The following is a 133268-nucleotide window of genomic DNA, read 5'->3' on the forward strand; positions in this document are numbered from 1 at the left end:
TGAAAGAAATCATCTTATTAAATACTTTTTTCTTTACATAGTTGAATGTGCTGACAACAAAATCACACAAAAATAATCAATGGAAATCCAATTTATCAACCCATGGAGGTCTGGATTTGGAGTCACACTCAAAATTAAAGTGGAAAACCACACTACAGGCTGATTGAACTTTGATGTAATGTCCTTAAAACAAGTCAAAATGAGGCTCAGTAGTGTGTGTGGCCTCCACGTGCCTGTATGACCTCCCTACAACGCCTGGGCATGCTCCTGATGAGGTGGCGGATGGTCTCCTGAGGGATCTCCTCCCAGACCTGGACTAAAGCATCCGCCAACTCCTGGACAGTCTGTGGTGCAACGTGGCGTTGGTGGATGGAGCGAGACATGATGTCCCAGATGTGTTCAATTGGATTCAGGTCTGGGGAACGGGCGGGCCAGTCCATAGCATCAATGCCTTCCTCTTGCAGGAACTGCTGACACATTCCAGCCACATGAGGTCTAGCATTGTCTCGCATTAGGAGGAACCCAGGGCCAACCGCACCAGCATATGGTCTCACAAGGGGTCTAAGGATCACATCTCGGTACTTAATGGCAGTCAGGCTACCTCTGGCGAGCACATGGAGGGCTGTGCGGCCCCCCAAAGAAATGCCACCCCACACCATTTATTTTTATTTATTTTATTTCACCTTTATTTAACCAGGTAGGCAAGTTGAGAACAAGTTCTCATTTACAATTGCGACCTGGCCAAGATAAAGCAAAGCAGTTCGACAACATACAAAAACACAGAGTTACACATGGAGTAAAACAACGTACAATCAATGATGCAGTAGAAAAAAATAAGACTATATACAATGTGAGCAAATTATGTGAGATAAGGGAGGTAAAGGCAAAAAAGGCCATGGTGGCAAAGTAAATAAACTATAGCAAGTAAAACACTGGAGTGGTAGATTTGTAGTTTGAAGAAAGTTCAAAGTTAAAATATAAATAATATGGTGCAAAGGAGCAAAATAAATAAAATAAATAAATACAGTAGGGGAAGAGGTAGTAGTTTGGGCTAAATTATAGATGGGCTATGTACAGGTGCAGTGATATGTGAGCTGCTCTGACAGCTGGTGCTTAAAGCTAGTGAGGGAGATAAGTGTTTCCAGTTTCAGAGATTTTTGTAGTTCGTTCCAGTCATTGGCAGCAGAGAACTGGAAGGAGAGACGACCAAAGGAGGAGTTGGCTTTAGGGGTGACCAGAGAGATATACCTGCTGGAGCGCGTGCTACAGGTGGGTGCTGCTATGGTGACCAGTGAGCGGAGATAAGGGGGGACTTTACCTAGCAGGGTCTTGTAGATGACCTGGAGCCAATGTGTTTGGCGACGATTATGAAGCGAAGGCCAGCCAACGAGAGCGTACAGGTCGCAGTGGTGGGTAGTATATGGGGCTTTGGTGACAAAACGGATGGCACTGTGATAGACTGCATCCAGCTTGTTGAGTAGGGTATTGGAAGCTATTTTGTAAATGACATCGCCGAAGTCGAGGATTGGTAGGATGGTCAGTTTTACGAGGGTATGTTTGGCAGCATGAGTGAAGGATGCTTTGTTGCGAAATAGGAAGCCAATTCGAGATTTCACTTTGGATTGGAGATGATTGATGTGAGTCTGGAAGGAGAGTTTACATTCTAACCAGACACCTAGGTATTTGTAGTTGTCCACAAATTCTAAGTTAGAACCGTCCAGAGAAGTGATGCTGGACAGGCGGGCAGGTGCAGGCAGCGATCGGTTGAAGAGCATGCATTTAGTTTTACTTGTGTTTAGGAGCAGTTGGAGACCACGGAAGGAGAGTTGAATGGCATTGAAGCTCGTCTGGAGGGTTGTTAACACAGTGTCCAAAGAAGGGCCAGAAGTGTACAGAATGGTGTCGTCTGTGTAGAGGTGGATCAGAGATTCACCAGCAGCAAGAGCGACATCATTTATGTATACAGAGAAAAGATTTGGCCCAAGAATTGAACCCTGTGGTACCCCCATAGAGACTGCCAGAGGTCCAGACAGTAGGCCCTCCGATTTGACACACTGAACTCTGTCAGAGAAGTAGTTGGTGAACCAGGCGACACAATCGTTTGAGAAACCAAGGCTACTGAATCTGCCGATGAGGATGTGGTGATTAACAGAGTCAAAAGCTTTGGCCAGGTCAATGAATACGGCAGCACAGTATTGTTTCTTATCGATGGCGGTTACGATGTCGTTTAGGACCTTGAGCGTGGCTGAGGTGCACCCATGACCAGCTCTGAAACCAGATTGCATAGCGGAGAGGGTGCGGTGGGATTCGAAATGGTCGGTAATCTGTTTGTTGACTTGGCTTTCGAAGACCTTAGAAAGGCAGGGTAGGATGGATATAGGTCTGTAGCAATTTGGGTCAAGAGTGTCACCTCCTTTGAAGAGGGGGATGACAGCAGCTGCTTTCCAATCTATGGGAATCTCAGACGACACGAAAGAGAGGTTGAACAGGCTAGTAATAGGGGTTGCAATAATTTCGGCAGATAATTTTAGAAAGAAAGGGTCCAGATTGTCAAGCCCAGCTGATTTGTAGGGGTCCAGATTTTGCAGCTCTTTCAGAACATCAGCTGAATGGATTTGGGAGAAGGAGAAATGGGGGAGGCTTGGGCGAGTAGCTGTGGGGGGTGCAGTGCTGTTGAATGCAGTAGGGGTAGTTAGGTGGAAAGCATGGCCAGCCGTAGAAAAATGCTTATTGAAATTCTCAATTATAGTGGGCTTATCGGTGGTGACAGAGTTTCCTATCCTCAGTGCAGTGGGCAGTTGGGAGGAGGTGTTCTTATTCTCCATGGACTTTACAATGTCCCAGAACTTTTTAGAGTTGGAGTTGCACGAAGCGAATTTCTGTTTGAAAAAGCTAGCCTTGGCGTTTCTAACTGCCTGTGTGTATTGGTTTCTAACTTCCCTAAAAAGTTGCATATCGCGGGGGCAGTTCGATGCTAATGCAGAACGCCACAGGATATTTTTGTGTTGGTTAAGGGCAGTCAGGTCTGGGGAGAACCAAGGGCTATATCTGTTCCTGGTTCTACATTTCTTGAAAGGGGCATGCTTATTTAAGATGGAGAGGAAGGCATTTAAAAAAAATAACCAGGCATCCTCTACTGACGGGATGAGGTCAATATCCTTCCAGGATACCAGGGCCAGGTCGAATAGAAAGGCTTGCTCGTTGAAATGTTTCAGGGAGCGTTTGACAGTGATGAGTGGAGGTCGTTTGACCGCTGACCCATTACGGGTGCAGGCAATGAGGCAGTGATCGCTGAGATCTTGGTTGAAAACAGCAGAGGTGTATTTAGAGGGCACGTTGGTTAGGATGATATCTATGAGGGTGCCAGTGTTTGCGGCTTTGGGGTTGTACCTGGTGGGTTCATTAATAATTTGTGTGAGATTGAGGGCATCAAGCTTGGATTGTAGGATGGCTGGGGTGTTAAGCATGTCCCAGTTTAGGTCACCTAGTAGCACGAGCTCTGAAGATAGATGGGGGGCAATCAGTTCACATATGGTGTCCAGAGCACAACTAGGGGCTGAGGGGGGTCTATAGCAGGCGGCAACGGTGAGAGACTTGTTTTTGGAGAGGTGGATTTTTAAAAGTAGAAGTTCAAATTGTTTGGGTACAGACCTGGATAGCAGGACAGAACTCTGCAGGCTATCTCTGCAGTAGATTGCAACACCGCCCCCTTTGGTCGTTCTATCTTGTCTGAAAACGTTGTAGTTAGGGATGAAGATTTCAGAGTTTTTGGTGGACTTCCTAAGCCAAGATTCAGACACAGCTAGGACATCCGGGTTGGCAGAGTGTGCTAAAGCAGTGAATAAAACAAACTTAGGGAGGAGGCTTCTAATGTTAACATGCATGAAACCAAGGTTATTACGGTTACAGAAGTCATCAAAAGAGAGCGCCTGGGGAGTAGGAGTGGAGCCAGGCACTGCAGGGCCTGGATTCACCTCTACATCCCCAGAGGAGCAGAGAAGAATAAGTATGAGGGTACGGCTAAAAGCTATAAGAATTGGTCGTCTGTGACGTCCAGAATAGAGAGAAAAAGGAGCAGGTTTCTGGGGGCGATAAAATAGCTTCAAGGTATAATGTATGATTATGAGAGAGATATTGTCTCTAGAAACATCATTGAAACCAGAAGATGTCATAGCATGTGTGGGTGGAGGAACTGAGAGGTTGGATAAGGTATAATGAGCAGGGCTAGAGGCTCTACAGTGAAATAAGCCAATAAACACTAACCAGAACAGCAATGGAGAAGGCATATTGACATTAAGGAGAGGCATGCTTAGCCGAGTGATCAAAGGGTCCAGTGAGATTCAGACAGCTAGCCGGGCCATAGGTAGCAAGCTGGTGGAAGATGGGAGGGAGGTCTGTTTTTAGCCACCTCGTGCGTTTCCGTCTGTGGGTTAGTGGGGTTCCGTGTGGAAGGGGGGACCAGTCCAAGTTGGCAAAATAGTTAGTTATAGTGGCCCAAGAAAAGTGTCCGATAGACCTATTCAGATCGCAGCCGAAAAGACAGCTAACGATTAGCAGGCCGCAGATGGGCGATCAGGTTACGTCGCGACGGAGGGGCCAGTTGGATAACTCCCTCGGGCAGATAACGTCGGTGGTCCAGTCGTGAAGACCCGATGGGGCTCCGCATCGGCAGTAAAACGGGTCAGGATAGGTGAGTTGTAGCCCAGGAGACACTTCAGCTGGCTAGCTCAGGAATAGCCCAGGAGTGGCTGACGGAACTCTTCAGCTGGCTAGCTGGCTAGCTCCGTAATAATGTGTGTTAATTCCGTGACCGACGTTGCCAATAGTCACTCAGGTAGCAGCTAGTTAGCTGCAAGATCCAGGTGTAAATGTCCAGAGCCTGCGGTAGAAATCGGGGAAAGGAGAGAGAATAGGTCCGGTATGCTCTGGTCTGAGTCGCGCTGTACAAAAACTGCCGATAGCTTTTCGAGCTAATGGATAGCTGAGGACAGCTAACCGTGGCTAGCTGAACTTCAACGTTAGCCAGTGAAAATGGCTAAACACTTGCTAGCTTCTGTTGTGGAATTCAGATGAGGTAAATAATACTTTCTTTTTTAAATTGGTGAGGCGGGTTGCAGGAGAGTGCTTTGAGGTTGAGTTTTTAGAATTAAAAAATATATATATAAAAAGATAAGTGAAGAAAAAAAAATATATATGTAAATATATAAATACACGGGACACGACAAGAGGAGGGTAGAGGACGTCTGAACTGCTACGCCATCTTGGAAAAAAATAAATAAAAAGTGGACAGTTTGATTTCACAGAAGTGTGATTGACTTGGAGTTACATTGTGTTGTTTAAGTGTTCCCTTTATTTTTTTGAGCAGTGTATTAAAAGCATTTAATGAGAACTAAAGAATGTGCAACATGAAAATATTGTACTATTTACATTGTAATTTGACAGCCCCAGAGATAGGCTATAGGGGCGGCAGGTAGCCTAGTGGTTATAGCGTTGGACTAGTAACCGAAAGTTTGCAAGTTCGAATCCCCGAGCTGACAAGGGAAATTAAAATAAAACATCTATTCTGCCCCTGAACAACCCACTGTTCCTAGGCTGTCATTGAAAATAAGAATTTGTTCTTAACTGACTTGCCTAGTTAAATAAAGGTTAAAAAAATCCAGCGTCAAACCAACACCAGGCTAATGATGCTAGCCTGGGTGACTTGAAGACACAGATCTGGTTAGACTGTTTCAAGTTATCTAGAAGGGTGAGTGTCTGTGTACTGTTTTGGCAGAGAATCCTTACCAATTTTTTTTATCAAAATCAAATTTTATTGGTCACATACAGATGTTATTGCGAGTGTAGCGAAATGTTTGTGCTTTTAGTTATGACTGCAGCAATATCTAACATGTCATCTAACAATTCCATAACAACTACCTAATACACACAAATCTAAGTAAATTAATGCTTCTGGCAAACAGTTGTGGAAAACCTTTGGCCAATTTGTTGCAAATTTGCGTCACACTCAAATTTCCACATGCAAATGAGTTGTGGAAAACTGTTGATGTAAAATTTGCGGCAAGCTCATGTTCACATGCAAATGAGTTTTTAGCAAAACTTGCAGTACATTTGCGGCAACTTGTGAACTTCTAGCAAACTATTCTGGGAAACTTGTGGCGAACATTCTGTTTGCTGACAATTTGCAGCAAACTCAGTATGAATATGTAAATTAGATCAGCTTTTTACCTACTGTGTGTTAATAACATTGAAATGTTGCATCACATAAACCAAATATAAAATTTAAATGAACTTACTTCTCAGAGTAAAGACTAAACATACTAAATGTAGTAAATATATTAAACGTATTCAATGTTTTAGATAAAATTAAATGTAATACAACGTGAAATCAACAGCATGGTAATGAAGGAAAGAGAAAATTATGGATATTTCCCAAATAAATTGCTAATTTAATATTTTTATGTAGCTACACAATTTACATGAGAGAAATGTGAATACTATGGGGCTATTGACCTTAGGATGTTTAGATGTGCCAAATGATAACTGAGCAATATATTTCTACCAATCAAAGTTTAAAAGATTAACAAAATTGTAATAATTTAAACAAAAACTAAATCAAACCCAGTTCAGAATTATAGCCTTTTTGAATGAACTTTGGAGATGGCAGCCCTGTGGAAGTTCTTCGTCCAAAGGTGGTTAAATGCATGCACTGAAACGGTACGAAAAACAAAACAAAAACAGGATACTGAAAACATTTTATTTTGGTATCTTAAAAAGGTAGAAATTGAGTTATGCCTAATATGGCAATTCATATTATTTTTCCAAAATGAATTTGTTACGCTGGGTCAATATTGGTCAAACACCATGCCCATTGGGTTAAGCGCTTGACCCAGCTGCTGGTAAATTAGTCTATATTGCTGGGTTAAAACAACCCAGCACACTGGGTTGAGGGATTGATCAGGCAGCTGAGTAATTTAAGTAATCCTTAGGTTACTTTCAGTGTAATCCTAATTTCAATTGTGCTTATACAGTGCCTTCGGAAAGTATTCAGACCCCTTCACTTTTTCAACATTGTTAGGTTACAGCCTTATTCTAAAATTGATAAAATTTAATCTACACACAATACCCCTTAATGACAAAGCAAACAGATTTGTAGAAATGATTGCAAATGTATTAATAATAAAACAACAACTGAAATATCACATCTACGTAAGTATTCAGACCCTTTACTCAGTAGTTTGTTGAAGCACCTTTGGCAGAGATTACAGCCTCGAGTCTTCTTGGGTATGACACTACACGCTTGGCACACCTGTATTTGGGGAGTTTTTCCCATTCTTCTCTGCAGATCCTCTCAAGCTCTGTCAGGTTGGATGGGGAGTGTTGCTGCTCAGCTATTTACACGTCTCTCCAGAGATATTAGATTGGGTTCAAGTCTTGGCTCTGGCTGGGCCACTCAAGGACATTCAGACTTGTCCCGAAGCCACTCCTGCGTTGCCTTGGCTGTGTGCTTAGTGTCGTTGTTCTGTTGGAAGGTGAACCTTCGCCCCAGTCTAAGGTCTTGAGCGCTCTGGATTAGGTTTTCATTAAGGATCTCTCTGTACTTTGCTCCGTTAATCTTTGCCTCGATCCTGACTAGTCTCCCAGTCCCTGCCATTAAAAAACCTCCCCACAGCATGATGCTGCCACCACCATGTTTCACCATAGGGATGGTGCCAGGTTTCCTCCAGACGTGACACTTGGCATTCAGGCCAAATAGTTCAATCTTAGTTTCATCAGACCAGAGAATCTTGTTTCTCATGGTCTGAGAATCCTTTAGGTGCCTTTTGCCAAACTCCAAGTGGGCTGTCATGTGCCTTTTACTGAAGAGTGTCTTCCATCTGGCCACTCTGCCATAAAGGCCTGATTGGTTGAGTCCTGCAGAGATGGTTGTCCTTCTGGAAGGTTCTCCAATCTCCACAGAGGAACTCTTGAGCTCTGTCAGATTGACCATAGAGTTCTTGGTCACCTCCCTGACCAAGGCCCTTCTCTCACGATTGCTCAGTTTGGCCGGATGGCCAGCTCTAGGAAAAGTCTTGGTGGTTCCAAACTCCTTCCATATAAGAATGATGGAGGCCACTGATTTCTTGGGGTCCTTCAAAACGGCAAAAAATGTTGGTACCCTTCCCCAGATCTGTGCCTCGACACAATCTTGTCTCTGAGTTCTACAGACAATTACTTCGACCTCACGGCTTGGGTTTTGTTCTGACATGCACTGTCAACTGTGGGACCTTATATAGACAGGTGTGTGACTTTCCAAATCATGTTCAATCAATTGAATTTACCACAGGTGGACTCAAAATCAAGTTGTAGAAACATCAAGGATGATCAATGGAAACAGGATGCACATCAAACCAAATCAAACTTTATTTGTCACATGCGCTGAATACAACAAGTGTAGACTTTACTGTGAAATGCTTACTTACTAGCCCTTAACCAACAGTGCAGCTCAAGAAGAGTTAAGAAAACATTTACCAAGGAGACTATAATAAAAAGTAATAATATAAAGTAACACAATAACAATAACGAGGCTATGTACAGGGGGCATGTAGGTGGGGGTGAAGTGACTATGCATAGATAATAAACAGCGAGTAGCAGCAGTGTACAAAAAGGGGGGGGGGGGGGGGGGGGGCAGCAATGTAAATTGTCCAGTGGAAATTTTATTCATTGTTCAGCAGTCTTATGGCTTGGGGGTAGAAGCTGTTGAGGAGCCTTTTGGTCCTAGACTTGGTGCTCCGGTACCGCTTGCCGTGCGGTAGAAGAGAGAAAAGTCTATAACTTGGGTGACTGGAGTCTCTGACAATTTTATGGTCTTTCCTCTGACACTGCTGATTGTATAGGTCCTGGATGTCAGGAAGCTTGGCCCCAGTGATGTACAGTCGTGGCCAAAAGTTTTGAGAATGACACAAATATGAATTTTCACAAAGTTTGCTGCTTCAGTGTCTTTAGATATTTTTGTCAGATGTTACTATGGAATACTGAAGTATAAATCACAAGCATTTCATAAGTGTCAAAGGCTTTTATTGACAATTACATGAAGTTGACGCAAAGAATCAATATTTGCAGTGTTGACCCTTCTTTTTCAAGACCTCTGCAATTCGCCCCAGCATGCTGTAAAATAACTTCTGGGCCACATCCTGACTGATGGCAGCCCATTCATGCATAATCAATGCTTGGAGTTTGTCAGAATTTGTGGGTTTCTGTTTGTCCACCCGCCTTTTGAGGATTGACCACAAGGTCTCAATGGGATTAAGGTCTGGGCAGTTTCCTGGCCATAGACCCAAAATATCTATGTTTTGCTCCCCGAGGCACTTAGTTATCACTTTTGCCTTATGGCAAGGTGCTCCATCATGCTGGAAAAGGCATTGTTCATCACCAAACTGTTCCTGGATGGTTGGGAGAAATTGCTCTCGGAGGATGTGTTGGTACCATTCTTTATTCATGGCTGTGTTCTTTGTCAAAATTGTGAGTGAGCCCACTCCCTTGGCTGAGAAGCAACCCCACACATGAATGGTCTCAGGATGCTTTACTGTTGGCATGACACAGGACTAATGGTAGCGCGCACCTTGTCTTCTCCGGACAAGCTTTTTTCCGGACGCCCCACAACAATCGGAAAGGGGATTCATCAGAGAAAATGACTTTACCCCAGTCCTCAGCAGTCCAATACCTGTACCTTTTGCAGAATATCAGTCTGTCCCTGATGTTTTTCCTGGAGAGAAGTGGTTTCTTTGCTGCCCTTCTTGACACCAGGCCATCCTCCAAAAGTCTTTGCCTCACTGTGTGTGCAGATGCACTCACAGCTGCCTGCTGCCATTCCTGAGCAAGCTCTGTACTGGTGGTGCCCCGATCCCGCAGCTGAATCAACTTTAGGAGATGGTCCTGGTTCTCGCTGGACTTTCTTGGGCGCCCTGAAGCCTTCTTCACAACAATTAAACCGCTCTCCTTGAAGTTCTTGATGATCCGATAAATGGTTGATTTAGATGCAATCTTACTGGCAGCAATATCCTTGCCTGTGAAGCCCTTTTTGTGAAACACAATGATGACGGCACGTGTTTCCTTGCAGGTAACCATGATTGACAGAGGAAAAACAATGATTCCAAGCACCACCCTCCTTTTGAAGCTTCCAGTCTGTTATTTGAACTCAATCAGCATGACAGAGTGATCTCCAGCCTTGTCCTCATCAACACTCACACCTGTGTTAACGAGGGAGTCACTGACATGTCAGCTGGTCCTTTTGTGGCAGGGCTGAAATGCAGTGGAAATGTTTTTTTTTTGGGGGGGGGGGGGATTCAGTTCATTTGCATTGCAAAGAGGGACTTTGCAATTGATTGCAATTCATCTGATCACTCTTCATAACATTCTGGAGTGTATGCAAATTGCCATCATACAAACTGAGCCAGCAGACTTTGTGAAAATTAATATTTGTGTCATTCAAAACTTTTGGCCATGACTGTACTGGGCCATACACAGTACCCTAAGTAGCGCCTTACGGTCAGATGCCGAGCAGTTGCTATACCAGGCAGTGATGCAACCGGTCAGGATGCTCTCAATGGTGCAACTGTAGAATTATTTGAGGATCTGGGGACCCATGCCAAATCTTTTCAGTTTCCTGAGGGGGAAAAGGTTTTGTTGTGCCCTCTTCACGACTGTCTTGGTATGTTTGGACCATGATAGTTTGTTGGTGATGTTGACACCAAGGAACTTGAAACTCTCGACCCGCTCCACTACAGCCCCGTCGATGTTAATGGGGGCCTGTTCGGCCCGCCTTTTCCTGTAGTCCACAATCATCTCCTTTGTCTTGCTCACGTTGAGGGAGAAGTTGTTGTCCTGGCACCACACTGCCAGTTCTCTGACCTCCTCCCTATAAGCCGTCTCATCATTGTCGGTGATCAGGCCTACCACTGTTGTGTCGTCAGCAAACTTAATGATGGTGTTGGAGTCGTGTTTGGCCACGCAGTCATCGGTGAACAGAGAATACAGTAGGGGACTAAGTACACACCCCTGAGGGGCCCCAGTGTTAAGGATCAGCTTGGCAGATGTGTTGTTGCCTACTCTTACCACCTGGGGATGGCCCGTCAGGAAGTCCAGGATCCATTTGCAGAGGGAGTTGTTTATTCCCAGAGTCCTTAGCTTAGTGATGAGCTTTCAGGGCACTATGGTGTTGAACGCTGAGCTGTAGTCAATGAACAGCATTCTCACATAGGTGTTCTTTTGTCCAGGTGAGAAAGGGCAGTGTGGCTTGCGATTGAGATTGTGTCATTAGTGGATCTGTTGGGGCGGTATGAGAATTGGAGTGGGTCTAGGGTGTCCGGGAGGATGCTGTTGATGTGAGCCATGACCAGCCTTTCAAAGCCCTTCATGGCTACCAACGTGAGTGCCATGGTGTGGTAATCATTTAGGCAGGTTACCTTCGCTTCCTTGGGCACAGGGACTATGGTGGTCTGCTTGAAACATGTAGGTATTACAGACTCGGTCAGGGAGAGGTTGAAAATGTCAGTGAAGACACTTGACAGTTTGTCCGCGCATGCTTTGAGTACACTTCCTGATGATCCGTCTGGCCCTGCAGCTTTGTGAATGTTGACCTGTTTAAAGGTTTTGTTTACATCGGCTACCGAGAGCACTATCACACAGTCATCCAGAACAGCTGGTGCTCTCGTACATCTGGTAGGCTTGCGTCACTGGGCAGCTCACATCTGGGTTTCCCTTTGTAATCCGTAATAGTGTTCAGGCCCTGCCACATCCAATGAGCATCAGAGCCGGTGTAGTAGGATTCAATCTTAATCCTGTATTGACGCTTTGCTTGTTTGATGGTTCATCTGAGGGCATGGGGGGATTTCTTATAAGCGTCCGGATTAGTCTCCTGCTCCTTGAAAGCGGCAGCTCTAGCCTTTAGCTTGATGTGGCTGTTGCCTGTAATCCATGGCTTCTGGTTGGGATATGTACGTACAGACACTGGGGATGACGTCGTCGATGCACTTATTGATGAAGCCGATGACTGAGGTGGTGTACTCCTCAATGCCATTGGATGAATCCCGGAACATATTCCAGTCTGTGCTAGCAAAACAGTCCTGTAGTGTAGCATCCGCGTCATCTGCGTTACTGGTACTTCTTGCTTTTAGTTTTAGCTTGTAAGCAGGAATCAGGAGGATATAATTATGGTCAGATTTGCTAAATGGAGGGCGGAGGAGAGATTTGTATGCATCTCTGTGTGTGGAGTAAAGGTGGTCTAGGATATTTTATATGTGACATGCTGGTAAAAATTTGGTAAAACTGATTTAAGTTTGTCTGCATTAAAATCCCCAGCCACTAGGAGCAGCTTCTGGGTGAGCATTTTCTTCTTTGCTTATGGCCTTATAGAGTTGGTTGAGAGCGGTCTTAGTGCCAGCTTCGTTCTGTGGTGGTAAATAGACAGCTACGAATAATATAGATGAGAACTCTTGGTAGATAGTAGAGGTCGACCGATTATGATTTTTTTCAACGCCGATACCGATACCAATTATTGGAGGACCAAAAAAGCCGATGCCGATTAATCGGCCGATTTGTTTTATTTATAATAATGACAATTACAACAATAGTGAATGAACACTTATTTTAACTTAATATAATACATCAATAAAATCAATTTAGCCTCAAATAAATAATGAAACATGTTCAATTTGATTTAAATAATGCAAAAACAAAGTTTTGGAGAAGAAAGTAAAAGTGGAATATGTGCCATGTAAAAAAGCTAACGTTTAAGTTTCTTGCTCAGAAAATGAGAACATATGAAAGCTGATGGTTCCTTTTAACATGAGTCTTCAATATTCCCAGGTAAGATGTTTTAGGTTGTAGTTATTATAGGAATTATAGGACTATTTCTCTCTATACGATTTGTATTTCATATACCTTTGACTATTGGATGTTCATATAGACACTTTAGTATTGCCAGTGTAACAGTATAGCTTCCGTCCCTCTCCTCGCTCCTACCTGGGCTCGAACCAGGAACACATCGACAACAGCCACCCTCGAAGCAGCGTTGCCCATGTAGAGGAAGGGAAAAAACTACTCCAAGTCTCAGAGCGAGTGACGTTTGAAACGCTATTAGCGCGCACCCGGCTAACTAGCTAGCCATTTCACATGGGTTACACCAGCCTAATCTTGAGAGTTGATAGGCTTGAAGTCATAAACAGCGCAATGCATTGCGAAGGGCTGCTGGCAAAACGCACGAAAGTGCTATTTTGAATGAATGCTTACAAGCCTGCTGCTGCCTACCATCGCTCAGTCAGAGTGCTCTATCAAATCATAGACTTAATTATAACATAATAACACACAGAAACACGAGCCTTTAGGTCATTAATATGGTCGAATCCGGAAACTATCATCTCGAAAACAAATAGTTATTCCTGTTACATTGCACAACCTTCAGTGTTATGTCAAAATTACGTAAAATTCTGACAAATTACCCAAAGTTTTGCATATACCCTGACTGCGTGCAATGAACGCAAAATGACACAATTTCACCCGGTTAGTATTGCCTGCTAACCTGGATTTCATTTAGCTAAATATGCAGGTTTAAAAATATATACTTGATTGATTTTAAGAAAGGCATTGATGTTTATACTTAGGTACAGTCGTGCAACGATTGTGCTTTTTTCGCAAATGCGCTTTTGTTAAATCATCCCCGTTTGGCGAAGTCGGCTGTGTTTGTTAGGAAGAAATAGTATTCACACAGTTCGCAACGAGCCAGGCGGCCCAAACTGCTGCATATACCCTGACTCTGTTTGCAAGAGAAGTGACACATTTTCCCTAGTTAAAATAAATTCATCTTAGCAGGTAATATTAACTAAATATGCAGGTTTAAAAATTACACTGCTCAAAAAAATAAAGGGAACACTTAAACAACACAATGTAACTCCAAGTCAATCACACTTCTGTGAAATCAAACTGTCCACTTAGGAAGCAACACTGATTGACAATAAATTTAACATGCTGTTGTGCAAATGGAATAGACAACAGGTGGTAATTATAGGCAATTAGCAAGACACCCCCAATAAAAGGAGTGGTTCTGCAGGTGGGGACCACAGACCACTTCTCAGTTCCTATGCTTCCTGGCTGATGTTTTGGTCACTTTTGAATGCTGGCGGAGCTTTCACTATAGTGGTAGCATGAGACGGAGTCTACAACCCACACAAGTGGCTCAGGTAGTGCAGCTCATCCAGGATGGCACATCAATGCGAGCTGTGGCAAGAAGGTTTGCTGTGTCTGTCAGCGTAGTGTCCAGAGCATGGAGGCGCTACCAGGAGACAGGCCAGTACATCAGGAAACGTGGAGGAGGCCGTAGGAGGGCAACAACCCAGCAGCAGGACCGCTACCTCCGCCTTTGTGCAAGGAGGAGCAGGTGCACTGCCAGAGCCCTGCAAAATGACCTCCAGCAGGCCACAAATGTGCATGTGTCTGCTCAAACGGTCAGAAACAGACTCCATGAGGGTGGTATGAGGGCCCGACGTCCACAGGTGGGGGTTGTGCTTACAGCCCAACACCGTGCAGGACGTTTGGCATTTGCCAGAGAACACCAAGATTGGCAAATTCGCCACTGGCGCCCTGTGCTCTTCACAGATGAAAGCAGGTTCACACTGAGCACATGTGACAGACGTGACAGAGTCTGGAGATGCCGTGGAGAACGTTCTGCTGCCTGCAACATCCTCCAGCATGACCGGTTTGGCGGTGGGTCAGTCATGGTGTGGGGTGGCATTTCTTTGGGGGGCCGCACAGCCCTCCATGTGCTCACCAGAGGTAGCCTGACTGCCATTAGGTACCGAGATGAGATCCTCAGACCCCTTGTAAGACCATATATATGCTGGTGCGGTTGGCCCTGGGTTCCTCCTAATGCAAGACAATGCTAGACCTCATGTGGCTGGAGTGTGTCAGCAGTTCCTGCAAGAGGAAGGCATTGATGCTATGGACTGACCCGCCCGTTCCCCAGACCTGAATCCAATTGAGCACATCTGGGACATCATGTCTCGCTCCATCCACCAACGGCACGTTGCACCACAGACTGTCCAGGAGTTGGCGGATGCTTTAGTCCAGGTCTGGGAGGAGATCCCTCAGGAGACCATCCGCCACCTCATCAGGAGCATGCCCAGGCATTGTAGGGAGGTCATACAGGCACGTGGAGGCCACACACACTACTGAGCCTCATTTTGACTTGTTTTAAGGACATTACATCAAAGTTGTATCAGCCTGTAGTGTGGTTTTCCACTTTAATTTTGAGTGTAACTCCAAATCCAGACCTCCATGGGTTGATAAATTGGATTTCCATTGATTATTTTTGTGGGATTTTGTTGTCAGCACATTCAACTATGTAAAGAAAAAAGTATTTAATAACATTATTTCTTTCATTCAGATCTAGGATGTGTTGTTTAAGTGTTCCCTTTATTTTTTTGAGCAGTATATATACTTGTGTATTGATTTTTAGAAAGGCATTGATGTTTATGGTTGGAGCAACGTGTACCTAAGCGATTATATGCAACGCAGGACAGGCTAGATAAACTAGTAATATCATCAACCATGTGTAGTTAACTAGTGGTTATGATTGATTGATTGTATTTTATAAGATAAGTTTAATGCTAGCTAGCAACTTACCTTAGCTTCTTACTGCATTCGAGTAACCTCGTGGAGTGCAATGTAAAGCAGGTGGTTAGAGCGTTGGACTAGTTAACCGTAACGTTGCAAGATTGAATCCCTGAGCTGACAAGGTACAAATCTGTCTTTCTGCCCCTGAACAAGGCAGTTAACCCACCGTTCCTAGGCCGTCATTGAAAATGAGAATGTGTTCTTAACTGACTTGCCTAGTTAAATAAAGGTAAAAAAAAATGTTTAAAAATTAAATTAAATAAAATTAATAAAAAAATACAATCGGCCAAATCGGCGTCCAAAAATACCGATTTCCGATTGTTATGAAAACTTGAAATCGGCCCTAATTAATCGGCCATTCCGATTAATCGGTCGACCTCTAGTAGATAGTGTGGTCTACAGCTTATCATAAGGTACTCTACCTAAGGCAAGCAATACCTCAATACTTTAATATTAGACATTGCACACAAGCGGTTATTGACAAATAGACACACACCCCCACCCCTCGTCTTACCAGAGGTAGCGTCTCTGTTCTGCCAGTTCGTGGAAAATCTCGCTAGCTCTATATTGTCCGTATCGTCGTTCAGCCACGTCTCGGTGAAACATAAGATGTTACAGTTTTTGATGTCCCGTTGGTAGGATAATCTTAATCGTAGGTCATCAATTTTATTTTCCAATGATTGCACGTTAGCAAGAAGAACGAATGGTAATGGGAGTTTACTCGCTTGCCTACGGATTTTCAGAAGGCTGCCCGATCTTTGGCCCCTTTTCCTGCTTCTTTTCTTCACGCAAAAATATGTGGATCTGGGCCTGTTCCAGTGAAAGCAGGATATTCTTCTCGTTGGGACTCGTTAACCTGATGTGGATAGGGGGCAGTATTTTCACGGCCGGATGAAAAAAATGTACCCGATTTAAACTGGTTACTACTCTTGCCCAGAAACAAGAATATGCACATTATTAGTAGATTTGGATAGAAAACACTGAAGTTTCTAAAACTGTTTGAATGGTGTCTGTGAGTATAACAGAACTCATATGGCAGGCAAAAACATGAGAAAAATTAAACCAGGAAGTGTAGGATCTGAGAAATGTATTTCTTTCTAGAACCTTTCGAAACTACAGTATCTGTGCTGTCACGTTGCACTTTCTAAGGCTTCCATTGGCTGTCTAAAGCCTTCAAAAAGTGTTTTGAGCATTCCTCTGTCACTGGGCAGAGTATAGTAGCTCAGTTTCTGAGTGGTCTGCCTGGGGACAAAGAGATTGGATATGCGCGTTCACGCGAGCACTCTGTTTTTTGTTTTCCTCCTTGAATGACTACACTATTGTCCGGTTGGAATATTATCGCAATTTTACGTTAAAAATAGATTTTATACAGCGTTTGACATGCTTCTAAGTACGGTAATGGAACATTTTGACTTTTTGTGTCTCGCGCGTTACCCTTTGGATAGTTACATGAACAAAACGGCGGTATTTGGACATAACTATGGATTATTTCGAACAAAAACAACATTTCTTGTGGAAGTAGCAGTCCTGGGAGTGCATTCTTACGAAGATCAGCAAAGGTAATACAATATTTCTAATACTAATTCTGAGTTTAGTTTGCCCCAAACTTGGCGGGTCTCTGAATAGCTCGCCGTGATGGTGAGCTATGTACTCAGAATATTGAAAAATGTGCTTTCGCCGAAAAGCTATTTTAAAATCTGACACAGCGATTGCATAAAGGAGTTCTGTAATAATTGTTATACATTTTGTCAACGTTTATGATGAGTATTTTTGTAAATGCACAGGAAGTTTTTGGTGGGAATACATTTGCTGAACATCACGCGCCAATGTAAAAAGCTGTTTTTGGATATAAATATGAACTTGATTGAACAAAACATACATGTATTGTATAACATAATGTCCTAGGAGTGTCATCTGATGAAGATCAAAGGTTAGTGCTTCATTTAGCTGTGTTTTGGGTTTTATTGACATACATGCTTGCTTGGAAAATGGCTGTGTGATTATTTTTGTCTATGTACTCATAATCTAATGTTTTGTATTTGCTGTAAAACCTTTTTGAAATCGGACAACGTGGTTGGATTCAGGAGAGGTTTATCTTTCAAATGGTGTAAAATAGTCGTATGTTTGAAAAATTGAAATTATTGGATTTGAGGTTTGCTAGGGGTTCCGCTGGCGGAATGGGGTTCCGCTAGCGGAACGCCTAGATGTAAGGAAAACGTTTCTTCCAGTAATCACTGTTCTCATGTCCAGAAGTTATTTTCAGGTTATAAGAGACGGTAGCAGCAACATTATGTACACAATAACTTTAAAAAATGCAAAAAAACTAACAAAATAGCACAATTGAACTCAACCTGAGCTCAATTTCAAGTCTCATAGCAGGGTCTGAATACTTATGTAAATAAGGTATTTCAGTTTTTATTTCTACATACCTGTTCTCAGTTTCTCATTGTGTGGTATTGTGTGTAGATTGCTGAAGATTTTGTTTTAGAATACCCCTGTAAAGTAACAAAATTTCGAAAAAGTCAATGGGTCTGAATACTTTCCAAAGGCACTGTATATTTGTGCCTTCTCTACCATCCCACCCCCTCCTTTTCTGACACAGTCAAGATACAATGTTGAATGTCAAATAATTTGTATTTCAGAACAAACATCACATCCAATGTAGAAGAATATACTTTTTAAAATAGCAAATTGAAACAAAGCCCTATTGTCTAAATATGTGTTATTTCATAAAATACGATTTCATAAGATAGGACTATGTTAAAATTGAATTAAATTTCATAAACCAAACAGTTCAATCAGACTAAAGCCTCAGCTGAACTTGATGTGCACACAGATTGCAATCTGAGAAAAACAAAGCATGCGTGTGTGACACAGTCTGTTTTAAGTAGTATTAACACCGATCTGTCTATCAGACAGTGCCACAGCTAATCAGTAGATTAGCACATTCACTGACACACTTCAGCTATTTTAGGCTATTTTAGGTGACAGCACAAACACACACGCGAGCTGTGTTCGAATACCCATACTAAATACTACACACTTAATGAGTATATACTACACTATTAGTTCATTTTAGTATAGCGTAAACCAACTGTATCCTTTCAGTTGAGCGTACTAGCGCTTCACCTGTCTACCAGAAGTTGATGCTCTTGCTAGCATGACAAATGACTAGCTAGACATTTTGCGATTTGGGGTGTGTTCGTAAATTCAATCTGGAGTGCCAGTGTGCACTCTGGGCGTTTGTAAATCCAGAGCGTTGTCAGATTGTCCGTTTGTAAATTCAGAGCGTTTCGTGTCCGGAGCGTTCAGAGTAGGGTGTTGATCCGAGGGTTCTGAGCTCAGAACGGCAGTTAAGCGCCCAAGCTAACTGGCGAACGTTGGCTAGCTTGCCAGCTACTCCCAGACACAAATGAGAGAACACTTTTTTATTTCACCTTTACCAGGTAGGCCAGTTGAGAACAAGTTCTAATTTACAACTGCGACCTGGCCAAGATAAAGCAAAGCAGTGCGACACAAACACAGAGTTACCCAAGGAATTAACAAACGAACAGTCAACACAATAGAAAATGATATATACAATATGTGTGCAAATGAGGTAAGATTAGGGAGGTAAGGCAATAAATAGGCCGTAGTGGCGAAGTAATTACAATTTAGCAATTAAACACTGGACTGATGTGCACACGCCACTGACCATTTTACTCGCCCTTCCAGAGCTGGTTAGGCTGTTTTCATGTTATCCAGAAAATTGGTGACTAACTGTGCTGCTGGCAACCATTTAATTACGTTTTTTTGGCTGACGTTTACTGACACCGGCCATATTCAACGGGTGTTGAGCATTTGTACATTTATCTGTTACTCTGCGCTCTGCCACACTCAGACAAGAGTGCTCTGAAATCAGAGTAGACAGAATTAACAATGTCCATTGAGAACGCATCGCGACTATACTAAGCTAAGAATGAAGTGAATAATCAAGTCAATAAATGTTAGGTTGTTATATAGTTATACTGCCTGGCAAGTTCGATGTATTAGTAGTAAACTAACGTTATGTAGCTAATGTTAGCTAACATATCGGTACATACTGCTGTAATGATATGCTATGCGTTTCATAAGGATAGCGTAGCTAATCAATTGTCACCCAACATAACGTGTAACGTAACTTATTTGAAAAGTCATTACATTGCTCAATTTTCTTAACATTTGTCATAACTATTAAAGCAATGAATTTGTATCCACTCTCGTTGGACTTCGGCTGCTTATTTTCTGCCATTTTCTTCAAATCTGAAAACCACGCCCATTTTCTGAAGAACTGTATTATGGGCCCTAAAAGCACCTGCTTGTATACTTCGTATTTTGGCAAATTTAATACGACATCCGGGAACATTTGGCATACTAACTATATGTATACTATGACCTATAAGCAGACTACATACTCAAATTACTTTACAAATAGTACGGTTGGTGTGGTTAGTATAAGTATTAGAACACAGATAAGCTGTTTTGCCATACAATAATGGTCTACATTTGAGTCGAGTCAAAACACTGTTACAAGTGTAAAATATTACGTTTGAAGGTCACTACTAAGGACATGGACTAATGACTCATTACTTAATAGTATTTCATTCATAAAGCACTTTTCATAATAATCAAAATGTAACATTTGTATTTTAAATACATTGTTGTGATAGAATGAAAGTACCAGAATGCACTTCAGCCCAGCTTGAACAAAAAAAAGTCATTATATATTAGTCATACAAATATATGAAGATTTGTGCAACAGTAGTTGAACTAAAGGCAAACAAGCATATACCGTACAGTAGGGAAAATGCATTAAAACAAACAAAAAGTCAATTTAACAGAGCTATAAATAATGCTCTTAAGAGCATATTAGCATTGGAATATGAAGGGGAAAGGGCATACCTAGTTAGTTGCACAACTGAATGCGTTCAACTGAAATGTGTCTTCTGCATTTAACCCAAACCCTCTGAATCAGAAAGACACTCATGGCTCATATTGCCAATTGCCAGGTCGCAATTGTAAATGAGAACTTGTTCTCAACTTGCCTACCTGGTTAAATAAAGGTGAAATAAAAAAATAAATAAAAATATATACATTAATCTATTAATTCACAAGAACACAAACACATGTGCTTTCTCCTGTCACTTCTCACACTATATACAAGAGTAGATACTTATCCACTATTGTTCAGTGGAAAAAAGACATGCTCGCAACAGTCTTACTGAGGGGGATTCTGTTCCTGGCAGCTGATACACTGTGGTCTGTAGGAATTACCATGCTGGGGCACACAGTCTGGGAAAGTTGATATCAAACACATAATAGGATTTGAAGCACACATCCAGTGCCCCAAACAATGTACCTTGCTCCAATGCCTGTCCACTAACGACTAAACACCTGTGAGCCAATACAAATGGGTAGGGTCTGGTCACCTCCGACTAGCACATGTGCTCAACCATGTTAGTCTCAACCTGATAGATAGAAATCATTACATTTTAGAATATGAGGACTTGTGCAAAGGATGGAGGCCATCACACACAATTTATTTTTTATACTATATAGCCATTTACACATCAATAAAAATAATTGTTTGATGCCTACATCTTCCATTCATTTGGGGCTGATAGATTCATTTACACAACAATGTCTTGGAGAGTGCAGTTATGCATAACAGATTTTGGAACGCTGTTCCTTTCATTCAAGATTTACAAATGCTATCATCTACTCAATCTCCCTATGCCTATCCACTATTTAAACTTACAGGCTGCAAGTCAATTAAGGACTTTTTGGTCTCTTCAAAGCTGGGTCGGAACGTCTTCCTGCCAATCTTGTAGACTGGTGTTGGGAGGACCACTGGCAGAAGTCTTAAAACAATGTCACCTTGTGTATCTGGAGAGAAGAATGTTTTGTGAATAACTTGATTGTTTCAGGCTAAAAATGTGTGAGCATCTGAAGCACCACCAGCACGGCCATTTCAAACTATACCTGCACTTCGAAGAGAAGATCTTGGGGCTGCTTCTCTCGGCTGGCGAAGCAAAGGTTTTTTTGTCCTTGAAGACCACGATCCAGTTTTCAGAGTATCTCCGAGCAGTCCGGGTTTAAAACGGTCCTGAGCAATCTGTAGTAAAGCAGACAATTCATTTTCCATTGCAGTTAATCATTAGTGTGGCTGACCTCAGTCTGGAATGTCTCTGATGTTTTTGGCACAATGCGTCGATAATAGGGCTGCCCCTGGCCCCCCCCCCAAAATCTTGGTCGACCGAGAGTCATCTGTTCTTTCGACCAATCGATTGGTAGAAATGTTTAAACGTATATTTTTCCATATATTTTAATAAAATCAAGTATATGTAGGCTACTGAGCTTGTCTGATGCTTTAAGCACTGCGATGACTAAAGAGGGAGTCAGAAATCAATATAGCCTAACCAGAATTTAAAAAATGAAAACTAAGATTGAACTCTTTGGCCTGAATGCCAAGCGTCACGTCTGGATGAAACCTGGCACCATCCCTATGGGGAAACAGTGGTGGCAGCATCATGCTGTGGGAATGTTTTTCAATGGCAGGGACTGGGAGACTAGTCAGGATCGAGGAAAAGATGAACGGAGCAAAGTACAGAGAGATCCTTGTTGAAAACCTGCTCCAGAGTGCTCACGACCTCCAACAGGACAACGACCCTAAGCACACAGCCAACACAACGCAGTGGTGGCTTCAGGACAAGTCTTTGAATGTCCTTGAGTAGCCCAGCCAGAGCCCGGACTTGAACCCAATCAAACATCTCTGGAGAGACCAGCAAATAGCTGTGCAACGACCCTCCCCATCCAACTTGACAGAGCTTGAGAGGATCCCCAGAGAAAAATGGGAGAAACTCCTCAAATACAGGTGTGCCAAGCTTGTCAAATTATACACAAGACGACTCGAGGCTGTAATTGCTGCCAAAAGGTGCTTCAACAAAGTACTGAGAAAAGGGTCTGAATACTTATGTAAATATGATATTTCCGTTTTTTATTTTTAATACATTTGCAAAAATTCTAAAAACTTGTTTTTGCGTTGTCATTATGGGGTACTGTGTGTAGATTGATGAGGAATAAAAACTATTTAATCAATTTTAAAATAAGTCTTCAATGTAACAAAATGTGGATAAAGTCAAGGAGTCTGAATACTTTCCAAATGCACTGTATGCTGCCTTTATTTATCCTACAGTTCTGACTTGGTGTACAGGGAAAATACTGTAAGAACGGCCCATGTTCTGAATTCTGTCGCTGTACATTTCAAAAGTGCTGAACAAATATTATATTGACTACGTCCGTCCTAGCTCACTCATTAATGTCTTTATCGAAATTACGGATTGCCTCTTATCCGCTCATCGTTCCCTCATGCCATAATTTGTACATCTCAATTGTCAGTATTAACCACATTTGTTTAAGCAAGTCAGCCACATCAGCTATGTTATTTTTTTAACAAGCAGGTATTTGTGTGGTAATAACCAGCCTTTTTTCAACAGATATTGTTGACAAATGTATTCCAGTAAGTTGTGACAAGGAATTGATACAAATTCCCTTTGAAATAAAGCACATAGAGATCTGTTGTTCTGATGGAGCAAGGAGAAAGATATTTTTCCTATTAGAGAGTCAACTGGATTAAGCGAAGGTATCATGAAGGTGAGGTATGGTTACACCTCTAAACAACATGAGAGTTCCAGATGGAATAGCATCAAAGACTATGGCGAACTCTCTGTAGGGTTAATGTAACGATATTTTCAAAAAATCCTCATAATTGAGTAACAATCCTTCTGCATTAAAAAGTTGACTCACTGGCAGGATATTTTTATTAAACCAGTTTAAAAAAAAGAAAGACTTTCTATACAAAATGTCCTTATTGTTCCAAATGAAATACCTATGCGTAGAAAAATTATGTTTATATATTAATGACCATGCTAAGAATACTTGTCTATGAAAAGCATTTTGTAGGAATCTTATCAATGTTATAGTTACAGATTTCATAATATGATGTTTACGATTTTTCCAAATTAAGTTGAAAAGCATCTGGTCAACCGCTTTACCTATTGTTTTGTGAAGATGTAGGGACTGGGCCGTGTAAGTAAGTCTGGAGATACCTTCAGCTTTAGAAAACAATACTCAACCTTTCAAGGATAAATCCCCCTGCATCCAACAGTTCAACTTCTTTTTGTTTTTTTTCTTCAATAATAGGTATGAAATTAAATGAAATGTTACTTTTTCCTTGACTGGAATATTGCAGATAGAAAGTAGCACCCAATCTTAAACAGCAATCCATTCACACTTATTATGGTTTAGGCAAAGACCAGATGCTTTGAAAAAATATTTAACACATCGACTGCTCTAGGAATCTGATCAGCATCTTTCAAAAAGAAGGTGGTGTCATTTGCAAGCTGACTTATGATAATATCTCTGTCAGCAATAGAGATCACTTTTATATCGCTGGATTTAACAAAACTTGTAAGAAGTTAGGTTGCAAGCTGGAAGAGATAAGGCGAAATTGGGCAACCTTGCCTAACTCCTCTTTTCAAATCAAATCTAGGAGAAGTGCCATGCTTTAATTTAATGGAACTGGTCCCATTCATATGAAGAGTTTTTATAGTACTACAAAATAATTCCCCAAAACCAAATTTCTCAAGGGAGAGAAATAGAAACTGTGTCGACGGCTTTATAGAAGTCAAAGAAGACAATAAAACTATATTTGAAGATTAGGTCAGAATAGTCAATAATGTCTAACACCAGTCGAATATGATTAGATATACAGTACCAGTCAAAAGTTTGGACATACCTACTCATTCCAGGGTTTTTCTTTATTTGTACTATTTTCTACATTGTAGAATAATAGCGAAGACATCAAAACTATGAAATAACACATATGGAATCATGTAGTAACCAAACCAGTGTTTGTGTTGTGACAAGTTAGGGGTGGTATACAGAAGATTGCTCTATTTGGTAAAAGACCAAGTCCATATTATGGCAAGAACAGCTCAAATAAGCAAAGAAAAATGACAGTCATCCTTACTTTAAGACAGAAGTTTCAGTCAAATAGGACAACTTCAAGAACTGTGCAGTCGCAAAAACCATCAAGCGTTATGATGACACTGGCTCTCACGAGGATCGCCACAAGAAAGGAAGACCCAGAGTTACCTCTGCTGCAGAGGATAAGTTCATTAGAGTTACCAGCCTCAGAAATTGCAGCCCAAATAAATGCTTCACAGTTTAGGTAACAAACACATCTCAACATCAACTGTTCAGAGGAGACTGGGTGAATCAGGCCTTCATGGTCGAATTGCTGCAAAGAAACCACTGCTAAAGAACACCAATAAGAAGAAAAGACTTGCTTGGGCTAGGAAACACGAGCAATGGACTTTAGACTGGTAGAAATCTGTCCTTTGGTCTGATGAGCCCGAATTTGAGATTTCTGGTTCCAACCGTCGTGTCTTTTGTGAGACGCAGAGTAGTTGAACGGATGATCTCTGCATGTGTGGTTCCCACCGTAAGTATGGAGGAGGAGTTGTGATGGTGTAGGTGTGCTCTGTTGGTGTCACGGTCTGTGATTTATTTAGAATTCAAGGCACACTTAACTAGCATGGCTACCACAGCATTCTGCAGCGATACACCATCCCATCAGGTTTGCGCTTAGTGGGACTATCATTTGTTTTTCAACAGGACAATGACCAAACACACCTCCAGGCTGTATAAGGGCTATTTGACCAAGAAGGAGAGTGTGTGATGGAGTGCTGCATCAGATGACCTGGCCTCCACAATCACCCAACCTCAGCCCAATTAAGATGGTTTGGGATGAGTTGGACCGCAGGGTGAAGGAAAAACAGCCAACAAGTGCTCAGCATATGTGGGAACTCCTTCAAGACAGCTGGAAAAGCATTCAAGGTGAAGCTGGTTGAGAGAATGCCAAGAGTGTGCAAAGCTGTCATCAAGGCAAAGGGTGGCTGCTTTGAAGAATCTCAAATATAAAATATATTTTGATTAACACTTTTTTGGTTACTACATAATTCCATATGTGTTGTTTCATAGTTTTGATATCTTCACTATTATTTTACAAAATTAAGAAAAACACTTGAATGAGTAGGTGTGTCCAAACTTTTGACTACCGTTGACTACCGTTGAAAAGTTTGGGGTCACTTAGAAATGTCCTTGTTTTTGAAAGAAAATCACATTTTTTATCCATTAAAATAACATGAAATTGATCAGAAATACAATGTAGACATTGTTAATGTTGTAAATAACTATTGTATCTGATTTTTTTTATGGAATATCAACGTAGGCGTACAGAGGCCCATTATCAGCAACCATCACTCCTGTGTTCCAATGGCACGTTGTGTTAGCTAATCCAAGTTTATCATTTTTAAAGGCTAGGTAATTAGAAAACCCTTTTGAAATTATGTTAGCACAGCTGAAAACTGTTGTTCTGATTAAAGAAGCAATAAAACTGGCCTTCTTTAGACTAGTTGTGTCACGTCCTGGCCAGTATAAGGGTTAATTGTCATTTTAGTTTGGTCAGGACGTGGCAGAGGGTATTTGTTTTATATGGTTCAGGGTGGAGTGTTAGTTAGGAGGGCGTTTGATTTATTATTCCGGGGTTTTTGGGCACTGTTCCTTGTTTACGTATTTCTATGTTGATCTAGTTAGTTGTATGTCTATGTTTGGTTAATTGGGGTGGACTTCCAATTGAAGGCAGCTGTGTGGTGTTGCCTTTGATTGGAAGTCCTATATTAGTTGGGTGTGTTTGTCTGTTTAATTGTGGGAGATTGTTCCGTGTATAGCATCAAGCCTTACAGGACTGGTTATTGTCGGTGTGTTTCTTGTTTTGCTGAGTGTGCCTTTCAAGACTGTTTCGGTGTTCGTACGTTCGTTTTCGTTTTGTTGTTTTTGGTGTTCACTTAGTTGGTAAATAAATACTCAAGATGAGCGTCAACATTCCTGCTGCGTTTTGGTCCTCCTTAACCGACGACAAGTTGAGTATCTGGAGCATCAGCATTTGTGGGTTCGATTACAGGCTCAAAATGGCCAGAAACAAAGACCTTTCTTCTGAAACTCGTCAGTCTATTCTTGTTCTGAGAAATGAAGGCTATTCCATGTGAGAAATTGCCAAGAAACTGAAGATCTCGTATAACGCTGTGTACTACTCCCTTCACAGAACAGCACAAACTGTCTCTAACCAGAATAGAAAGAGGAGTGGGAGGCCCCGGTGCACAACAGAGCAAGAGGACAAGTACAGTAGAGTGTCTAGTTTGAGAAACAGACACCTCACAAGTCCTCAACTGGCAGCTTCATTAAATAGTACCCGCAAAACACCAGTCTCAACGTCAACAGTGAAGAGGCAACTATGGGATGCTGGCCTTCTAGGCAGAGTTGCAAAGAAAAAGCCATATCTCAGACTGGCCAATAAAAAAAAATATTAAGATGGGCAAAAGAACACAGACACTGGACATCTTTCAAAAACAAGGACATTTCTAAGTGACCCCAAACTTCTGAACAGTAGTGTATACATCATTGATTCTTGAAGAATATAACTTTGAAATGCCTCATGAGCTTAGTTCAACTGTCACACTCCATGAGAATCCAAAATATAAGCTTGTTTTTCTACAATGTTTGTAAACATTGTAAATGGTAACAAACACTGTATAGCCTCATAACATGGTTAAAACAATAATTTTGATATCATGGATGGTCAGTCCTTGCATCCGTAGCTCTGTCTATTAATCTGTGAGGGGTTACATTTATCCAGGCCCATCCCTCAGCTTTTTACCAAAACAGAGGCGTGGTGTCCATTTTGTTATTGTTTCATCTGTGGATTTGCCCTTCAAACAGCTGCATATATCAAAGTGTAACCAACAGAAATGTTAACAATAGGCCTATAGCAAATGCAGCATATGACATTAATTTTTCACATGTAAATAACACTATTAGCATTTATTTTTCAACTCAAATCAATGAGCCCAATCAGTCCTCCATGACAACAAAATTATAAACAACAGAGTAGGGCTGGCTAATAAGTCCTTAGTTTTGGGGTTATGCTCATGTAAAACAATTTGGCTAATCTATACTTCCATATTTCTAAGTCCTATTCTTGAAGATCATCTATTAGAAAGGCTGGAATTCTGATAGGCTTTGATTTTTAATGTAAATATATAATTTAATCACATTATTATTATATGTAGTAGAAAGCGATGGGTTAGAAGAAGCCTACATAACCAACCCGTGAAGTAAAATGTAACATCCATGTATGGCCAGCTATGTAAACTTTAACATTGATTTGTCCTGGCAATAGATGTCATTCAATTGGTAACATAGATGTTTGTCTTCTTCTAATGCCTCTTAAGAGAAAGTAATCTAAAAGTAACGGAATGTAATCAGATTACTTTACTGAGTTTGGGTAATCCAAAAGTTACGTTACTGATTACAATTTTGTTCAGGTAACTAGTAACTGTAAAGTATTACACTTAGAAAGTAAGCTACCTAACCCTTTGCTACTGGCTATGGTCATGCTAGCTAGTAAGTTAGTCCCTCATGCTAGATAGTAGTAGCTAGCTAGTGGAAGTAAATTAACGTTCCCTTAACCTGCTACAAGATCAAGCGGCCAGGCCAAAGGTAGCTGCTAGAAAGTTGAGATTTCTACAGAACTTTATGTAGCTAACTTAGCTAGCTGGTGCTTATTGGCTTAGTAGGCTAAAAATGAACTGCAGTTGCTGTAAATGGTTACCTATCTGGCTCTTTGCCTCACTATTTCTTACACATTCAATACAACAATATCCAGTTAAGCTACTGTCAATGCTGATATTGTGTGCGTGTAGTTGTGTGTGTTCAGAATGTGCCTGCAGGAGAAGGACACAGCATGGCATCTGAGCAGATAAATGTGAACATCATCCAGTTTCATCAGCCAATACATTAAGTTAAAATCAACTTTTTTATTGGTCATGGGTATAATTCACGAACCTCCTTTCCTGCTTACCGAAAGGCAGCTGTGGAAAAGGTATAATGGAGAAGATGATACATGAATTGCTACAACAAAACTTTTCTGAATGTATACCTATCACCTTTCAGGGAGGCTGATGATCAATGATACAGAGATAGTCTGATATTAGTCCCACATTCTCTCTCTCTCTCGCTCTCTCGCATTCACAGGACCATTTACACAGTACAGGTACTCAGCCCTATCCAGAAGCTCTCAAGGTCCTACACTACTTCCTCCTACAACACCCTGATGAGAAGCAAAAAGCCTGGCCCCATGATTGTAAGATTGCATATCTCTCTAACTCTGTTGTACCATACAGTGCTGACACAATCTGACTCTAGAACAGTATTACACCATTTTTAAATGGAATGTTCAACAGTGATTATTGATCTCTCTCTCTCTCTCTTTGCCATCCTCACAGTTCATTCACTCAGATAATACTGTATGTAGGCTGGTTGATGGCACCTACAGGCCTGTTTGAGGGACAACTGGCCAGAACATATCAGAATGCTTGGACCTCAGCTGAGACCCTCCTCTCCTTCCCCATCTTCCAAGGAAAGCCCCCTCTTTACACTTCCTGTTTGGCATCAAATGAAATTTTATTGGTCGCATACAAAAAAAATGCTTGTGCTTCTGGTTCCAACAGTGCAGTAATATCTGACAAGAAATCTAACAATTCCACAACAACTACCTAATACACACGAATCTAAAGGGATGGAATAAGAATATGTACATATAAATATATGGATGAGCAATGGCCGAGCGGCATAGGCAAGGTGCAATAGATGGTATAAGGTACAGTATATACATATGAGATGAGTAATGTAAGATAAGTTAACATTAAAGTGGCATTGTTTGTCAGGGTTATGGGTTATGGGTGACAAGCAAAATTTCTTCAGCCTCCTGAGGTTGCAGAGGCGCTGCTGTGCCTTCTTCACCACACTGTCTGTGTGGGTGGACCATTTCAGTTTGTCTGTGATGTGAACGCAGAGGAACTTAAAACCTTCTACATTCTTCACTGCTGTCCCTTCGATGTGGATAGGGGGTGCTCCCTCTGCTGTTTCCTGAAGTCCATCTCCTTTGTTTTGTTGACGTTGAGTGAGAGGTTGTTTTCCTGACACCACACTCTGAGTGCCCTCACCTCCTCCCTGTAGGCTGTCTCGTCGTTGTTGGTGATCAAGCCCACTACTGTTGTGACATCTGCAAACTTGATGATTGAGTTGGAGGCATGCATGGCCACTCAGTCGTAGGTGAACAGGGAGTACAGGAGAGGGCTGGGCACGCACCCTTGTGGGGCCCCAGTGTTGAGGGTCAGCAAAGTGGAGATTGTTGTTTCCTACCTTCACCACCTGGGGGCAGCTCATCAGAAAGTCCAGGACCCAATTGCACAGGGCGGGGTTGAGACCCAGGGCCTCCAGCTTGATGATGAGCTTGGAGGGTACTATGGTGTTGAATGCTGAGCTGTAGTCAATGAACAGCATTCTTTTTCATAGGCATTCTTTTTGTCCAGATGGGATAGGGCAGTGTGCAGTGTGATGGCGATTGCTTCATCTGTGGACCTGTTGGGGCGGTACGCAAACTGAAGTGGAACTCGGGTGGCCGGTAAGGTGGAGGTGATATGATCCTTGACTAGCCTCTTAAAGCACTTCATGGTGACGAAGTGAGTGCTACGGGGCGGAAGTCATTTAGTTCAGTTATCGTTGCCTTTTTGGGTACATGAACAATGGAAACCATCTTGAAGCATGTGGGGACAACAGACTGGGATAGGGAGCGATTGAATATGTCCGTAAACACACCAGCCAGCTGGTCTAGGCATGCTCTGAGGACACAGCTAGGGTGCCGTCTGGGCCAGCAGCCTTGCGAGGGTTAAACAGCTTGGAAAATTCCCGAAAATGATGTCATGGCTTTAGAAGCTTCTGATAGGCTAATTGACATCATTTGAGTCAATTGGAGCTGTACCTGTGGATGTATTTCAAGGCCTACCTTCAAACTCAGTGCCTCTTTGCTTGACATCATGGGTAAATAAAAAAAAAATCAGCCAAGACCTCAGAAATAAATTGTAGAATCCACAAGTCTGATTCATCCTTGGGAGCAATTTCCAAACGCCTGAAGGTACCACGTTCATCTGTACAAACAATAGTATGCAAGTATAAACACCATGAGGCCATGCAGCCATCATACCGCTCAGGAAGGAAACGCGTTCTGTCTCCTAGAGATGAACGTACTTTGGTGCGAAAAGTGCAAATCAGTCCCAGAACAACAGCAAAGGACCATGTGAAGATGCTGGAGGAAACGGATACACAGATATCTATATCCACAGTAAAAGGAGTCCTATATCGATATAACCTGAAAGGCAGCTCAGCAAGGAAGAAGACACTGGTCCAAAACCACAATTAAAAAAGCTAGAATACGGTTTGCAACTGCACATGGGGACAAAGATCGTACATTTTGGAGAAATGTCCTCTGGTCTGATGAAACAAAAATAGAACTGTTTGGCCATAATGCCATCATTATGTTCGGAGGAAAAAGGGGGAGGCTTGCAAGCCGAAGAACACCATCCCAACCATGAAGCACGGGGGTGGCAGCATCATGTTTTGGGGATACTTTGCTGCAGGAGGGACTGGTGGGGAAGGACAATTATGTGGATATATTGAAGCAACATCTCAAGACATCAGTCAGGAAGTTCACTTCTCTAGGGTAGGGGGCAGTATTTCGACATCCGGATGAAAGGTGTGCCCAAATTAAACTGCCTGCTACTCAGGCTCAGAAGGTAGGATATGCATATTATTAATATTGGATAGGAAAGACTCTGAAGTTTCTAAAACTGTTTGAATGATGTCTGTGAGTATAACAGAACCCATATGGCAGGCAAAAACCTGAGAAAAATCCAACCAGGAAGTGTGGAAATCTGAGGTTTGTAGTTTTTCAAGTGATTCCCTATCCAGTATACAGTGACTTAGGGTTCATTTTGCACTTCCTAAGGCTCCCACTAGATGTCAACCGTCTTTAGAACGTTGTTTCATGCTTCTGCTGTGAATATGGAGCGAACAAGAGGGCCTGGAAGTTAATGAGTTAGAAAATGACATGAACTCAGAGGCGTGTGCTCACGTGAGAGTTTGCTGTGTCCTTTTCTTTTCTGAAGACATTGGAATTGTCCGGTTGGAATATTATTGGAGATTTATGTTAAAAACGTCCTAAAGATTGATGCTATACATCGTTTGACATATTTCTACGAACGTAAATAGAACTCTTTTTAACTTTTCATCGTGACATTTGCGCACGCTTCCTGCATTTGGAGTAGTGGACTGAACGCGAGAACAACAAGGAGGTATTTGGACATAAATGATGGACTTCATCGAACAAAACAAACATTTATTGTGGACCTGGGATTCCTGGGAGTGCATTCTGATGAAGATCATCAAAGGTAAGTGAATATTTATAATATTATTTCTAGTTTTGTTGACTCCACAAAATGGCGGGTTTGGTTTCGTGTCTGAACGCTGTACTCAGATTATTACAAAATTTGCTTTCGCCGTAAAGCTTTTTTGAAATCTGACACAGCGGTTGCAATAAGGAGAAGTGTATCTATAATTCTTTAAATAATTGTTGAATACTTTATCAACGTTTATGATGAGTATTTTTATAAATTGATGTGCTCATTCACCGGAAGTTTTGGGAGGCAAAACATTTCTGAACATTACACGCCAATGTAAAATGGGGTTTTTGGATATAAATATGAACTTTATCAAGCAAAACATACATGTATTGTGTAACATGAAGTCCTATGAGTGCCATCTGATGAAGCTCATCAAAGGTTAGTGATTAATTTTAGCTGTATTTCTGTTTTTTATGACGCCTCTCCTTGCTTGGAAAATAGCTGTGGTTTTTCTTGTTTAGGTGCTGTCCTAACATAATCTAATGTTATGCTTTCGCCGTAAGGCCTTTTTGAAATCGGACAATGTGGTTGGATTAACAAGAAGTGTATCTTTAAAATGGGATATAATAGTTGTATGTTTGAGAAATTTGAATTATGAGATTTTTGTTGTTTTGAATTTTCCGCCCTGCTATTTCACTGGCTGTTGAATAGTGTGTTCCACATACCCCAGAGAGGTTAAAGCTTGGTTGCAAATGGGTCTTCCAAATGGACAATGACCCCAGGCATACTTCCAAAGTTGTGGCAAAATGGCTTAAGGACAACAAAGTCAATGTATTGGAGTGGCCATCACAAAGCCCTGACCTCAATCCTATTGAAAATGTGTGTGCAGAACTGAAAAAGAGTGTGCGAGCAAGGAGGCCTATAAACCTGACTCAGTTACACCAGCACTGTCAGAGGAATGGGCCAAAATTCACCCAACTTATTGTGGGAAGCTTGTGGAAGGCTACCTGAAACGTATGACCCAAGTTAAACAGTTTAAAGACAATGCTACCAAATACACTCAATTAATATGTAAACTTCAGACCTACAGGGAATGTGATGAAAGAAATAAAAACTGAAATAAATCATTCTCTCTACTATTATTCTGTCATTTCACATTCTTAAAATAAAGTGGTGATCCCAACTGACCTAAAACAGGGAATTCTATACTAGGATTAAATGTCAGGAATTGTGAAAAACTGAGTTTAAATGTATTTGGCTAAGGTGTATGTAAACGTCTGACTTCAACTGTATACTGAGATCGTGTGACAGATCATATGACACTTAGATTGCACATAGGTGGACTTTATTTAACTAATTATGTGACTTCTGAAGGTAATTGGTTGCACCAGATCTTATTTAGGGGCTTCATAGCAAAGATGGTGAATACATATGCACGCACCACTTTTCCAGTTTTTATCTTCTAAATTTCACTTCACCAATTTGGACCTTTTTGTGTATGTCCATTATATGAAATCCAAATAAAAATCAATTTAAATTACAGGTTGTAATGCAACAAAATAGGAAAAACGCCAAGGGGGTGAATACTTTTGCAAGGCACTGTATGTGGCAGGGTCCAGGAAATCACGGACTACAAAAATAAAAGCAGTTATGTCACAGACACCGACGTCACGCTTCCAGACAAACTAAACACCTTATTTGCCCGTTTTGAGCATAATATAGTGCCATGGTCGTGGCTCGCTAACAAGGACTGTGCCCCCCCCTCCCCTCCTTCTCCGTGGCCGACATGAGTAAAACATTTAAACGTGTTAAAGGCACAGTCAACTTAGTGTATGTCAACTTCTGACCCACTGGAATTGTGATATAGGGAATTATAAGTGAAATAATTTGTCTGTAAACAATTGTTGGAAAAATGACTTGTGTCATGCACAAAGTAGATGTCCTAACCGACTTGCCAAAACTATACTTTGTTAACAAGGAATTTGTGGAGTGGTTGAAAAACGAGTTTTAATGACTCCAACCTAAGTGTATGTAAACTTCCGACTTCAACTGTATATACACCTGTTTTGAAAGGCTCCAGAGTCTGCAACACCACTAAACAAGGGGCACCACCAAGCAAGCGGCACTATGAAGACCAAGGAGCTCTCCAAACAGGTCAGGGACAAAGTTGTGGAGAAGTACAGATCAGGGTTGGGTTATAAAAAAACATCTGAAACTTTCAACATCCCACGGAGCACCATTAAATCCATTATTAAAAAATGGAAAGAATATGGCACCACAACAAACCTGCCAAGAGAGGGCCGTCCAACAAAACTCACGAACCTGGCAAGGAGGGCATTAATCAGAGAGGCAACAAAGAGACCAAAGATAACACTGAAGGAGCTGCAAAGCTCCACAGCAGAGATGGGAGTATCTGTCCATAGGACCACTTTAAACCGTACACTCCACAGAGCTGGCCTTTATGGAAGAGTGGCCAGAAAATAGCCATTGCTTAAAGAAAAAAATAAGCAAACATGTTTGGTGTTCGCCAAAAGGCATGTGGGAGACTCCCCAAACATATGGAAGAAGGTACTCTGGTCAGATGAGACTAAAATTGAGCTTTTTGGCCATCAAGGAAAATGCTATGTCTGGTGTAAACCCAACACCTCTCATCACCCCGAGAACACCATCCCCACAGTGAAGCATGGTGATGGCAGCATCATGGTGTGGGGATGTTTTTCAACGGCAGGGACTGGGAAACTGGTCAGAATTAAAGGAATGATGGATGGCGCTAAATACAGGGGAAATTCTTGAGGGAAACCTGTTTCAGTCTTTCAGAGATTTGAGACTGGGATGGAGGTTCACCATCCAGCAGGACAATGACCCTAAGCATACTGCTAAAGCAACACTCGAGTGGTTTAAGGGGAAACATTTAAAAGTCTTGGAATGGCCTAGTCAAAGCCCAGACCTCAATCCAATTGAGAATCTTTTTTTTATCACCTTTATTTAATCAGGTAGGCCAGTTGAGAACAAGTTCTAATTTACAACTGCGACCTGTCCAAAATAAAGCAAAGCAGTGCGACAAAAAACAACACAGTTACACAAAGGATAAACAAAAGTACAATCAATAACACAATAGAAAAATCTATATACAGTGTGTGCAAATGGAGTAAGGAGGTAAGGCAATAAATAGGCCATAGTAGCGAAGTAATTACAATTTATAAAATTAACACTGAAGAGATAGATGTGCAGATGATGATGTGCAAGTAGAAATACTGGAGCAAAAAAGTAAATAAAAACAATATGGGGATGAGGTAGTAGTTGGGTGGGCTATTTGCAGATGGGCTATGTACAGCTGCAGCTATTGGTAAGTTGCTCAGATAGCTGATGCTTAAAGTTAGTTAGGGAGATATAAGTCTTCAACTTCAGCTATTTTTGCAATTAGTTTCAGTCATTGGCAGCAGAGAACTGGAAGGAAAGGCCGCCAAAGTGGGTGTTAGCTTTGGGGATGACCAGTGAAATATACCTGCTGGAGCCCGAGCTACAGGTGGGTGTTGTTTTGGTGACCAGGGAGCTGAGATAAGGCGGAGCTTTACCCAGAAAACACTTATAGATGACCTGGAGCCAGTGGGTCTGGCGACGAATATGTAGCGAGGGCCAGCCGACGAGAGCATACAGGTCGCAGTGGTGGGTGGTATATGGGGCTTTGGTTACAAAACGGATGGCACTGTGATAGACTGCATCCAGTTTAGTGAGTAGAGTGTTGGAGGCTATTTTGTAAATGACATCGCCGAAGTTAAGGATCGGTAGGATAATCAGTTTAACGAGGGTATCTTTGTCAGCATGTGTGAAGGAGGCTTTGTTGCGAAATAGGAAGCCGATTCTAGATTTCATTTTGGACTGGAGATGCTTAATGTGAGTCTGGAAGGAGAGTTTGCAGTCTAGCCAGACACCTAGGTATTTGTAGTTGTCCACATATTCTAAGTCAGAACCGTCCAGAGTAGTGATGCTAGTCGGGCGGGCGGGTGCGGGCAGCGATCGGTTGAAGAGCATGCATTTAATTTTACTATGGTTTAAGAGCAGTTGGAGTCCACGGAAGGAGTGTTGTATGGCATTGACGCTCTTGTATACAGAATGGTGTCGTCTGCGTAGAGGTGGATCAAGGAATCACCCGCAGCAAGAGCGACATCATTGATATATACAGAGAAAAGAGTTGGCCCGAGAATTGAACCCTGTGTTACCCCCATAGAGACTGCCAGAGTTCCGGACAACAGGCCCACCGATTTGACACACTGAACTCTATCTGAGAAGTAGTTGGTGAACCAGGCGAGGCAGTCATTTGAGAAACCAAGGCTGTTGAGTCTGCCGATAAGAATACGGTGATTGACAGAGTCGAAAGCCTTGACCAGGTCGATGAAGACGGCTGCACAGTATTGTCTTTTATCGATGGCGGTTATGATATTGTGTAGGACCTTGAGCATGGCTGAGGTGCACCCGTGATCAGCTCAGAAACCGGATTGCACAGCGGAGAAGGTATGGTGGGATTCGAAATGGTCAGTGATCTGTTTGTTAACTTGGCTTTCGAAGACTTTAGAAAGGCAGGGCAGGATGGATATAGGTCTGTAACAGTTTGGGTCTAGCGTGTCTCCGCCTTTGAAGAGGGGGATGACCGCAGCAGCTTTCCAATCTTTAGGAATCTCGGACGATACGAAAGAGAGGTTGAACATACTAGTAATAGGGGTTGCAACAATGGCGGCGGATAATTTTAGAAAGAGAGGGTCCAGATTATCTAGCCCAGCTGATTTGTATTGGTCCAGGTTTTGCAGCTCTTTCAGAACATCTGCTATCTGGATTTGGGTGAAGGAGAAGCTGGGGAGGCTTGGGCAAGTAGCTGTGGGGGGTGTGGAGCTGTTGGTCGGGGTTGGGGTAGCCAGGAGGAAAGCATGGCCAGCCGTAGAGAAATGCTTATTGAAATTCTTGATTATCGTGGATTTATCGGTGGTGACAGGTGTTTACTAGCCTCAGTGCAGTGGGCAGCTGGGAGGAGGTGCTCTTATTCTCGATGGACTTTATAGTGTGTGGAGGTATGACTTAAAGATTGCTGTACACCAGCGGAACCCATCCAACTTGAAGGAGCTGGAGCAGTTTTGCCTTGAAGAATGGGCAAAAATCCCAGTGTTTAGATGTGCCAAATTTATAGGCATACCCCAAAAAACGATGGCTCCACAAAGTATTGACTTTTTTTTTTGGGGGGGGGGGGGGTGAATAGTTATGCACGCTCAAGTTTTCAGTTTTTTTGTCTTATTTCTTGTTTGTTTCACCAAAAAATATATTTTACATCTTCAAAGTGGTAGGCATGTTGTGTAAATCAAATGATACAACTCCCCCCCAAATCAATTTTAATTACAGGTTGTAAGGCAACAAAATAGTAAAAATGCCAAAGGGGGTGAATACTTTACATCTCGTGTCTGAGCAGTTGAATTGCAACTCCACCTTGTCCCTGTACCGGCATTTCCCTTTGTTGATTGCCTTGCGGAGGGAATAACTGCACTGTTTATATTCAGCCATATTTCCAGACCTCTTTCCATGGTTAAATGCGGTGGATCGTGCTTTCAGTTTTGCGCGAATGCCGCCATCCATCCACGGTTTCTGGTTAGGGTAGGCTTTAATAGTCACAATGGGTACAACATCCCCAATTCACTTCTTTATAAACTCACTCACCGAGTCAGCATATAGGTTGATGTTGTTCTCTGAGGCTGACCGGAACATATTCCAGTCCGTGTGATCAAAATAATAGTGAAGCGTTGCTTCTGATTGGTCATACCAGCTTTGAATGGTTCTCGTCACTGGTACATCCTGTTTAAGTTTCTGCCTATAAGACGGTACAATCAAGATAGCGTCGTGGTCAGATTTGCCGAAGGGAGGTCGAGGGAGGGCTTTGTATGCATCACGGAAGTTAGAGTAGCTATGGTCAAGAGTATTACCCTTGCGCTTCGTGCAATCAATATGCTGATAGAATTTAGGCAGCCTTTTTCTCAATTTTACTTTGTTAAAATCCCCAGCTACAATAAATACAGCCTCCTGATATATAGTTTCCAGTTTACATAGAGTCCAGTGAAGTTCCTTGACGGCCGGTCTTGGTGTCTGCTTGAGGGGGAATGTACACAGCTGTGTCTATAACTAACATTCAATGAGCTTTCCATTTTCATTGTTTTTTTTGTTGCCTAAAAACCTTCAGGCCTACCAGAACTGCATTTCTGCCCAGCCAGGAAAGAGTGGCCAAAAGGGTGTTTAGCATCACCAGTGTCTCTGCAATTGTGGAGAGTGTATTCTCCGCTGCTGGCCTGCTCTTTATACACCATCGCACAAGCCTGAAGTCACAGACTGGTCAAACTCGTGTTTCTAAAAATGAATTCCAAGTAATTTTTCATATAATTTGTATTTAATTCTAAGTAACACACAGCCTATATGCACAATTTATAGACTATAATGATTTAATACAATGAAATGTTTTTTAAATGCTGAGCTCTTTATGTTCCTACCAGCCTATTGTGTCACACTCACAAATGTTTCACAATGTATTTCTTTGTAGGCTATAGTCTTGAAATAATTGAAATAATATAGCTTAAATAATATATTTTTGTTCCTTCTTAGGCTCCCTGTCTAGCTCCTGACCTATTTAGAGTGTTTATATGCTGTTTAATATGACATGTAGCCTATTTGAAATTATGTGCGCTTCTTACATTCACCTTTCATGTTCATAGTCAATACTTTTCATTCAAATCCATATGGTTTGGTTTCAATACTTCCAAAACAAATGGTGTGTCCAGAAAGTCACACAAATCAATGGTTGTTGGTTAAATTGTGATTTTAATGAATGGAGCGAATTTGGAGCGGCCGTTTTTTTCCTGTGAGCGTGGACCTGTTTTTAGCTGACGGCCCATGTACACCAGCACAAGATGCTGCTTCCCATTCATTTCAATGGAAGGAGAGTGGTGAGAAGCGGAGAGGGCGGGAGACCTTTGGGTGGTGCGAAGATGGCGTGGGAGGCGGTGAAAAATATGAACTTTTCCCAACTTTATGCAAATCACCAGCAGCGACCGCTGGGCGATGACCAATCATATCGAGAGATTCCCATGACGAATTTGACACTATGCGACCCAAGGCTGGAGACTTTCTTTAGCAAAGATGGCTGACAAAAATACTAGGATTGAAGCAAATGTAAGTCATTATAATGTCATAACGAATCATGCAAAAAATTGTACAGTTGACAGGAATAGCTAACGTAGAGACAAACAATTATGCATATTTTTTTGTCATAAAGTTAATTTACGAAAATCGCGATTTAATAAGCTAGCTGACTAGCTAAAATTAGCCAGCTAGCTGGCTAGCTTTACGGGTGTTGTGACATGAGTATGACATTGTAATTCTGATTGTTTAATGTTTTAGGGGCTCCTGAAACAACCAGCAAACCAGGCTGTTGTCTTGTGAAACAGTGGATGTAAAGAATATAGCTAGCTAAAGCATTTACTGCAAATTGAATGTACAATTGTGTAAGCTTGCCTTGCTGATATTTGCCATGTGATGCAGATGAAATAACTTAGCTAGCTAACTAACTATTTTCTTGCTTACTGTGTGTAACCGATGTGAAATGGCTAGTTAGTTAGCGGTGGTGCGCGCTAATAGCGGTTCAATCGGTGACGTCACTCGCTCTGAGACTTGAAGTAGGGTTGCCCCTTGCGTTGCAAGGGCCGTGGCTCTTGTGGCGCGATGGGTAACGATGCTTCGGTGGGTGTCAGTTGTTGATGCGTGCAAGGGTCCCTGGTTCGAGCCCAGGTTGGGGCGAAGAGAGGGACGGAACCTACACTGTTACATGTGCAGTGGAGGATAAAAATACCTGTTTTCCAAAATACCGTTTGGAAAACATATTAGTTCAGAACCTAGCTATGAACCTCAGCAATCATAGCCAGTTGTATCAACTTCAAAACAGTCTGAATGACATTAATGATCGCTCAACTACCCTCACATGCTCTGCACTGACCAAAGCACCCACTGATGGGACCCACTGATCCTTATTGTCTTTGTATTGTATTGTTGTTGTTTTAATGATAATACAAATAAAAATAATAACATTACATAGTTAATCCAGAGATTATTACCTTTGCCTCGATTCAGCAGTCTCGTCCAGATTATCATGGCCCTGGTGAGTGATGTGAAGCTTGAGAGGCATTTGTAGTTTTGTATGATAGAAAGCTAGTATGAGGGTTTGCGTTCAGGCTAGGATGAAAGGCGGCAGGTGCTTGGGAGAGAAAAGAATATCTGAAGAATTCAAAAAGTACTCACTCTAAACCATGAAAAGGGTTAGCCCAAGGAGGCCGAGATGCAAAAATAATATAAAGTATAAAAAATAAAAAAGGAACGGAGCATATGTTTTGGCCTTATGCCTTCATCAGTGCTGTCATGAGGTGAAACATATGCTCTGTTCCTTTTTTATTTTTTCTATAGCATCTTTCACTTTTTTGTATTATTTAGAGCATGGATTAAATTAATTATATAATTTTTGTACCTCAGCCACCTTGGGTTATTCCTTTTCATGGTTTTGAGTGCGAGTACTTTTGAACTCTGTAGTTCTGTATGATAGCCACATTAGCAGCTAATGAGCGTTTAATTTGGGGGGGGGGGGGGGGTAATTACAGGCGATTATATATTGATCAAAGTTACCTTGACCGAGAAAGATTTACACAGTTATCAAAACGTCACGCGGTAAGCCTATACAAAACACAGCCCTTATTTTAAGGGTTTCTACACTGAACAAAAATATAAATGCAACATGAAACAATTTCAAAGACTTTACTGAGTTACAATAAGAAACTCAGTCTATTGAAAAAATATATTAGGCCCTAATGTATGGATTTCACATGACTAGGCAAGGGCGCAGTCCTGGGTGGGCCTGGGAAGGCATAGGCCCACCTACTTGGGAGCCAGGCCCAGCCAATCAGAATGAGTTTTCCCCCACAAAAGGGCTTTATTACAGACAGAAATACTCAGTTTCATCAGCTGTCCGGGTGTCTGGATTCAGACGATCCCGCAGGTGAAGAAGCCGGATGTGGAGATCCTGGGCTTGGGTGGTTATACGTGGTCTGCCTTTGTGAGGCTGGTTGGACGTACTGCCAAATTATCTAAAACGACGTTGGAGGTGGCTTATGATAGAGAAATTTAAATTAAACAGCTCTGGTGGACATTCTTGCAGTTAGTATGTCAAGTGTACGCTCCCTCAAAACTTGAGACATCTGTGGCATTGTGTTGTGTGACAAAACTGTACATTTTAGAGTGGCCTTTTATTCTCCCCAGCAGAAGGTGCACCTGTGTAATGATCATGCTGTTTAATCAGCTTCATGATATGCCACATCTGTCAGATGGATGGATTATCTTGGCAAAGGAGAAATGCTCACTAACAGGGATGCAAACAAATTTATGCAAAACATTTGAGAGAAATATGCTTTTTGTGCATATGGAACATTTCTGGGATTTTTTTTATTTCAGCTCATGAAACATGGCAACAACACTATTCGTGTTGCATTTATATTTCTGTTTAGTATAAAATCCCCTATGGGAAAACATTTCAACCATTTTCCTGTTTGACCGCTACATTTTATGGGTCTTATGACTCATACTGTGGTACTCTATTGAGTCTTCACATAGGAATGATTGGTGTCACGTGACCGATGGCTTTGTCCATTCATAGATACAGTCATTGGTCTGGTGTGTGTAGAAGGATGTGAGTGCTTGTGAAGAATTTATATTGCCGGATTGGGTGTGAAGCTAGCTAGCTGTGAGTTCTTTGGTTTTGTTTTTGTAACTAGCTAACGTTTATGGTGAGAACTGAGAAGCTATCTACAACAGCAGATTGTTACGTTCCCCAGTTTCTGTGTTGTGGTTTGTATATTTTCATGTAGGTATTTCAGGAAATGGCTTCCTGAAGTTCTCCAAGCAGCTGATTGGTCAGCCCCATTGCTGATTGGAGAGCTGACCCCGCCCCCTCGTCAGGACGCAGCTGTCTCCAATTACCAACCCCACCTTAAGCTATATAAGCCAGTGTTTTGTTGCTCAGAGAGAGAGATGATTGCTGAGAGAGGAGGCTAATGGCTTAGGGTTATAGCATGTTGGCTGTTACTAAGAATTTTGCTATGTACTGTGTTCGTTGTTGCTGAGGGAGCTGATTGGTTGTCTGTGTCAATAGGATGCAGTGTTTTGATTATTGAACATTTGTGATATTCTGTTTCATTTGTTCCCAGGGGGGAGGGGAAGGCACCTAGGGAGTGCTTAGGCAAGAGGCCTGCGGGCATACATAACCCGTAGTAGTTTATTGTCTATGCACACTAGGAAAGACCTGGGCGGACCATCCCCTGTATTTTGGTTAGTGCACCGGGTGGTGTTAGTTAAGTAGTGGGTAGGTAGGTAAGAGAGGGGGCTTTAATATTTACTTTCTTTGCTTTGGTTCCGTGCAGCCCCTTTTCCCCCAAACTTACCGTGCGAAGGAATAAATTCCCTGTAAATGGTATTCTCTGCCTTTTTGTCATCCTTACTCACACCTACAGTCCATACCTCTTTCACACCACGGAGAGTTGAGTTGTAGCAGGGTGTTGCGTTCCCTCTTACTCGAGGCGTGCGTAACACAGATTAAGACGGGTAAGTAGTATGTTAGGCCAGAACTCAAGATATGACTGTCAACAGTTTTTTCTTTTGACCCGCACATTTCTCCCATAGACGTCAAAAACAGTAGATAGCGCTAGCATCATCCACGTTTCATATGGAAAACTCCCGATGACGCCGAAAGAATTTGAAGAGTGCCATATTGCTGAACGGGGCTGAATGACACCAAAAAAATCGCTAAGGATCACGGTGAAAGTGGCCATAACTAGCGAAGGATCATGGTCAATGTAGTCGTTATCATCCTGCCTGAGAGAGTCAACAGGGAGCAGCCTCATAGGCCCATGATTGGTCTGTGTCTGTACGTGGTCCTGTGTGACTACATATGTAGTAGTCAGAATGGATCACTATTTAATTAAATAGCTCGAGTTGTAGCGAACTTTAAATTAATTCACCATGGGCATCGTACTTGATCATAATAAAGTTTAGAGCCAAAAACGCTGTCTACAATTTTATGTAATTTACATAGGCTTTCTAGGGCAGAACAGGGCTTTTTCCACTGCTAGATTGCTATGCATTAGCCGACCAGCAGAGCTGAGGAGTCCCTAAGTGAATGCCTAGGCTTTACTCAGTGGGTAAACAACAATGTATTGTGGTGCATAGATTCGAATCCTGATCTATCACATTCTCAAGCTCTGCACAGTAATCAGAGCAGGATGGGCTCTGCTCTGAGTGTCAGACTTGTGCTTCTGCGCAGGTTCTGTCCATGGTGCTGAATGTAGTGGGTCCCTCTGTAAAACTATACCCCTCTGTTTACTGGGATCCTACACATAACATCGAGGTATAGAGTGAAATCTTCCCAAAATATGAATCTACGGTCAGTTGCTTTTTAGGTCAGGAAAGGTGAAAGGTCAAATCCATATCTGCTCCTATGGTCAACTGCCTGGAGTATCTACCTCAGCTAGATCAACATGATTGAATGTGCTGGCCTATTGTTCCTTCCTTGCAGCTCTACTTATGTATTTGTTCTGTGTCAGCTCCCTCACAGGAGTGTCAAACTCATTCCATGGAGGGCCGGCGAGTGTTTGCTGTTTTTATTTCCATTCAATTTGTGTCCAATCCAATTAAGAAATAAACATGAGTTTCTTGCTAATCAGTGACCTTAATTTATCAATTAAGTACAAGGGAGGAGTGAAAACCTGCAGACACTCGGCCCTCCATGGAATGAGTTTGACACCTGTCTTGAAAGGGGGGCGGAACTTCCTGATTTCAGCTTGATCGTTAAGAAATGCAGCAGCCATGACTGAAGCCAAACGAGAGTTGTCTTTGGGGGGTGGTTTAATGTGGGTGTCCACACGGGAACAGGGGTGTCCCTTACAAAAATGAATTTGTTGCGGCAAACTTCCCGCCAACTAAATAGTGTGGGAAATAGTTGGCCCAAGTTTTTCTTTCTGGAAAACAATTCTATCAAGATTGTGTTTGAATCTGTGGCAACAACATTTATTGCCACCAGTGGAAAACAGTTTAACAGAAGCCGTTTCTGATGAACACATAAGTTCCAAGACTAGTAACTGTTGAAATCTGTTGGAAAATTGAAACCAAACTATATACACTAGCTAATGTTAGGTATCATATTTTTGCATAGTTAATATCATAGGTGACTATTGACTTGCCTAAACATTTATATTTTTAGGTGAATACGTTGCTGTATTTTAATACCAATATGCATGTCAATATGTTAATGTCACAGTGCAGCAGCATGTTAGCTAGCACAACAGCTAAGGTAGCTAACAACAATATGAGTTGATTTGACATCAAAGCAAAACTTCACTTTTGCAGATGGATACTATACCCTTTTCCCTACCCGTGGTGTTGGAAGAGGTTGTATTGGGAGGAGGATGCATCAACACCCTGGAGATATGTTTGTGGTGCACTCACTCATAACACTTTCTTTTAGTAACGAATGAGTGTAATGTCTTCATGATTGATAATGTAAGAAAATACATGTTTTATTCTCATAAATGTAGCCCATACATTCATTCTTTGTAACAATTAGATCTTTCATTGCTTTAAACTAGCAACTAGCTCATCTTGATCATGTGTTGTTCCTTCTCTCTTTCTAGAACCAATCAGTTACAAGGCAAAAATACAGATTGAAGCCTTCAATTAAACTGAGTGAGGACAGCGAAAATATGTATACATCAGACCAGTCAAGGCTTCATCCATGCATGGGTTTGAGATGTAAGTTACATGCTAAAAAATGCTGGGTTGTTTGGATGACCCAATTGCTGTGTGCTTTTCTATAAAAACAGCAAGATTGGGTTGCTGGTGCTGGGTTATTAAGGTTGGGTTATGGATATTTGACCCAGCCAGGGGGTTAATTCCCCCGCCACCAGCCTGTGAAGTCCTCCAGAATGTGAGCAAATGGCGAGACGTGGCAACTTGCAAGACTTTTAGTGTGACTGAGTGGAAAACGGCTAACGTTATTTTGACAGACTAAGGGTGTTTTGGCTGACAGAAAACCGTGAAAATGGTAAGTAACAAACATTCCGAATTATGAATTTGATGGTCATTCAGGTTAAATATGTTGGTTGTCCTATCATCATTTGGTAGCTAGCTAACGTTAGCTTAAGCGTTAACTAACGACCATAAGCTAGCTAGCCATTTTCTGTGCTAATGTTCGCGACACTAGCTTACTGAAGTGTTGTTGCGGAATACAGCACAGCTAAATGTATGTTTTTTTTGTCAACGTTTAGCTAGCTAGTTAACTTGGTCAGTGTCTAACGGTAGCTGGCTAATTATCTAACTAGTTAGCTGCAGCACCTTAACTAGCTAAGTTTGACACTTCTTCTGGACTGTCTTAGACACTGTTTCACTCGTTAGCTAACATTAGTTAAGTTACCATATCTAGATTTTACTTCTTAATCAAGGTTAATTTAATCAAGCTATTTGGCAGGTTGATCTCATGCTTGCATGGTGATTGAGTGAGTTACTGTACTGGTTTTCAATGGTTTCTGACAGTGGCAGCTTTAGTCAGACGTGTGAGGTTGAGGATGGATGCAAATTCTGTAAGCTAGCTGACGTTAGAGTTTACCGTATGTTTGATGTAGTCAACTTAGTATATCTAGCTAACTATGTTTCTAACATTAATTCATTTCTGTAATGAAATACAAACGTCAAGGCCAATGGACAGGTTTGAAAAGGATATGATGAATGAGTGGAACCTGGCCTCTTTGATTCCAAAGTTTGAGGGTAAGTAAAACTAAGAAATTCATTTTTGAGAGTGGGGACAGAGCTTTGGGGGGGAAACACTGATTTTCATTGACCCTTGTGTTAAACAGAATCTAAGTCTTCCACATAGTACTATTGGTTATCAATGACAATCTTAATAGAAACCTGAAGGACTTAACTTCACCAGAGCATCTTAGAACCATGCAGCAACTTTGGGACTAGATACTGTACATTACATGCACAGCTACCATAGATAGTCTGGCCTTCATTTTACCATACTTGCTTTATTACAGATATTCTGTCACAGTGACCAACCTGACATACAACACACACATCACAGGCTGGGAGCAGCTGATGGGCACTTAGGGGTAAAGTGCCTTGCTCAAGGGCACAACAGCAGTATGTAGTATACAGAGATATTGTAGCTGGTAACCCTCTGACTGCCGGATCACTTGCTGCAGATCTCCCTGCAGGAAGCTAGGGGTTCGAACCGATAACTCGCCAGAATCAACCTGCCTTTCTGGAATCGGCCTGCCTTACTGTTTTATTTCTCCTCAATTTCATGGTATCCAATTGGTAGTTAGTCCTGTCTCATCGCTGCAACCCCCGTAAGGACTCGGGAGAGGCGAAGGTCGAGAGCCGAGCATCCTCTGAAACACAACCCAGCCAAGCAGCACTGTTTTTTGACACAATGCCTGCTTAACCCAGAAGCCAGCTGCACCAATGTGTCGGAGGAAACACCGTACACCTAGCAACCGTGTCAGCGTGCATTGCGCCCGGCACAGGAGTCGCTAGAGCGCGATGGGACAAGAACATCTCTGCCGGCCAAACCCTCCCCTAACCCGGACGGCGCTGGGCCAATTGTGCCCCGCCCCATGGGTCTTCCGGTCGCGGCCGGCTGCGACAGAGCCTGGACTCGAACCAGGATCTCTAGTGGCACAGCTAGCACTGCGATGCAGTGCCTTAGACCACTGCGCCACTCAGGAGGCCTGGCCTGCCTTGGAGGCTGTTTGTTAATGCAATATTCACTCATAAATTGTGCAACAGTGTTTGATTGGTTCTCTGAAATTAGAAAAAAATTGAGCTGAGATTTTTGGGATTTGAAAATCCAACTTTTGTAATAGTGGGCGGCGCTTGGGGTCTGGGTGTGGCAGTGCGTGTGCAGGGGCGATTTTAGCATGTAAATCTTGGTGGGGCAAACTCCCCTCGAAAATGTAAGATGTATGCCAGCAAAGCCACTACACAACACTAAACAATACATGAATTGCACTACAACGGTGCCCACAAACTGTTATGCCTAACATAAAGCTGTCCCAACAACAGAGCTTTCTTTTCAGCACCATGGAGTGAATCCTTACAACCGCTACACCTGGCTATCAGCAGAGCCTTGTCTGGGAGCAAAACAGTTAATTCAGCCTCATTTACTGCCTTTAACAAAGTCAAAGAGGTCTCTTTCAGAAATATCCATAAGTATTACCCTGAAGGAACCCAAAATAGACATGAACAGTAACTGTACATTTTGTGTTGAGCATCCAGAAACAGTTTTGTATTCATTTTGGCTTTGTCTACATGCAAAGAAATGATGTCAAGATATTTATAGTTTTATAATTGTTAATATTCTTGATGACTTTTGTTTATTATGGGAGAATGTGCTGCTCGGTTTCCTTAACTATAATAAGGATAAAGAAAAACTATTTTACATCTTAAACCTCTTACATCTAGATGTTCCGCTAGCGGAACACCGCTCCAATATCCAATGATAGGGCATGGCGCGAATTACAAATTCCTCAAAAATCCAAAACCTTCCATTTTTCAAACATATGACTATTTTACACCATTTTAAAGACAAGACTCTCCTTTATCTAACCACATTGTCCGATTTCAAAAAGGCTTTACAACGAAAGCAAAACATTAGATTATGTCAGGAGAGTACCCAGCCAGAAATAATCACACACCCATTTTTCAAGCTTGCATATAATGTCACAAAAACCAAAACCACAGCTAAATGCAGCACTAACCTTTGATGATCTTCATCAGATGACACTCCTAGGACATTATGTTATACAATACATGCATGTTTTGTTCAATCAAGTTCATATATATATCAAAAACCAGCTTTTTACATTAGCATGTGACGTTCAGAACTAGCATACCCACCGAACACTTCCGGTGAATTTACTAAATTACTCACGATAAACGTTCACAAAAAACATAACAATTATAGATACAGAACTCCTTTATGCAATCGCGGTGTCCGATTTTAAAATAGCTTTTCGATGAAAGCACATTTTGCAATATTCTGAGTAGATAGCCCGGCCATCACAGGCTAGCTATTTTGACACCCACCAAGTTTGGCACTCACCAAACTCAGATTTACTATAAGAAAAATTGGATTACCTTTGCTGTTCTTCGTCAGAATGCACTCCCAGGACTTCTACTTCCTCACCAATGTTGTTTTTGTTCCAAATAATCCATAGTTATATCCAAATAGCGGTGTTTTGTTCTTGCGTTCAATACACTATCCGAAGGGTGACGCGCCGGCGCGTATCGTGACAAAAAAATTCTAAATATTCCATTACCGTACTTCGAAGCATGTCAAACGCTGTTTAAAATCAATTTTTATGCGATTTTTCTCGTAAAATAGCGATAATATTCCGACCGGGAGACGTCGTTTTCGTTCAAAGACTGAAAATGTAAAATGGACTCTTCAAGTGCACGCGCCACCCGTTTTCATTGTTCTCAGATCGACCACTATCCAAATGCGCTACTGTTTTTCAGCCAGGGACTGCAGAGTCATCATTCCCCGTTCTGGCGCCTTTTGAGAGCCTATGGGAGCCTTAGAAAATGTCACGTTACAGCAGAGATCCTCTATTTTCCATAAAGAGGCTAAAGAAGGCCAAGAAATGGTCAGAGAGGGCACTTCCTGTATGCAATCTTCTCAGGTTTTGGCCTGCCATATGAGTTCTGTTATACTCACAGACACCATTCAAACAGTTTTAGAAACGTTAGGGTGTTTTCTATCCAAATCAAACAATTATATGCATATTCTAGTTTCTGGGCAGGAGTAATAACCAGATAAAATCGGGTTTACGTTTTTTATCCGGCCGTGAAAATACGTTTTTTTATCCGGCCGTGAAAATCCTGCCCCGTATCCTAAACAGGTTAAATCTAATTGTGCTAATGGAAAACTGTCATATTCATAAATGTAAATTCACTAATAAAAAACCACTAGTCCATGTTTTCTTTAAGAAGTTCAAGCAGTACATTAAGACCATTCTACATTCTTCCAATAAGAAAGCTGTTAAAATAATCAATACATGTGTGTCTTTTAAGGTCTTTGTATAATCTGTAATTTGTTGTACCCCCTAGCATATGTTATCACTGTCTATTTGTATACTTATTGTATGTATACTGATGTTTTGCAATAAATAAATGAAATAATAATAAAAATTTAAAAAAGGAGTTGAAACATGGTAGGTGTGGTAGGGTTCAAAATATTCAGTATATTATGTATCCATGTGTTTCAGTATCCATATTTATTTATTTTTATTTTACCATTATTTTAGCAGGTAAGTTGACTGAGAACACATTCTCATTTACAGCAACGACCTGGGGAATAGTTTCAGGGGAGAGGAGGGGGATGAATGAGCTAGTTGTAAACTTGGGATGATTAGATGGCCGTGATGGTATGAGGGCCAGATTGGGAATTTAGCCAGGACACCGGGGTTAACACCCCTATTCTTACGATAAGTGCAATGGGATCTTTAATGACCTCAGAGAGTCAGGACACCCGTTTAACGTCCCATCCGAAAGACGGCACCCTACACATATGACCGATTCTGTTGGACCAAACCTCATATGCAATTAGCGAGTTGAAACCGTTTGTCAGAGAGGGAGAAGTAATCTCTCATCTTTATTGTTGTGAGTGGTAGGGGGAGGAATTGGGTGAAAGAGGCAAAGCGACAGACTTTGGCAAGGTTTCACTCTCGCCAAAATCTGTCAAAAATAATCTTAATGCGTTACTATGCAATTATTTTGAACCTAAGCTTGCCGCCTGCCTTCCCGTCTTTGGGACAACGACTCCCATTGTTAGGGCGGAGACATGAGCATCTCGTTATTATATACAGATCTCTGGTGTAAATGGGAAGGTGGGTTTCCAGGGTTAGAGTAGTGCAGAAGTTGTCATATGCTGAGGCTGTGAAGAAAGTAGAGGAAGATGGGTCAAGGTGGGGTAACCTGAGAGGAGTGGTGTGAGTAGTAGATCTGTACCAGTACAGAGGGATAGGCCAACAAGTGATATATTTCAGTAAGATTGGATTTTTAGCAATGGTTATCAACTGTACTGCAGGGATGGAACGTAAGTCACAGAAAATTGAGGTTGTGGTGGCAGCTGCAGAGAGGTATTTGGATGTGCAAGACTTGACATCAGAAGTTACAGGGTGTGTTAAGTGGTGGTGTCCCATCCTTTCAGGTTGTTGGCCTGAAGTAGTACTAACTAGATTTAAATAGTGGAATAGGGTGGTGTTTTTTGTGAGTGTAGTGTTAGATGGTAGGGTATTTGTAAAATAATAATAACAATAATAATTAAGCTAAGTATAAGGGAGTTGTACTCCAATCTAGTAGGTTGCGGTAATGAAACAATTATTGGATGCCAACCGCCGTTAAACCTCATCGAAGAAGAAATGAGAAGGCGCACATCACAGAAGAAGCGAACGAGACCAAAAAGACAACATGAGAACAAGCGGACATGAACGCTCATAACGAAAAAAAAATAAAAAAACTAGATTATGTGATACATGCATTTGGAATATCGCGCAAAAACTTACATTTGAAATAATCGATTTAATTCGATATATCGCCCAGCCCTATGGATAGGGTCTAGTCGCGAAAGTGCAGACACGAAACATCGGGAACCATTTTGAGAATTGTAAACATTCGTCATGGATGCTTGGCAGTGCTCGTTTTAGCTCAATTCTCAATGGCAGTGGTGGGCTACTAGCTAGAATAATTATAGAGAGACAGTGAAATAAAGACTAATTTAAAATCCAATACGTTTTTGGTATAATGAAAGTATCAGCATGGATGCAAAGCAAAAGCTAGAAACGTGCTTGCTTATCATAGAGATAATCATTTAGCGCGAGCCAACTTACTCCCCACAGAATTTCCTCTTTGACCGACCTTTCTTTTTCTTTCCACAACAATCATTTGAAGTTATGATGTTGGCGTGTCAACTATTTGTGAGTGTAGTGAGGAACTCAAGGACACTATCACGACATGTCACTACTTGGTCTCCGGTTGGAGCAGCATTCAATGCCCAGCAGAGGAAAGTTGATTTGTTTCAGAAGAACGTGGTAAGTCAGCTAACGTTTGCGGACCGCCATAATAACAGAGAAGAAGTTAACTAGCTCCATAAAATCCCAACCTATATTAAATGTCCTCATTGTCAAAATCACCCATAATTGTATTCACTAGAAAATACTTGCTCTTTTATAAATGTGTCAGTTGGGGTTGTTGTAACGATCAACCTTGAAAACCAAGAGTTGGCCACACAGACTTTTGACATGGCATTGTACGTGCTATATTTGCACAGGGATTATTCGGGGTTCCAGGGTTAAGTACTCCGGCTGGTTTCGAGGTGGCTCAGCAACGAGCGCTCAGGGAAACAGAACAGCTGGTAGAAACAGCCTGTAATAACCCACCAGGCGCCCTGACTGTGGAGACCTTCGATCAACTTTCTGACAGCCTTTGCAAAGTGGCAGATTTGGTAATGGCTCACAGTCACACTCAGAGATCATTGGCATCATTGTTGTTGTCAAGCCAAACTCCTCCCTGTTGAATATGAAACACTCTTGATGTTGTATTTCTTTTCTTGCAGGCAGATTTTGTCAAAGTTGGCCATCCAGACCCTGCCTTTCGGGATGCTGCTGAGAAGGCATGCATAAACATTGGCACAGTAGTAGAAAGGTATGAACCCTCTTCCGTAGTTTCTCTAGTAAAGTATTACATGATGTCAAGCAAAACACTTTTTTAATACATTCTTTCTTTGATGTTTTCTCTTTTTTGCCCTGATAGGCTGAACACTAATGTCGAACTGTGTAGGAGTCTCAAGAACCTACTAGATAACAAAGAGGTTCTGGATTCTTTGGACCCAGATACAAGGCATGTACTATTATCTTGTCTTTATTTTCAGTTCAATCATTTTTTTATCTTCCTGTTTGTACGATGAGTAGCAGTGCATTTTGTCTTTTGCCTGACGACTCAAACTGAATTCTTCCGCTGCTCAATGTTTGCTACATATTTCATTGCAGAGAAGAAACTAATGTCCGTGGGCGTAGAGTTTGGCCGGAGCAATGAGGTTGGGTAGACAGGCAATCTTGTTTTACTGATATTTCGCAATACATTTTGCAGGAGAGTAGCAGAACTGTTCATGTTTGATTTTGAGATCAGTGGCATTCATCTGGATGAATCAAAGGTTAGTGATGTGATATAAATGACATTACTAGCCTATCACTTACACTTCATGGAATATATTTTTAAATCAATAATTGTCATGTACACATTGATTATTAGCCTACTAAGCCACATCCTCAGGGAAGTATCACCACAATGTGAGCTTAACCTAAACAGCACCTCTGTTTCAATGTATAAATCTTTTTCCCAGAGAGGGAAGGCGGTGAGCCTCAATGTCAACCTGCTGGATCTGAACAATGAATTTCTAAATGGCACCCACCTGCCCAATAGGATAGAGAAGACGGCCCTACCAGAACACATCCGACACTGCTTCTCCATAGACGGCAACTCCATCCAGATTGGAGGTCTCCATGCAGATTCTCCTGATGAACTGGTGTGTGTGTGTGTGCAACCCAGAGGTTTATCTCTATACATAAATAGTGGTCTTCCAGCTACCATCCCATGGTAGGAAATGGTATTGGGCATGTTGGTTTGTTGTGCAGTAGCCTATAGATATTATATGCTTGTCCTTTTCTCTTAGGTGCGGGAGGCTGCTTATAAAATCTTTCTCTTCCCGAATTCAAGTCTGCTGCTTTGTCTGGATGACCTGTTGACTTGTAGGAATGAGCTAGCCAAATTAGTGGGCTATGAATCTTTTGCACACAGGGCTTTAAATGGAACTATGGCCAAGACTCCAGGTAAAGTACTCTGGCTGTTTACCTAATTTCTTTGTGCTCTGCTGCTTGGAAGAAATATTTAATTGATTTTATGATTTTTCAAACAGAGAAGTGTGTACTATGCTGTGTTGACCAGTGTGTTTAGTATGTTTTTGTTTTGCAGAGACTGTCATGAAATTCCTTGAATTGCTGACAGACAAACTCTCGGACAGGTATGGTAGGAGTCAGTGAGCCAGACACTGGCATGAACACTGTACAACACATCAATGTTTTGCCCATCTCAAACATACTGTAAATGTAGCACATGCTCACACATTAATGTCCCTATTCTTCAATCCAGAACTGCCAAAGATTTTAACCTGATGAGGGATATGAAGATGAAAATGAACTCAAGAAGCACCGTGAGTCATCTTATAAATCTGTTTAAGTAGCTCTCATGGTTCTGACATCCATGTGTAGGAGATCATGACAATCCTTCTGCTGTTTGATGTTTCAATGGTTTTTTTTTTTATCTAAGGAACTCATGCCATGGGACCACTCCTACTTCAGCAGCGCTGTGCGGGCAGAGAGGTAAGATACCTATACAAAGGTATACAGTACTGTAAACCTATGTGTATATTCTAAGTGGAAATAATATAACTTGTCAACAAGGAATTGTTGGTAATCTCCTAAAGAAACTATTGAAAGGTTGACGGGAGTACCTGAGCTTTATTTTCTACTAAAAGGCCTCTAGAGGGGGCTTGTGTATTGCTTAACATTATTCGGGAAACGGTCTGTAATAACATAGCCTTACGAGTGTCTGTGTATGTTTGTGTGTGCAGGTATAAGATCGATCCCAGCCTGTACAGTCCTTACTTCTCCTTAGGGGCCTGCATGGAGGGCCTCAACATGCTGTTCAGCCAGCTGCTGGGAGTCTCCTTCCAGAATGAACAGCCCATGGCAGGAGAGGTGTGGAGTGAAGAAGTACGCAAGCTGGTGAGAGAACAGTCTCTGTCTGTATGACACGCAACACCAATTTCTGGGGGCTCCTTTGAGTGAACCAGCAGAAAATGTAATAGTTGCTGCTTGGCTTTTTGTCATTTTAAGGCCCATCGTTTCTGTTGGGGATGGATTTTATTTTAAGCCGTCCTAAATGTCAGTTGGTTCTCTTAACAGGCTGTTGTCCATGAGACCGAGGGTCTTCTGGGATACATCTACTGTGACTTCTTCCGAAGGCCTGACAAACCACACCAGGTAAGACAAGCTGCTGCAGAAATACTGCCTAAAGCCCCTGCGAAAGTAAGATAGCAATGCTGATCATATCAAGGCTTTCTCTGTGCTCCCAGGATTGCCACTTCACCATCCAAGGGGGGCGTCTTAAGGAGGATGGGAAGTACCAACATCCTGTGGTGGTGCTGATGCTGAGCCTGCCCCCTCCCACACGTAGCACCCCAACACTGCTCAACCCCGGCATGATGGAGAACCTGTTCCACGAGATGGGCCACGCCATGCATTCCATGCTGGGACGCACGCGTTACCAACATGTCACAGGTAACCTGAGTCCAGGCCAGAGCCCACTGCTTTAGGAGGGATTTCCCCTGTCTCTCATTATTGCATTGCATATGTTGCACATTTGCTTAGCAGATACATTTATTTGCTTAGTGGACACATTTATTTGCTTAGCAGACACATTTAGTGAACTACCATATGATTAATAGGCCTACAGTCTTGTATTTGTATGACCTATGATACAGTGCTAGCATGGCATGCTATCGTGAAACATTTTATGACATAGTACAGTTGGTAAACAATCTCTTTTGTGAGAGACTCATCTTCTGACTGGTCTTTTCCAGGTACTAGATGCTCTACTGACTTTGCTGAAGTCCCCTCCATCCTCATGGAGTTCTTTGCCACAGACTATCGGGTGGTAAATCAGTTTGCACGGCACTATCAGACCGGACAGGTGGGCAGCACAAGTTCATACCTGTCCTCTGTAACTTTCCCTCACACACAACACAGCCATTCTTAAGATTATGTCATCTATATGGAGTAGCAGTAGTTCTTGAGCTGTTTGTCTACTGCTGTGGTCCACAGATACAGCAGTGTCCTAAGCTGTCCTATCAGACTGTCTATTATAATAATGTAGACTTTGGCAGCCCTTCTTTTGCCCCTTTGGTATGATAATAGTTCTGAGACGCATCACTAGCTCTGCATAAGCTCTGAACCAAATGCTCTCGGCTGCACTTGAACACACGTTGGTTTTGTGTGAAGTCTTTCGTCATGATTTTGAATCAGACTGAAAGTCTGTTGATTTGAGACTACAAACAGTCAAGCTAATAGAAAACTATTTATTTAGCCAAATACTGAAGATAGCAGAGGTTCACCATACAGAAGACTCGATAGATGGGTGTGTTTTGTTTTTCTCAGAAATATTTTGTTCTATTTCAGCCCCTGCCCAAGAGCATGGTCTCTCGCCTTTGTGAATCCAAGAGAATCTGTGGGGCTGCTGACACTCAGCTTCAGGTATAGCCACAGTGGCAGTTTGTGTGTCTTTTCAGTACTTATTAAATAAAATGATTGGTGTGTTTTATTTTTTCCTAGGTTTTTTATGCTGCTTTGGATCAAGTGTATCATGGCAAGCCACAAAATCGGTCAACGACAGACATTCTAAAAAAGATGCAAGAGAAATTCTATGGACTACCTTACGTTCCAAATACTGTAAGTGCCTAGATATCTTAGTGAGTCTCATAGTACTGAAACGGTGGACGATGTACTGATCTGTGAATGTCAAATCCTTTGGGGCTAAATAGTAATTAGACTATTCTCTCTACCGGATATAAACCATCTGGTTTGTACCCCCCTTACTGTGTGAGAGAGAATTTATATCCACAGAGAAACATAAAACAGAATAGAACAACCCAGAGGCTATTTCTTCTCAACTGTAATTACAGTTGTGGGGAAAATGTGGACAATAATGATTTTCTCCCTGAATTGGCTTACCACCACAGCGAACAAATATCTACTCCGTGAGCCCATTTTATAGTAATTTTACATTAGTTTGTTGCCAAATAGCAGAGCTCAATTTTTCCCTGGGGTATGATAAAAGTCGTTTCCCAAATGTGAAAAGACCAATTTAGGTCGGAATGAAAAATGATGCTGTACTTCTGACTGCTTCTGATCCTTTTTTTATTTACAGTTGCAAAATGTGGTGTTTTAATTTCAGATGCAATTTAAGTTAGTGACTGGCCATACAAACCAAACTGCATTTGTTGACTGCAGTGATCATATGGAGCCACTTTCAACCCGGTCTTAGTTTAGAACATGTTTGGAACTGTGACACTCAGCAAGTCTTTTGATAGGTCCTTATCCGTCATTGACCGTGAGAAGCAAAGGGGAGGTTTCCCACTGGATTTGGATTAAAACAAGTCACCACACAGACAGCCGAGCTCTTATCATTAAAATAAGACTGTGTAGGAGTTAGAAACAACTGGCCAGAGAGAGAGAATACACAGAAGCAGCATCATTCCGAAGAGAAGATGGGTACTGCACGTCTCACTTATGTTCTGTAGCCAATTTAGTCATCTTCTATAAGGTGGGTGGCACGTGGGAGAGAGGTTTGAAAAAATATTTTCAGATTGACAATGTTGCTTTAATACAAAATATATTCAATCGAAAATATGGAAGTGTCTTTCAGTGCTGGGGTTAATTCCACAAATGCAATTCAAATAAAATACCCTCCCTGTAAATTCCATTTAATTCAATTCCAGTTCAGTTTTTGAATTGAGGTAATTCAATTCCTCTCAATTACAATGTTATATAAATTCCAATAATACAATTCCCAATTCAATATTATCCCCAACAATTCAACAAATTCAAATTGAATTCAATTCCCTCAGGCTTTCATGCTGATCATGTCACTCACTGTTCAGACAGCCTAGCTATACTGGAAATATATAAAAAGAAGTTGAAATGATTTAAAACAAATCCTACAGGCCATTTTTTATAATAACTACATGAATTCCATTCACTGGAATTTAATTGGAATTCAATATTTGAACATTTCCGAAAGATAAAAACAACATTAATTCCAAAACTTGAAGATTGTTGAAATTCGAATTGAAGTCAACGTAAATTCTCTACTTAATGTGTGAATTCAAGAACTGAATTGGAATTTCAAATTAAATTGGAATTGACCAATTTTTAGATAAAGATGGGTAACTGGTATTCTTGTCCCTAGGCCTGGCAGCTGAGATTCAGCCACCTCATTGGGTACGGTGCTAAGTACTACTCATACCTCATGTCGCGCGCCATAGCCTCCATGGTGTGGAGGCAGTGCTTTCAAAAAGACCCCTTCAACAGGTGAGAGAAACTCACCTGACCCATGTTGTAAATGCAGATGTTTTATTTTCTCAAAAGTTCTTTCGTCTGCCATGTGAAGTCTCTATTTTTTTATTTAACCAGGTAGGCCAGTTGAGAACAAGTTCTCATTGACAACTGCGACCTGGCCAAGATAAAGCAAAGCAGTGCGACACAAACAACACAGTTACACATGGCATAAACAAACGTGCAGTCAACACAATAGAAAAATCTATATACAGGGTTTGCAAATGTAGTAAGATTAGGGAGGTAAAATAATTACATTTTATCAATTAAACACTGGAGTGATAGATGTGCAGAAGATGCATGTGCAGAGATACTGGGGTACAATTCATTTTACAATTCATTCCAGTAATTGGCAGCAGAGAACTGGAAGGAAAGGCGGCCAAAGGAGTTGGCTTTGGGGATGACCAGTGAAATATACCTGCTGGAGCGTGTGCTACGGGTGGGTGCTGCTATGATGACCAGTGAGCTGAGATAAGGCAGGGCTTTACTTAGCAAAGACTTATAGATGACCTGGAGCCAGTGGGTTTGGCAACGACTATGAAGCGAGGGCCAGCCAACGAGAGCATACAGGTCGCAGTGGTGGGTAGTATATGGGGCTTTGGTGACAAAACGGATGGCACTGTGATAGACTGCATCCAATTTGCTGAGTAGTGTGTTGGGAGGCTATTTTGTAAATGACATCGCCAAAGTCAAGGATCAGTAGGATAGTCAGTTTTACTAGGGTATGTTTGGCAGCATGAGTGAAGGAGGCTTTGTTGCGAAATAGGAAGCCAATTCTAGATTTCATTTTGGATTGGAGATGCTTAATGTGAGTCTGGAAGGAGAGTTTACAGTCTAACCAGACACCTAGGTATTTGTAGTTGTCCACATATTCTAAGTCAGAACCGTCCAGAGTAGTGATGCTAGACGGGCGGGCAGGTGCGGGCAGCGATCGGTTGAAGAGCATGCATTTAGTTTTACTTGCATTTAAGAGCAGTTGGAGGCCACGGAAGGAGTGTTGTATGGCATAGAAGCTCGTCTGGAGGTTTGTTAACACAGTGTCCAAAGAAGGGCCGGAAGTATACAGAATGGTGTTGTCTGCATAGAGGTGGATCAGAGAATCACCAGTAGCAAGAGCGACATCATTGATGTATACAGAGAAAAGAGTCAGCCCGAGAATTGAACCCTGTGGCACCCCCATAGAGACTTCCAGAGGTCCGGACAACAGGCCCTCCGATTTGACACACTGAACTCTATCTGAGAAGTAGTTGGGGAACCAGGCGAGGGAGTCATTTGAGAAACCAAGGCTGTTGAGTCTGCCGATAAGTATGCTGTGATTGACAGAGTTGAAAGCCTTGGCCAGGTCGATGAAGACGGTTGCACAGTATTGTCTTTTATCAATGGCGGTTATGATATCATTTAGGACCTTGAGCGTGGCTGAGGTGCACACATGACCAGCTCGGAAACCAGATTACATAGCGGAGAAGGTACGGTGGGATTTGAAATGGTCGGTGATCTGTTTGTTAATAACTTGACTTTCGAAGATTTTACTTTAGGGAACTCTCTACTAGCTGGATTCACTCACACTAGTCTGAACATGAGTGACAAAAAAATGACCAAACACCCACATCACAGACATCACTGTGATATCAGGGGATTTGTGTTTAGAAATGGAGGATTGTTTTGCCTGGGGTGTTATGTTTTTTTCAGAGCTGTGTTTTTCTCTCTGCTCTTTGTGTCTCTGTGATGGGGGCTTGTAGAGTGGCAGACTACAGTCAGTGGCAGTGAAAGCACAGCTCAACCCAGAGGAAAACCAAGCCAGTACAGTTTTCAGACATATCCTTATCTCTCTGACATAAACCCCAATCCTATCTCTCTCTACCTCTCTGTCTCTGCCTATTCAACCCTCCATTTAATGTCCCCACACAGGGACATGGGAGAGCGATATAGAAGGGAGATGCTAGCTCATGGAGGTAGTAAGGAGCCCATGCTTATGGTGCAAGGTAAGGAGCTCACACTCAGTCACTATTTTTCTTGGCCGCTACCGTCCTCCCTTTCTTTAGGGTTCTTGAACTCTTTTTATCCTATTAGTTCCTTCCCCAGGTCACCACTCCTGTATGTATAGTACAGTGCCTTCAGAAAGTATTCACAACCCTTGACGTTTTCCACTTTTTTTGTGTTACAGCCTGAATTTGAAATTGATTAAATGTTTAATGGTCACTGGCCAACAACACACACTATCCCATAATGTCAAAGTGGAATTATGTTTTTCAAAATGTTAATAAATCAATTAAAAAGCTGAAATGTCTTGAGTCAATAAGTATTCAATCCTTTTGTTATGGCAAGCATAAATAAGTTCAGGAGTAGAAATGTGCTTAACCAGTCACATAAGTTGCATGCAATAATAGTACTTAACATGATTTTTGAATGACTACCTCATGTATGTACCCCACACATACAATTATCTGTAAGGTTCCTCAGTCGAACACTGAATTTCAAACACGGACCACAAAGACCAGGGAGGTTTTCTAATGCCTCGTGAAGAAGGGCACCTATTGGTTGATGCGTAAAAATAAAAAAAGCAGACATTGATATCCCTTTGAACATGGTGAAGTTATTAATTACACTTTGGATGGTGTATCAAAACACCCAGTCACTACAAAGATACAGGTGTACTTCTTCAGGGATTTCACCATGATGGCAATGTTGACTTTAAAACAGTTACAGAGTTTAATGGCTGTGACAGGAGAACTGAGGATGGATGAACATTGTAGTTACTCCACAATACTAACCTAATTGACAGAGTGAAAAGAAGGACACTTGAAGAGAATACAAATATTCCAAAACATGCATCCGTTTTGCAACAAGGCACTAAAGTAATTCTGCAAGAAAATGTGGCAAAGCAACTACATTTTTGTCCTGAATACAAAGTGTTATGTTTGGGGAAAATCCAATACAACACATTACCGAGTACCACTTCCCATTTTTTGAGCATAGTGGTGGCTGCATCATGTTATGGGTATGCTTGTAATCGTTAAGGACTGGGGAGTTGTTCAGGATAAAAAAGAAATGGAATGGAGCTAAGCACAGGCAAAATCCTAGAGGAAAACCTGGTTCAGTCTGCTTTCTAACAGACACTGGGAGATAAGTTCACCTTTCAGCAAGACAATAACCTAAAACACAAGGCCTAATCTACACGACTTGATTACCAAGAAGACAGCGAATGTTCCTGAGTAGCTGAGTTAGTTTTTCCAAGTAGATTTAAGTAAAAACTATGGCAAGACCTGAAACTGTTTGTCTAGCTATGATCAACAACCAATTAGACAGAGCTTAAAGAATGTTTGGTAAGTGTTGCACAATCCAGGTGTGGATAGCTCTTAGAGACTTAGCCAGAAAGACTCACAGCTATAATCATTGCCAAAGGTGCTTCTATAAAGTATTGACTCAGGTGTGAATACTTATGTAAATTAAATATTTCTGTATTTCATTTTCAATAAATTTGTACATTTCTAAACACGTTTCACTTTGTCATTATGGGGTATTGTGTGTCGATGGGTGAGAGAAAAAAAAAAATGTCATCCATTTTGGTTTCAGGCTGTAACACAACAAAATGTGGAATAAGTCAAGGGGATAGAATACTTTCTGAAGGCACTGTATATTATCAACTTATATCATTTTGGCAAAGCCATCGATGCATAGTTTGTTTTGCTAGTGTATATGCCTGAGGCGCAGGCTTTGGCTACTTCAAACTCTTAATTATAGCTGTGTGATGATGGCAGTTGCTTTGCTTTTCCCTGGGTTTGGAAACAGGTAAGGGCTGCTACTATGCATCATGGCCCTCTGATGTCTCCCGGGTTATCCTGAAACCACCATAAATCTCAAGACAGGAAGCTTTATTTGTGTTTAAAGGAAAGATTCACCCATTCCCCAGGAATTGATTGAATCAAATGTTATTTGTCACATACACCGAATACAACAGGTGTAGACCTTGCAGTGAAATGCTTACTTTCAAGCTCTTAACCAACAATGCAGTTTTAAGAAAATACCCCAAAAATATGTAAGCGATTAACAAATGATTAAAGAGCACCAGTAAATAACAATAGCGGGGCTATATACAGGGGGCACCGGTGTCGAGGTAATTGAGGTAATATGTACATAGAATTATTAAAGTGACTATGCATAGATAACTGAGTAGCAGCAGTGTTCCGGGGGGGGCAATGCATTTAGTCTGGGTAGACATTTTATTAGCTGTTCAGGAGTCTTATGGCTCGGGGTAGAAGCTATTTAGGAGCCTCTTGGACCTAGACTTGGCGCTCCGGTACCGCTTTCTGTGCGGTAGCAGAGAGAACAGTCTATTGGCCCCGGTGATGTACTGGGCCGTACGCACTACCCTCTGTAGTGCATTGCGTTCGGAGGCCGAGCAGTTGCCATACCAGGCAGTGATGCAACCCGTCAGGATGCTCTCGATGGTGCAGCTGTAAAACTTTTGAGGATCCGAGGACCCATGCCAAATCTTTTCTGTCTCCAGATGGAGGTGTTTAGTCCCAGGATTCTTAGCTTATTGATGAGCTTTGAGGGCACTATGGTGTTGAACGCTGAGCTGTAGTCAATGAATAGCATTCTCAGATAGGTCTTCCTTTTGTCCAGGTGGGAAAGGGCAGTGTGGAGTGCAATAGAGATTGCGTCATCTGTGGATCTGTTGGTATTGTATGCAAATTGGAGTGGGCCTAGGGTTTCTGGGATAATGGTGTTGATGTGAGCCATGACCAGCCTTTCAAAGCATTTCATGGCTACAGACGTGAGTGCTACGGGTCGGTAGTCATTTAGGCAGGTTACCTTAGTGTTTTTGAGCACAGGGACTATGGCGGTCTGCTTGAAACATGTTGGTATTACAGACTCCGACAGGGAGAGGTTAAAATGTCAGTGAAGACACTTGCCAGTTGGTCAGCGCATGTTTGGAGTACACTTTCTGGTAATCCATCTGGCCCTGCAGCCTTGTAAATGTTGGCCTGTTTCAAGGTGTTGTTCACATCTGCTGCTGTGAGCGTGATCACACAATCGTCTGGAACAGCTGATGCTCTCATGCATGTTTCAGTGTTACTTGCCTCGAAGCGAGCATAGAAGTTATTTAGCTTGTCTGGTATTCTCGTGTCACTGGGCAGCTCTCAGCTGTGCTTCCCTTTGTAGTCTGTAATGGTTTGCAGGCTCTGCCACATCCGATGAGCGTCGGAGCCGGTGTAGTACGATTCCATCTTAGTCCTGCATTTGATGCTTTACCTGATTGATGGTTCTTCGGAGGGCGTAGCGGGATTTCTTATAATCTTCTGGGTTAGAGACCCGCTCCTTGAAAGCGGCAGCTCTACCCTTTAGCTCAGTGCGAATGTTGCCTGTAATACATGGCTTCTGGTTGGGGTTATGTACGTACAGTCACTGTGGGGACGACGTCCTCGATGCACTTATTGATAAAGCCAGTGACTGATGTGGGGTATTCCTCAATGCCATCGGAAGAATCCCGGAACATATTCCAGTCTGTGCTAGCAAAACAGTCCTGTAGTTTAGCATCTGCTTCATCTGACCACTTTTTTTATACACCGAGTCACTGGTGCTTCCTGCTTTAGTTTTTGCTTGTAGGCAGGAATCAGGAGGATAGAATTATGGTCAGATTTGCCAAATGGAGGGCGAGTGAGAGCTTTGTACGCGTCTCTGTGTGTGGGGTACAGGTGGTCTAGAGTGCTTTCCCCTCTGGTTGCATGTTTAACATGCTGATAGAAATTTGGTAAAACAGATTTAAGTTTTCCTGCATTAAAGTCCCCGGCCACTTGGAGTGCCGCCTCTGGATGAGCGTTTTCCTGTTTGCTTATGGCGGTATACAGCTCATTGAGTGAGGTTTTAGTGACAGCATCAGTTTGTGGTGATATGTAGACAGCTACGAAGAATATAGATGAGAACTCTCTAGGTAGATAGTGTGGTCTACAGCTTATCGTGAGATACTCTACATCAGGCGAGCAAAACCTTGAGACTTCCTTAGATATTGTGCAAAAGTTGTTGTTTACATAAATGCATAGGTCCCCACTCTGTGTCTTACCAGAGGGTGCTGTTCTGTCCTGCCGATAGTGTATAACCCACCAGCTATATGTTCTTAATGTCGTTGTTCAGCCACTACTCAGTGAAACATGAGAGATTACAGTTTTTAATGTTCCATTGGTAGGATAAACGTGCTTTCAGCTCGTCCCATTTATTTTCCAGTGATTGAATGTTAGCTAGCAGGACGGAAGAGAAGGGCAGATTAACCACTCCTCGCCTGATCCTTACAAGGCACCCTGATCTCTTTCCGCGAAACCTCAGTTTCCTTCTCCAGCGAATAACGGGGATCTGGGCCTGGTCGGGTTTCTGTATTATATCCCTCCCATCTGACTCATTGAATAAGAACTCTTTGTCCAGTTTGAGGTGAGCAATCGCAGTTCTGATGCCCAGAAGCTCTTTTTGGTCATAAGAGATGGTAGCAGCAACATTATGTACAAAACAAATTACGAACAACGCAAAAAAACGAACAAAATAGCATGGCTGGTTAAGAGCCGATAAGACGGCAGCCTTCCCCTCCGGCGCTATCTTGGAACATTGCTCAGAAATGCACAAAAATGAGAGCGTTCAAAATGGGTGAATATTTCCTTTAATTTGCACACTTAATTCAAAGCCCTATTTATGGTGATACTTTGTGGAAACTCTCCAGATAGATTTTTACATCCATTTAGCAAATGTTGAAACTAGATGTTATTCCATCCACTCACACCCAAAAAGCTAAACCCACTCTCATTAACATTCCCTGGAGTCACTCAGAATTTTGGCACTGGCTCTTGTTTTTCATAGCCACAGTTGCAGTGGGGCTCCTATTGTCTCAGTGGAAAGATGGGCTGACATTCATGATTTGTCGGTATTTGAAGAAGATCAAATACATTAACCAATGGCATTACTCTCCCATAGGGCCAAAGTGAGGTGTACATGGCTTTCATTTTCAATTGCTGTGTTAACTCGATCAGGTTCTGAGAGTTGACATGCATCCCTGGTAATTAACCTCTTAGTAGCTGTCAACATGACATGAGTACAGCCAAAGCTGAGTTGTTACAATACAGAACCAGCACAGATAATCAGTGGTGTATTACAGGCCAATTTGACATGGACCTGGTTGGATCTAGTTTAATTTCTGTACTTATGAATGAACTCAAACACAACGAATCCAGGTTAAAACAATAGCTCAATAGATACATTTTAGTAATTTAGCAGACGCTCTTATCCAGAGCGACTTACAGTAGTGAGTGCATACATTTCATACATTTTTTGTTGTTTTTTCCCCGTACTGGTCCCCCGTGGGAATCGAACCCACAACCCTGGCGTTGCAAACACCATGCTCTACCTACTGAGCCACACGGGATCCTGGTAGAGCACTACAAATAAAATATCAAGATTTTCTTTCCCCCGGACAAGTTTCAAATTTGTCATTGATGTCCTTATAAGTCCTTTATCTAAATCTGTCCCCCTCTCTCCTGGCCTGTTCCATGGTTTGCAGGCATGCTTCAGAGCTCCCCTACCATTGAAGAATTAGTGGACGCTCTAGTAGCTGACCTGGACACAGACTCTGTAACCTGCCGTGATGATTCCTCATAAGCAGATTGTACTTTTTTTTTTTATCTACTGTGAATTACCACTGGAAATTAGGGGCAGGGCCCCTCCCCACTTACCTCATCCTACGCTTGGCGATGTTGAATTTAAAAATTGATAATAATCTGCAGTGGCCTGATGAGTATGAGGGAATGAAAATATGAAGTGTGTATAATATTGTATTTGACTTGTGATGCATCCTTGTCCCATTGTGAATTATGAACCCTTATAAAATCCCCATGTTGCCAGTGCCAACCCTATATTGTCTTGTCTACAATTTTTTTGTTGTCATCTGAACGACTAGTGTTCTCTTACTTGGCTTTCACTCTCTAAATCTCTAGCTACAGGTTTCAGCTATTGAATGAATCACTCTTGAATGCTCATTTTTGTGAGATAGACAGTCAGCAGCCTGATTACTGAAACAAGTGAAAGAGCTGTGGGCCTGCCACTGTTCTGACATAGAGAATAAGGGGACGGTGGATGTCTGAAGGGCTGCAGATAAATGTCAGACTCACTAGAGCAATACGAGGGATATGGTCCGTGCTGGCCTCTGGGAAGAGCTCTGCTTTATTCTCTGGTTTTCCTTCATACTAAACGACAACCATTAAAATATTGTTTAACACTTTACGAGCAGGGTGTCAAGCAACGGCTTCATAACAATGTCGAAAACAAAGTATTGAAAAACGGGTGCCATCCATCTTTTTGAGATGTTTTATTATTTGTTAAACAATCTTTTTCTAAGCAATTGTACTACTATAAAATACAATAGCGCAGAACTTGTATTATTTTATAGTCTTTTTTTGCTCATCTTTATCAAAGGTGCCAATAATTTTGGATGTGACTGTAAATTACAAGATTTTGAAATGTATTTACATACATGGTACATATTATTTAAAAAAAGAAATCCAAGAGAATTGGTTAAATTTAAACTTGTACTATATCAGACATTGGCACACACATATTTGGTAATGGCAATGAGATGAGCTCTGGAAAATAACAGAAGCAGAAAATACAGGTTTGAATGGCTTTGAAACCAGCAAGTCACGTTTCTGTCAGCAGTTGCAATGTCTTTCACATAACCACAAGTCTGTTATGATGACAGTCAATATATCAAAGGTTATCCTCATGAAGAAATGGTCCCTGCTTTTAGGCCTACTCAGTACAGTTTAGTGAATCCCAGATCTTTAGTTTAATACAGCATGGGTCCACGTCTTCTCTCCTGTCAATGTTTCATCATCCTCTAAGGAAAATTCCTCATCAGACACTTCCACATCAGTTTGGTAGAGGTCATGGTTCTCCTCACTGGGCAGTGTGTTCTCTAGTGGTCTTCTCTGTGACTCCCAGGCAGGATATATGGCCATTCCATTGTTGTTCTGAGAACAGTGGAGACGGAAGCCACTGCTGTTCTCCATGCTGCAAGGTTCCTCAGAGAACGGATAGGGGAAAAGCTTCACTGGACCTTAGGACAGGAAAATGCCGTTTTATAGATGTTGATGGGACATGTCAAGTGCAGAAATTCAAGTTATGCACTCTTCTCAAATGTGGATTTGGCGCCATGTGCATTTGGTAAAGAATGACATGAAAAGGTTATTTGCAAGCCCAGGCTAACAGAACAACATACCACAAGTTATGCCCGTGCCATGGTAGCAGTTTGAGGTGATCTGATGGACCTGAATATTCTCAAAGCTGGGGAACTCTGCATCATAGCAGCTACCACCCTGGCATGGCTCTGATTAGTGCAAAAACAACAGTTTTATTTACTTTTTACATGAACACAAGTGTTTATATCAATAAATATTTGACATGGTATAAATACAGCATATCTGAATTAAACATTGTTTGACATGATTACAATCTTAGTCGGGACAAGAGGGATGAGTGAGAATCTGTGATTCAGGCAGGGTTACCATGAGGTTTCTTCTCCAGCTGTCTTTTGCAGTAGATGGCACAGAAAAGCATTAGGGCCAGTAGGACAGAAGTCAGAGCGATGCAGATGACTACAGCCAGGACAGTGTCCCTGGGGCTTGCCACAACGGACGAAAGGGGCACCAGGTTCACCCTGCTACTGCCTACAAGGTAAACATGCATAAACACACATGCATGTGCACAAATATCACTACAGCTGTTTATCCTTAGGTGCAATACAGCACACCCACAAACATGCATTTAATTATAGAACAGTTGTTATGACACCCACTTTCTCAAAGTACACTGCTCAAAAAAATAAAGGGAACACTAAAACAACACATCCTAGATCTGAATGAATGAAATAATCTTATGAAATACTTTTTTCTTTACATAGTTGAATGTGCTGACAACAAAATCACACAAAAATAATCAATGGAAATCCAATTTATCAACCCATGGAGGTCTGGATTTGGAGTCACACTCAAAATTAAAGTGGAAAACCACACTACAGGCTGATCCAACTTTGATGTAATGTCCTTAAAACAAGTCAAAATGAGGCTCAGTAGTGTGTGTGGCCTCCACATGCCTGTATGACCTCCCTACAACGCCTGGGCATGCTGATGAAGTGGCGAATGGTCTCCTGAGGGATCTCCTCCCAGACCTGGACTAAAGCATCCGCCAACTCCTGGACAGTCTGTGGTGCAATGTGGCGTTGGTGGATGGAGCGAGACATGATGTCCCAGATATGCTCAATTGGATTCAGGTCTGGGGAACAGGCGGGCCATTCCATAGCATCAATGCCTTCCTCTTGCAGGAACTGCAGACACACTCCAGCCACATGAGGTCTAGCATTGTCTTGCATTAGGAGGAACCCAGGGCCAACCGCACCAGCATATGGTCTCACAAGGGGTCTGAGGATCTCATCTCGGTACCTAATGGCAGTCAGGCTACCTCTGGCGAGCACATGAAGGGCTGTGCGGCCCCCCAAAGAAATGCCACCCCACACCATGACTGACCCACCGCCAAACCGGTCATGCTGGAGGATGTTGCAGCAGCAGAACGTTCTCCACGGCGTCTCCAGACTCTGTCACGTCTGTCACATGTGCTCAGTGTGAACCTTGCTTTCATCTGTGAAGAGCACAGGGCGCCAGTGGCGAATTTGCCAATCTTGGTGTTCTCTGGCAAATGCCAAACGTCCTGCTTGGTGTTGGGCTGTAAGCACAACCCCCACCTGTGGACGTCGGGCCCTCATACCACCCTCATGGAGTCTGTTTCTGACCGTTTGAGCAGACACATGCACATTTGTGGCCTGCTGGAGGTCATTTTGCAGGGCTCTGGCAGTGCTCCTCCTGCTCCTCCTTGCACAAAGGCGGAGGTAGCGGTCCTGCTGCTGGGTTGTTGCCCTCCTACGGCCTCCTCCACGTCTCCTGATGTACTGGCCTGTCTCCTGGTAGCGCCTCCATGCTCTGGACACTACGCTGACAGACACAGCAAACCTTCTTGCCACAGCTCGCATTGATGTGCCATCCTGGATGAGCTGCACTACCTGAGCCACTTGTGTGGGTTGTAGACTCCATCTCATGCTACCACTAGAGTGAAAGCACCGCTAGCAGTCAAAAGTGACCAAAACATCAGCCAGGAAGCATAGGAACTGAGAAGTGGTCTGTGGTCACCACCTGCAGAACCACTCCTTTATTGGGGGTGTCTTGCTAATTGCCTATAATTTCCACCTGTTGTCTATTCCATTTGCACAACAGCATGTGAAATGTATTGTCAATCAGTGTTGCTTCCTAAGTGGACAGTTTGATTTCACAGAAGTGTGATTGACTTGGAGTTACATTGTGTTGTTTAAGTGTTCCTTTTATTTTTTTGAGCAGTGTATTTTTAAGTGTGGGAAAATTCCGATTTGTAATTGAGTGTGGGTGCAGTGTATGTTTGTTGGCTACTGTGTGTGTTGGCATGTGGATATTTTGTTTTTCAGTAAGGCAGTGAATGCTATCTCATATGTCCTCTTTGGTAGTGGCTTCTCAAATCCAAAGACGCAGCACATTGCGTCTGGTTGTTTTTGTGTCTCCCCAAATCTTTCCTGCTTATCAGTTCAGATAGAGGACAATCCACTGAAACAAATTTACATGCTGATCTAATCATAACACTGTTCTGTGTCAAAACCCTTTCGTTTGATAACCAAACCGAACATACCCCTGGGCCATCATCAAACTGAACCACCAGAACAGAGATGTCTAAAAGGTGTCAGGAAATCAAAAACAAGCACCTATTAAGTTTTTTCAAGCCTATTTTCTGAAGAAAGTGATTGGAAGTACAAACTACGGTAAGATCCTTCAGTTGAAAGGATATGCAAGAACTTACTTGTGCTGGTCTACACTTTGTTTTTGTTTTATAAAAGTCACTATGAATGAAATGCTGCTCCATCACAACTGGAGGCATGTAGTGAGAGATGGGGAGAAGACACTTGGAGAGCACTGTCACTCTGGGATACAACAACCTATTTGTCTCATAAGAATTTCACATTTCAACTACAAGAGTTCTCAGATGGACTTCAAATAAGTTTTTGTAATCTCAAAATCATCTGAATGAGTATTTTACATCTGAATATGGCTTTTATGGTATCAAAGTGTGCTTCAATACCAGGAGTATTTTTCCATACCTAACATCTAACAGTAGGTTGTAACATCTGGGAAATGTGTTCTTATTTCAACCCCATTTGACTGCCAAGTTAAACACAGAAAGAGACGGAAGTTCAACAGCCAGCTAGCTCACACTCCACTACAAAATAGTGGTGGGCATGATTTGATCTTCCAAGAATTTCATTTGAGGCTGGTACATAGTGGATATGTGTGTGCAAACAATCCCAGAAAGATGGTTAAACAGACAGACATCAGTAAAGCACATTTCACATGTTCCCTGGAAATATTTTCTTAAATTATTCTAAAAGTGGTACAGTAACATTAAGCGTGCTTATAGTATATGGACTGAAGCACAATCTTGCCTATGGGAAATCAAAATCAAATAAAATGTTATTTGTCACATGCACTGAATATAACAGCCGTAGACTTTTCCCATGAAATGCTTACTTATGAGCCCTTTCCCAACAGTGCAGTTAAAAAGTAAGAAAAAAATCATTAGTAAATAAGAAATGAAAGGGAATAGTAACATAATAAAATAATAACGAGGCTATATACAAGGAATACCGCTACCGAGTCAATGTGCAGGACTGCGATTACTCACCATGGACTGGCAGAATCCTTTTTTTCCTTTAACTAGTCCGACGAGGCCGACGCAAACTATATACTGCTTTCTCTGGAACAGACCCCGATCCCTGTGACTTGCATGAAGAGGAGGCAGAGAAAAAGGGGCCGGAGGGCGTGCTGCCTTCTGAGAATTTGTGGGCGATCGAATAAACCCCCACCTCCTTCCATTCTGCTAGCAAACGTGCAATCTTTGGACAATAAACTAGATGACCTACGCGGAAGATTAAACTACCAACAGGACATTAAAAACTGTAATATCTTATGCTTTACGGAAACGTGGCTGAAAGACCACACTATCAACATACAGCTGGCTGGATATATGCTGCACCGGAAGGATAGAACAGCGGCGTCTGGTAAGACAAGTGGCGGCGGACTATGTATTTTTGTAAATAACAGCTGGTGCACGATATCTAAGGAAGTCTCGAGCTATTGCTCGCCTGAGATGGTGTATCTCATGATAAACTGTAGACCACACTACCTACCTAGAGAGTTTTCATCTCTATGTTTCGTAGCTGTTTACATACCACCACAGTCAGAGGTTGGCACTAAGACAGCATTGAATGAGCTGTATTCCACCATAAGCAAACAAGAAAACGCTCACCCAGTGGCGGCGCTCCTAGTAGCAGGGGACTTTAATGCAGGGAAACTTAAATCCATTTTACCAAATTTCTATCAACATGTTAAATATGCAACCAGAGGGAAAAAAAACTACGGACCACCTTTACTCCACAGAGACGCATACAAAGCTGTCCCTCGCCATTGATGGGGTCAAATGGGGTCATGATAGGGGCTGCACCAAATGTTTGATGTATAATAATAATTGATTATTCTTATGTTGTATTAATAGAAGGGGAGGGGCTATGGGACCCCTCCTCCTCTACATTTATAGGGTCCTAGACTACAGATTAACAATATAGATATTCATTGTAAGATTTTAGAATTGTTCCAATCTTTTCTAAGTCTCTGCCTCATAAAGAAATGGGGTCTGTGAGAAAGCATTTCAAAGATAAACAAAGAGCCCTGCAGGGGAGTAGAAGAGATGAGGCTAGTCAGACATACCTCTGTAAATCAACTCAGGGGAGTGGAGATTTACTGCTGAGGCCTTAGAAAACACTGGAACTATTGTATCTCTTGCAAGTTAGTATAGCTGTGTATGCATGGACTTGGTCTGAGGAGTAGCAAGTAATGACGTATACAGTGACATCACAGGGGGTTGACTACAAGCATGATAAAAGCAACTTGGGACTTTTTCTATGGGGCAGACCTCATGAGACATAAGTTGTATGTGTGATGTTTGATCTTTGACTTCTGTCTACAGCTGTATTTTGATTAAAATTGTTATGATTTATAAGTGCACATTGAGTGTTCCATATTTATTCAGTAAATAAAACGGAGCACAGAAAAACGGAACCAACACCCTCCATTTGGCAGATCTGACCATAATTCTATCCTCCTGATTCCTGCTTACAAGCAAAAATTAAAGCAGGAAGCACCAGTGACTAGATCAATAAAAAAGTGGTCAGATGAAGCAGATGCTAAGCTACAGGACTGTTTTGCTAGCACAGACTGGAATATGTTCCAGGATCCCTCCGATGGCATTGAGGAGTACACCACATCAGTCATTGGCTTCATCAATAAGTGCATCGATGACGTCATACCTACAGTGACCGTACATACAGTTGAAGTCGGAAGTTTACATACACCTTAGCCAAATACATTTAAACTCAGTTTTTCACAATTCCTGACATTTAATCCTAGTAAAAGAATCCCTGTCTTAGGTCAGTTAGGATCACCACTTTATTTTAAGAATGTGAAATGTCAGAATAATAGAGATAATGATTTATTTCAGCTTTTATTTCTTTCATCACATTCCCAGTGGGTCAGAAGTTTACATACACTAAACTAGTATTTGGTAGCATTGCCTTTAAATTGTTTAACTTGGGTCAAACATTTTGGGTAGCCTTCCACAAGCTTGGGTGAATTTTGGCCCATTCCTCCTGACAGAGCTGGTGTAACTGAGTCTTCTGATAGGCGAATTGACATAATTGGAGGTGTACCTGTGGATGCATTTCAAGGCCTACCTTCAAACTCAGTGCCTCTTTGCTTGGCATCATGGGAAAATCAAAAGAAATCAGCCAAGACCTCAGAAAAAATTGTAGACCTCCAATTTCCAAACGCCTGAAGGTACCACATTCATCTGTACAAACAATAGCATGCAAGTATAAACACCATGGGACCACGCAGCCATCATACCGCTCAGGAAGGAGGCGTGTTCTGTCTCCTAGAAATTAACGTACTTTGGTGCGAAAAGTGCAAATCAATCCCAGAACAACAGCAAAGGACCTTGTGAAGATGTTGGAGGAAACGGGTACAAAATCATCTATATCCATAGTAAAACGAGTCCTATATCGACATAACCTGAAAGGCCGCTCAGCTCCAAAACCATCTTAAAAAAGCCAGACTACGGTTTGCAACTGCACATGGGGACAAAGATCATACTTTTTGGAGAAAACAAAAATAGAACTGTTTGGCCATAATGACCACCGTTATGTTTGGAGGAAAAAGGGGGAGGCTTGCAAGCCGAAGAACACCATCCCAACCGTGAAGCACAGGGGTGGCAGCATCATGTTGTGGGGGTGCTTTGCTGCAGGAGGGACTGGTGCACTTCACAAAATAGATGGCATTATGAAGAAGGAAAATTATGTGAATATATTGAAGCAACATCTCAAGACATCAGTCAGGAAGTTGAAGCTTGGTCGCAAATGGGTCTTCCAAATGGACAAATACCCCAAGCATACTTCCAAAGTTGTGGCAAAATGGCTTAGGTACAACAAAGTCAAAGTATTGGAGTGGCCGTCACAAAGCCCTGACCTCAATCCTATAGAAAATTTGTGGGCAGAACTGAAAAAGCGTGTGCGAGCAAGAAGGCCTAAAAACCTGACTCAGCTACACCAGCTCTGTCAGGAGGAATGGGGCAAAATTCACCCAACTTGTTGTGGGAAGCTTGTGGAAGGCTACCCGAAACGTTTGACCCAAGTTAAACAATTTAAAGGCAATGCTACCAAATACTTATTGAGTGTATGTAAACTTCTGACCCACTGGGAATGTGATGAAATAATTAAAAGCTGAAATAAATCATTCTCTCTACTATTATTCTGACATTTCACATTCTTAAAATAAAGTGGTGATCCAACTGACCTAAGACAGGGTCTTTTGACAACGATTAAATGTCAGGAATTGTGAAAAACTTTAGTTTAAATGTATTTGGCTAAGGTGTATGTAAACTTCCAACTTCAACTGTATGTAAAAATGCTGTTCATTGACTACAGCTCAGCATTCAACACCATGGTACCCTCCAAACTCATCATTAAGCTTGAGACCCTGGGTCTCGACCCCGCCATGTGCAACTGGGTCCTGGACATCCTGAAGGGCCGCCCCCAGGTGTTGAAAGTAGGAAACAACATCTCCACTCCGCTGATCCTCAACACTGGGGCCCCACAAGGGTGTGTTCTCAGCCCCCTCCTATACTCCCTGTTCACCCACCACTACGTGGCCATGCACGCCTCCAGCCATGCACGCCTCCAACTCAATCAAGTTTGCAGATGACACAACAGTGGTAGGCTTATTTACCAACAATGACGAGACAGTCTACAGGGAGGAGGTGAGGGCCCACGGAGTATGGTGTCAGGAAAATAACCTCTCACTCAATGTCAGAAAAACAAAAGAGATGATCGTGGACTTCAGGAAACAGCAAAGGGGGCACCCCTCTATCCACATCGACGGGATAGCAGTGGAGAAGGTGGAAAGTTTTAAGTTCCTCGGTGTACATATCACTGACAAACTGAAATTGTCCACGCACACAGACAGTGTGGTGAAGAAGGCACAACAGCGCCTCTTCAACCTCAGGAGGCTGAAAAAATGTGGCTTGTCACCAAAAACCCTCACTAACTTTTACAGGTGCACTGTATCACCGCCTGGAATGGCAACTGCACCGCCCACAACCGCAAGGCTCTCCAGAGGGTAGTGCGGTCTGCACAACGCATCACAGGGGGCAAACTACCTGCCCTCCAGGACACCTACAACATCCGATGTCACTGGAAAGCAAAAAATATCATCAAGGACAATAACCACCCGAGCCACTGCCTGTTCACCCCGCTTCCATCCTGAAGGTGAGGTCAGTACAGGTGCATCAAAGCTGGGACAGAGATTGAAAAACAGCTTCTATCTTAAGGCCATCAGATTGTTATACAGACACCACTAGCACAGAGAAGCGGCTGCCTACCTACAGACTTGATATCATTGGACACTTTACTAAATGGAACACTAGTCACTTTAATAATGCCACTTCAAGAATGTTTACATATCCTGCATTACTCATTTCATATGTATATAAAAAATACTGTGTCCTTCACTATCCATTCTTTACTATCTATTGCATCTTAGCCGCTCTGTCACTGCTCATCCATATATTTTATACTGATATATTCTTATCCCATTCCTTTACTAGATTGTGTGTATTAGGTTGTGTTGTGGAATTTGTTAGATATTAGGTTTTGTTGTGGAATTTGTTAGATATTACCTGTTAGATACTGCTGCACTGTCAGAACCAGAAGCATAAGCATTTCGCTACACTTGCAATAACATCTGCTAACCATGTGTATGTGACAAATACAATTGGTGTCTATGTGTGAGTGTGGCATCAATATGCATGTCTGTGAGAGTATGTAGTGTGTGTGAGTGTGCATAGATCATTTGTATTGATGAAAAGGCCTACTCACAGAGAGGCTCATAGGCATGAGGAGGGTCTCCACAGGGTACACAGTCCATGTCCTGAAACCCACTCAGCTTGGTTTTCCTATAGAACCTGTAATACAACAACAACAGCATATGTGGAAGAAAATGGAAAATGGAGACACTTCGGAGATAATTGGGAGGATGAGAAAGCAGCTGTCCTCACCCGGGCAGACAGTCTCCACACACGGCGTTTCCTGTGGTGGTGCAGTTGGCTCTATGGAGGCGGCTGGTGTGGGCACATGATAGACACGGCTTGCATTTCTGCCCTCCTGCTTCCTCTTTGTAGCGGCCAGGTCTGCAGGGTGCACAGCGAGCACCCGCCCCATAGCCAAAGCCACATTCCTGAGGGATTTAACACACACACACAAACACACACAGGAGACCCAGTTGATGGTGAGGTGTGGTGGGGGTTGGGAGTTTGTGAAGGAACAGCAAGCAGAGGTCCCTGACAGTGGTTGAGAGAGAAAGAGACAACTTGCATAGTAACATTTGTGTAAAATGTTTCATATGTCAACAAAGTATGTGACAGGAAATACATTACATTTTAGTCATTTAACAGATGTTCTTATCCAAGGCGACTTACAGGAGCAATTAGGGTTAAATGCCTTGCTCAGGGTCAGATTGACAAATTTTTCACCTAGTCGTCTCGGGTTTCGAACCAGCGATTTGTATTATTATCTTATAGGGGAACCTTTCTTACTGGCCCAAAGCTCTTAACCGCTAGTCTACTTCCGGTAGGCACATTAATTATATTCTTACAATGGCATGACTGGTTGTATCAATCATTTTGACAGGAGGGAATACGTTTGATAGACTACTCACCGTGGATAACTCCTGCCCAGATCCACACTGTCTGCAGGCGACACAGTCCCCTGCTTCATCCCTGTACTCCTGCTCCCTGCATTCTCTATTCTCCACTGCAGTTCCATGAACCTGACCAAGAGCATCACTCATAGACTTCACATACACTACAACAAATGAAAAACTCCATGCGTAATTGAAAAACGTTATGCCTTACCATATAGCTCCAAAAAACCAGCTCCAGTAAAAGCGACAGCATCTTCTTTAGCTTCCACCCCATGTCAACTATTTTGTCTTAGTTTTAAAATGTCTGCCAATACCTGGATGGGAATCAATGAGCTAATACTTTTATACCACCCACGCTCATAATAATGCGATTAAATGGTCCATCTTCTGATACAGTACGTCCAATGTTAATTGACATAAGAAGCTATTAAGTACAGTAATATAAGTAGATATCTAGCGGACCTGACATATGATGCTACCATAGGCAAGATCAGGCAACAGCGTTTATTCCGTAACAGGTTCCTAGAAAATACCGCGCCCCACTCCTAAATACCCAGTCAGAAGTGTAGTTCGCAGACACGGCTATTGGGTAGGCTACTTTTTCAACAAATAATGTTGCCGCCTGCCAGATACTAGCGCATCAAGCTCCCCCTGAACATGATGAAAAATCTTCAATCACATATGTACACTGTATCTTCAGGGCAATAGGTAGGATTTGGAAAATGCATTTGTTTCCCTCCGTTTAGTATGATATATTACCCTACAATAGGTTACGTTATGGATGGAATAGCGGTCGTACAATATCATATAGGACGTATAGTATCATACATGTTGTCCGGTTGTACAATATCATAACCAACATCTGTTTACTGTGAAAGGGATGAAAATATACACAAATATAATTAATGAAACTATTCCCAGACAAAACAGGTAACGCAGTTGGTGCCACTAGAGTAGAACACCTTGCATGTACATCTTTTAGATATAATGCTGTGAAAAAAACGATTCAAATATATAAATATTTTCTGAACTTTAATATTTTTCTAAAATGCACTTTGCATAACTTTCAGGCAAGACACGACTGACTGCATATCTATGATGATGTCCTGTATGTATAAAGATGATCCCAGGTCAATACAAATCTCAAGATAATAGAGTGTGGTCTTTTAACAATCGTGCCTGTTGTCATGGCAGGTGGAGGTGTGACCAGCTTTGGACAGGTACAGTCTTCCATCAGGACACACACACACTTCATACAACTGCTCCCCAGGACTCCCTTTCTCTCCCTCTCCACTCAGAGGTAACCTGGGCAGCTGCACCCTCTCAGCATCCAGAATCAACTGCAGAAAGAGAGGAAAATAATATGATGCTATATTCATTATTTGTTTTTGCTAACAATAAGAAATATATTTGGAAACATGACAGTGTCCTTATTCCAATGCAAATGAATTTGTAAACAGTGTATTAAGTATTGTAATCAAGACACTGAAGTAAAAAGTGTTGCCATGTGTGCTATCCTAGATTTAGTGGTGCCTCTTCTTACCACTCCGTCCATAGAGAGTAGAGAGATGTCCATGCTGGACACGGCCTGGCCGCTGCCGGACACTGCTTTGATATGGACTCCCTTTGGAGCATCCAGGTGGAGGGAACGGGTGGGGGCCTCTAGCCTGACCACACAGAAAGACAGAGTATACGGTAAAGGATATTAGATAATAAGAGAATGGACACAAGTGGTGCATACTTTACACTTAGAATGCCGAATTGGACTTGAATTAAGCCTATAGGTGGCAGAAAATCCATACATTACCAGTTTAGCACATTTATTCAGTCTACATTCAAATGTATTTAGTCATGTTATCAATTCGAATTCAGAACATATTTGAATTTCATTTGTTGGAAATCGGCAGAGACTGAAAGAACTGTGGACAAATTCACTGGGGGTTTTCACCGAGCAATATGAGCCAATGACATTAATATTTATGCACACCATCTCCAAGCTGTTGCTATGAGACCCCTTGATCCATCCAAATCAGAAATTAGCTTAATACCTCTTATCTTAATTAAACATGTAAATTGGATTTGCATATTTCCACAAAAGCATCTCTTTACATTGACAGTAAAGCCCCTGAATACATAAGTCCCAACTTATAGGTCTGCCCACTCATGTACACAAAAGACGAGGTCTCTACTCCCACCCACTGGCAGTACATGGAGTGTGTGGCATTAGGATTAGGATTCGTTAAGGTAGGACACTTTGTATGCTGAGGGAGAGAGAGTGAGCAGAGCACTGTGCATTCTGAGGGCCACACACTGGGGAAACCAAGATGGAGGGAGAGATAACAATGGCACAGGAAACACACGCTGCTCCGAACCCCAGAGCGGGGGACTGTTGTGCCTGTTACATCTGTGCTGCAGCCTGCACTACACCACTGCGGACACTGCTGTTGATGGGACATTTATATTGAAGAGAGAAGATGTCTGGGAAATGTTGCCCTGCTGTGTGATACATATGTTGACTGTAAGACAACAAATTATGTTTAATCGTTATATTGTTTACCCAAGGTGGGATTATTTCTGTCACAAGAAATGGAGAGAAAATTATCAAAACTCATATTTAACAATACAAGAAAAGCAAAGGCCTCTCTCCCCTATGATCAGATAAAAACTGCCATAAGGTGTCAACATTTTAAAGTTACCTCAAGTCCATGGAATGCTCTGCCCTGACCAGGGATGTCTCTATGGAATGTTCACACTGAGCACCATCAGACCCTGTAGAACACAAATGTAGGAGCGCTGCCCAGTTTAGATTCTATTCTTATAGTAACATCATGTGAATCAGTATGCAGATATTGTATGTATTACCATATCCCTGACAGTTACAGTATATCAGACAAAACTAGCAAAGGATGTTTCATGATTCAACAAAGTTGGACTGTCTCTCTGAATAGTGTGAAATGCCCACATACCTGTAATGGTTAGCTTATCCGCTCCAACAACTACCTGTTCTGTACCAGCAGAAAATAACAATTTCCCAGTGCTTGTCATCACCTCAAAATGTTGTCCTACGCTTTCCATGGATTGTGGACCTAAATACAAATAATAAATTATATTACCAAAGTGATTAAAACACAGTAGACATTTAATTAACACTTAAGTGAATGGATGCACACAGTGGGTTGAGTTCAAATGTTACAAACACATCTACCCACACAGCAATAACTGTGTGTGGAGAGTGTTTTGATTTAGCAGAACAGCTATTTTCTATCTCCATGTACACATACAGTAGGTAGTGGGTGATGCGAGTTAACCCCAATATTGAAAAACGCTTAGATTCTAAAATGAAAGGTGCTTCATAAATGGGATCCATTGAGTTGCCTAATGAGGGTCATTACCGAAACACATTACCGAGTCATTAAAACTTGTTTTTCAACCACTCCACAAATTTCTTGTTACCAAACTATAGTTTCGGCAAGTCGGTTAGGACATCTACTTTGTGCATGACACAAGTCATTTTTCCAACAATTGTTTACAGACAGATTATTTCACTTATAATTCACTGTATTACAATTCCAGTGGGTCAGAAGTTTACATACACTAAGTTGACTGTGCCTTTAAACAGCTTGGAAAATTTCAGAAAATGATGTCATGGCTTTAGAAGCTTCTGATAGGCGAATTGACATCATTTGAGTCAATTGGAAGTGTACCTGTGGATGTATTTCAAGGCCTACCTTCAAAGTCAGTGCCTCTTTGCTTGACATCATGGGTAAATCAAAAGAAATCAGCCAAGACCTCAGAAAAAAAATTGTAGACCTCCACAAGTCTGGTTCATCCTTGGGAGCAATTTCCAAACGCCTGAAGGTACCACGTTCATCTGTACAAACAATAGTACGCAAGTATAAACACCATGGGACCACGCAGTCGTCATACCGCTCAGGAAGGAGACGCATTCTGTCTCCTAGAGATGAACGTACTTTGGTGCGAAAAGTGCAAATCAATCCCAGAACAACAGCAAAGGACCTTGTGAAGATGCTGGAGGAAACGGGTACAAAAATATCTATATCCACAGTAAAACGAGTCATATATTGACATAACCTGAAAGGCCGCTCAGCAAGGAAGAAGCCATTGCTCCAAAACCGCCATAAAAAAGCCAGACTACGGTTTGTAACTGCACATGGGGACAAAGATCATACTTTTTGTAGAAATGTCCTCTGGTCTGATGAAACTAAAATAGAACTGTTTGGCCATAATGACCATTGTTATGTTTGGAGGAAAAAGGGGGAGGCTTGCAAGCCGAAGAACACCATCCCAACCGTGAAGCACGGGGGTGGCAGTATAATGTTGTGTTGGTGCTTTGCTGCAGGAGGGACTGGTGCACTTCTCAAAATAGATGGCATTGTGAGGAAGGAAAATGATGTGGATATATTGAAGCAACATCTCAAGACATCGGTCAGGAAGTTAAAGGTTGGACGCAAATGGGTCTTCCAAATGGACAATGACCCTAAGCTTTCAAAGTTGTGGCAAAATGGCTTAAGGACAACAAAGTCAAGGTATTGGAGTAGCCATCACAAAGCCTTGACCTCAATCCTATAGAAAATGTGTGGGCAGAACTGAAAAAGCGTGTGCGAGCAAGGAGGCCTACAAACCTGACTCCGTTACACCAGCTCTGTCAGGAGGAATGGGCCAAAATTCACCCAACTTGTTGTGGGAAGCTTGTGGAAGGCTACCCAAAACGTTTGACCAAAGTTAAACACCTTAAAGGCAATGCTACCAAATACTAATTGAGTGTATGTAAACTTCTGACCCACTGGGAATGTGATGAAAGAAATAAAAGCTGAAATAAATCATTCTCTCTACTATTATTCTGACATTTCAAATTCTTAAAATAAAGTGGTGATCCTAACTGACCTAAGAAAGGGCATTTCTACTAGAATTAAATGTCAGGAATTGTGAAAAACGGAGTTTAAATGTATTTGGCTAAGGCGTAGGTAAACCTGCGACTTCAACTGTAGTACATGGAGAGGACACAGCCATTTTAAAGAGCATTGAGCATGAATGCATTAAGTTGGGAGATAATTAATGTTGATATCCGCTCTCACCCTCATTATGTTATAACCTGTCACACCCTTATCTGTTTCACCTGTTTTTGTGATTGTCTCCACCCCCCTTCAAGTGTCGCCCATTTTCCCCTGTGTATTTATACCTGTGTTCTCTGTTGGTCTCTTGCAAGTTCGTCTTGTTTGTCAAGTCAACCAACGTTTGTCTCAGCTCCTGCTTTTACCAGTCTCCCTTTGTCTCGCCCTCTTGGTTTTGACCCTAGCCTGTCCTGACTCTGAGCCCGCCTGCCTGACCACTCTTCCTGAGCCTGCCTGCCATCCGGTACCGTTGCCCCACCTCTGCTTTACTGACCCCTGCCTGCCTTGACCTGTCTTTTGCCTACCCCTGTTGGATTATTAAACCATTGTTAATTCGACATTGTCTGCATCTGGGTCTTACCTTCATACCTAATATAACCCAGAACAGTCTAAGTCGTGGGAGCGAGTACTTCTAAACTATATAGAATTATTTTAAGAAGGTGATACCAAGGATAATTAGCTATTTGATTTAGAATTAAGACCGCTTGAAGTTTCCCCCAAAATATATAAATAAAACACTTTCATGAAAAATTGGCCTTAATGCTATTAGCCTAAAAAAACATATTAAATACAAGATTTACCACATGGACCAACAGATTGTGCCACACCAACCCAAAGAACGAGACGGCCGAGTGCTGAAGCACGTAAAAATGGTCTGTCCTCAGTTGCAACACTCACTACCCAGTTCCAAACTGCCTCTGGAAGCAACACCAACACAAGAACCGTTCATCGGGAGCTTCATTAAATGGTTTTCCATGGCCGGGCAGCCGCACACAAGCCTAAGATCACCATGCGCAATGCCAAGCATCAGCTGGAGTGATGTAAAGCGCTCCACCATTGGACTCTGGAGCAGTGGAAACGCGTTCTCTGGAGTGATGAATCACGCTTCACTGTCTGGCAACCTGCCCGACTGCATAGTGCCAACTGTAAAGTTTGGTGGAGGATGAATAATGGTCTGAGGCTATTTTTCATGGTTTGAGCTAGGCCCCTTAGTTCCAGCAAAAGGAAATCTTAATGCTACAGCATACATTACAATCAAGATGATTCTTTGCTTCCAACTTTGTGGCAACAGTTTGGAGAAGGCCCTTTCCTGTTTCAGCATAACAATGTCCCATGCACAAAGCGATACAGAGATCGGTGTTGAAGGACTTGACTGGCATGCACAGAGCCCTGACCTCAACCCTATCGAATACCTTTGGGATGAATTGGAATGCTGACTGCGAGCCAGGCCTAATCGCCCAACATCAGTGCCCGACCTCACTAATGCTCTTGTGGCTGAATGGAAGCAAGTCCCCGCAGCAATGTTCCAACATCTAGTGGAAAGCCTTCCCAGAAGATTGGAAGCAGTTCTAGCAGCAAAGGGGGGACCAACTCCATATTAATGCCCATGATTTTGGAATGAGATATTTAACGAGCAGCTGTCCACATACTTTTGGTCATGTAGTGTATAAGAATGATCAGGAACCTTAATTTTTTACTTGTATTTAACCCCTTATTTTTGGCACTAAACAGTCTCCATATACTGTACTTCCATAAATGCTTTCAAATGGTAACAGCGGACCTTCAGACGAGTCTTGTGGGGCCTGTGGGCGTCCTAGAGCAACACAACTGACATGTATGTGTTCGTGAGAGTCATTAGCGTGTACCCCGAACTGTTTGGATGCTACAGACAGAAATTGGCAGATGGGACTCGTCTGAAGTCGGTACAGCCTAAGACACTAGTGGGGGTCGTACAGCATCTTTCCATAGAGGGGTCATAATAGTTTGTAGGCCAAACTGTTCGGACGCTACAGACTATTTTGTGAGAAGACCGATTTCTGGGATGTCTCATGGTCTGACAAACACCGCTCTAGCTCTGTCACCTTTCACCGCAGATGCAGAAGTGCGACATCGGTGAATGCGGTGGATTGAAACGCATCCAATGCAAAAAACATATCTCTAGCTTAAACGGACGGATTTTGGGGGGGGGGGGGGTTTATTATGCTTATTAGATTTCAGCGGGGGCATGGACATCTACTTAGGTAAACACCCACAGGCTATTTATATTAGCCATCAAATGTAGGGATATATCATATATAAAATACATATATATATATATATATATATATGGGAATAATATATTTCAGAGCTCATGTGGAGGCATCCCATCTATGGCATTTTGATTTGAATACATTAAAGCCATTCTTTCTGATTATTCAGAGTTGCACCTAGCTTTTTTTGACATCTCCATTTCTCATAAATCTATTTAGTCCAGTAGGTCTGCATCTTATCAGTGCTACAGAGAAACTAATAGATACATCAGCATGAGTTCATTACACAACATCAAGTGTATTTAAAAAAATACTAGTTTTGAATTTGATTCCTTAGAAGCACGTTTTGAGTCATAATAGCACTATATATCACATTCTTAATAAAGATGAAGCTAGCAAAGATGGACTCTTACCCAGGTTAAGGCTACCTAACACACCTCCTTTCCCATTGCAGGCTTGGAGCGTGACATTCTGGGACTCCGAGTGGATAAGAAGGGAGGTGTCCTGTGAAGCAAGAGAACAGTGTTTGAGTGTAGTGTCACCAGTGATGCCAATTTAGCAATTTTGTTGCTAGATTTAGCATCTTTTCAGACTACCCTGGCAACTTCTTTTTTCAAACAGCACCTAGCAACAAATGTAGCTACTTTTAAACATTTCTTTGGAACTTTTAGCAACTTTTGAAAAGTGACTCAAACGCTAAAATGCACGCATTTTCCCTATAAATGACAAAAAAATGATTTTCTCTGTCACAACACAGGTGCCTGACTGCAAAAGTGCATTGTGAGTGACGTCAGCAGCAGGCGCTCAGCTCGTGCACAGGCAGCAGCAGGTCAGCAGCAATTTCAGTAAATTGCAAATCATCATTGGATGACTGCAGCGTTCGACGAGATAAACCCAATGAATATAGTTGGTCACGAATGTTTCATTTTGAACAGAACTTACAACATCAAACAACATGTCTCAATCAAAATTGTACAGCCAGAAGTACAGAAAAGAGTGGGAGTCTGTACCTGAATTTAAAGGGTGGCTGAAGCCAGTAATTGGGGATGATTTTCGGGCATACTGTGCATACTGCAAATCAGATATGCTTGCAAAAATGTATGACATCAAAAAACATTGTGCTACAGCAAAGCAAATAAATAAATCAAAACCGTACAACTCCGCAACGCAGTCTACATTACGTTAAGAAAGTGGATAACTGGCAAAAGCGCAGAAGCTACTATGGCAATGGCCATTGCAGAGCATTGTTCACTGCTAGCATGCGACCATTTAGGTATGGCTTGCAAAGCTGCTTTTTCAGAATCCGTGGCAGCAACAAACTTGCAAATGCACCGCACCAAGTGCACAGAAATTATTAGGGGAGTATATACCTGGGTGTGGTGTTTCGGTATTTCAGTGCAAAAAAATAACTGTTGTGTCCACATTTCTCGGGCTGGTTGAATTGGAGGGGGGCAATGCCAGATCAATAGCAAAGGCGGTCATTGAGTTTCTTCAGAAGTGTAACTTTAAAAAAGATAATCTTCAGGGTATTGGCACTGATCTTTTTTTTCACCTTTATTTAACCAGGTAGGCGAGTTGAGAACAAGTTCTCATTTACAACTGAGACCTGGCCGAGATAAAGCAAAGCAGTGCAACACAAACAACACAGAGTTACACATGGGGTAGACAAACATACAGTCAATAACACAATAGAAAAATCTATATATAGTGTGTGCAAATGTAGTAAGATAAGGGAGGTAAGACCATAAATAGGCCATAGTGGTGAAATAATTACAATTTAGCATTAACACTGGAGTGATAGATGTGCAGAAGATGAATGTGCAAGTAGAAATACTGGGGTGCAAAGGAGCAACAAAAAAAAATGACAATATGGGGATGAGGTAGTTGGGTGGGCTATTTACAGATGGGCTGTGTACAGGTGCAGTGATCGGTAAGCTGCTCTGACAGCTGATGCTTAAAGTTCGTGAGGAAGATATAAGACTCCAGCTTCAGAGATTTTTGCAATTGGTTCCAGTCATTGGCAGCAGAGAACTGGAAGGAAAGGCGGCCAAAGGAGGAGTTGGCTTTGGGGGTGACCAGTGAAATATACCTGCTGGAGTGCGTGCTACAGGTGGGTGCAGCTATGGTGACCAGTGAGCTGAGATAAGGCGGGGCTTTACCTAGCAAATACTTATAGATGACCTGGAGCCAGTGGGTTTGGCGACGAATATGTAGCGAGGGCCAGCCAACGAGAGCATACAGGTCTTGATTAGTGTTATGTTAGCTAGCTACATAGTTGCCTTTGTACCATGATAAAGGTGTAGTACTGAAACTATCGAGGTTACCTAGCCAGCTACACTTTCAAACAAAGTCAACAACGCAGCCACTGCTAGCTAGCCTACTTCACCAGCCAGCAGTACTGAATCATTTTAGTCATTTTAGTCAATAAGATTTTTGCACCGTAAGCTTAACTTTCTGAACATTCGAGACGTGTAGTCCACTTGTCATTCCAATCTCCTTTGCATTAGCGTAGCCTCTTCTGTAGCCTGTCAACTATGTGTCTGTCTATCCCTGTTCTCTCCCCTCTGCACAGGCCTTACAAACGCTTCACACCGCGTGGCCGCTGCCACTCTAACCTGGTGGTCCCAGCGCACACGACCCACGTGGAGTTCCAGCCTCTGGAACTGCCGGTCTGCGGCCAACAAGGCAGAGTTCATCTCAGCCTATGCTACCCTCCAGTCCCTCGACTTCTTGGCGCTGACGGAAACATGGATTACCACAGATAACACTGCTACTCCTACTGCTCTCTCCTTGTCTGCCCACGTGTTCTCGCATACCCCGAGAGCATCTGGCCAGCGGGGTGGTGGCACTGGAATCCTCATCTCTCCCAAGTGGACATTCTCTCTTTCTCCCCTGACCCATCTGTCTATCACCTCCTTTGAATTCCATGCTGTCACAGTTACCAGCCCTTTCAAGCTTAACATCCTTATCATTTACCGCCCTCCAGGTTCCCTTGGAGAGTTCATCAATGAGCTTGACGCCTTGATAAGTTCCTTTCCTGAGGATGGCTCACCTCTCACAGTTCTGGGTGACTTTAACCTCCCCACGTCTACCTTTGACTCATTCCTCTCAGCCTCCTTCTTTCCACTCCTCTCCTCTTTTGACCTCACCCTCTCACCTTCCCCCCTACTCACAAGGCAGGCAATTCGCTTGACCTCATCTTTACTAGATGCTGTTCTTCCACTAATCTCATTGCAATTCCCCTCCAAGTCTCCGACCACTACCTTGTATCCTTTTCCCTCTCGCTCTCCTCCAACACTTCTCACTCTGCCCCTACTCGGATGGTATTGCGCCGTCGCAACCTTCGCTCTCTCTCTCCCGCTACTCTCTCCTCTTCCATCCTATCATCTCTGCTCAAACCTTCTCCAACCTATCTCCTGATTCTGCCTCCTCAACCCTCCTCTCCTCCCTTTCTGCATCCTTTGACTCTCTATGTCCCCTATCCTCCAGGCCGGCTCGGTCCTCCCCTCCTGCTCCGTGGCTCGACGACTCATTGCGAGCTCACAGAACAGGGCTCCGGGCAGCCGAGCGGAAATGGAGGAAAACTCGCCTCCCTGCGGACCTGGCATCCTTTCACTCCCTCCTCTACATTTTCCTCTTCTGTTTCTGCTGCTAAAGCCACTTTCTACCACTCTAAATTCCAAGCATCTGCCTCTAACCCTAGGAAGCTCTTTGCCACCTTCTCCCTCCTCCTGAATCCTCCTCCCCCTCCCCCCCCCCCCTCCTCCCTCTCTGCGGATGACTTCGCCAACCATTTTTAAAAGAAGGTCGACGACATCCGATCGTCGTTTGTTAAGTCAAACGACACCGCTGGTCCTGCTCACACTGCCCTACCCTGTGCTTTGACCTCTTTCTCCCCTCTCTCTCCAGATGAAATCTCGCGTCTTGTGACGGCCGGCCGCCCAACAACCTGCCCGCTTGACCCTATCCCCTCCTCTCTTCTCCAGACCATTTTCGGAGACCTTCTCCCTTACCTCACCTCGCTCATCAACTCATCCTTGACCGCTGGCTACGTCCCTTCCGTCTTCAAGAGAGCGAGAGTTGCACCCCTTCTGAAAAAACCTACACTCGATCCCTCTGATGTCAACAACTACAGACCAGTATCCCTTCTTTCTTTTCTCTCCAAAACTCTTGAACGTGCCGTCCTTGGCGAGCTCTCTTGCTATCTCTCTCAGAATGACCTTCTTGATCCAAATCAGTCAGGTTTCAAGACTGGTCATTCAACTGAGACTGCTCTTCTCTGTGTCATGGAGACTCTCCGCACTGCTAAAGCTAAATCTCTCTCCTCTGCTCTCATCCTTCTAGACCTATCTGCTGCCTTTGATACTGTGAACCACCAGATCCTCCTTTCCACCCTCTCCGAGTTTGGCATCTCCGGCGCGGCCCACGCTTGGATTGCGTCCTACCTGACAGGTCGCTCCTACCAGGTGGCGTGGCGAGAATCTGCCTGTGTGAGGCAGGGTCGCAGAGTACGACCCTGCCTCACACAGGTAGCGGCGCAGGTCCTAATCCAGGCACTTGTCATCTCCCGTCTGGATTACTGCAACTCGCTGTTGGCTGGGCTCCCTGCCTGTGCCATTAAACCCCTACAACTCATCCAGAACGCCGCAGCCCGTCTGGTGTTCAACCTTCCCAAGTTCTCTCACGTCACCCCGCTCCTCCGCTCTCTCCACTGGCTTCCAGTTGAAGCTCGCATCCGCTACAAGACCATGGTGCTTGCCTACGGAGCCGTGAGGGGAACGGCACCTCCGTACCTTCAGGCTCTGATCAGTCCCTACACCCAAACGAGGGCACTGCGCTCAGCCACCTCTGGCCTGCTGGCCCCCCTACCTCTCAGGAAGCACAGTTCCCGCTCAGCCCAGTCAAAACTGTTCGCTGCTCTGGCACCCATATGGTGGAACAAGCTGCCGATAAGAATGCGGTGATTGACAGAGTCAAAAGCCTTGGCCAGGTCGATGAAGATGGCTGTACAGTATTGTCTTTTATCGATGGAGGTTATGATATCGTTTAGGACCTTGAGCGTGGCTGAGGTGCACCCATGACCAGCTCGGAAACCAGATAATGTGTCCATGATGACTGGGGTGCACAACGGGGTGCACAAGATTTTAAAGGAAGAAGGTGCATTGCCCAATTTGGTGCTCATCTGCTGTGTGTGCCATTCTGTACAATTGGCTGTCAGTGCAGCATCCAAAGAAACCATCCCTAGGAGTGTTGAGTACTTAATCAAAGCAACCTACAACTGGTTTTCGATTTCCCAAAAAAGGTGCGAGGCGTACAAAGCAGTATATGCCACCATTAATTGTGGCCAGAAACCCCTGCAGATCACCAAAACGTGTGCCACATGTTGGCTATCGATTGAGCCTGCGGTAACTCGTAAATTGAGCCAGTGGGAAGAACTGAAACTCCACTCTGAGTTGACCAACGCCAGTGAGTGCTCCACTCCATGTACATGGACAAGACCATCTACGTCTACCTGACATACTTGAAATCAATACTGTCCAATGCACAAGTTGCAGTGAAGTCATTTGAGGGAGAGCAAACAGATCCTGTCAAGCTTTTGGACATTCTGGTACACCTCTTAACATAAATTTGCAGAAGAGTAGTCAACCCTGTGGCAAAAATGGATGTCCTGAAGGATGCCATTGATGGACATCTCAGTACATCACTGTATCTTGGCTACCTTTTCGAGAGCATGGTGTACCAACTCAGTCTTGCACCAGAGGACGAAAAGGTCATTTGGAGACAGTGCATCAACTACATTGTTGCTTTAAGCAAGGAGCTGCAAGCAAGGCTCCCAGACAACCTAGAAGCCTTGCGAAACATGGCCTTGTTCAGTGTTAAGGAAATGCTAAAGCACAATAAAGGCACCACTGAAATTATTAAAATAGCTGAGCTACTGGGGTACCAGCCCCAAACAGTTGATAAAATTGTTTCCCAATGGAGAAACATCCATCCGTTTAGGTGGGACTCAACTGAAAATACAGTCGAGTTTTGGAGTGAAGTGTATAACTACACGGACTCTTCCGGGTCAAATCCATTTGAAGAACTGTGCAAAGCTGCACTCACTGCCCTCTCCTTGCCACACTCAAATGCGGAGGTTGAACGGCTGTTCAGCCAAATGAGTGTGGTCAAGTCAAAGTTAAGAAATAGAATGTCACTGCACACTCTCAACTCCATACTCCTGGTGCGGTATGGACTGAAACTGGCTGGTGATACCTGTTACCAGTATAAACTACCAAGTGATGTTCTGCAGCAGTTTGGCACCACAGCAGCATACAGCTTTAAGGCCACTCCATCCTCTTCTGCTGGTTCCAGCTCCGTGACAATGCAGTTGGACAGTGAAGATGAAGTGAATTTCCTTGAATCTATGATTTATGATATTTAGTACGCATGCAAGGAGTGGACTTTCTGGAACTGGCGGAGACACAGCTGATAGTGGCAGTGTGTACTGCAGTGTAGGGGAGAACAGTGGCAATATCTGGAGGAACACATTGAGCAGCTAGCCAGCCAAGCAGCACAACAACCCGGAGAGAGCTGGAGAGAGATGCCTAGCGCACACATCATTATTTGAGTTAAGGTTCTTGTTCAATAAGATAGCATATATACCTTGCTATTAGCGTGTACCGAGAATTGTTGATCAGTTAGGTTGCATGTTACCTAACTACCAAACACTGCTTAAAACTGAACTCAGCAAAAAAAGAAACGTCCTTTCACTGTCAACTACATTTATTTTCAGAACACTTAACATGTGTAAATATTTGTAGGAACATAACAAGATTCAACAACTGAGACATAAACTGAACAAGTTCCACAGACATGTGACTAACAGAAATTGAACAATGTGTCCCTGAACAAAGGGGCGGTAAAAATCTAAAGTCACAGTCAGTATCTGGTGTGGCCACCAGCTGCATTAAGTACTGCAGTGCATCTCCTCCTCATGGACTGCACCATATTTGCCAGTTCTTGCTGTGAGATGTTACCCCACTCTTCCACCAAGGCACCTGCAAGTTCCCAGACATTTCTGGGGGGAATGGCCCTAGCCCTCACCCTCCGATCCAACAGGTCCCAGACGTGCTCAATAGGATTGAGATCCGGGCTCTTCGCTGGCCATGGCAGAACACTAATATTCCTGTCTTGCAGGAAATCACGCACAGAATGAGCAGTATAACTGGTGGCATTGTCATGCTAGAGGGTCATGTCAGGATGAACCTGCAGGAAGGGTACCACATGAGGGAGGATGTCTTTCCTGTAACGCACAGCGTTGAGATTGCTTGCAATGACAACAAGCTCAGTCCGATGATGCTGTGACACACCGCCCAGACCATGACGGACCCTCCACCTCCAAATCGATCCCGCTCCAGAGTACAGGCCTCGGTGTAACGCTCATTCCTTCGACGATAAACGCGAATCCGTCCATCACCCCTGGTGAGACAAAACCGTGACTCGTCAGTGAAGAGCACTTTTTTCCAGTCGTGTCTGGTCCAGCGACAGTGGGTTTGAGCCCATAGGCGACGTTGTTGCCGGTGATGTCTGGTGAGGACCTGCCTTACAACAGGCCTACAAGCCCTCAGTCCAGCCTCACTCAGCCTATTGCGTACAGTCTGAGCACTGATGGAGGGATTGTGAGTTCCTGGTGTCACTCGGGCAGCTGTTGTTGCCATCCTATACCTGTCCCGCAGGTGTGATGTTCGGATGTACTGATCCTGTGCAGGTGTTGTTACACGTGGTCTGCCACTGCGAGGACAATCAACTGTCTGTCCTGTCTCCCTGTAGCGTTGTCTTAGGCGTCTCACAGTATGGACATTGCAATTTATTGCCCTGGCCACATCTGCAGTCCTCATGCCTCCTTGCAGCATGCCTAAGGCACATTCACGCAGATGAGCAGGGACCCTGGGCATCTTTCTTTTGGTGTTTTTCAGAGTCAGTAGAAAGGCCTCTTTAGTGTCCTAAGTTTTCATAACTGTGACCTTAATTGCCTACCGTCTGTAAGCTGTTAGTGTCTTAATGACCGTTCCACAGGTGCATGTTCATGAATTGTTTATGGTTCATTGAACAAGCATGGGAAACAGTGTTAAAACCCTTAACAATGAAGATCAGTGAAGTTATTTGGATTTTTACGATTTATCTTTGAAAGACAGGGTCCTGAAAAAGGGACGTTTCTTTTTTTGCTGAGTTTATAATTGTTCAGAATGTGTAGGTTTACTAGTTAAAAAGAAAATAAATTAAATGTAATTGTTCAATATTGTGTAATGTGTAATTGTTCAATAAAATAAAAATATCTGATCATATAAAATGTGTTGTGTTTGTATTACTTTTACAAATAAAAATATGTGATAATAAACAACAAATCTGAACTAGCAAATGTCAAATCATATTTTTTGCAGAGATGGCCAGTCAATTTGAGTAACATTATTGCATTATTGCGTATTCTACGTAATGACGCGGGTTTACCTAATTACGTCATCACGCAGAGACATCACAACGTCATTTAGCATTGACCTGCCTCGGGCAACTTCCCCTGAAAATTAGTTGGCAACACTGAGTGTCACTCTGATCAGAGGGCTATACTACAATTAAAGTTATATCTACTCAGGGTTTTCTGAAATTAGCCAGCTTCAGTTAGCTTCACATTCCAGCTCAGGCTTCATTCATTTACGGTGATACGGCCTCTGCAGAAGGCAGGGCATTCATGTGTTGCTCTTCGCAGAGCAGCGCAGAGCTGTTGTGAAGGATGTTGTCAAGAATGTGAGTTTGTATTTATACCGGACCTTCAGCCCCACCTACAGTCAACCAATCATGTCAATGCGTAGCTATACAGAGTCCTCCGCATTGTTACAAAATGTGTGCGCTGCATGCCTCTGAAGGCTCCGCAATTGCACCGCCGACCACATTTACAGATCAAGCATGAATCGGTTTTTACTAGCTAGTCAAACGCCAAACTCTTCATTGAGACAATGCTGAAACGTCAATCCATGGGCGAGTCAGTGCCACATTTTCATTTGTGGCGAAATCAAAATTATAAAAGTTATTTTGCCAATCAATCAGGCTACGGTGTGAAACAGGCTTGTTGAACTGCCGTCTTTATTCTATAACTTATTGTTAATGCTGTCTTTGGTGTGCTTATCAATGCACAACCACCTCCCCCCACTCCTATCAATAAAATAATTGTATAAAAAGTCATACAAAACTTTTACTGTGGATGAAGTTTGAAATGCATCCTGTCATTACTAAATGTGATAGTAACATAGGTATTTCAATCTTTTTACACAAAAACATTTGATGAATAAAATATTTAATCCATGGTGAAAGGGATGATGATGCAATCTTTGCAAGAAGGAGGGAATATGATTTCATTGGTCCTCAACTCAAGGCTCAGACACATCATTCAGTATAAGTGGAGTTAGCACTGAATTAGCCTGCCCAGGAGCAGGTTAGTTAGCCTGCCCAGGAGCAGGTTGGTTCTGAAGGATTCGTTACCTGGCTAAAAAGTGAGCCACTTTCATGGTACCGGTAATCCCGAGTTGAACACAGAGTTGACTAAAGTTACCTTGCTAACTCCTCAAATCACATACATAGTATAGGGCTGTGATCAGAACATTGAGGGAAACAGGAGGATATGTAAATGTTCAATGTAAAGAACTTCAATTAGTTTACCTGTTTGGAGTGTATCTCTTGGGCGTAGAGAGAGAAGAGGAACTCGGACACTCCATCAAGCCTCACCCGATCTGATGTTATTCTCAGCTGCCCCATTCCTTCCTGAAACAGTCAGGAGGAAATCAACTTTTAATACAAACTCTGTTTGGTCATTCTTGCTCTTGTAATATGCTGATATTCTCCTCCAGAAGAATTAAAGTCATCTTATCGTACATCTGAAGTGTTTTGTGAGACTGCCGACATGCCTCGATGGTCTTTAACTAGACAAATGTGTACAAATGACTTCCCTGTTTTATTATAGATAAACCTATTTCAAGATAGGCTATCTCATCCAGGATGTCTAGTAATAAGCAACTGTCACTGATAAATACTGAACTGAGCAAACTAGACTGAGCATGTACTCTGTGTGAATCTCAAAAGTATTTAATTTGATTTCAGGCATCCTTCTCCTGGCCACCTACTCAAAATTGTTAGAGGGAACCTCATAGCAAGCGAGAAGAGAAATACTGTTGAAATGCACTCACTGTGTTGAGACAGGTGACCCTGAGGATCCAGATGGTCAGGGCAATGTTGACCAGCAAGGTGGAGAGCAGGAGAAGCACCAGCAGATAGAGGCAGCGCTTCCTCCAGCCATAGATCCCCAGCCTGTGATCATCATTCTGCTCCTCTGTGTCCGGGCCTTCAGCACCCTCTGCTGGCGGGGGGTATTGCTGCAAAACCATCAGCTGAGAAGGACAGTTATAGCACGGATGCAGAATAGGCTACCTACAACCTTGGGGAACATAGCATAAATATGGAGCATCACAATGAAAAATGTTCATACAACATATGTGTACAAGTCATACAAATTTGAAGTAAAGATGCAATAATGTGCTGCTATATGTGTGACCACATTGCATTGAAGTCATGTAATCTGCTGTTGCATTACTTTATTTAGATAAACAATTATTATACAGTACCTTGTTTAGAAACTTGTCAGAAAACTGAATGCTTCAAAAGTGGTGATAGTGAAATTATCCTTTTGAGCAGAAGTCCAGTCAATTTGAATCTTGGATGTTTAGAAGCCTTTAATTTATGGCATCTCTTCAGTATGAGGAAATTATTTTTAGAGTGGATATGAGACCCAAAATCCTAAATGTATTTGTGAACTGTACATTTCTCAATCTATACATAACATGCTTTAAATAACTGATAGGATCAAGATGAGATGGATATGATAACTTTGCCTCCAAAAGGGTGAACAGCACTGAACACTAATGAGATCTTGTTTTGAAGAACCCCTTAAAAAGAAAAAACAGGAACTCCTCTGCTAAATCTCCCCAGTAATTACATGTCAGTTAAGTTCCTGTTCAAAGCATCCTAATGAGCTGTTCAGTATTCCCCCACTGAAACAGGGGAACAATGTATGGGAATAAGTGGTGTGATGGTTAAAAATGAACATAACTTTAAGCGATTGCTGGTTTTTACATCATCTGACTCATGTTCAGGGAATGTATTACACATTTTTATACCATAGCGACAAAAATAGTTCTGATCTTGAAATATTGAAATATGCTACTTAAAAATACATTTAATTCATATGGCATGCAAGATGCAACATGATAAACAATAGGGCAGAATCTTCAGACTACTAGCTTATTCCTAAACCAATGACAGACAAATCAATGACAATAAGCATCTCTTACCAAAGTCTCAGAGAGAAAGTTTCCCTCCTTTGCAGAGGCAATGGGGCTTTTGTATGGAGCTCAGACCCATGGACCTGGCATTTACCAGCAAGATGCCATGAATCACGCTCCGAATCGGCACTGACTGAGTGATGCTTAGCATCCCTCCTCATGAGGACTTTGGCTCGCTCTCCTGCATTATATGGTCTACATTAGGTACCCACATTTCTCTGCCTGCCTCACTTCTCCATTCTCTTTGTTCAGCCTAAATTATGGGTATCCATTGGAGGTGAAAAACCATGTAATTATTCTCTGTCCAAAACTTTTTTGCAGAATAGTAGAAAAAAAGCCCAGTCAGGTATATGAGATAAAAGAGACATAAGAGATACAGTATTTCAGTCTCATTAGAAAATAAAGGTGTTTTCAGTACAGCATTCTGCTAAAGGGTTGCTGATATTATTTCAGAATTACCTATAGATTTTTGTAATAATATTAATAACCATTGCATATGATTCATTATGCATATTGAATGTTGATATTATTAATTAAAACGTGCTGTTGACAAACAATCAGCACCAAGGACAGGTTTCATAATATCATCATTTTTTATAATTCAGTCATTCATAATTTAACACTACAGAAAGATTGTACCTAAATATTCGCTCAAAGTGGAGATGCTGTGAACGAACATATCCTAAACTGTACGAATGAACACGAGTCATCACGTTTCCTTTCCGCATGCGATTCTGTCTGTCCGTCAGTGCATCGCTCTATTCAAATCCTCCTCATTGTAAACAAAAATACCTCAATGTCTTACCGACTTGACAGACAGCACGACTAGAAAACTCGTCTCCGGCATGTTGGTGTTGGATTTACAGGCGTAAAACCAGATATTCATGGCAAAGAAAGTCGTTTAAAATGAGTGATTGTCTGATACCAATATTACCTTGTTGCGATAGCGCCAATCCTGAAACTCAGATTGTAGCAAATTCTTAAAGGTGTGACGGTGCCACAGCTTTAGATATTTGGATATTAAAAAAAGACCCCCGACCCTGTCAACTCAACATCTCTGGACTGGAACTCCACTCCAGAATGAGTGACATGATGCCTTTATGCAATGTTGTGTTAATAATGGGCTGCTTATTCTAATTCCCTGTGGGAGCGTTATCACTACAAACATGCCACTCCAGTGCGCCTGGGCGCCATCACGCAAGGACAGGTTTGTTGATTTGGAGTTTACACATCCCAGTGCGCACACATAATTAATTCAGAACTTTAAATCACATTTTGGAAAGTAATTTTCACAGCTGTTTGTTAAGTATACACACATTTTAATGAGCCACTTGAAGACCAATACATGCATTACCAATGTTTTGATTTAGTCCTAAACCTACACCGACGAATCTCCCTACAGGTAAAGTTACAATGTTTCACCATTAAAATCACCATGGTACCAATGATGAAATAAGACACATGGAATCCTGTAGTAACCAGAAAAGTGTTAAACAAATCAAAATATATTTTATATTTGAGATTCTTCAAAGTAGCCACCCTTTGCCTTGATGACAGCTTTGCACACGCTTGGCATTCTCTCAACCAGCTTTACCTGGAATGCTTTTCCAACAGTCTTGAAGGAGTTCCCACATATGCTGAGCACTTGTTGGATGCTTTTCCTTCACTCTGTGGTCCAACTCATCCCAAACCATCTCAATTGGGTTGAGGTTGGGTGATTGTGGAGGCCAAGTCATCTGATGCAGCTCTCCATCACTCTCCTTCTTGGTCAAATAGCCAACCAGGTTTCAGCTAAAATGCCCTGGTACTGGATAAAGTTCATGATGCCGTTTAACCTTAACAAGGGCCCCAGGACCAGTGGAAGAAACATTGCCCCATAACATCAAAGATCCACCACCATTTTTACAGTAGGTATGGGGTTGTTTTCTGCTCATGCATTCTCATTTCAACTCTTAAACCACCACTGTTATGGGTAGCCAAAGAGCTCTATTTTCATGTCATCCAACAGATGGTATTGCTAAATATTGTTGGCACTTGGATTGGAACCGGTGTTTTGGTGAGATGACATGAAAATAGAGCTCTTTGGCCACACACACCAGTGGTGGTTTTGGCGTGGAAATGAGAATGCATAAGAGGGGCGGCAGGTATCCTAATGGTTTAAGAGCGTTGGGCCAGTAACTGAAAGGTCACTGGTTCGGATCCCCAAGCCAACTGGGTGAAAAATCTGCCAATTGCCCTTGAGCAAGGCACTTTACCCTCCTGTTAGTCGCTCTGTGCCCGGTTTCCCGATAGCGATGGAACTTAAGCTTATGAGTGTTTTAATGATGCATTCTAAAAAATAACTGCCAAAGATGTCACACCCGTTTCCCAAAACACCACGCAGTGCACTCGTTAAAAAATTAAACTTAACTGTGTAGTGACAGGTACTGTCCGGTGCTGAAAACAATATCAGAATATAGGCTAAGGAGTTCACTGTAGCTCTTAAATGATTGATGCCTATTCAAAGTCATCTTTATATATATATTGCCCCATAACTATTTTTTACAGAATACAGTTTTCACACCAAGAGAAAAAATGTTCTGTAGCCTATCATGTATTCAAGTGTTTGTATTTGTGTTATCTATTCTAAGTGTTTTCTCGTGCTATTTTGAATGCAATGTTTGATTATTTAAATTCAGATTTTTTTCAGTTTGTGTAAACTGTGAGCAATAATTAATAAAGCTGAAGTCAAAGTCGCTCGTTCGCTATAACTAATATAAATTTGACCTAAAGATACTGTAGGATATGATGAAAAATGGTTTTCATAATTGCTCAACAGTAGCAATTTAAGCGACGTTGCCATAGACCCAAGGTTGACCTTTAGGTTATTGGTTAAGCTACAGTGAAATGCGTGAGCTTTTAGATAAAAGTAGCCTATAGGCCTAATGTATAGATACGAATATTGAAGCGGCTAAGATGTCGCCTAAAATGACATACCCAAATCTAACTGCCTGTAGCTCAGGCCCTGAAGCAAGGATATGCATATTCTTGATACCATTTGAAAGGAAACACTTTGAAGTTTGTGGAAATGTGTATTGAATGTAGGAGAATATAACACAATAGATCTGGTAGAAGAAAATACAAATATCTTATTTTTCTACCACCATCTTTGGATTTTCTTTTACCAACATCTTTGAAATGCAACAGAAAGGTCCCAAATCTAGCCATCACTCTGGTTGTAATTCTGATGGTGTCCACAAGAGAGCAGCAGTGTATGTGCGAAGTTTCAGACTGATAACTTGAAGTATGAGCAAGCTACATGACATTTAGTGTGAAGTCACCCAGGTACATTTGGGCAAATCGTGAAGGATCCATTTTTCTGCAAGAATATCGTCAAATTTGTATACTTGGACTTTTATTGAGCTTTTCCAGTATTAGTAGCCGTATTGTAAGTTCAACATTTGCAAAACACCCAGTTTTCATAATTCATAACTCTCCATATTCTTGCAATTTTACTACACTCCTAATTTTACTACACTCGTAACTCTCCATATTCTTGCAATTTTACTACACTCCTAATGATATAGTGAAGTCTGGTTACGTTCTAGGATCTCTGAGGAATAAATACGAACGTAATTTGACTGGTTGAAACAACGTTTAGGGTTAGATTTTTACAGATTCCTTTCTTTACAAATTGAACGAGTGGAAATACAAAATCGATCGCGCATGGTATATGGACCTTTTCAGGATATGAAAAAGGATTTTATCTAACAAAACTACACATCATGTTATCGCTGGGATCCTTGGGATGATAAATCAGAGCAAGATTTAAGAATGTAAGTACACATTTCACCTTCAGAGGTGAATTTATCAAACCTATCGCAGTGAAAAAAGTGTTTTGTTGTTAGGAGCTCTCCTCAAACAATAGCATGGCATTTTTTCTAGGTAACAGCTACTGTAAATTGGACAGTGCAGTTATATTAACAAGAATTTAAGCTTTCAGGCGATATAAGACACTTATACTGTATGTACTGACATTTGTTGTTTCTCTAAAATCTATGATTGTGACACACGGTGCTGCATGATTCACAACTGCCCCATTGACGGGATGCCTATCCCTAAGAAGCTTAGGCTACTAGGTAGGTCTACCGATTGCACATGAAATTTGCTTGTGTTTTCCTTTTTTTAAAGTATCCTTGCTTCACTTGTTTATAACACAGCGAGCTTTTTAGGCTATTTATATTAATCTATTATGTTTTCGGTGGTCACAGAGAGTGGTGGTCATTCTATGTTTAGCTGAGATTTTCTGTGTTAAAGTGACGCGGGAGGACAAACGGTGATCTACACACAAGTGGCTCGCTTGTGGCTTTGCTGGCAGCATATAGCAGCACATTGTGCGTCAAGAATTCAGATTAGCAAGTTTGTATGAAGGTCTGGTTATTAAATGGGTAAATAGTTGATTACAGCTCAGCTTCGTGTTCTTAGGAAACTATGCAGTATTTCGTTCTTTTATGTATTATTTCTTACACTGTTACCCCAGGTAATCGTAAGTCTTATTACATACAGCCGGGAAGAACTATTGGATATAAGAGCAACGTCAACTTACCAACATTATGACCAGGAATACGACTTTCCCGAAGCGGATCCTCTGTTTGGACCAACACCCAGGACAATGGATTGGATCCCAGTAGGCAACCCAAAACAACGGCACCGCAGACGGAGGGGTCTTCTGGTCAGGCTCCATAGATGGGCACATTGCTCACTGCTCCCGAGTATACTACTCGCCAATGTCCATTCTCTTGACAACAAGGCAGACAAAATTTGAGCAAGGGTTGCCTTCCAGAGAGACATCAGAGATTGTAACATTCTCTGTTTCACGGAAACATGGCTCACTCGGGATACCTTATCAGAGTCGGTAGAGCCACCTGGTTTCTTCACGCATTGCGCCGACAGAAACAAACATCTCTCTGGTAAGAAGAAGGGAGGGGGTGTATGTATGCCTTATGATTAACGAGTCGTGGTGTGATCATAACAACATACAGGAACTCAAGTCCTTTCGTTCACCTGACCTAGAATTCCTTACAATCAAATGCTGACCGCATTATCTACCAAGAGAATTCTCTTCGATTATAATCACAGCTGTGTATATCCCCCGCCCCCAAGCAGACACCTCGATGGCCCTGAAAGAACTTCATTGGACTCTATGTAAACTGGAAACCACATATCCTGAGGCTGCATTTATTGTAGCTGTGGATTTTAACAAGGCTAATCTGAAAACAAGGCTCCCTAAATTTTATCAGCATATCGAATGCGCGACCCAGGCTGGAAAAATTCTGGATCATTGCTACTCTAACTTCCGTGACGCATACAAAGCCCTCCCTCGCCCTCCTTTTGGCAAATCTGACCATGACTCCATTTTGTTGATCCCAGCCTATAGACAGAAACTAAAACAGGAAACGCCCGTGCTCAGGTCTGTTCAACGCTGGTCCGACCAATCTGATTCCACGCTTCAAGAATGCTTCGATCACGTGGACTGGGATATGTTCCAGATAGCCTCAGACAACAACATTGATGTATACGCTGATTCAGTGAGAGAGTTTATTAGCAAGTGCATCGGTGATGTTATACCCACGGTGACTAGTAAAACCTTCCCCAACCAGAAACCGTGAATTGACGGCAGCATTCGCGCAAAACTGAAAGCGCAAACCACTGCTTGTAATCATGGCAAGGTGACCAGAAACATGACCAAATACAAACAGTGTAGCTATTCCCTCCGCAAGGCAATCAAATAAGCTAAGTGTCAGTATAGAGACAAAGTAGAGTCGCAATTCAATGGCTCAGACATGAGACATATGTGGCAGGGTCTACAGTCAATCATGGGCACTGACGTCTTGCTCCCAGACAAACTAAACAACTTCTTTGCTCGCTTGGAGGACAATACAGTGCCACTGACACAGCCCACTACCAAAACCTGCGGGCTCTCCTTCACCACAGCCAACGTGTTAACCCTCGCAAGGCTGCCGGCCCAGACGGCATCCCCAGCCGTGTCCTCAGAGCATGTGCAGCCCAGCTTGCTGGTGTGTTTACGGACATATTCAATCAATCCCTATCCCAGTCTGCTGTTCCCACATGCTTCAAGAGGGCCACCATTGTTCCTGTTCCCAAGAAAGCTAAGGTAAGTGCTTTGAGAGACTAGTCAAGGATCATATCACCTCCACCCTACCTGACACCCTAGACTCACTCCAATTTGCTTACCGCCCCAATAGGTCCACAGACGATGCAATCGCAATCACACTGCCCTAACCCATCTGGATGAGGAATACCTATGTAAGAATGCTGTTCATCGATTACAGCTCAGCATTAAACACCATAGTACCCTCCAAACTCGTCATTAAGCTCGAGACCCTGGGTCTCGACCCCGCCCTGTGCAACTGGGTCCTGAACTTTCTGACGGGCCGCCCCCAGGTGGTGAGGGTAGAAAACAACATCTCCACCCCGCTGATCCTCAACACTGGGGCCCCACAAGGGTGCGTTCTCAGCCCTCTCCTCTACTCCCTGTTCACCCATGACTGTGTGGCCATGCACGCCTCCAACTCAATCATCAAGTTTGCAGACGACACTACATTGGTAAGCTTGATTACCAACAACGACGAGACAGTCTACAGGGAGGAGGTGAGGGCCCTCAGAGTGTGGTGTCAGGAAAATAACCTCACACTCAATGTCAACAAAACAAAGGAGATGATCGTGGACTTCAGGAAACAGCAGAGGGAGCACCCCTATCCACATCGACAGGACAGTAGTGGAGAAGATGGAAAGTTTTAAGTTCTTCGGTGTACACATCACGGACAAACTGAAATGGTCCACCCACACAGGCAGCGTGGTGAAGAAAGCGCAACAGCGCCTCTTCAACCTCAGGAGGCTGAAGATATTTGGCTTGTCACCAAAAACACTCACAAACTTTTACAGATGCACAATCAAGAGCATCCTGTCGGGCTGTATCACCGCCTGGTACAGCAACTGCACCGCCCACAACCGTAAGGCTCTCCAGAGGGTAGTGAGGTCTGCACAACACATCACCGGGGGCAAACTACCTGCACTCCAGGACACCTACACCACCCGATGTCACAGGAAGGCAAAAAAGATAATCAAGGACAACAACCACCTGAGCTACTGCCTGTTCACTCCGCTATCATCCAGAAGGCGAGGTCAGTACATGTGCATCAAAGCTGGGACCTGAGAGACTGAAAAACAGCTTCTATCTCAAGGCCAACAGACTGTTAAACAGCCATCACTAACATTGAGTGACTGCTGCCAACATACTGACTCAAATCTCTAGCCACTTTAATAATTGAAAATTGGATGTAATAAATGTACCACTAGTCACTTTAAACAATGCCACTTTATATAATGTTTACATACCCTACATTACTCATCTCATATATATATATATATATATATACACTGTACTCTATACCATCTACTGCATCTTGCCTATCCCGTTCGGCCATCGCTCATCCATATATTTATATGTACATATTCTTATTCATTCCTTTACACTTGTGTGTATAAGGTAGTTGTGAAATTCTTAGATTACTTGTTAGATATTCCTGCATGGTCGGAACTAGAAGCACAAGCATTTCGCTACACTCGCATTAACATCTGCTAACCATGTGTATGTGACCAATAAAATTTTATTTGATTTAGTTTAATCCATTCTCCATTTAATGGATTTATTCACAGGTAAATAGTAATATGCTCTAAACTGCTCTGGTGACAAACTTTTCTGCCCTGTGTCCAATTGTCCACAAGTTAAAAAAAAAGGTGTATTATTAGCAAACTAGCTACAGGGCTGGCCAACTTTTACATACGATATAGCTAGCTAGATAAGTTAATTAAATATCACCAGCTACCTAACTTCATATTAGCTAGCTATCTTGGTGTATTTATCATTGTAAAAAAACAAACTCTAAATGCATCTGTATGTAGCTAGCTAACAGCCATGGCAGAGGGTGAAAGGAAAGCAGCCCAACTGTCGAAGTGAGAGAGTAGGCTATTCTGCATAGGGCAGGTGCTTTTGTGTAGTTCCTCTCCCAGTAAGCATGCTCATAGTAACATAATGCTCAGTGCTGTATAATTTGAGTATAATGAAGTCTGATTCTTCTGATGTTTTCTGTCCTCAGAAGCCTGTATGCAGATGAAGATGTCCCAATAAAGAACAGTGGTTCTCAGTCCTAGTCCTGGGGACTTAGCCCATACAACTACCTCTTCCCCTACTGTATTTATTTATTTATTTTGCTCCTTTGCACCCCATTATTTCTATTTTGCACTTTCTTCCACTACAAATCTACCATTCCAGTGTTTCACTTGCTATATTGCATTTACTTTGCCACCATGGCCTTTTTTGCCTTATCTCACCTCATTTGCTCACATTGTATATAGACTTATTTTTCTACTGTATTATTGACTGTATGTTTGTTTTACTCCATGTGTAACTCTGTGTTGTTGTATGTGTCAAACTGCTTTGCTTTATCTTGGCCAGGTCGCAATTGTAAATGAGAACTTGTTCTCAACTTGCCTACCTGGTTAAATAAACGTGAAATAAAAAAATAAAGCTTCAAGTGGTATTTATGTATTCATTTGTGATGCTATACTTGAAATGATCCTGCTGTTGTCACATGCTACACATGCATGTGTGTGCACATGCATCTATCCCAATGTTATCATGATTTGTTATAAGATATATTATACTTTAGTAATCCACAATGACATGGTGATGTAAACATCTAATAATGACATTATCTTCCATATTCCTACAGACACCTTGCAATTGGAGATTCCTTCAAAACGATTGCCTATAGTTACAAGTTTGGGCGACCAGGGCCATCTGGGACTGTCTCCTGGGGAATTCAGGAGTGTGAAGGCTACCTGTGTCCTGCATAACTTCATGAGAATGGACACGGGGACCAGGAGGGGATCTGCAGCTCGCCACCATATCCCAGAGCAGAAGTCTGCTGCTCTGCAGGATGTTTCAAGGATGGGGTCCAACAATCCAGCAAGAGAGGCAATCCGTGAGCAGGAGATCTTCACCTCCTACTTCTTCGAAGAGGGTGCTGTTCCCTGGCAACACTATAGACTACACTATGCACAACCAAAGGCTCTTTTAAGAGCCATCCACATTGCAATAACAGTATTCTTCCATTTACTTAGCTATGTCAACTAGAGTTATTCAATTCCCAATTTCTTTCCTTTTGATTTCTACTTCTCAGGTGAGGGTGCTGTTTAGGTAAAGGGGTGATGTCTGTACAAAAACAAAACAGGCTATTTTAAGTCACTCATATTGAAAAACAACAAATACACGCCCTAAAACCCACACTTACACACTCATGTATCAATCTGATCGATGGATTGTGTTGTGCAGTAAGCAGGTTCAGGTGTATAACTGTGGCTCCTTCTCCACCAAAGAATAGGTAAGAGGGCCTACGCTATATTGTTTGTCCTCGTGTGTCTGTGCATGTTTTTCAGTATAAAGTACTCTGAAGCCACAGTGTGGACACCAGGTGAGGCCACACACACAGATACCTGTTGAACACGGTCTCTTTAACTACCTTATTTTCTCAATAACAGTCTCTCTCCTTCCCTTCATCCCGCTCCCCCTTCTCCCTAAATCCTCTAGGTTATATCAGCTGTGTCGGTGAACCCCTCCTGCATCTGAACTGGCTACATAGAGGACACAGCAGGACCAGAGGTGAGAGGTCAGTTGGTCAGGTCAACAGGAAGTATTATCAAAGACATGCTTTACATTGAAATACAGATAGAGATGTCGTAGTCCCAGAGTTAATGATCCAAGGTCAGTTTTGTATTTCACCTCCTGATGATTATGATGACTGACAGTGTTAGCATGTTTAAGTCTTTACATCCACTGTTTCATAAGACAACAGCCTGGTTTGCTGGTTGTTTCAGGAGTCCCTAAAACATTAAACAACCAGAATTACAATTTCATACTCACCCATAAAGCTAGATGGCTAATGTTAGCTCGTCAGCTAGCTTGCTAAATAGTGATTTTCGTAAATGTACTTTATGACCAAAAAATATGCATAATCATTTTCTCAACATTAACATATTCTTCTCAACGTTTTTGCACGATTCATTATGTTATATTTACTTCCATTTGCTTCCATCCAAGTATTTTTGTCAGCCATCTTTGCTGAATAAAGTATCCTACCTTGTAATCGCATAGCGTCAAATTCATCATGGGAACCACTTGATATGATTGGTCATCGCCCAGTGGTCGCCAGTGGTCGCCACTGGTGATTTGCATGACGTTGGGAAATTAACTTTTTCACTGCCTCCCATGCCACTTTCGTGCCGCACAACGGTCCCCTGCCCTCTCCGCTTTCCTTCCATTGAAAATTAATGGGAAGCTGTGTTTCAACGCGCGGCACCGCGTGCTAGTGTACACTGGGCATTAGCTGATCAACTAGTGGTCTGAGGCAGGCATTACTATTAAAGGCTGATTTGTAGTTCATATACACAGAAACAATTTAAAAACAGTACACTACACTTCCAATGCATCATGTAAATACTCTAAAACCGGTCAATCTCAATATCTAATTTCCTTCATCTGCATTGATCTGAGGACACAGGATAGGTGTAGTATTTAAATGAGAGACTTAATTTCAATCAGAGAACGTGAAACGCTTTGAAAGAAGTTCATTATCCAAGTGTTATAAATACATAATACATGCATTATACATATTATTATTGTAATATTATAAATACAATTTCAATCTGTACTACAATGCACATCTGGTGTCCATTATAAAAATATAGGAAGAAAGAGGAGGTGGGGAGAGAGGTGTGAGAGTGTAAAAGACAGAAATGGAAAGAGGTAAGAACAGAGGAGCAGGGAAGACAGCATATGATTAATGAATTACAGTGCTACTAAACTTAAAATTCTCTCAGTTCATCACAATTACATAATAGTGTCTCTAGCGGTGTCTCCTAACCAGCCTTGGGCCCCCAGTTGGCCCAAAGTTTATCTTAAGAGCGGGTGAGGTGGCGATGATGGGACTGGGGGTTGGCATCCTCTCTCACATCAAAACATACCTGCAGACGAGAGACAGATGGAGAGAGTGACAGCATGATTAAGTAGTGTTTTTTTTATTCTAACACTGTTAGTCGTCATAATAATCAGGATGTGAAATACAAAACTGACCTTGGATCATTAACTCTGGGACTAGTACATCTCTCTGTATTTCAATGTAAAGCATCTCTTTAATAATACTTCCTGTTGACCCAACTAAGTGACCTCTCACCTCTGATAATGCTGTGCCCTCTATGTAGCCAGTTCAGATGCAGGAGGGGTTCACCGACACAGCTGATATAACCTAGAGGATTTAGGGAGAAGGGGGAGCGGGATGAAGTGAAGGAGAGAGACTGTTATTGAGAAAATAAGGGAATCTGTTTGTGTGGCCTCACCTGGTGTCCACATTAAGTGGCTGCAGAGTACTTTATACTGATAAACATGCACAGACACACAAGTACAAACAATATAGCGTAGTTATAGAAATAATGAAGTACTATTCTCTATGGTTGGTCGTCTTGCCTATTCTTTGAAGGTGGAAGGAGCAACAGTAATATACCTGAACAACACAATCCATCAATCAGATTGATACACAAGTGTGTAGGTGTGGGTTATAGGGTGTCTAATTGTTCCCAAAAAATTCTTAAAAGAGCCTGTTTTGTTTTTGTACAGACATCACCCTTACCTAAACAGCATCCTCACCTGAGAAGTAGAAATCAAAGGGAGAGAAACTGGGAATTCAATAACTGTGGTTGACATAGCTAAGTAAATGGAAAAATACTCTTATTGCAATGTGGATGGCTCTTACAAGAGCCTTTGGTTGTGTATAGTGTAGTCTATGATGTTACCAGGGAACAGCACTCTCTTCGAAGAAGTAGGAGGTGAAGATCTCCCACACACGGGAAACATCCTGCAGAGCAGCAGACCTCTCCTCTGGCACACGGCGGCAATCTACAGATCCCACCAGCTTGATCATACCTGTGGAAAGCAGATAGGAAGAATATGCTCGATAAGAATACACAGCACATTTAAGGGAGCACAGAGGCTATTAACAAATTACTTCCCGTGGGCTTCAATCTGCAGATTCATGGAGCAGAACATGTCCAATAGATGGGTCACATGTATGCAACCAATATACAAAGCTACATACTGATTAACCAAATTCATTCTTAACTTGGCAATTTGCTATGTTCCAATTCTCTACCCTTTCCCTCAGAATGTGCATTCATTCACTCCCCCTCAAGTACTTTAAAGAGTTGTGCAGGAGGTTTTTTTGACCATATTCCTTACACTGGTCGATTCCTTTAAATATTTGATGTTCAGGAGGAAGAAGGGTAGAGAATAGGACTGAAGCCAGTTTGAGGTATACCTTTAGACAGCAGTTCCTGGAGGGCTGCTCTGGCGATGACAGCCTCTGACCTTTAGCCTTTTGGATACAATAGTTGGGGTGATGAGTTTGTAGTTGGGCACTTCCTTGATCAGTTTGTCGTAGGTGGCTTTGCCGAAGAGGACCAGGTTATTGAGCGTGTCCCTCACTTTCCCTTTGGAACACGTCTACTCAGGATAGAGAAAGAAGATATTAAATACTTATTATACTAGGCCAAACGGTGAGTTATTATAGCAAACTTTCCCAATAGCTACATTTCCAATGATGTTAACGTTACATCAAATCCAATGAAATTGTATTTGTCACATGTGCCGAATACAAAAGGTGTAGACCTGACCGTGAAATGCTTACTTACAAGTCTTTAAGCCCTTAACCAACAATGCAGTTTTAAGAAAATACAGTTAAGAAAATATTTCCAAAAATAACTAAAGTAAAAATAAAACCCTAATAAAACTCCTTTAATTTTCCCATAGGCCTTGTCAACGAATCATGGCAGAGTTAGTACCTACCCCAGGCACCATTACTATTGCTCTCTATTTGTTGTACATCCGGGAAACCCGGAGCCGCCGCCTCCTTATTCGTGTGGTGTTCCAGCAGATGCCTCTTTGTTGCGTATTGCTGCCTTTCACAATTCAGAAAATGCATTGCACATTTGTTCTCAAAAAAAGGGAAATGGGGGAAAAAGGAAATTGCGCCACCATTTAACCCTATACTACTACTCCCACTACTTTGGCCCTAACATATCCTACTTCAGGCTGTTGGCCTGGGAGGCTGGAACCCCTTTTCTCAAAACCCTCTACAGTTCTTCTGCACTAAAATCTCTGACACCCAAAAACCTCTCTGCTGCTGCTACTACCAATTACATTTTCTGGGATTATCTTTTCATCTGTCCGGTACAATTAATGACCATAGCAATAAACGCCAAGAAGTCAACCTTAGTAAAGCACAAACGGTTCGGGTCACTCTGTACTGACCTACTACTCGCATGGATCCTCTCAGGTTCCCTCACAATTTGCCCTCCATCCTCTACTTTCCTCACTGCCTCAGCATATGACACATTCTGCACTACTATCACCCTGGAAACTTGAACCGGTGTCAATCACACAGGACATTTCTGATCCCCAGCAACATGGCCACCCCCACAATTGAAACACTACACTTTTTCCACTGAAACTACACACTCCTTAGTCCCATGCCCTCCTGCTCATTTCTCATACCTCAAAATAAAACTCAGAGCCATTCGGCTTGTACGACATTGCTGGCAGCTTTCCATTAGATAGCACAGCCACAAAGTCAAAATTGGCTATATTGTAAAAAATGTCTGTAAACAAAAATTTGCTTGGTCATAATTTGAGGTTGGGTTAAAATCACATTATAAGAAGATAAATTGTAGAAATAGCTGGGGTTTATGACTTTGTGGCTGTGGTAACTAGTTATGACCTTGCAGGTGACTGCTGACTGACTGATCGACAAAGAACCTTGCATCATAAATAACTACTCATTATTATTTGTAGAGAGTCGGTCACAATTGACTCATAATACATTACGATATAATCCTAAATAGCTTGCGTTCCTGGGACATTGAGTTTCTTGTTGGTACCTCAGATCTTTTTCTTCATATCCACCCATATCACATTTTTGAGATTGTTTGTTGTTGTATACACTGACCAACATCTATGAAGGTTTTTGCACTATGGGACTAATATATATATATATATATATATATATATACATACACTGAACAAAAATATAAACGCAACATGTAAAGTGTTGGTCGCATGCTTCATGAGCTGAAATAAAAGATCCCAGAAATGTTCCATACCCACAAAAAGCTTATTTCTCTCAAATTTGGTGCACAAATTTGTTTACATCCCTGTTATTGAGCATTTCTCCTTTGCCAATATAATCGATCCACCTGACAGGTGTGGCATATCAAGAAGCTGATTAAATAGCATGATCATTACACAGGTGCAACAGACACCTCACAAGTCCTCAACTGGCAGCCTCATTAAATAGTACCCGCAAAACACCAGTCTCAATGTCAACAGTGAAGATGCGACTCCGGGATGCTTGCCTTCTAGGCAGAGTTGCAAAGAAAAAAAACATCTCTCAGACTGGCCAATAAAAAGAAAAGATGAAGATGGGCAAAAGAACACAGACACTGGACAGAGGAACTCTGCCTAGAAGGCCAGCATCCCGAAGTTGCCTCTTCACTGTTGACGTAAAGACAGGTGTTTTGTGGGTACTATTTAATGAAGCTGCCAGCTGAGGACTTGTGAGGCGTCTGTTTCTCAAACTAGACACTCTACTGTACTTGTCCTCTTGCTCAGTTGTGCACCGGGGCCTCCCACTCCTCTTTCTATTCTGGTTAGAGCCAGTTTGCGCTGTTCTGTGCAGGGAGTAGTACACAGCATTGTACGAGATCTTCAGTTTCTTGGCAATTTCTCGCATGGAATAGCCTTCATTTCTCAGAACAAGAATAGACTGACTAGTTTCAGAAGAAAGTTCTTTGTTTCTGGCCATTTTGAGCCTGTAATCGAATCCACAAATACTGATGCTCCAGATCCTCAACTAGTCTAAAAAAGGCCAGTTGTATTGCTTCTTTAAATCAGCAAAACAGTTTTCAGCTGTGCTAACAATGGCAAAAGGGTTTCCTAATATTCAAATTGGCCTTTTAAAATGATAAACTTGGATTAGCTAACACAACGTCCCATTAGAACAGTGGGACGTTGGTTGCTGTATGCCTATGGTTGCTGATAACGGGCCTCTGTATGCCTATGTAGATATTCCATGAAAAAAAGAAAATCTGACGTTTCCAGCTACAATAGTCATTTACAACATTAACAATGTCAACTGTATTTCTGATGAATTTGATGTTATTTTAAATGGACATTTTTTTTTTTGCTTTTCTTTCAAAAACAAGGGCATTTCTAAGTGACCCCAAACTTTTGAACAGTAGTGTATGTCTGTAATAAAGCCATTTTGATGGGAAAAAACTGATTGGCTGGGCCTGGCTCCCATGGCTGCGCCCCTTTCCAGTCATGTGAAATCTATAGATTAGGGCCAAAATGAATTTATTTAAATTGACTGATTTCCTTGTATGAACTGTAACTCAGAAAAAAATATGAAATTGTTGCATACATATACAGTGGGGGAAAAAAGTATTTAATCCCCTGCTGATTTTGTACCTTTGCCCACTTACAAAGAAATGATCAGTCTATAATTTGAATGGTAGGTTTATATGAACAGTGAGAGACAGAATAACAACAAAAAAATCCAGAAAAACGCATGTCAAAAATGTTATAAAATGATTTGCATTTTAATGAGGGAAATAAGTATTTGACCCCTCAGCAAAACATGACTTAGTACTTGGTGGCAAAACCCTTGTTGGCAATCACAGAGGTCAGACGTTTCTTGTAGTTGGCCACCAGGTTTGCACACATCGCAGGAGGGATTTTGTCCCACTCCTCTTTGCAGATCTTCTCCAAGTCATTAAGGTTTTGAGGCTGACGTTTGGCAACTCGAACCTTCAGCTCCCTCCACAGATTTTCTATGGGATTAAGGTCTGGAGACTGGCTAGGCCACTCCAGGACCTTCTTGAGCCACTCCTTTGTTGCCTTGGCCGTGTGTTTTGGGTCATTGTCATGCTGGAATACCCATCCACGACCCATTTTCAATGCCCAGGCTGAGGGAAGGAGGTTCTCACCCAAGATTTGACAGTACATGGCCCCATCAAATGATGCGGTGAAGTTATCCTGTCCCCTTAGCAGAAAAACACCCCCAAAGCATAATGTTTCCACCTCCATGTTTGACGGTGGAGATGGTGTTCTTGGGGTCATGGGCAGCATTCATCCTCCTCCAAACACGGCGAGTTGAGTTGATGCCAAAGAGCTCCATTTTGGTCTCATCTGACCACAACATTTTCACCAGTTGTCCTCTGAATCATTCAGATGTTCATTGGCAAACTTCAGACGGGCATGTATATGTATTCTTGAGCAGGGGGACCTTGCGGGCGCTGCAGGATTTCAGTCCTTCACGGCGTAGTGTGTTACCAATAGTTTTCTTGGTGACTATAGTCCCAGCTGCCTTGAGATCATTGACAAGATCCCCCCGTGTAGTTCTGGGCTGATTCCTCACCGTTCTCATGATCATTGCAACTCCACGAGGTGAGATCTTCCATGGAGCCCCGGGCCGAGGGATATTGACAGTTCTTTTGTGTTTCTTCCATTTGCGAATAATCACACCAAATGTTGTCACCTTCCCACCAAGCTGCTTGGCGATGGTCTTGTAGCCCATTCCAGCCTTGTGTAGGTCTACAATCTTGTCCCTGACATCCTTGGAGAGCTCTTTGGTCTTGGCCATGGTGGAGAATTTGGAATCTGATTGATTGCTTGATTGATTGCTTCTGGGGACAGGTGTCTTTTATACAGATAACAAGCTGAGATTAGGAGCACTCCCTTTAAGAGTGTGCTCCTAATCTCAGCTCATTACCTGTATAAAAGACACCTGGGAGCCAGAAATCTTTCTGATTGAGAGGGGGTCAAATACTTATTTCCCTCATTAAAATGCAAATCAATTTATAACATTTTTGACATGCGTTTTTCGCAATATTTTTGTTGTTATTCTGTTTCTCACTGTTCAAATAAACCTAACATTAAAATTATAGACTGATCATTTCTTTGTCAGTGGGCAAACATACAAAATCAGCAGGGGATCAAATACTTTTTTCCCCCACTGTATTTATTAATTTAGTCCCATAGTGCAGAACCAACATATGTGCAAAATGTCCCCAATATGGTTACTTCTATTTCTGTGGTAAATGTAACCTGCAAGGCACATTGGATTAGAAAACCAGTACGTTTTATGATTAATGGTCTGTCCATAACAGGCTTTAGGGTGAAATAAGAACAGGGTGACAATACATTCATTGCTCTTTATTAGTTTTCCTTAACATTTCAATAATTCCAGTTAGACAAATATGCCTGAATGGCACAGAATAGTGAGATAAATATTTTTCAGTTAAAAACTGTTTGTGAAAAGTTCCAACGCAGCCATTTTTATCCCAATATCAAATCATTTCTGGGTATCAATTATGTACCTTTCTGTGATTATTTGTTTACCATTTTCATTTAAAACAAACAAAAATAGCTTCTTAGCAAAGAGCAATTTCTAAAGTAAGAATTTAGCTAAGACTGTCTGGGAGTGGTCTGAGTGGGGAGCGAAAAACTGAAAATGTAGCGGTTATTAGCCAAGATGTCTGTAACTCTTTCTTATTGGTCTGATAACACCAGGCAGGCCAAAACTCCATTCCACCAAAACAGGCTGAAATTTCAAACAGCTCTTACACAAAAAAATGGCATTATCATAATTTTCACAATTTCACAGTATTACTATAATTATTGGATAAAGATCTGAGCTGATTGGCCAAAAGACGAATTATTGGCAAAAGATCAGAATAAGGCTGCCTGTGTAAATGCAACCATTGGGCGCATTGCTCAGCCCAGGCGTTGCTGATGCATGCCAGATCTTACAGAGCCTGGATAGGTATTTTAAGTATCAGCTAATCACATCATATGTTATAGCAATCTGTCAGTCAATGACAGTCGATGACGTGGCACGAAACCATTGCTTGATGCATGCAACGTCTGAGCAGGGGAACGCAACCAGTGGATGTGTTTACACAAACAGCCCAATTCAAATTTTTTATTTCACTAATTGGTATTTTGACCAATCAGATCAGCTATTTTGCCAATAATTGGGCAAAAGATCAGAATTAGGCTACCTGCATATAAACGCAGCATTACATACTTTTGTGAGAATATCAGGATGATGCGAGCCTGGTGTTCCAGTCTGATTGGCCTCTTTGGCTGCATTTAAACAGGCAGCCCAATTCTGATATTCTTTCCACTAATGTTTTTTTGACCATTCACAGATCTTTTTTAAAGCTGATCCGATTGGTCAAAAAAAGAATTATGCTGCATTTACACAAGCAGCCCATTTCGGATATTTCCCCCCCCCCCACTAATTGGTCTTTTGACCAATCAGATCAGCTATAAAAAAATATCTGATCTATTTCAGAGACCAATTAGTGAAGAAATAAATATCAGAATTGAGCTGCCTGTGTAAATGCAAACATAGAAGAATTGGCCACAGCTCATACAGTATGGGACCAGGCTCAGAAATCTAATTCTAATTCTGATATTTTTTCACAAATCAGATCAGCTCTTCTACCAATAATTGGGGAAAAGATCAGAATTGGTATGCCTGTGTAAACCCAGCCTCTGTGACCACATTGTCTAATAACAAAACCTGTAGTGGCAAAATAGTATCCTGTGACAAACACTTGGACTGTGTGCATACTTTAATCCTTTCAAGACTTCACATTATTAAAGGGATAGTTCGGGAATCGGGATTTTGGCAATCCGGAAATGTACCAGGTTAGCCCTCAGAAAGGAAAAAGCTACTTCGAAGTTAAATTGCAGCTGATATTTCAATAAATCAAACGCTCTGGTACAATCAGATTTGCATGTCCAAAACAAACATGATCTCTGAACCAAACTCGTTTGCTCCCACAGCTTCACCGCAGACCTTTTATGAGAATGTTGTATGTGATACCTAGCCTCTTCCCTCCCAAAGTGGCTAAGTGATATCTACATTGCATGAACAACCATGCCCACAGCTAGAAAGTGTTGCATCCGCAACAGCATAGGCTACAAAACTTGGGTGATTCTGAAATTACTATCTGTAGAAAAATGTGTAGGGGAAATCAATTTCTGTGTAATAATAACAGTATTTGAAACAACAATAGCGAAAACAATTATAGTTAGCCTAAATATATTTCACCCCCATAGATTATACATTTTTTCACGCAGCTACATCATCTTAAGTTAGCAATTTCCTTCAAACGGCACGTAGATACATTAAAATGTTCATCTGAACTATTCCTTTTAGGTTGATGCATTTAAATATTTTCATAGACAACTAGCTAAGATCTCTAAACTTTAAAAGTCCATTTAGTAAAGCCAGTGTGTTATCAAAAATAGATGACGTGTTTGTCGTAAAGTATCTATTTTCCTGACTGAACATTATTTTATAAATGAAGAAGAATTAGTGAAAGGGAAATACTACTGTGATCGTCAAACATTACCGTTTTGTGCAAATTTCTATACATACATAGTTTTAATGCTGGCTCATCAATGAAGCATTCGGTAACTTCAAGACATTTGGCATCCACTGAAGGCAATCTATGCAATGGACAGCAAATTCACTGTGTATCAACAACATGCGTCAAATAATATGAGTTATTATACCGACTAAATAACAGTGGTAAGAGAATAGATTATTCGAAATTTAGGACTTACTATATACACTATACTTTTTGAAGTCATTACTGTGAGTGGATGCCGTAGGTGTAGATTCCATAGGTGCTTAGAACTGTACGGCTTGTGAGGAGTTTGATTCTGACGGTGCATTAAATGGCAAACTAAAGTGTAGCAAAGTATCCTTTTAGAAAACATGGTTGCTAACATCTAAAACGTCTCGAGGTGAGATCACTGACACAGTGTTGTGTTTCCAGGGATTGGAAGTGTACTTTAGGGGCTATGTAATGTGCAGCCAGTCCAACAACCCTTGCTGTAGAATATTCACCTAGTCACACAGCAGGAACCTGTGCATAGCTCAGGAGATGCAGAGATCAATCAATCAATTTTCTGGGGGATGTGGCCCATTTTGGTGCGAATGTTACGGAACAGAAAGAAGATGACTGTCGTCACGGCAATGGTCACTTCAGCTACCCAGAAGGCCATGTCCCAGCTGTAGTATTTAGCGATGGTGCTGAAGGGGAGTCCCGCAAAGAAAGCCCCAACTGCAATCAATAAAAACACAGCTAGCTTACTGATATGAATGTCTCAGAGAATTGCAGATACCCAGAACCATGCAGTGTCTTTTTGAGAATACAGATCAAAAGGAACCAATATAGGGGACTTACCATTGGCCATGAGAGCTACGATGGCATGGGAGGACCCACAATAGTTTGATGGAGCACTTTCATTGGCTATCACACCGAACAATGCGATTGGTCCATAAGAGGAGAATCCGAACATAGCACCCAGGGAAAGTATCCAGATCTAGATGAGTGAATATGAAACAGAATATAAAACGTAATGAATGTTTTTTCATATACATAATTTCAAATTGGTCTACAACTCAGATAAATATATACTGAACAAAAATACAAAAACGCAACAATTTCAAAGATTTTACTGAGTTACAGTTCATATAAGGAAGTCAGTCAATTGAAATGAATTCATTAGGCCCTAATCTATGGATTTCACATGACTGGGCTAGGGCGCAGCCATGGGAGCCAGGCCCACCCACTGGGGAGCCAGGGCCAGCCAATCAGTTTTTTTCCCACATAAGGGCTTTACTACAGACAGAAATACTCCTCAGTTTCATCAGCTGTCCGGGTGGCTGGTCTAAGACGATCCCGCAGGTAAAGAAGCTGGATGTGGAGGTCCTGGGCTGGTGTGGTTACACGTGGTCTGAAGTTGTGAGGCCGGTTGGATGTACTGCCAAATTCTCTAAAACAACGTTGGAGGTGGCTTATGGTAGAGAAATTAACATTCAATTCTCTGGCAACAGTTCTGGTGGAACTGTCAGCATGCCAATTGCACACTCCCTCAAAACTGTGGCATTGTGTTGTGTGACAAAACTGAACAATTTAGAGTGGCCTTTTACAATGTGCACCTGTGTAATGATCATGCTATTTAAACAGCTTCTTGATATGCCACACCTGTCAGGTGGATGGATTATCTTGGCAAAGGATAAATGCTCACTAACAGGGATGTAAACAAATTTGTGCACAAAATTTGAGAGAAATAAGTGTTTTGTGCATATGGAACATTTCTGGGATCTTTTATTTCAGCTCATGAAAAATGGGACCAACACTTTACATTTTTCGTTTATATTTTTGTTCAGTATAAATATTCCTGTTCTTGCAACCAATGTACATTTTTCAACAGATAGTGTTGCCGATGACTCAGGACGTTATGTGATAAAGAGTAGAAACAAAGTAAGCAACAAACACATTTGAGTAAATTAATTATAATGGCTACCTCTTTCTCTGACAGGCCGATAAGGACAGAGAGAGGATGAAGGGCCACTACCCAGACGGGAGCTTCCTGTGGGAACAGTGATGTGACGATTAAAGATAAATGGCACAGATTATAGTGTTACATACTCCTCATTTAAAGAATAATGTAACAACTGAAAACTTACAAAAACACCACCATGAAATGACTGAGATTTTAATGGGAATGTTGAATTTAATGTACCTTTAGGGCCTCAGCTGTGATAGTGACACGGAACAGGTATAGGGACAAAAACATGCCAGCCATCATGGAGAGGAGGAGGACATGGCGAGGGTTACCATTGGTACCCAAACCTTGCTGTGGGACAATAAGACAATAAAAACAATGCAGAGTGATGTAAACACTTATTTTTATGTGTGATTGGTGTTGTCACTCACCCTAGCAACAGCCCTGTCAGACAGGAAGCCAGCTGCGAGGCTGCCCACCAGACCTCCAACCTCCAAGGCACTCATGTAGGAACTGCCTTTGGATGACATACAGTACCAATCAAACGTTTGGACACACCTACTCATTCAAGGGTTTTTCTTTATTTTTACTATTTTCTACATTGTAGAATAATAGTGAAGACATCAAAACTATGAAATAACACATATGGAATCATGTAGGAACCCAAAAAAACTGTTTAACAAATCTGAGATTCTTCAAAGTAGCCACCCTTTGCCTTGATGACAGCTTTGCACACTCTTGGCATTCTCTCAACCAGATTCATGAGGTAGTCACCTGGAATGAATTTCAATTAACAGGCGTGCTTTGTTAATTTGTGGAATTTCTTTCCTTAATGCGTCTGAGCCAATCAGTTGTGTTGTGACAAGGTAGGGGTTGTATACAGAAGATAGCCCTATTTGGTAAAAGACCAAGTCCGTATTATGGCAAGAATAGCTCAAATAAACAGAGAAACAATAGTCCATCACTACTTTAAGACATGAAGGTCAGTCAATCTGGAAGAGTTACCTCTGCTACAGAGGATAAGTTCATTAGAGTTACAAGCCTCAGAAATTGCAGCCAAAATAAATGCTTCACAAGGACATCAACTGTTCAGAGGAGACTGTGTGAATCAGGCCTTCATTGTTGAATTGCTGCAAAGAAAACACTTCTAAAGGACACCAATAATAAGAAGAGACTTGCTTGGGCCAAGAAACACAAGCAATGGACATTAGACTGGTGGAAATCTGTTCTTTAGTCTGATGAGTCCAATTTGAGATTTTGGTTCCAACCACCGTGTCTTTGTGAGACGCAGAGTAGCATGAATGAGGTGGTGTGATGGTGTGTGGGTGCTTTGCTGGTGAAACGGTCAGTGATTTATTTTGAATTCAAGGCACACTGCAGCGATACGCCATCCCATCTGGTTTGCGCTTAGTGGGACTATCATTTGTTTTTCAACAGGACAATGACCTAACACACCTCCAGGCTGTGTAAGGGCTATTTGACCAAAGAGAGTGATGGAGTGCTGCATCAGATGACCTGGCTTCCACAATCACCCGACCTCAACACAAATGAGATGGTTTGGGATGAGTTGGACCGCAGAGTGAAGGAAAAGCATCCAACAAGTGCTCAGCATATATGGGAACTCCTTCAAGACTGTTGGAAAAGCATTCCAGATGAATCTGGTTAAGAGAAAGCCAAAAGTGTGCAAAGCTGTCATCAAGGCAAAGGGTGGCTATTTTGAAGAGTCTCAAAAATATTTGATTTGTTTAACCTGTTGAGGACAGACGTTCCGCTAGCGGAACCCCGTTCCGCCTACGGAACCCCTAGCCAACAGCCAATGGCATCGCAAGACGCGAAATACAAAACCAACTAAATTACCACAATTCAATTTTCTCAAACAATCAACTATTTTACACCATTTTAAAGATAAGACTCTCGTTAATCTAACCACATTGTCCAATTTCAAAAAGGCTTTACAGCGAAAGCAAAACATTAGATTATGTTAGGAGAGTACATAGACACAAATAATCACACAGCCATTTTCCAAGGAAGCATATGTGTCACATCAACCCAAACCACAGCTAAATGCAGCACTAACCTTTGATGATCTTCATCAGATGACACTCCTAGGACATTATGTTATACAATATATGCATGTTTTGTTCAATCAAGTTCATATTTATATCAAAAACCAGCTTTTTACATTAGCATGTGCTGTTCAGAACTAGCATACCCACCGAAAACTTCCGGTGAATTTACTAAATTACTCATGATAAACGTTCACAAAATACATAATTATTTTAAGAATTATAGATACAGAACTCCTTTATGCAAACGCTATGTCAGATTTTAAAATAGCTTTTCGGCGAAAGCACATTTTGCAATATTCTGAGTACATAGCTCGGCCATCACGGCTAGCTATTTTGACACCCACCAAGTTTGGGGCTCACTAAACTCAGAATTACTATTAGAAAAATTGGATTACCTTTGCTGTTCTTCGTCAGAATGCACTCCCAGGACTTCTACTTCAACAACAAATGTTGTTTTGGTTCCAAATAATCCATAGTTATATTCAAATAGCTCCGTTTTGTTCGTGCGTTCAGGTCACTATCCGAAGGGTGACGCGCGAGCGCATTTCATGACCAAAAATGTCAAAATATTCCATTACCGTACTTAGAAGCATGTCAAACGCTGTTTAAAATCCATTTTTATTCTATTTTTCTCGTAAAATAGCGATAATATTCCAACCAGGCAACGTTGTATTCATTCAAAGGCTGAAAGAAAAAAATGGAGTAGTCTTGTGACCGTGCATCTCCAGTCTCACTGTCCCCAGGCTGACCACTCACAAACTCTGCTGCTGTTCTTTGCCCAGAGACAGCAGACACCCCATTCCACTTTCTGGCGGCTTTAGAGAGCCAATGGAAGCCTTAGAAAATGTCACGTTACAGCACAGATGCTGTATTTTCGATAGAGATGCAACAGAAGGACAACAAATTGTCAGACAGGGCACTTCCTGTATGGAATCTTCTCAGGTTTTGGCCTGCCATATGAGTTCTGTTATACTCACAGACACCATTCAAACAGTTTTAGAAACTGTGTTTTCTATCCAAATCTACAAATTATATGCATATTCTAGTTTCTGGGCAGGAGTAGTAACCAGATTAAAAATCGGGTACGTTTTTTATCCTGCCGTGAAAATACTGCCACCTATCACAAAGAAGTTAACACTTTTTTGGTTACTACATGATTCCATATTTATTATTTAATAGTTTTGAGGTCTTCACTATTATTCTACAAAGTAGAAAATAGTAAAAATAAAGAAAAATTCTTGAATGAGTAGGTGTGTCCAAACTATTGACTGGTACGGTACATGATGTTAGGCAAATACCTAGATATACACTTGTAAATTGTGTGTGTGCGTTACCTATGAGGACAGTCTGGCCCTTATCCTGAATGAGATAGAGCTGGCCCCAGTCAGTGCATGCAGTCTTCACCCCGAACACTACCAGGTAGCCTAGGGACAGCACCCACAGGTATGGAGACAGCAGGAACTCACTCAGAGTACTGTCACAGTTGGCTACTGCAGGATAAAACAAATAGAAAACATGTTTTTAATGATTATGCTCCAAGTCTGTTGGACAGAGTAACCAGAGCAATACATATGGGGATATAGCCAATCAAAATGTACACATGGATCTTAAAACACACAAAATCAACATATGCAAAACAGTCCCTCTGTCCTGCGGTAACGGCTTTTTTTCTCCTCACCTCCTTTCTTGGCTGCGGCCTCAATGCTGGGCAGGCCTACGTCTTTGGGTTCGTTCTTTATGAACACCAGGCAGATGACAGAAAAGGATGCACAGATGATGCCTGACATGGACAGGATAGTCCTCCAGTCATAGTAATGAAGCAATACCATAGCCAGGAGAGGACCCAATCCACCGGCCAGGTTCATGCTGCAGGACAGCACTGCCCACCATGTCCCAAACTGAGATGGCTCAAACCACTGAGTACAGAGAACAGATATGTAAACTATAGAATGAGAACACTCTGAGAACAGTAAAATTGATCTGACATCTAGACATGTGGAAAGGCAAGTCAAAACATATTCACTTTGATACTAATTTTAGACCACTGAATCAGTCTGGATACTTATTTTATGGTTTTATCTGTCAAAACTGTAACCAGTGTCATCAGTTAACAACCTCTGAAGTTGTGCTGAGTTGCCTAAAGAGATGTAATGTAGCTCAAGCCATAACACCACTGAAATGGCGACCGCAGCAATTAACAGTAACATAACAATCCATTTGCCGGCTGACCACTTAATCCTGCCTGCAGGTTGCTTTAATACCGTATTGATCCAGAGTTCTAAGCACAGAACCAGCAGTCCACCACTGCCTCCTGCACTGTTCAAACAGTCCGGCTGAGGTGCTATCTGCATTGTTCTTATTCCATTTTTACAAACTCGCCCCACGTCCCTTCTACACTGGAGGGGAGCCTGCCACCTATTGGTCACCACACACCTCATTCAATGTAATCATTCAGATCACCACCACCTAAAAGGGGTGGGGCTAGCCCTTTAAATGCCCCACCACGAGGACTGTGTGCTCTCTTTCTCTGTGGCCGACGTTAGTAAGTCATTTAAGCGGGTTAACCCTTGCAAGGCTGCCGGCCCAAAAGGCATCCCAATCCGCATCCTCAGTGCATGTGCAGACCAACTGGATGTTTACGGACATATTCAATATCTCCATATCCCAGTCTGTTGTACCCACTTGCTTCAGGATGTTCCTGTACCCAAGAAAGCAAAGGTAACAACTAAATAATGGTTGCCCCGTAGCACTCACTTCTGTCATCATGAAGTGCTTTGAGAGGCTAAGTTAAAGATCATATCACCTCCACCTTACCCAACACCCTAGACCCACTACAATTCGCATACCGCCCCAACAGATGAATGGACGACGCAATCGCCATTGCACTGCACACTGCCCTATCCCAGCTGGACAAGATAAATGAGAATGCTGTTCCTGTTAAGGGCTTGTAAGTAAGCGTTTCGCTGTAAGGTCTACACTTGTTGTATTCGGCGCATGTGACAAATAAAGTTTGATTTGATCTACTACAGCTCAGCTTTCAACACCATAGTGGCCTCCAAGCTCATCACTAAGCTTAGAGCCCTGGGTCTGAGACCCTCCCTGTGCAACTGGGTACTGGACTTCCTGAAGTGGGCCTACCCCAAGTAAGCAACAACAACTCCGCCATGCTGATCCTCAATACGGGATCCTACAGGGGTGCATGCGCAGTCCTCTGCTGTACTCCCTGTTCACCCATGGTCTCCAACTCAATCATCAAGTTTGCTGACGACAACAGTGGTAGGCCTGATTACCAACAATGACGAGGCAGCCTACAGGGAGGAGGGGAGAGCCCTGGTGGAGTGGTGCCAGAAAAATAACCTCTCCCTCAATATCAACAAAACGAAGGAGCCGAGTGTGGATTACAGGCGACAGCAGAGAGAACACGCCCCTATCCACATCGATGGGGCTGCAGTGGAGGGTCAATTCAAAAGCAGCAAGTTCCTCAGCTTGCACATCACTGACAACCTGACATGGTCCCTTCACACAGACAGTGTTGTGAAGGAGGCTGAAGAAATTTGGCTTGGCCCCTAAGACCCTCATTAACTTTTACAGATACACCATTGAGAGTATCCTGTTGGGCTGTAGCACTGCCTGGTACGGCAATTGCGTCGTCCGCAACCGAAGGACTCTCCAGAAGGTGGTGCAGTCACCCCAACTCATCACTGGGGGTAAACTGCCTGCCCTCCACGACCTCTACAGCACCTGGTGTCACAGGAAGGCCAAGAAGATCATCAACGACCTCAGCCAACCAAGCCACGGCCTGTTCACCCTGCTACCATTTAGGAGGCGGGGACAGTAAAGGTGCCTCAAAGCTGGGACCGAGAGAATGATAAACAGCTTCAATCTCCAGGGCATCAGAATGTTAAACAGTCACCACTAGCCGGGCTCCGCTCAGTACCCTGCCCTGAACCTTAGTCACTGTTACTAGCCGGCTACCACCTGGTACTCTACCATGCACCTTAGACACTCCTGCCCTATGTACATAGTCATTGATCACCTTATTAATAATGTTTACATACTGTTTTACCGACTTTATATGTATATACTGTATTCTGGTCATGGCTCATTCTATATAACTACTACTGTAAACAACATTTCTATTCATACACACCTTTTTTTACACACACACACACACACACTACCAGTCAAAAGTTTTAGAACACCCAGTCATTCGAGGGTTTTCCTTTATTTTTACAATAATAGTGAAGACATCAATACTATGAAATAACACATATGTAATCATGTAGGAACCCAAAAAAGTTAAACAAATAAAAATATATTTTATATTTGAGATTCTTCAAATAGCCACCCTTTGCCTTGATGATAGCTTTGCACACTCTTGGCATTCTCTCAACCAGCTTCATGAGGTAGTCACCTGGAATGCATTTCAATTAACAGGTGTGCCTTGTTAAAAGTTAATATGTGGAATTTATTTCCTTCTTAATGCATTTGAGCCAATCAGTTGTGTTGTGACAAGGTAGGGGTGGTATACAGAAGATAGCCCTATTTGGTACAAGACCAAGTCCATATTATGTCAAGAAGAGCTAAAATAAGCAAAGAGAAATGACAGCCCATCATTACTTTAAGACATGAAAGTCAGTCAATGCGGAACATTTCAAGAACTTTTAAAGTTTCTTCAAGTGCAGTCGCAAAAACCATCAAGCACTAAGATGAAACTGGCTCTCATGAGGACCGCCACAGGAAAGGAAGACCCAGAGTTACCTCCACTGCAGAGGATAAGTTCATTAGAGTTACGAGGCTCAGAAATTGAAGCCCAAATAAATGCTTTACAGAGCTCAAGTAACAGACATCTCAAAATCAACTGTTCAGACAAGACTGCGTGAATGATCAAATTGCTACAAAGAAACCACAACTAAAGGACACCAATAAGAAGAAGAGACTTGCTTGAGCCAAGAAACAAGAGCAATGGACATTAGACCGGTGGAAATCTGTCCTTTGGTCTGATGAGTCCAAATTTGAGATTTTTGGTTCTAACCGCCGTGTCTTTGTGAGACGCGGTGTGGGTGAACGGATGATCTCTGCATGTGTATTTCCTACCGTAAAGCATGGAGGTGTTATGGTGGAGTGGTGCTTTGCTGGTGACACGGTCTGTGATTTATTTAAAATTCAAGGCACACTTAACCAGCATGGCTACCACAGCATTCTGCAGCGATATGCCATCCCATCTGGTTTGCGCTTAGTGGGACTATCATTTGTTTTTCAACAGGACAATGACCCAACACACCTCCAGGCTGTGTATGGGCTATTTGACCAAGAAGGAGAGTGATGGTGCTGCATCAGATGACCTGGCCTCCACAATCACCCGACCTAAACCCAATTGAGATGGTTTGGGATGAGTTGGACAGTAGTGTGAAGGAAAAGCAGCCAACAAGTGTTCAGCATATGTGGGAACTCCTTCAAGACTGTTGGAAAAGCATTCCAGAATGCTGTGGTACCCATGCTGGTAAAGTGTGCCTTGAATTCTAAATAAATCCCAGACAAGTTCACCAGCAAAGCACCCCCACAGCATCACACCTTCTCCATGCTTCATGGTGGGAACCACACACGTAGAGATCATCCATTCACCTACTCTGACACGCCGGTTGGAACCAAAAATATAAAATTTGGACTCATCAGACTAAAGGACAGATTTTCACCAGTCTAATGACCATGATCCGCGTTTCTTGGCGTCCTTTAGTAGTGGTTTCTTTGCAGCAGTCTCATCTGAACAGTTGATGTTGAGATGTGTCTGTTACTTGAACTCTGAAACATTTATTTGGGCTGCAATTTCTGAGGCTGGTAACTCTAATGAACTTATCCTCTGCAGCAGAGGTGACTGTGGGTCATCCTTTCCTGTGGCGATCGTCATGAGAGCCAGTCTTTACCAAATATGTCTATCTTCTGTATACCACCCCTACCTTGTCACAACACAACTGATTGGCTCAAACGCATTAATAAGGAAAGAAATTCCAAAAATTAACTTTTAACAAGGCACACCTGTTAATTTATATGCATTCCAGGTGACTACATCATGAAGCTGGTTGAGAGAATGCCAAGCGTGTGCAACCTGTCATCAAGGCAAATCATGGCTACTATGAAGAATCTCTCTTTCTCTCTCTCGGAGGACCTGAGCCCTAGGACCATGCCTCAGGACTACCTGGCTTGATGACTCCTTGCTGTCCCCAGTTCACCTGGCCGTGCTGCTGCTCCAGTTCCAACTATTCTGCCTGCAGTTATGGAACCCTGACCTGTTCACCGGACGTGCTACCTGTCCCAGACCTGTTGTCCCAGACCTGCTGGAACCCTGACCTATTCACCGGACGTGCTACCTGTCCCAGACCTGCTGTTTTCAACTCTCTAGAGACAGCAGGAGCGGTAGAGATACTCTCAAAGATCGGCTATGAAAAAGCCAACTGACACTTACTCTTGTGTTACTGACTTGTAGCACCCTCGACAACTACTATGATTATTATTATTTGACAATGCTGGTCATTTATGAACATTTGAACATCTAGGCCATGTGCTGTTATAATCTCCACCCGGCACAGCCAGAAGAGGACTGGCCACCCCTCAAAGCCTGGTTCCTCTCTGGGTTTCTTCCTAGGTTTTGGCCTTTCTAGGGAGTTTTTCCTAGCCACCTTGCTTCTACACCTGCATTGCTTGCTGTTTGGGGTTTTAGGCTGGGTTTCTGTACAGCACTTTGAGATATCAGCTGATGTAAGAAGGGCTATATAAATAAATTTGAACTATAAAATAACTATTTTTTGGTTACTACATGATTCCATGTGTTATTTCATAGTTTTGATGTCTTCACTATTATTCTACAATGTAAAAAAAACTGTAAAAATAAAGAAAAACCCTTGAATGAGTAGGTGTGTCTAAACTTTTGACTGGTACTGTATATAAATAAAATATGTAAGTGCCTTTGAACAGGGTTCGGTAGTAGGTGCAAGGCGCACCAGTTTGAGCGTGTCAAGAACTGCAACACTGCTGGGTTTTTCACATTCAGCAGTTTCCTGTGTCTATCACAAATGGTCCACCACCCAAAGGACATCCCCGATCATTGACGGCAGCTTCTTAGGACTCCTGTTGTCTTAACTCATTGTGCATTTAATAGTATCAGGAAATAAAGGATTGACATGAATGGTTGAGGGTAAGGAATGGGGGAAAACACCAATTTATATAAGCGGTACATAATTTTTATTTCTCTCACATGTTGAATTCATATAGCACTCAAATCTACTTTAGATATTGTACAAATAGACACCACAGTATAATTTACACTGTAGTTCATTCAAATGCATATGACAGAAAACAAGTGTGAAATGTAATAGGAAGGCTGCAGTATGCAGTACATGCTGATTGAGAACAGTATTGCTCTATCTCCATGTAATAGTCCTTTCCTTGTGGCCCCTAACTCATGGACATGGCACCATGAGCACTCAGTGTTCCAAGATTACAGTTGACATAAGCTGTTGTGATTTCATGACAGAAATCACCATCTCTAGCCCATAAGGTCACTGCTATGTCATGGCAAGGGTTTGAATTCCTGACCACACTTGGGGGAGGTGAGTGACAGGTACACTCTATAGGCAAAGGGTGAAGCACATTCTCGTCACTATTCTTTTCGAAGGGATCTGTTTTTTGGGTGGGGTGTAAATACCTTCCCAAAATAATTGTGTGCATATTGTAAAGCCAAGTGTTAAAACACAGACGGCTGATGGTGCAAGCCTTTGGGTGTGAGAGTTTCCTTCGGGGATTTCCTGAATGATTTTCATTATGTATTGATTGTGAATTCACCTCAGTCTATGTTACAGGAGCCTCTCCCTATAAGAGCAACAGTCTTACCTTGCGGAGCACCTTCCCACATGGTGGCCAGCCTAAGCCCTGGCCCAGACCGTTGACAAACCACAGAGCAGAAAACACAGTCACAGTGGAGGACCATGAGAAGATCACGTTGATGCCCCCCACCACCAAGAGGCCAATGGAGAAGAGCCAGCGAGCGCTGATCTGGTCGGACAATACACCACTGATGAACTTACTGATGGCATAGGCCATGGTCTGACTACTGGTGATTAGGCCTAAGAGGACAGGAGAGGAAAACACATTCTTAACAGGACATCAATCACAAGAGATATAGATCTGAACATGGTTCTAAACCTTAGATAGAAGGCCCAAACTGATTTTCTTATGTGGGTCAGTGAATTGCCTAAAGATAAATACAACGTCATCTCTATACAGAGGTGTGCTTAATAAAAGTTGCTTACAGTGACTGCTGCACATTCTCTCACATAATATTGAATGAATTCACACAGCATTTCATAGGATGCATGTCTCAACAAAGATGAATTACAGTTGAAGTCGGAAGTTAAATACACTTAGGTTGGAGTCATTAAAACGCGTTTTTCAACCTCTCCACAAATTACTTGTTAACAAACTATAGTTTTGGCAAGTCGGTTAGGACATCTACTTTGTGCATGACATAAGTCATTTTTCCAACAATTGTTTACAGACAAATTATTTCACTGTATCACAATTCCAGTGGGTCAGAAGTTTACATACACTAAGTTGACTGTGCCTTTAAACAGCTTGATACATTCCAGAAAATGATGTAATGGCTTTAGAAGCTTCTGATAGGCTAATTGACATCATTTGTGTCAATTGGAGCTGTACCTGTGGATGTATTTCAGGGCCTACCTTCAAACTCAGTGCTTCTTTGCTTGACATCATGGGAAAAACTAAATAAATCAGCCAAGACCTCAGAAAAATAATTGTTGACCTCCACAAGTCTGGTTCATCCTTGGGAGCAATTTCCAAACGCCTGAAGGTACCACGTTCATCTGTACAAACAATAGTACGCAAGTATAAACACCATGGGACCACGCAGCCGTCATACCACTCAGGGAGGAGACGCATTCTGTCTCCTAGAGATGAACGTACTTTGGTGCGAAAAGTGCAAAACAATCCCAGAACAACAGCAAAGGTCCTTGTGAAGATGCTGGAGGAAAAAGTTACAACGGTATCTATATTCACAGTAAAACGAGTCCTATATTGACATAACCTGAAAGGCCGCTCAGCAAGGAAGAAACCACTGCTCCAAAACCACCCTAAAAGCCAGACTACGGTTTGCAACTGCACATGGGGACAAAGATCGCACTTTTTGGAGAAATGTCCTCTGGTCTGATGGAACAAAAATAGAACTGTTTGGCCATAATGACCATCGATATGTTTGGAGGAAAAAGGGGGATGCTTGCAAGCCGAAGAACACCATCCCAACCGTGAAGCACGGGGGTGGCAGCATCATGTAGTGGGGGTGCATTGCTGCAGGAGGAACAGGTGCACTTCACAAAATAGATGGCATCATGAGGTAGGAAAATTATGTGGATATATTGAAGCAACATCTCAAGACATCAGTCAGGAAGTTAAAGCTTGGTCGCAAATGGGTCTTCCAAATGGACAATGACCCCAAGCATACTTCCAAAGTTGTGGCAAAATGGCTTAAGGACAACAAAGTCAAGGTATTGGAGTGGCCATCACAAAGCCCTGACCTCAATCCTATAGAAAATGTGTGGGCTGAACTGAAAAAGCATGTGCGAGCAAGGAGGCCTACAAGCCTGATTCAGTTACACCAGCTCTGTCAGGAGGAATGGGCCATAATTCACCCAACTTATTGTGGGAAGCTTGTGGAAGGCTACAAGAAACATTTGACTCAAGTTAAACAATCTAAAGGCAATGCTACCAAACACTAATTGAGTGTATGTAAACTTCTGACCCACTGGGAATGTGATGAAAGAAGTAAAAGCTGAAATAAATCATTCTCTCTAGTATTATTCTGACATTTCACATCCTTAAAATAAAGTGGTGATCCTAACTCACCTAAGACAGGGAATTTTACTAGGATTAAATGTCAGGAATTGTGAAAAACTGAGTTTAAATGTATTTGACTAAGGTGTATGTAAACTTCCAACTTCAACTGTATATAGCATAAGACTGCTCTTACCCAAGTCTTCCTTGTCCAGTTTAATCTCCTCCATCACAGAGGGCATGACAAAAGAGAAGGTCTTCCTGTTGAAGTAGTACAGGGAGTAGCCAGTAAACATGGAGAAGAAGATAACGATACGATAGTATCCATAACCAGTGGCCCCCATGATTCCAGAGGTAATCAGACCAATCTCTTGGAGCAAAAATGTAACGGTTGTAAATTGTTAATTTCCCAGGTAAAAAAATAAGAATAATACTTCAGATTTGCTCTCTCCAAATGATGCAAATCACTGTTCACATTGCGTGATGCCGTTACCAGTGTATGGGGTTACTGGCCAACTTTCCTTTGGGTAGAGATACCACGCGCATGTTCACAGAGCGAAAATTGAGATGTGGCACTGGGTTGATAACACTGATTCAATCTTGCCCAGGTGGATGGACTTTACAGAAAAGCAGCTATCACCCTGTTACTCTCTGACATAGCTGGTGCTTCTACTGTACTACACATTTAGGACTGTCCCTTCTCTTCCAGTCTGCCTCTAGGAACTTCCAGGCTATTATTTCTCCTGTATGTGGATGTTGCTGTCTGTTCTCTGTCCCAGCTGTCGTTCTTTCTGAGGGGTGGAAATTCCACAGCAGGCCCAGTCTCTGTGGAGGTCCAGGTAATATCAGAAGACGGGACCCTCACACACAATGCCTAGAAACACAAACCAATACTTCAGAATACACATAGATCAATAATCAACAATTGATTAATCTATGATACGTCAATGAACAATTAACATTTTTGTTTCCACAATACAAAATCAGGCCAGCCAATGCATGATTCATAATGCAATTATGACAAAAGGAACAATGGCAGGAATAAAGCCAATTTTTAAGATCCTCTCTGGTCAGCTAATCCCCAGTGGGCTACTGTATAATGTTGGGTGATTTAAAGTCTGGGGTGCCGCTTTAATCTCATATCAGACAAACTCTTGAACTTTGACATTGACCACCACCACCACACATTGCCAAAACATTTCATTGAATCACTCCAGCACTACAATCTAACTTAGATTTTGAGCAACATGTAGACTGTTGAGACCCATGATAGACTATTTAATGCTTTAAAACTCATAAATGTATCAAAAGGCAGTGGAGGCTGCTGCAAGGACAGCTCATAATAATGGCTAGAATGGAGCAAATGGAATGGCATCAAACAAATGGAAACCATGTGTTTGATGCATTTGATACCATTCCACTACCTGCTCCAGCCATTACCATGAGCCTGTCTTCCCCAATTAAGGTGCCACCAACTAGCTGCGGTCAAAAGAAAAATAACATTTGAAAAGATAATTATTCTGCATAGTTTGCGTGCAAAGAATAGTTGATTCTAAAATACTGAAGCAAACTCTCTTTTCTGTTATTAATACACCAGGGTCAAGTTTGATATATTGTAGTAGCTAGGAAATAAGCATAGAAAACTCAATACCAAAACAACACATCCTCAATCATAGCCTTGGAAAAGTGACTGGAGAGCACAGAAATTAACGCATCCACTCTCTAGCAAACGCCAACTTCAATGTAGGCCTACATTAGTTCTGACGTTATACTTCATTGAAACACTGTTGCATGACCCCCGTGGACAACATCTTGATAGTTACAGTCTATCTACATAACAATTAAGGAAATGTTTGGTACCTTGTTTCGACAGGCTCCCTCTCGCTGCTGAGGCTAACATACCCACTGAAACAGGAACTGCTGTCTTGCTCTGTGCTCTCATTGGGCAATTGAGCTGACATTCATGGTAGGAGGCGTTCCTACCGGATCGTTTGCTGCTATACGTAGGTTCAAGGTTGAAGAAACGAACCGACTGCAAAATGTAATCCTTTGAATCTGCACTGTCTGGCAACACGCAGGGGCTTAGAAAAGGTTTACATTATATCCAAAAGAGCTACTACCAAAAATCGCATGCTCACATTTTATTAAACCATTTTTTCACAGTTTATTAAACATGTCATGATGGCATTCTGGAAGATTTATATTCTATAGTATTCCATTATATTTTATCGTATTCTATTTTCTTTCAATAATAAAATGAAACAACCATATTTTTAACATTATGCTTTACTCCCACAAAGGTTGGTACATGTCAGCCAATCAATATACGTTTGAATCATGATCTAAATACGACTGAGGACATCTAGTGGTCAAAGGACAACACCTTGAAAGACGCGCTCCAGCTAATGTTGAATTTATCCTGTTGAAAAACAATATCCCATGTATAATAAATACAGTAATGTAGGCCTACACACACTTAAGGTTAAAAATATATGTTTTGAGCAAAATAGTGTCTTTTTAGACATAACTGCAAAGTTCAAGGAGTAGGCCATTCAAGGATGTGGTATGATGGTGCCCTCTGATGTCATCAGCCTCCACACTCACTGGTGGGAACAATAGAGAAGCAATAGAGACACCATGTCATCATGAGGATAACTGGACCACCTATTGAGATGTGCCTTTTGTAAATCAGGTGATAAATGAAGTTAAAAGGAGACTGGAGTAGGACTATTTGACAAGAGGCCAGAATTGATTTAGAAAGTTTCAATTGTATCAGAAAACAAAAAGTCATACATTAAATTATTCATTTCTTATAGATCATCTCCTGGAGGGAAAACTCTTCATTTGCCCATCAGAAACCCAGAAGGCAAGAGAGCCAAGGGGCCTCTCTACCGTGTCTCTATCAAAACACTTCAAAACACAATTATTGTTTAACTGGCCCTGCTCTCCTCACACTATCCTCAGGCCTATAGCTGCTCTGTCCTGATCGGGAAAAACGAAGGGGACCGTGTCTGGCGTGCAAACTGCAAAATGATATTTAATTTCCAAACGGGTTAAAATTAGGTTAGGGAAGGGTTAGGCCCGGGTTAAGGGTTTGGTTAAATTTAGGAGTAAAATAATGAAGGATCAGTTTTAGAAATTAAATCAAATCAAATTGCATTAGTCACATGCGCCAAATACAACAGGTGTAGACCTTACAGTGAAATGCTTACATACGAGCCCCTAACCAACAATGCAGCCATTTGACTAGATGTTCAGGAGTCTTATGGCTTGGGGGTAGAAGCTGTTTAGAAGCCTCTTGAACCTAGACTTGGTTCTCCGGTACCGCTTGCCATGCGGTAGCAGAGAGAACAGTCTATGACTAGGGTGGCTGGAGTCTTTGACAATTTTTAGGGCCTTTCTCTGACACCGCCTGGTATAGAGGTCCTGGATGGCAGGAAGCTTGGCCCCAGTGACGTACTGGGCCGTTCGCACTACCCTCTGTAGTGCCTTGCGGTCGGAGGCCGAGCAGTTGCCATACCAGGCAGTGATGCAACCATTCAGGATGCTCTCGATGGTGCAGCTGTAAAACCTTTTGAGGATCTGAGGACCCATGCCAAATCTTTTCAGTTTCCTAAGGGGGAATAGGTTTTGTCGTGCCCTCTTCACGACTGTCTTGCTGTGCTTGGACCATGTTAGATTGTTGGTGATGTGGACACCAAAGAACTTGAAGCTCTCAACCTACTCCACTGCAGCCCCGTCGATGAGAATGGGGGCATTCTCGGTCCTCTTTTTCCGGTAGTCCACAATCATCTCCTTTGTCTTGATCACTAGTCGGGCTGTAAAGGCATGCTGCTGGTCAGAAAGTCCCCTTAAAAAAGTGTCTGTCCTGGTTGGTCTTTTGGCTGGTCCCACGGCTGCCCTGCTCTACGTCTGCTTCTAAAGACACTGCTGACGACTGCAGATGGCTATCATGACAATAAATCTAGTATTAATAATTTGGTGGGTGCTTATATTTGTCCTATTTGGAAATGTGTTTTTTGCATATCCCACGGTCGTCACTAGTTACCACATCCGCAAAGTAATAATTATGGCTATATCTTAATCCTAACCTTAACCACACTGATAAACGTATGCCTAACCCTAACCTTCAATTTAAGACCAAAAAGCTCATTTTCGTTTTTATGAATTTTTACAATATAGCCATTTTGACTTTGTGGCTGTTGTAACTGGTGACACCCTCTGAGTGGGGTTATGGCCAGGGTCAGCCATTATCAGATAAAATAACATTTGATTTGTCACATGCTTCGTAAACAACAGGTGTAGACTAACAGTGAAATGCTTACTTACGGGCCCTTCCCAACAATGCAGAGAGAAAGAAAATAACAATGCAGAGATAAAGAAAATAGAGTAATAATAGAAAAGTAATAACGCGTAATAATAAAAGTAATAATAAATAAACTATAATAACTAACGATAACGTGGCTACATACACAGGGTACCAGTACAGAGTCGATGTGCAGGGGTACGAGGTAATTGAGTTAGATATGTACATATAACTAGGAATACAGTGACTAGGCAACAGGATAGATAATAAACAGTAGCAACAGCGTAAGTGATTAGTTAAAACAAAGTTAGTGCAAAAAGGGTCAAGGCAGATAGTCCAGGTAGTTATCTGGTTAACTATTTAACTAACTATTTAGCAGTCTTATGGCTTGGGGGTAGAAGCTGTTCAGGGTCCTGTTGGTATCGCTTGCCGTGCACCTGGTATAGAGGTCCTGGATGGCAGGGAGCTCGTCCCCAGTGATTTACTGGTCCGCAGGCACTATCCGCTGTAGCGCCTTGCGGTCGGATGCTTAAGACTCCAGCCATCCAAGTTATAGACGGTTCTCTCTGTTACTGCACAGCAAGCAGTACCAATCCAGCAAGTCTGGAACCAACAGGACCCTGAACAGCTTTTACCTCCAAACCACAAGACTGCTAAATAGATAGTTAGATACTTAACCAATAACTATTTTCAAATCAAATTGTATTGGTTGCATAAGGGTGCAGCAAAATGCTTGTGATCCTACCTCCAACAGTGCAGTAATATCTAACAATACAGAACAATACACAGAAATCTAAAATAAAAAATAATGGAATTAAGAAATATAGAAATATTAGGACGAGCAATGTCGGAGTCCGGACTATAAATATATATGCACTATATATACAAAAGTATGTGGACTCCCTTTCAAATTAGTGGATTCGGCTATTTCAGCCACACCAGTTATTGCCAGGTGTATAAAATCGAGCACACAGCCACGAAATCTCCATAGACAAACACTGGCAGTAGAAGGGCCTTACTGAAGAGCTCAGTGACTTTCATGGTGGCACCGTCATAGGATGCCACCTTTCCAACAAGTCAGTTTGTCACATTTCTGCCCTGCTAGACCTGCCCGGTCAACTGTAAGTGTTGTTATTGTGAAGTGGAAACATCTAGGAGCAACAACGGCTCAGCAGTGAAGTGGTAGGCC

General features: G+C 42.2%; 4 protein-coding genes and 2 long non-coding RNA genes across 10 annotated transcripts; 2 read left to right on the top strand and 4 right to left on the bottom strand.

Moving 5' to 3' along the window:
- The first annotated feature begins 38981 nt into the window (after positions 1–38981).
- LOC106567915 (uncharacterized) lies at positions 38982–42564 on the top strand. The gene is made up of 2 exons (XR_014380161.1): positions 38982–39224; positions 39453–42564. It is a non-coding gene; the product is annotated as an uncharacterized LOC106567915 (long non-coding RNA).
- Positions 42565–49929: 7365 nt separating this feature from the next.
- Positions 49930–65268, top strand: mipepb (mitochondrial intermediate peptidase b). 3 transcript variants are annotated; one of them, XM_045692251.2, is made up of 19 exons: positions 49932–51235; positions 51475–51648; positions 51760–51848; positions 51957–52043; positions 52293–52356; positions 52546–52728; positions 52876–53032; positions 53157–53223; positions 53352–53412; positions 53529–53581; positions 53833–53986; positions 54167–54244; positions 54337–54541; positions 54844–54953; positions 55439–55513; positions 55592–55708; positions 57228–57349; positions 59282–59355; positions 64917–65268. In XM_045692251.2, the coding sequence occupies exons 1-19, from the start codon at positions 51098–51100 to the stop codon at positions 65012–65014; spliced, it is 2106 nt and encodes a 701-aa protein (XP_045548207.1). In that variant the 5' UTR covers positions 49932–51097; the 3' UTR covers positions 65015–65268. The 3 variants fall into 3 exon arrangements, with proteins under 3 accessions (XP_045548209.1, XP_045548207.1, XP_013993270.1); XM_014137795.3 differs by having other exon boundaries at positions 49939–51235; positions 53175–53223; XM_045692253.2 differs by lacking the exon at positions 59282–59355 and having other exon boundaries at positions 49930–51235.
- A 436-nt stretch (positions 65269–65704) lies between these two features.
- LOC106567912 (tumor necrosis factor receptor superfamily member 19) lies at positions 65705–76298 on the bottom strand. Its single transcript, XM_014137799.3, has 7 exons — positions 75998–76298; positions 75802–75912; positions 75143–75321; positions 74964–75049; positions 66916–67077; positions 66630–66737; positions 65705–66467 (listed from the first exon to the last, which is right to left on the bottom strand). The coding sequence occupies exons 1-7, from the start codon at positions 76058–76060 to the stop codon at positions 66193–66195; spliced, it is 984 nt and encodes a 327-aa protein (XP_013993274.3). The 5' UTR covers positions 76061–76298; the 3' UTR covers positions 65705–66192.
- Positions 76299–76404: 106 nt separating this feature from the next.
- On the bottom strand, positions 76405–93556 carry LOC106567913 (gamma-sarcoglycan). Its single transcript, XM_014137801.3, has 7 exons — positions 93166–93556; positions 92642–92743; positions 83362–83452; positions 78753–78872; positions 78483–78555; positions 77330–77453; positions 76405–77126 (listed from the first exon to the last, which is right to left on the bottom strand). Exons 1-7 carry the CDS (start codon positions 93361–93363, stop codon positions 76953–76955), a joined length of 882 nt encoding a protein of 293 aa, XP_013993276.3. The 5' UTR covers positions 93364–93556; the 3' UTR covers positions 76405–76952.
- An 11435-nt stretch (positions 93557–104991) lies between these two features.
- LOC106567910 (uncharacterized) lies at positions 104992–109005 on the bottom strand. 3 transcript variants are annotated; one of them, XR_006758357.2, is made up of 4 exons: positions 107276–109005; positions 106749–106933; positions 105612–106357; positions 104992–105402 (listed from the first exon to the last, which is right to left on the bottom strand). It is a non-coding gene; the product is annotated as an uncharacterized LOC106567910 (long non-coding RNA). The 3 variants fall into 3 exon arrangements; XR_001320192.3 differs by having other exon boundaries at positions 107122–109005; XR_014380162.1 differs by having other exon boundaries at positions 106749–109005.
- Positions 109006–111685: 2680 nt separating this feature from the next.
- LOC106567909 (glucose-6-phosphate exchanger SLC37A4) lies at positions 111686–129748 on the bottom strand. Its single transcript, XM_014137793.3, has 10 exons — positions 129634–129748; positions 127970–128647; positions 125818–126050; positions 119609–119846; positions 119265–119420; positions 116293–116378; positions 116099–116212; positions 115880–115945; positions 114754–114892; positions 111686–114630 (listed from the first exon to the last, which is right to left on the bottom strand). The coding sequence occupies exons 2-10, from the start codon at positions 128115–128117 to the stop codon at positions 114464–114466; spliced, it is 1347 nt and encodes a 448-aa protein (XP_013993268.1). The 5' UTR covers positions 128118–128647; positions 129634–129748; the 3' UTR covers positions 111686–114463.
- Between the last annotated feature and the right edge of the window lie 3520 nt (positions 129749–133268).

Source organism: Salmo salar, chromosome 13, assembly GCF_965601325.2.
Source record: "Salmo salar chromosome 13, fSalSal1, whole genome shotgun sequence".
NCBI classification, from domain to species: domain Eukaryota; kingdom Metazoa; phylum Chordata; class Actinopteri; order Salmoniformes; family Salmonidae; genus Salmo; species Salmo salar.

Excerpts from the sequence above, each read along its gene's own strand:
- mipepb (XM_045692251.2), top strand. The coding sequence starts at position 51,098 with ATGATGTTGGCGTGTCAACTATTTGTGAGTGTAGTGAGGAACTCAAGG. Across the intron at positions 53,033-53,156 it reads AACTATGGCCAAGACTCCAG|TATGTTTTTGTTTTGCAGAG; the intron begins GTAAAGTACTCT and ends CAGTGTGTTTAG. Across the intron at positions 53,413-53,528 it reads AAATGAACTCAAGAAGCACC|GAACTCATGCCATGGGACCA; the intron begins GTGAGTCATCTT and ends TTTTTATCTAAG.
- LOC106567909 (XM_014137793.3), bottom strand. The coding sequence starts at position 128,117 with ATGGGGGCCACTGGTTATGGATACTATCGTATCGTTATCTTCTTCTCC. Across the intron at positions 119,421-119,608 it reads GGCCGCAGCCAAGAAAGGAG|TAGCCAACTGTGACAGTACT; the intron begins GTGAGGAGAAAA and ends TTTATCCTGCAG. Across the intron at positions 116,213-116,292 it reads CTGACAGGGCTGTTGCTAGG|CAAGGTTTGGGTACCAATGG; the intron begins GTGAGTGACAAC and ends ATTGTCCCACAG.
- LOC106567913 (XM_014137801.3), bottom strand. The coding sequence starts at position 93,363 with ATGGTTTTGCAGCAATACCCCCCGCCAGCAGAGGGTGCTGAAGGCCCG. Across the intron at positions 78,873-83,361 it reads GTTAGGTAGCCTTAACCTGG|GTCCACAATCCATGGAAAGC; the intron begins GTAAGAGTCCAT and ends ATTTGTATTTAG. Across the intron at positions 77,127-77,329 it reads TACTCTCTATGGACGGAGTG|TTGATTCTGGATGCTGAGAG; the intron begins GTAAGAAGAGGC and ends CTCTTTCTGCAG.
- LOC106567912 (XM_014137799.3), bottom strand. The coding sequence starts at position 76,060 with ATGGGGTGGAAGCTAAAGAAGATGCTGTCGCTTTTACTGGAGCTGGTT. Across the intron at positions 75,322-75,801 it reads CTGGGCAGGAGTTATCCACG|GAATGTGGCTTTGGCTATGG; the intron begins GTGAGTAGTCTA and ends TAAATCCCTCAG. Across the intron at positions 75,050-75,142 it reads TGTGGAGACTGTCTGCCCGG|GTTCTATAGGAAAACCAAGC; the intron begins GTGAGGACAGCT and ends GTTGTATTACAG.